Source organism: Rhineura floridana, chromosome 16 (genome assembly GCF_030035675.1).
Source record: "Rhineura floridana isolate rRhiFlo1 chromosome 16, rRhiFlo1.hap2, whole genome shotgun sequence".
NCBI classification, from domain to species: Eukaryota; Metazoa; Chordata; class Lepidosauria; order Squamata; family Rhineuridae; genus Rhineura; species Rhineura floridana.
In genome coordinates, this window is record NC_084495.1 from 34,704,337 (window position 1) to 34,817,023 (window position 112,687).

At 49.7% G+C, this 112,687-nt stretch overlaps 2 protein-coding genes across 5 annotated transcripts; both read right to left on the bottom strand.

Moving 5' to 3' along the window:
• Window positions 1–12,505: 12,505 nt before the first annotated feature.
• On the bottom strand, window positions 12,506–31,629 carry LOC133371257 (G-protein coupled receptor 143-like). 2 transcript variants are annotated; one of them, XM_061598471.1, is made up of 9 exons: window positions 31,142–31,627; window positions 30,171–30,244; window positions 29,605–29,699; window positions 29,014–29,106; window positions 26,397–26,518; window positions 21,321–21,429; window positions 18,864–18,984; window positions 17,348–17,588; window positions 12,506–12,662 (listed from the first exon to the last, which is right to left on the bottom strand). In XM_061598471.1, exons 1-9 carry the CDS (start codon window positions 31,425–31,427, stop codon window positions 12,526–12,528), a joined length of 1,278 nt encoding a protein of 425 aa, XP_061454455.1. In that variant the 5' UTR covers window positions 31,428–31,627; the 3' UTR covers window positions 12,506–12,525. The 2 variants fall into 2 exon arrangements, with proteins under 2 accessions (XP_061454455.1, XP_061454457.1); XM_061598473.1 differs by lacking the exons at window positions 17,348–17,588; window positions 18,864–18,984 and adding an exon at window positions 19,997–20,115 and having other exon boundaries at window positions 31,142–31,629.
• A 10,670-nt stretch (window positions 31,630–42,299) lies between these two features.
• Window positions 42,300–97,254, bottom strand: NLGN3 (neuroligin 3). Of its 3 annotated transcripts, XM_061598264.1 has the most exons (8): window positions 97,067–97,254; window positions 74,359–75,065; window positions 73,013–73,072; window positions 64,962–65,024; window positions 60,513–60,662; window positions 57,830–58,015; window positions 47,188–47,977; window positions 42,300–44,286 (listed from the first exon to the last, which is right to left on the bottom strand). In XM_061598264.1, exons 2-8 carry the CDS (start codon window positions 74,837–74,839, stop codon window positions 43,437–43,439), a joined length of 2,580 nt encoding a protein of 859 aa, XP_061454248.1. In that variant the 5' UTR covers window positions 74,840–75,065; window positions 97,067–97,254; the 3' UTR covers window positions 42,300–43,436. The 3 variants fall into 3 exon arrangements, with proteins under 3 accessions (XP_061454248.1, XP_061454249.1, XP_061454250.1); XM_061598265.1 differs by lacking the exon at window positions 73,013–73,072; XM_061598266.1 differs by lacking the exons at window positions 64,962–65,024; window positions 73,013–73,072.
• Window positions 97,255–112,687: the final 15,433 nt, after the last annotated feature.

Genomic DNA, 112,687 nt, shown 5'->3' on the forward strand with positions numbered 1-112,687 from the left:
TATACTAAGACATTTAGGACGACTGGAAGCTGCATTGGTCCATCTAGCTCAGTATCGTCTACACTGACTGGCAGCGGCTCTCCAGGTTTTCAGATAGGGGGCCTCCCCTGTCCTACCTGGAGATGCCGGGAGCTTCCGCAGGCAAAGCAGATGCTCTGCCACTGAGCTACACCCCGTAAAAGATCAACATCCAGTTGTACATTCATTTGTTTCCACATGCTCTGGTTAGACTAGACTACTGTAATGTGCTATACGTGGGGCTGCCTTTAAAGATGGTTTAGAAAATGTAGGTGCTATGATGCTTGTGGGGGAGCTACAAATCACACCCTTGAGGTACCGGCTGCTTTGGTTACCTATTTGTTTCAGGCCCAATGTAAAGAGCTGGTAATGGCCCTCTAAAGATCTAAATCAGGGATGGGGAACATCAGTGGCCCTCTAGAGCAGCCTTTCCCAACCAGTGTGCCTCCAGATGTTGTTGGACCACAATTCCCATCTTTCCTGACCATTGGCAATGCTGGCTGAGGCTGATGGGAGTTGTGGTCCAACAACATCTGGAGGCACACTGGTTGGGAAAGGCTGCTCTAGAGGTTCTTGGACTCCCTGCTCCCATCAGCCCCAGCCAGCATGCCCAATGGTCAAGGACAATGGGAGTCCCCGAATGGTTGGGAACCAGATTATTTGCTTGCACTCCTGTGAGCCTGCCTGGGCCTGGAAATCAGCTTCAGAGTCCCTCCCCGTGAGTCGGCTATGGAGATCTATCAGACTGACAAGCAGGAGAAGCAGGACCTTTTCGGTGGTGGCTCCAGGTGCAAGGAATTCCCATTCTAGCGAGATATGTACAGTCCCTACTCTACTAGCTTTTTTAAAAAAAGATTTCACAGTTGGTTTAATTACAAATTGCTTTTTTATAAGTAGCGCTCTGAGTTAACTGCTGCTGTTTTAATCTTTTATTAGAGTCTCAAAATTTTAGTTTTAGATTTTTTCTTTTTTAGGTATTATGATTTTGACATAAGCCACCTTGTAAGGGCTTTGTCCTGAAAAGCAGCCTATAAATTTTGGAAATGACATAATATATAAAACCCACTGCCCAGGAAAGCCATGTTTTTTTCTGCATCCTCCATGCATTATTCAAGTTAAGCAAAATGCATCTCTTTGCATGTTTTACATAATTTATTCCACTTCAGCTAGTCATGGGGAAGGGGGACAATGATGTACATCCAATAAGCAACATTCCCCCCCCCCAAAAAAAATGCTCAGCTCCCTTCTGGATCTGGAAATTTCATCACACAGCATCATTATCCATTTAAACTTTTCCTAACAACTGTAAGGGGCTAACGGCACAATTTCTATGCATGACTACTCAGAAGCAAGTCCCACAATTAATTCTGTGGGGTTCACTCCCATGTACAGGACTGCAGGCTAAGATGGCTTTAAGACAAGCAAAATCAGGGATGCTCAGCATGCAGGATTGTGAGCCAAAGTTCAAGGTTCTGCACTTGGCAGCCCTGCTGGATTAGGCCTAAGTTGAAAGCTCCAGGAAAAGCAGGTTGCGATCACACGTCTGGCATCTGCCTCCCAGCAACTTCTATTCAGAGAAAGACTACCTTTAAACATGCACATTCCATTTTAGCTGTCGTGGCCAGCAGCCATCGACAGACCTCTCTTCCTCAATGAGTCAGTCTCACTCCCTTTTAAAAGCGCTTTAATCTAGTGACCGTCATTACCGTATCTTATCGCAGGAAGTTCCATAATATGAACAATGCACTGTGTAAAGTGACACTGTTTTTGTTTGCCCTGATGCAACAGTGGGTGATACTGAGTTTCTGTATTGAGATATTTTTTCTCCCTTTCCATTTTCTCTACCCCATTCAGTGTTTTATAAACTTTTATCATGCCACCTCCCCTTAGCCAGCTTTTTCTTCTAAAATTAAAAAGGCCCTTGTAGGGCAGGCATGCCAACTCCTTTGTCATTTTGGTTGCCTCTTTCTGCACATTTTATAGCTGTACAACATCCTTCTTGAAATGAGTGGCCCACAGTTATTCCAAATGAAGCTGCACCCTAGATTTATATAAATATACTGGGAGTTTTCTTTTTAATCGTTTTCCTGATAATCCCCAACAGGAATTGGCCTTTTCCACTGCTACTGTGTGACGGCTACATTCAGACCTCACAATAAACCATGGTTTTATCATGACAGGAATGAGCCTAGCCTCTCCTCATGCTTTCATGCTCATCCCCTCTCCTCCCCTGCCATGGCCACCAGGTGGAAACATATGCTTCTAATTTCAATTAACCACAGTTTAGTATTACATCCAAACCCTTAAACTGTGGTTAATCTTTACTATGGTTTGTCAAAAAGCAGGCTTTGTAAACCATGGTTTGAATTTGGCTTGTTTCAAACAAACCATTGATAAGATTAACCACAGTTTGCCAGGTTTTAAGGACACACAAGCTGCAGTTAATAGAAAACAGAAGCAAAAGCTTCTGAATGTCTATTTGAGGCCACATTGTAAAAGGATGAGTGAGCATGCAAGGCTAGAGAGAGACTAGACTTGTTTGGACATTATGATAAGCCATGGTTTATTGTGACATTCAAACCCAGCCACGAAGTGGACATCTTTATTGAGTTCTCTACTACCGCTGCTAAATGTCTTTCCTGGTTAATCCCTACACCTTCTAACCCTACCAGAGTGTATGTGAAGTTGCAGCTTTCCCGCTCTACAGTCAAACACTTCTCATTTACATACATTTAACATAATTCTTTCTTTTGCCCATTCACCCAGTTGGGATCATTTTGGAACTCACTCTTCACAATCTGCTTTGGAGTTCACCATCCTAAATAATTTGGGATCATCCACCAGTTCGGTCACCTCACCCCTTAATTCAGAGACATTTACAACTAAAGGAAACATTGGAAGCTCGCTGCAACGAATTTGCGGAGCACTTCCAGGATAAGATTGCTTGCATCCGTCGGAACTTAGACTCTGATGTTATGACAGATGACTCCATTGAAGTGTCCAGAGCGCGGTCTTGTCCTTCATTGTTGGATGAGTTTCAGTTGGTGCAGCTCGAGGAAGTGGACAAAGTGCTTGGAATGGTGCGGGCGACCACGTCTGCCCTTGATCCTTGCCCATCTTGGCTGGTGAAGGCCAGCAGGGCTGTAACCACCGGCTGGGCCAAAGAGGTGATAAACGCCTCCTTGAGAGAGGGAGTAGTCCCTGGTAGTCTCAAGGAGGCAGTAGTGAGACCTCCTCTAAAGAAACCTTCTTTGGACCCAGATATTTTGAACAACTATAGACCGGTGGCGAATGTCCCTTTTTTGGGCAAGGTCCTGGAGCGGGTGGTCGCCGGCCAGCTCCAGGCGCTCTTGGATGAAACCGATTATCTGGATCCGTTTCAATCCGGTTTTAGGCCTGGTTTTGGCACTGAAACAGCCTTGGTCGCCCTGTATGATGACCTTTGTTGGGAGAGGGACAGGGGGAGTGTGACCCTGTTGATTCTCCTTGATCTCTCAGCGGCGTTTGATACCATTGACCATGGTATCCTTCTGGGGAGGCTCGCGGAGTTGGGAGTTGGGGGCACTGCTTGGCAATGGCTCTGCTCCTACTTAGCGGATCGTCGCCAGAAGGTAGTGCTTGGGGAACATTGCTCGACATCCTGGACTCTCCATTGTGGAGTCCCTCAGGGGTCGGTCTTGTCCCCCATGCTCTTTAACATCTACATGCAGCCTCTGGGTGCGGTCATCAGGAGTTTTGGAGTGCGTTGCCATCAGTACGCTGATGACACGCAACTCTACTTCTCCTTTTCACCTTCTTCAGGTGAGGCTGTTGATGTGCTGAACCGTTGCCTAACCACGATAATGGACTGGATGAGAGCTAATAAACTGAAACTTAATCCAGACAAGACTGAGACACTGTTGGTGAGCTCTTTACCTGCCCAGATGGTGGATGTTCATCCTGTTCTAGATGGGGTTACACTCCCCTTGAAGGAACAGGTTCGTAGCTTGGGGGTCCTTTTTGACCCTTCCTTGTCGCTTGAGGCTCAAGTGGCCTCGGTGGCACGGAATGCGTTTTACCATCTTCGCTTAGTAGCCCAACTACGCCCCTATCTGGACAGTGACGATCTCGCCTCAGTTGTTCACGCTCTGGTAACCTCTAGACTGGACTACTGTAATGCGCTCTACGTAGGGCTGCCCTTGAAGACCGTTCGGAAACTTCAGCTACTGCAAAATGCGGCAGCCAGGTTGTTAACGAGGACCCGCTGGTCTGCGCATATAACACCTGTCCTGGCCCGCCTGCACTGGCTGCCTATTTGTTTCCGAGCCAGATTCAAGGTGCTGGTTTTGACCTATAAAGCCTTACACGGTGTGGGACCACAATACCTTGTGGAACGCCTCTCCCGCTATGAACCTACCCGTTCACTTCGTTCAATATCCAAGGCCCTCCTCCGGGGACCAACTCATCAGGATGCCCGGAGGATTGTTATTAGATCTAGGGCCTTTTCTGTGGTGGCCCCCGAACTGTGGAACAGCCTACCTGTGGAGATACGCCTGGCGCCTTCAGTACTTTCTTTTAGGCGCCAGGTTAAGACCTGGCTATACTCCCAGGCATTTTAATGTTCAATGTGTTTCATTTAATTTTTTTTTCGTTTAACTTGTTGCTGATTTTATTGTAATTTTATTGTAATATTGTATTTTAATCTTGTTTTGTTCACCGCCCAGAGAGCTATTCGCTATGGGCGGTTTAAAAATGAAATAAATAAATAAATAAAATAGCAAAAAACCCAATACAGGTCTATGGGAAGGAAACCTCACTGCCTACTACCCTCCACTGCAGAGCCTGGGCCAGAAATGAGGGGGCCCTTGGGCATCAATACCCCCCCCATGCAGCCGATACAGGCTTAAATAGACCCAGCTGCCATGCCTCCAGTGTCATCACATCAACGTGCATACCTTCAAACACACTGACATAGCAATGCGGGAGGTGGGGCAGCTAGGCCTATTTAAGCCTGTGCAGTCTGCACCAGGGGGGTTGTCTGGGAGGGTGGAGCTCCGTGATCCAGGCTGGCATTGTGTCATGGGGGCTGATTTGCGGCCTGGGGTAAGGGGTTGATGTGCGCTGGAAATCACGGCCTGCAACATGATGCTGGTGCAGATTGTGGAGGAGCTCCACCCTCACAGGGGCCCATCTGAACCCAAGAGGGTCTTGGGCCCATGCCCTACCTGGCTGTCCACTGGTGCTGGGCCTGCTCTATTGTGAAGACTATTCCTGCTCACTGTTTCCTTACTTACCAATCCAGAAACGAACCGCTCCCTATCTTCTTATCCTGCGACTGCTAAGTTTACTTAGGCACCTTCGGCGAGGAACTGCGTCAACAGTTGGTTAACAGTCCAAGTATACAGTGTCCCCTGGATCCATGCTTGTCAATACTCACGGAGAACTCCAACAAGTTTGCAAGCCAGCATTTCCAATTACAGAAACCTCCATGCTCAATTCCTCAACACCAATTCCTTCTCAGCAAAGGAACACAGCAAGCTGCCTTATAGTAAGTCAAACCATTGGTCCACCTAGCTCAGTACTGTCTACGCTGAATGGCAGCGGCTCTCCAGCCCTACCTAGAGATGCCAAGGACCGAACCAGGGACCTTCCGCATGCAAAAGAGATGCTCCACCACCGAGATATGCTCTTCTGCATCAGAGGTGGCGAACGTCAGGCTCAAGCCGAATGCAGTCTCCCAGACCTCTCTGTTTGGCCATTAGGGCTCTCCCAGGCCACTCTCCTTACCACCACCTCTCTCCCATAGCTTTTGCCTGGCTGGAATGTGCCCTTGAACTGCGATAATTCCTCTTGCTTGCCTGCATGGAGAGGGGCTTTAGAAACATCTGCTCTTGTGTGGCTGAAATGCAGTCTACTAGATAAACTGTCTTTGCCAGCCTGGCACCCTCCAGTTATTTTGGACTGCAACTCAACTAACCAGAGTTCAGGATTATGTGCAAACCCTAAATTGTGGTTAATCTTAACGATGATTGGTCAAAGCAAGCAGGCTCTGTAAACCTTGGTTTGAACTTGGCTTGTTTCAAACAAACCATTGGTAAGATTAACTACCGGGTTTTGACAACAAAACAAGCTTTGGTTCATAGGACTGGCTGAAGCTGATGGGAGCTGTAGTCCAAACCATCCAGAGGGTTCCAGGTTGGCAACCCTGGTAGAAAAACTGAGAGTCACATCTGTTGCTCTACTCACTTTTGCCTCTGCCCCTGCCCACCACTGCCATGCAGCTGTCGGGAGGTTATCCATTACGAACGGCAGCCCTTGGGTGAGAACATTTCCTCCATCTCTTTCCTAAATGTTTAATAATTCTACCTTTCACATCACTTCCCACCAATTTACCCAGAACTGATTTAAAGCTACATGGTCTGCAATTTCCTGGATCCTGTTCTAAACAATATTTTCTTGGTTATGTTCCAATCTCATTATAAGGAGACAGATTTTAGTGACAAGCTGCATGCTTGTGTTACAAATCAACAATTTCACATTTGAGTTATTATAAAAACCTCTCAGGTTTATACTGTCTGACAAAGCGAGATGTTCATTTCTTAAGCTGTTCATTTCCTTTAGAAAAGGAGAAGGGAATCTTTGGCTCACAGGCCAAACGGGGCTTGCCATGCCTCCCCATTTTGCCCACATGGCCAGACATGATGTCAGGTGTGTGGGGGGATGAGGGCACGGCTTCAAAGGAATAACTGGGAACTTAAAGGGGGCTCCTGATTGTTCCTTTGCTAGTGCAAGGCATGCTCCCAACCACCCATCAGCTGATGGGTGGTAGGCACACGCACCTGGCTCCAGGAGGGAGAAGCAGTTTATATTCAATGGAAACCCCTTCCCCCCCCCGAAAACCGGTTTAAAAAGCAATGTGGAGCTGCTTGAACGTCCTTTTCCAAACCGCCCTATGCTGCTCTTTAAACCTCCGGTTTTCAGAGGTTTAAGAAACAGCCCTGACAATCGTGCTTCAAACCACAGCATCACCTGACGGCTTTAAGATGCCTTGCCCACCTGTCTAATTTGGCCTGCCAGAGTTGGGCAGATTGCGACTGTTCATTGGGGAAGGGTATCGCCAACATGTCACCCCGCTGCTGAAAGAATTGCACTGGCTGCCTATGACTTCGGACAGCAGAATGGTCTTTATAATATATGCTATTTATTCATATCTTGCACACTACAACTAATAAAAATGCACTGTAGGTGGCCTTAGCTATCATTGCAGAAACAGAAATATATATATATATATATCAGCATGCTGGATATCCATTTAACATCACAGTATAAGACTCTGAAGACAGATCTTAGTTAAAACAAGTTACAATAGTTGAAGGACTGAGTTAAACTCTAAATCATATCACAGAGCCAAAGTACAAGGGACATAGGAATACATGTCATGATAACACCACCCATCAGATATTATGGATGGAATAGATGATGGTTCTCCTGCTTTCTTCGACCCCCCACTCTAGCAGAGCTGAGAGGCCCTGAATGATATGAAACCTGGCTTTTTATACACCTTCTTGTCTAAGGGAAGGCATGTTCCCATGGTTTTATCTGCTTTTTGATACTTCCCATCAGGCTCTCATCAGATGCTCCAGATGAGTCTTCCTGTCTCAACTAGTCTGCTTAACCTCTCCAAATAAGAATCTCCTTACTTCATATTGACAGTTTACATGACACACTGGCTGTGTACCCAGACCTGTTATCTTGGACCGTACTCAATTTTATGGGAATATGTAATTCATTTCAGTACATTATATGCATATTTTAAGCCATTACCGGGGCTTTCCCATTACACAACCAATACAGCTTGGGACCAAGTTACCTGAAAGACCATCTTACCCCTTATATACCCAGTCAATCACTACGCTCTGCAGGTGAGGGTCTCCTGCATATGCACCTTATCAGGAGGTCTATTCCACACAACACAGGAAGCGGACCTTTAGTGCTGTGGCACCACCACTTTGGAATTCCCTCCCCTTAAACATTAGACAGGCACCCTCTCTGTTGTCTTCTTGGCGGCTACTGAAGGCCTTCCTCTTTCAACAAACCTTTTAAGCAGAGACCTTATCCCAGTCTGCATCTGTGTTGGAATTTGTGTTTTAAGATGTTTTGTTGTAATGTATTTTAAAGTCTGTTTTTATGGTGTTTTAGAGTTTTTTTAGTTCTTTTGTTTGCCACCCTGGGCTCCGACTGGGAGGAAGGGCAGGATATAAATCTAATAAAAAATAAATATGTTCTGAACCATCAGGCCGAAAAGATTCCCCACCCCTGCCCTAGAATGTTACATTTTGCCACCTCTATTCATTTTCTTTTTTTAAAAAAAAAATCATCCTGAAAAAAATGGTTCAGACACAGGTCTATGTCCAGGGCAGTGAAGAGGCTCAAATCCACGAATTCTCCCTTCCACTTCCACTATCACTTTATTCCAGGTCACCCCCTTTAGCAATCATTTCACACCTTTGTTGTCTCACCGTCTGGCTGGCTCTTTGGGTGGTTTCCTGCTTCCGGCTTTTTTTTTTTTAAAAAAGACGCTTTTATTGTTTGCTTTTTAAAATGTTTTTAACAATCTGCTCACCGTTTTTTCCTTCTCTTAACTTGCCTAATTATCAACTTGTTTTGACAAGATCTGTGTGGTTAGCTTTTCCAAAGAAAGCTTTTGTGCTTTTTATACGCTCGCGTGCCTTACTCATTAACCCTGTTTGCATCCTCTTGCACCTTTCCTGATTGAAGGCATCTATTCCATCTCAACCTTTATTTACAGTGGCTTTAAATAATTCCTAAGCTTCTGCAGCACAATGGCAGAACAAACACCTTCACTACCTTGTAGCCAATCTCCCCTTACTCCTCACAGTTGTAACTCAAACGGCACCTCCAGACAGCTTGTTTATTAGGAACACAGGAATCTGCCTTATGCTGAGTCAGACCATTCATCCATCTAGTTCAATATCGTCTACACTGACTGGCAGTGGCTATGGAGGATTTCAGGTGGGATTCTCTCCCAGTTCCACCTGGGGATGCTGCCAGGGATTGAACTTGGGTCCTTCTCAAGCCATGCACTGAGCTGAGCATTCATTCCAATTTGCCTGCACAAAGCTTATGTAGAGGTTAGAGCCATTTTTTTTTAATCTAGCACTGCTCTGATTTGTTTGCAGGGAGGTTATATGACAATGAGCATCCATCCTGATTTGCTTGTCCAGTGGTTAAGCGTCTGGTGTTGCGGGACCTTTGGCTCAGCAGGCACGGCCAAAAGCTGGGGATGATGGGAGCTGCAGTTCTGCTGCATCCAGAGGACCAAAGGTTCCCCATACCATGTCTTCCCTTTAATCATTATTTCATCCCACACATTTCAGTGCATTCCCCCATCACTCGCCTAACCACAGTCTTTCTTTTGCTTTTTTTTAAGTGGATTTGTTGTCCCAGAGCAACAGAGTGCTTTAATTGATTTTAATTGCCCAAACTTTAACTTCCAGCTTGAATCTCTCCTGTAAAATACTGTCTGGAGGTGACCTAAGGCAAGTGAAAGACCTTCTGCTTATGCTCAGAAGCTTTTAATCACTACTGTATATTTTCAGCTTTAACACACACACACACAATTTCCACGGCTCTGTCCAAAGTTAAAAACAGCTGTAACCCTAATAATCATGAAGAACCTAATGCTCTCTCTCTTCTGCTCTACCTTTAGAGAAAAAAATATTCTAAATGCTGAACCTCAGCAGATTAGCTTTCTAAGTGAGCAGCAGCCAGAAATAAAGTAAGATCAGCAAATAAGGATAATTTGTCTTCCTGCCCCTCAAAATAACCTCCCTAAAGCCGTGCCCACATTTTTTTAAAGGCTCATGACTTCAGGGAACTTTTGCCAAGCGTGTGGGTAGGGCAGTCTTACAGGACATGGCTCACCTGGAAGAGGTGTAAGCATTATTTTATTTATTTAACAAAATGCCACTTACTCAACAGAAAAACCTGTAAGCAGTTTACAAAAAGATATTAATTACAAAACAAGGAGCAGGCGCAATGGACTACAGCTCCTTTTGTTTTGAATCCTTTATTTGATTAGAAACTGCCCAAAGAGATGCTGTTGGGCCTTCACTGTATTATTACTGTTGTTGTTCTTATATATAATAATTTAAATCCCACTTTTCCTCCTAAAAGGAGCCCAGGGCAGCAAACAAGTGATAAAACAGTAAAACAACTTAAACACAAAAACAATTCCAGTACAGATGCAGACTGGGATAAAGGTCTCTACTTAAAAGGCTTGTTGAAAGAGGAGGAGTAAGAGTCTTAGATCTAAATAAGCAAGAGGCATTATCAGAGGTTCAAGGAAGCATTACAGCCAGGCAGAAACAATCATGGAGGGTCAGTGTTGTCTGCACTGACTGGCAGCAGCTCTCCAGGGTTAAAGATAGGGGCTTCTCCTAGCCATACCTGGAAACGCCAGGGATTGAATCTGGGACCTTCTGTATGCAGAGCAAGTGCTCTGAGCCACAGCCCTTCCCGTGATGAAAACGCAATCCAAGTGGGAAGGCTGAATGCTCCAGCTCCGAGTAGCTGGGTGAGGCCCCAGCATGATCCCTGTAAACCTGAAGGCAGGATTCTTCATCCCTGCCTTCCTTTCCTCTTGTGGCTTCGCAACAAAGGAGCTGCCTTGCCTGTGTATAAATTCCTCCCTTTGCATGATCTCTTTCCATCTAAAGCAGCGTCCGTAACCAGAGGCATTATTGCCACCTGCTGGTGAGCAGCACTGAAAGAGGGCGAAGCCTGCCTGGCAGGCACCAAAAGCAGTCCAAAGATCCTGCCCCTAGGCCAGGGGGTGGGCAAGCTCCAAGCTTGCACAATCTATTTTTGTTGTGGTTGACGAGAATCCCAAGATCCATCAACCCGAGCCAGGTGCAAAATAGTGTATGCCTGCCCAGCTGAGGCCCTAAGAATTAAAGCAGGGGTGAGCAACTGTTTTCAGCCCAAGGGCCGCATTCCCTTCTGAGCCACCTTCCGGGGGGGCCACACATGCCAGCGGTGGGTGGGACCAGAGGCAAAAGTAAGCGGAACAACAAATGCAAATGTTGCCTACGGACAGTAGTCAAGAGGCAGTGATGGCCACCGACCTGGACAGCTTTAACAAAGGATTAGACAGTCAAGGAGGATGAGGCTATCAACGGCTACTAGCCATGATGGATATGCTCTGCCTCCACTGGAAGAGACAGCATGCTTCAGAATGCCAGTTGCTGGAAACGACAGGAGGGGAGAGTGCTCTCGCGCTCAGGTCCCGTTTGTGGGCTTCCCATAGCGTGTATCTCGTTGGGCACTGTGCAAACAGGATGCTGGGCTAGATGGGCCACTGGCCTGATCACCAGGGCTCTTATGTTCTTTCCTTAGTCTAGTTTCTACACACACACGTACTCCTCTCTATCCTCCATCCAGACAACCAAGAGGCATTATCAGAGTTTGAGGGCACATTCCAGCAAGGCTAAATCATTTGGTGTGTGAAGCTGGGTCCGTGAGGAGTGTGGCCTGCAGGGAGGGGTGTGTGGCCTGGAAAGAGCTCCAAGGGCCAGACAGAGAGGCGTTGAGGGCCACATCTGGACCCTGGGCCTGAGGAATTAAAGGAACAGGGTGCCTCTCAGAGAGCACATGCTTCAAAACCAAGCTCCCACTGAAGTCATTTCCCACAAAAAATCACTCCTGGTTTCTCCCCAAACATATTTTTTAAGCAACTTAATTTCATGGTAGCGGGAAAGCTTTTTAATGGCCGCTACTTTCAGATAATGAGTCAGAAGCCCTTGTCAATCTGCTGCAGATCACCCAGATGTCTACCAGTAGTTTCCAGTCTATATTCTCTAGACCAGCTCCCCCCCTCCCCAACAACTCCCATCATCCCTCCAGATCATCAGCTGGGAGCTGGAGTCCAACATCACCTGGAGGGCCCCAGGATCCCAACCTGTATCCCAGGGTCCTTCAAACTTGGGTCCCCAGAAACTGATGGACTACCACTCCTATCCTCCCTGCCAGTTAACCATGCTATCTGGGGATGATGGGAGTTGTAGTCCAACAACATCTGGGGACCCCAGGTTGAAGAACAGTGCTCTGCCCTACACCTAGAACAAGTGTGGGGGACCTGTGGCCCTCCAGATGTTGCTGAACTACAACTCCCATCATCCCTGCCATTGGCTCTGCTTCCTGATGGGGGTTGCAGTTCAGCAACATCTAGAGGGCGACAGGCTCCCAACCTCTGCCCTATATCTAGAACCAGCCATTCCATTCTCCCACAGATACAATGCCATTCCTACCATTCCACTCACGTATTGATCTGTTAAAATGAAATTGCTGACAGGAGCAATTTCAAAGGCCCTTTCCCCCTCTTCTAAAACAAGATAGTTTCCCTATACTTAGGGTCCACAGGATGTTGGGCGGCAGCAGGCCCATTTACATTAGGCCAGCCCCATGGACAAAGACAGAGGCAGGAAGCTGGGGCGCAGCAGCCTTTATTTACCCCTTGCAGTTGCAGCTCAAAAGCCTTTCCTCCTCCCAAGAGGCTACAGCTGGGCTTGCATCTTCCTTCTGCAATTCCACATTCCGATGCCTGGGCTGGACTGAGCTGTTCTCAGCCACTGCACAGATGAAGTCTGTGGGAAGAGATGAGAGATTCAGGCAAGGCAGAGAAAATAAGAGTCCAGAGCAGCCGTCCCCAACCTGCTGCCCTCCAGATACTGTGAACTACGATTCTCATTGTCCCTAGCGGCTGGGGCTGATGGGAGTCATAGTCCAAACCATACAAAGCAGGGAGCAGAGAACATTTTTCAGCTTGAGGGCCACAGTCCCTGTAGGCAATCTTGTAAGGGCCGCATGACAGTATTAGGTGTGGCCAGAGGCAAAAAGTAGGCGGAGCAACAGTAGTGTCACTCTTAAGAACATAAGAACATAAGAAGAGCCTGCTGGATCAGGCCAGTGGCCCATCTAGTCCAGCATCCTGTTCTCACAGTGGCCAACCAGGTGCCTGGGGGAAGCCCGCAAGCAGGACCCGAGTGCAAGAACACTCTCCCCTCCTGAGGCTTCCGGCAACTGGTTTTCAGAAGCATGCTGCCTCTGACTAGGGTGGCACAGCACAGCCATCACGGCTAGTAGCCATTGATAGCCCTGTCCTCCATGAATTTGTCTAATCTTCTTTTAAAGCCATCCAAGCTGGTGGCCATTACTGTGTCTTGTGGGAGCAAATTCCATAGTTTAACTATGCGCTGAGTAAAGAAGTACTTCCTTTTGTCTGTCCTGAATCTTCCAACATTCAGCTTCTTTGAATGTCCACGAGTTCTAGTATTATGAGAGAGGGAGAAGAACTTTTCTGTATCCACTTTCTCAATGCCATGCATAATTTTATACACTTCTATCATGTCTCCTCTGACCCGCCTTTTCTCTAAACTAAAAGCCCCAAATGCTGCAACCTTTCCTCGTAAGGGAGTCGCTCCATCCCCTTGATCATTCTGGTTGCCCTCTTCTGAACCTTTTCCAACTCTATAATATCCTTTTTGAGATGAGGCGACCAGAACTGTACACAGTATTCCAAATGCGGCCACACCATAGATTTATACAACGGCATTATGATATCGGCTGTTTTATTTTCAATACCTTTCCTAATTATTGCTAGCATGGAATTTGCCTTTTTCACAGCTGCTGCACACTGGGTCGACATTTTCATCGTGCTGTCCACTACAACCCCGAGGTCTCTCTCCTGGTCAGTCACCGCCAGTTCAGACCCCATGAGCGTATATGTGAAATTCAGATTTTTTGCTCCAATATGCATAATTTTACACTTGTTTATATTGAATTGCATTTGCCATTTTTCCGCCCATTCACTCAGTTTGGAGAGGTCTTTTTGGAGCTCTTTGCAATCCCTTTTTGTTTTAACAACCCTGAACAATTTAGTGTCGTCAGCAAACTTGGCCACTTCACTGCTCACTCCTAATTCTAGGTCATTAATGAACAAGTTGAAAAGTACAGGTCCCAATACCGATCCTTGAGGGACTCCACTTTCTACAGCCATTGGGAGAACTGTCCGTTTATTCCTACTCTCTGCTTTCTGCTTCTCAACCAATTCCTTATCCACAAGAGGACCTCTCCTCTTATTCCATGACTGCTAAGCTTCCTCAGAAGTCTTTGGTGAGGTACCTTGTCAAACGCTTTTTGAAAGTCTAAGTACACTATGTCCACTGGATCACCTCGATCTATATGCTTGTTGACACTCTCAAAGAATTCTAATAGGTTACTGAGACAGGACTTTCCCTTGCAGAAGCCATGCTGGCTCTGCTTCAGCAAGGCTTGTTCTTCTATGTGCTTAGTTAATCTAGCTTTAATAATACTTTCTACCAGTTTGCCAGGGACAGAAGTTAAGCTAACTGGCCTGTAATTTCCAGGATCCCCTCTGGATCCCTTTTTGAATATTGGCGTTACATTTGCCACATTCCAGTCCTCAGGCATGGAGGAGGACCCGAGGGACAAGTTACATATTTTAGTTAGCAGATCAGCAATGTCACATCCGAGTTCTTTGAGAACACTCGGGTGGATGCCATCCGGGCCCGGTGATTTGTCAGTTTTTATATTGTCCACTAAGCCTAGAACTTCCTCTCTCGTTACCACTATTTGTCTCAGTTCCTCAGAATCCCTTCCTACAAATGTTAGTTCAGGTTCAAATAAATAAATAAATAAATAAATAAAAATAGTTTTAAATTACTGGACTAAATTGTCATTTGAGCATTCTTCTGGCTACCCTCCACTTCTATGGGAGGATCCCTTTTCTTCCCTATGGGCAAAAACGTTTACCACTCAACTCGCAAAGATTGGTTTTTCTTTGGAGTATCTATCATCTCAAGTTCCAGAGGCAGCCAAATATTCTATTCTGGCCCGGCTTAGAGATATAGATCTCCAACGCTCAATTACGGCAGCTACTTCAATATGCTCTCCTATCCACTTTGGTTTGACTTTTGAGCCGCTGATCCGTACTCCTTACTTGGATTTCCTTACTGTCCCTAAATACCGACTAGCCTTTACTAAGGCTAGATTTAATTGTTTGACTTCTGCACTATTAGAAGGGAGATTTCGGGGCCTATCGTATGAAAATAGACTGTGCCCCTGCAATGCACAAGCCATTGAAACCCTTTCTCATGTTCTTTTTGATTGCCCATTATACATTATTGAACGTCTTAAATACATAACTCCTATCACAAAAAAGTTTTCACATAAGCCGCTCAACGTTTTACTTCCTCATCTGTTGTCAGCTTCAAATAGAGATTTCACTTTATCTGTTGCCAAATTTATCTTTGCTGCCCAATCTATACGGGGGGAATTCTCTCCTCCCGACGGACCTGCTGCCTTTTTGTAATATCATATATTGTATTATAGTTCCACTAGGATAGTTATTGTATTATATTTGTATGTTTTGGGTCTATGACTGTAACAATAAAGATTGATTGATTGAAAGTTCAGGTTCAGGAATCTGCCCTATATCTTCATTTAGCTTCTCTGCAATCTCCTTATTCTTTAGTACACCTTTGACTCCCTTATCATCCAATCGCCTCCCTAGATGGTCTCCTGCTTTGAATGTATTTATAGAATTTTTTGTTGTTGGTTTTTATGTTCTTAGCAATGTGCTCCTCAAATTCTTTTTTAGCATCCCTTATTGTCTTCTTGCATTTATTTTGCCAGAGTTTGTGTTCCTTTTTATTTTCTTCATTCGGACAAGACTTCCATTTTCTGAAGGAAGACTTTTTGCCTCTAAGAGCTTCCTTGACTTTCCTTGTTAACCATGCTGGCATCTTCTTGGCCCTGGCGGTACCTTTTCTGATCTGCGGTATGCACTCCAGTTGAGCTTCTAATATAGTGTTTTTAAACAACTTCCAAGCATTTTCGAGTGATGTGACCCTCTGGACTTTGTTTTTCAGCTTTCTTTTTACCAATCCCCTCATTTTTGTGAAGTTTCCTCTTTTGAAGTCAAATGTGACCGTGTTGGATTTTCTTGGCAATTGGCCAGTTACATGTATGTTTAATTTAATAGCACTGTGGTCACTGCTCCCAATCGGTTCAACAACACTTACATCTCGCACCAGGTCCCGGTCCCCACTGAGGATTAAGTCCAGGGTTGCCGTCCCTCTGGTCGGTTCCATGACCAACTGGTCTAGGGAATAGTCATTTAGAATATCTAGAAACTTTGCTTCTTTGTCATGACTGGAACACATATGCGGCCAGTCTATGTCCGGGTAGTTGAAGTCACCCATTACTACCACATTTCCTAGTTTGGATGCTTCCTCAATTTCATATCTCATCTCAAGGTCTCCCTGAGCATTTTGATCAGGGGGACGATAGATCGTTCCCAGTATTAAGTCCCTCCTGGGGCATGGTATCACCACCCACAACGATTCTGTGGAGGAGTCCGCCTCTTTGGGGGTTTCGAGCTTGCTGGATTCAATGCCTTCTTTCACGTATAGAGCGACTCCGCCACCAATACGTCCTGCCCTGTCCTTCCGATATAGTTTATATCCAGGGATAACCGTATCCCACTGGTTTTCTCCATTCCACCAGGTCTCCGTTATGCTCACTATATCAATGCTCTCCTCTAAGACCAAGCACTCCAGTTCTCCCATCTTGGTTCGGAGGCTCCTAGCATTAGCGTACAGGCACTTGTAAGCAGTGTCTCTCTTCAAGTGTCTTTGGCACTTGTGGTTTGGCCTGTGGTAATTTTGCTCTTCTGAATTTATATCCTGTGCCCCTGCTCTCACAATGCCTACTTCTAGGCCTACCCCTTTTAAAATTTCATCATTTCTTTGGTTTTTATCCCAGGGGGGAGGTTTATTCCGAACCGGACCTTCTTCATCTCCTGTCGGGTTTCCTTTCTACCTTTCTACACTAGGCTACACACACTCCATGTCTGTCCATCCAGGGACACTATCCTGAATGCATTCCTCTTTACCTTGGCCTCAGATGCCCAAGATATGTCTAAGACCCACCTTACTCTCTTGATTGTAGTTTGTTTTAAACTGATTTCAATACTGAATTTTTAAACTGTTGTAACCTACTGCTTGAAAGAAACTAGTTCAATTTAAGGAAGTTCACTGAACTAGTTCAAAAAGTCTCTCAACCACACCTGAAAGTAGTTCCCATAATTGTCGAGTGAACTAAAGGTGAATCAAGTTCATTTTCGTGTAGAACTCTGAACAATTTCTAGTTCATCTTCATTTTCATTCTCTCCTGTTCCACCACCCAAAAGCAGGAGGGCCAGACTCTTAGCTTTCATTTTGATCACCCTTGAGCCTCGCCAACTCACCCACGGAAGTGCTGCTCTCCAAGGAAGCCAAGAAGCAGGACACCTCCAGCATACCAGGGCCCACCAGGAAGCCATCGGCAGGGTCAGGAGCAGCCTCTGGCAGTGGGTCCTGCTCTCTGGGGCTGTCCTCCAAGTTGTCAGTCAGGGCTCTCCAGGCAGCCCTCCCCGTGGTGCATGAGCTGCTTCTCCAGGCCGACAACGCCAGCATGAGCAGGAGCCCCGACAGAGGGTTCAGGATAGCCTGGGGACAGAAGACCAGGTGAGCAAGAGAGCATCACCATCAAGGGAAAAGGCAAGGATGCTCATGGCTCTCCCTCCCTCTCAGCCTCTTGTATGTGGCTTGCCTCACTTGCCCAAGTCGCCTATTTTTCTAAGTATCATGGATGACTCCTGTGCTCTCTATGCATGACTTGCAGCAGTCAGAATTAATCAGAAAAGGTGAGGGGACACTGGGTAGAGGTTACTGCCTCTGGACAGGGGAGCAGACCTAACCTTCTGTTGCCCACCCCAGCCACCCTCATGATTCTGTAATTTCTTTGGGGACAGGGGGTCATGAATAAGAGCGGTGCTTGGGGAGTCAGAACTGCCTCAGGAACGGAAGGAGCAACGTTCATTAGGCTATTGCAGAAACTGAGAAAAATGCACCTAGCAGGTAATTTTCCCTGCAGACCCAGATGTTGTTGCACCACAACTCAACCCCAGCCAGCATAGCTGTATGACGCTGCTGCGGGTGATGGGAGTTGTACTCGTAAACATCTGGAGGGCAGCAGGGTGTGTAAGGCTGGATAGGAAGGCAGTGGCAGCTGGTGGCTCCATGTCAGTGGGGCTATGGAATCCGCTCCGGGTTTTAGTCTAAACTTTCAAGGAGCGGTCCAAGGTTCAAAGCAAAACACCAGCCACCATGGTTGGAAGGTCTCTGAAGAGGCAGGTGCATGCGTGCGTGCGCCCACACAATGTTTTAGACTACAACTCCCATCAGCTCCAGCCAGGATTGCTCTGCTAGATTGGACTGATGCGAGTTGTACTCCAAAACACCTGGTGGTCATCAGGTTGGAGAAAGCTGGGCTGGAGGCTCTCTGAACTGGAGAGGTGTGTACGCACGAGTGCGATAGAAAGAGAGAGTTCACTTTTGAGAAGGAGCAGCCCTCAACCTCCAACCAGTATGTTGAACCCCAGCAGAGAACTTTTAGACCTGCGGGGACTGTTGTCCACATCAACCGTCCTTAAACTGGTACTCTCCAGATTTTGCTGGACTACAACTCCCATCATCCCACCCCATTGACTGTGCTGGGTGGGGCTGATTTGAGTCGGGCGCCCAAGCACATCGGGAGACCCTCAGAGACAGCATCACTTCCATGGTGGCGGCAGAAACTACCACAAACATCAGAGGCTGCCCAACGGCTTGCATGCAGCTCTGCGCAGAGGCACGTGTCTCTGGTTCTTCTTCTGCTGCTCTTTTAAGGAGACTTTCTTCACCCAGAGCCTTCCTCATACATGGGAGCAGCTTCCAACCCACCATGATGGTCCAACAAGAGAGAGATGCCACACACAGAAGGTGCCACGTCTCCGGACTCCACAAGGACTTCAGCTCCACCGCTACCACCAGCAGCAGCTCATTCAACACGTTTGCCGTCCAGCTGAAGGGAGACAAGGAGCAACAGCTTCACCCCCAGTTTGCCTCACAGGCCTGGAACCCTTTTGGCAACAACATCCTCTACCCAACCGCCCTGTTCTTATCAGATTAGACCAATTCAGGGAGGATGAAGCTATCAACGGCTCCTAGCCACAATGGCTATGTTCTGCCCTCGCTGCTGGAGGCAATATGCCTCTCAATACCAGCTGCTGTGAATCACAAATGAGGAGGGCCCTATTGCACTCAGGTCTTGCCTGTGGGCTTCTCACTAGCATCTGGTTGACCACTGTGAGAACAGAGTGCTGGACTAGACGTGCCTTTGGCCGGATCCAGCAGGCAGGCTCTTATGTTCAACAAGCATAGTTTCAACTAGCCACGCTGCACAGGCACAAGGTAACCAGCAGGGGGAGTGCCTCCTCCTCTTCCAGCACTTCTTCCCCCTTGTCAGCAATGTGTGGCAGGAACAGGGACTTTTTCCGGATCATTTTTTTTAGACACGAGCAAATACAAAGCATTTTTTCATCTTAAGCTACATTCTATTTCCATTCAGTATCTGGAGGGGAGTTGCCAGCCCTCACATAGTGGATTGGGAGAGGAGGCAGGCAATATTGCTCCAGGAGCAGCCTTCCCCATCCTGGCGCCCTCCACTGGGCTGTAGCTCAGCAGCAGAGCATCTGCTTTGCATGCAGGAGATCCCAGGTTTAATCCCCAATGGCATCTCCAGGTAGGGCTGGGAAAGTCTCCGTGTGTGAAATCCTGGAGAGCTGCTGCCAGTCAGTGTAACCAACACTGAGCAAGATGGACCAATAGTTTGACTTGAAGAAGGCAGCTGCCTATGTTTTTGTGACTAGATGTTTTGGATTGCGTCTATTCCCATCTTTCCAAAGACAACTTGATCGAGTAGGAATAGCCATTTCACTTCAAAGAAAGATCCGTCCTAATATTGCTTTGAGATTCTTTAAAAGGATCAGACAAACCCATGAGTCGTGCGGACCAATCGCTGTGGATCAGCTTACCAACTAAATGAAGCCTCCATGTCCAGAGGCAGTCTACCTCTGAGGAGGAGGAAAAACAATAAAGGATGACCATGAACTTCATGCTCTGCTTGCAAGCTTTTGAAGAGGCCTCTGGCTGGCTGCAGGAGGGAAGAGAATGCTGAACTACAATCACAGAGTTGGAAAGGGATCCTGCAGGCCATCTAGTCTAGCCCCTGCCCTGTGAAGGATCTGCAGAGCAGGATGCAGCAACAGTATCCCTTACAGATGGCCGTCCAACCTTTTATTAAGCTCGTTGCTTTTGGTTAGTTTAGAGGACTTTCAGCAGTGGCTGAGCATTCAAGCTGGGGAGCACAGACATGTGTGCATGCACTCACAGACACCACCACCCCGCATTAGTTTACAACATGGGTGAGGAACCTTCTTCAGCTCAAGGGCCGCATTCTCTTACAGTCAACTTTCGGGGGTTGCATGCCAACAGTGGGTGGGGCCAGAGATAAAAAGCCAACAGATGCGACTCCTACCTTTGGACAAAAGGCTATGTTCTAGCCATGCAAAATTCAGAGATATCTGCTCACACACATTCATCCACCACTTAGACCAGCCTTTCCCAACTAGTGGGCCACCAGATGTTGTTGGACCACAATTCCCATCTTTCCTGACCATTGGCAATGCTGGCTGAGGCTGATGGGAGTTGTGGTCCAACAACATCTGGTGGCCCACTAGTTGGGAAAGGCTGACTTAGACAAACAAGGGGCATTACGGAAGTTTGCAGGCACTTTCTAGCCAGCCAACAGCAAAACCAGCACCTGACACAGGTGAACAGCTTTGCAACACAGGAGAGGCAGACAAAAGCTGGCCTAACTCTGGGCTACAGTGGGGCCCTCAAACCAGCAATCTTGCACTTCCCTGGACATCCAAAAATCCTCCTTCCTGGTCTGCAGTGCGACTCGTTCCAGAGCTTGGAAAAGTTACTTTTTTGAACTACAACTCCCATCAGCCCCAGCGAGCGCAATGCTGGCTGGGGCTGATGAGAGTTGTAGTTCAAAAAAGTAACTTTTCCAAGCTCTGCGTTGCACCCATGCCTCAAGCTGGCCAACGTTGTTCTATCTGCGTTTTCTGTTTAAATGGAATTAGGCACATTGCTTGTACTTTGTGGGTAAAATCACATTCCCTGCTGCCTCGCAAAAATATCCGTTGAAGCCTGGGAGAAAGAGGTCCCCGCAACAGACGGGCTCCCAGTGGGTCGGGATCCCTTGTTGTAACTTCGTAGCTGCTGCATTTCAAAAGGCACTGCCTGCCACAGACAGCGAATTAGGGGAGTTAAGGGAGAAGACTGCTATACCAGGCAGCGAAGGCCGTCAGGATGCCAGTGAACCGCCTGCGGAGCTCCTCCTCTTGATGCCGCTCACTGGCTGTGTACACCCCCTTGCTCCTCCGCAGCAGAGCTGGCACTGCAGAGAAAAGTTTTCATCATGGCCAGTGTCCCTTTAGTGGCTCCATGACAGAGCATCTGTTTCCACGCAGAAGGTCCCAGGTATCTCCAGGTGAGGTTGGGAATGTCACCTGCCTCAAACCCTGGAAAGCTGCTGCCAATCAGTGCAGACAATACTGAACTAGAAGGACCAATGGTTTGACACAGAATAAGGCAGGTTCCTACATCTGCAGGTCATGCTTCCAACCCCTGTCCCGAAGATCACCACCATATCCCCAAATTCACACACCAGCCCCTCTTGGGATAGGGAGATGCCCCTGCAGTCCTGAGACACCAAACCGGCAGCAGCATTTGAGCTTTGCAAAAAGCCAGAATCCACTCTCCAAACGACTGCGCTCTCCCACCTGGTGACCAGATCCAAATCTCTTTTAACAGCAGCTAACTCAACCTCCCCACTCCCTCCCGACCAGGAGAGCCTGACCACTGTTGTCCACACACTGGTAACCTCCAGGCTGGATTACTGTAATGTGCTCTATGTGGGGCTGCCCTTGAGGTTGGTCTGGAAGCTGCAGCTGGTGCAAAATGTGGCGGAGAGACTGCTCACTGGGGCAGGGTATCGCCAACATGTCACCCCGCTGCTGAAAGAATTGCACTGGCTGTCCATTTGCTACCGGGCCAAGTTCAAGGTTCCAGTTCTGGTGTTCAAAGCCCTATACAGCTTGGGACCAGGATACCTGAAAGACCGTCTTACCCCTTATATACCCAGTCGATCACTATGCTCTGCAGGTGAGGGCCTCCTGCAGATACCATCTTATCAGGAGGTCTGTTCCGCACAACATAGGAAACAGACCTTTAGCGTGGTGGCACCGACCCTGTGGAATTCCCTCCCCTTACATATTAGGCAGGCACCATCTCTGTTATCTTTTCAGCACCTATTGAAGACTTTCCTCTTTCAACAAGCCTTTTAAGTTAAGACCCATCCCAGTCTGGGTTGGAATTGCTTTTAATGTTTTTTTAAAAACTTTTTTTTTCTAAATAATGTCTTTATTAGCCCTTTTTAAGGTGTTTTTAAAGCTTTTTTAAAGAATGTTTTTAAAGTTGTTTTGTTTTAATGTATTTTAAGGTCTGTTTTTATGATGTTTTAAAGTGTTTTTACTGCTTTTGTTTGCCGCCCTGGGCTCCTGCTGGGAGGAAGAGTGGGATATAAATTAAATAATAAATAAATAATAAATAATATCAAATGCACCAGCATGCCTCATATCATTATACCCTACAGCCCAAAAATGCAACCGGTCCTGTTTTACATACTTCTCCTCCCTTCTCAGCTTTCGACCAGAAACCAATTATGCAGGATCCTTGGGCACACATCTTATCGGAAACCAACAACAGCCAGAAGAAGATCATAAAGGATAACAACTGGAACTTAGTGTTGATCCGTAAGAAGTTGGCGCTTTGCAACTACCCCAAGCCAAGGGGTTTATTACCACAGAATGAGCGTAAATTGCATCTCTTAAAACTTCTGAAGGGGACACTCCCGGGTATGTTTACCCCTGATGATACAGAACTAGTAGAATACTTGTATTATACTGGGACTCACGCACACGCAATGATCACCTTTAGGGAGTGGAGCTTAGCCAAAGCTCTATATGAACGCAGAGAGGCTCTTAGCCCATGGGATATAAATAAAATAATAAATAAAATAAAATGCACCAGCATGCCTCATATCATGAAAGTCAAATACCCAAGATCTTGCCTATGCGTCCGAGGACCCCTCTCTCCATGAACCCAGCTGATCTTTACATGTCTGCTGGAAGAGCTTTGCTCACAGTTCCATCCATAAATAGGATTACTAAAAACATGGCAGGGAGTGCTTGCTGTGTGGAGTATTATTATGATTAACTGAATTTATGTCCCACCTTTTCTCCAAGAAGCTCAAGGTGGCTCTTCCACTCCTCATTTAAACTCTGTGAAGTAGGTTTAGCTGAGAGGCTGTAACCAGACCAAGGTCACCCAGTGAGTTTCATGGCTGAGTGGGGATTTGAACCCTCGTCTCCTAGGTCCTAATTCAACATTCTACCCACTACACCACACTATAGTGGTTATAGTGTCAGGGCAGAACTGTGGAGAACCGAGCTCAAATCTCCCCTCAGTCTCGAAGCTCAGAGGAACAGTCACTGGTCACATCCACACCATATATGTAAAGCGTATGACTTGATCTTCCCCTAAGGAATCCTGGGAACTGTAGTTTGTTAAGGGTGTTGGAAATTGTAGCTCTGTCAAGAGTTAACTACAGTACCCAAGACTCTTTGGGGGAAGCCAGACTGTTAAAGTGGTATAACCGGTTGTTTACCGGGCCCAATTCAAGGTGTTGGTTTTGACCTTTACAACCCTATACAGTTTTAGCCCAGTCTATCTGAAGGAGCGCCTCCAGCATCGTCAGGGATGCCGCTCAACAAGATCAGCCTCAGAAGACCTTCTCTCGATCCCACCGGTTAAAACAGCTAGACTGGTGAGGACTAGAGAGAGGGCTTTTTCAATAGTGGCCCCCACCCTGTGGAACTCTCTCCCAAATGATCTCCGCCATGCCCCTTCTATGATAAGCTTCCGCCGGGCCGTGAAGACCTGGCTCTTCAGGCAGGCTTTTGGGGTGGGTTAGGTTTCTTACTGTTATGGTTTTAAATTTTAATGTTTTAATGTATTGTTTTATCTTGTACGTCGCCCAGAGTGGCTGGACAACCAGCCAGATGGGCGACTAATAAATAAATTAAATAAATAAATAATAATAAATAACCTTGCTTTAAATATATGGCATGCATGGATGTGACCTCTCTCAGGAGGCCCTAACCATCTCCCAGGGCTGTTGCAAGCATGCCATGCAGGGAGGGACAGGGGACCTTGTGCACTGGCAAAATTTCCTTAGAAGAGGATTTAAATTTATTACATTTATTTTTTATTTGGCAGATGCCAAAAATATAAAAGGCATAAATAAAAATAGGTTTTGCGGTTTCCCTCTCATTGGTAAATACACCATTTTAAAGGAGCAAGTCCGGAACATGAGGCCCTCCAGATGCTGCTGCACTCCAACTTCCATCAGCCCCAGTCGGCATGACCAATGGTGAGGAATGATGGGAACTGTAGTCCAGCAATTCCTGGAGGCCACAGATTAGCCACCCCTCCCTTTGCCAGAGCCCAGGGATGCTTGCCAGCAAGAGTGCTGGACTGCAGGTAAGGCCCTATTATTAATTATTACATTTATTAGTTGCTTTGTTCCCAAGTGACAACTCAATGTGAGTTACATTAAAAACAAATATAAGATCAAGAATAAAACACATCCTAAAATACTTAAACTACATAAAAACAAAATCCACCTTCTCCCCACCTGATTAAAAACAAAGAGAAATTTAAACTCCAAAAAGCCCGGGTGAATAAAAATGTTATATAAAAATGCTATAATGAATAGAAATGCTTTCATCACAAATTCTAACTTCTTCTTTTTTTAAGTCTGGGGTATGGACAGGGGAGAGGAATGTTAATGGAGTCAGGAGGCCTGCATGAAAGTAGTCAACACTGCCTGCTTGCCCCTGGCTACACCTTTTTCTTTTGTTAGGGATATTGCTGGCTGATTGCTCTCAATTAACTGTGAAATGGCTGGATCACTCCTGAGGGTTCTGAAGGGGCCCACCCAGCCGAGGATTATGCAGTTTAAGTCTGTGCCTGTAGGAGGTTTCTTACAATCAAGTGGTATATCTATTTGAATTAATGAATGAATGAAATTGCAGTTTGAGTTAGTTCTGAGGCAGAGGGGGCTTAGCCGAGTCTTGAACCCTGTAAGCAAACGGCATCTGGAGGTGTGGGGGGAGAATCTGCAGAGCTGACATGGGAGAAGGTGACTTTGTTGGAGCATTAAGTGAATACCCCCACCTATGCTCGCTTTGTATATTTGTAAAATAAGTTCAGGAAGTGATTATGTTTAATGCTTCTTTTAAGTATTGTTGTGCATTTGTGTATTTGTATATGTTCAGTTTGGTCTATTACCGTAAATAAAAAAATCAATCAATCAATAAGTTCAGGAAGCAGAAAAATGGGTTAAGACTCCAGAGGGTCCCATCCTCTAAACCAAGGTGTGGACTGAACCCAGGGCTGGTGCCAGAAGGCAACCGGATTGAGCCCTGGCCAAGGGCCCTTGAAGGGCCCCTTCTTAGAGTGGCTGCGTAGCTCTCCCTTCTGCGATTCATGGCTGCGTCGGCTCCTGACCCTGCCGTGGAGCACAGAGAGGAAGCTCCCACACACCTCCCCTACTACCCCACAGGCCCACGACGCCCACCTGCATGCCCACCTACCTTTCCCTTGAAGTTAATGCTGGCTGCGCTGCGGGCATAAGCCTGCCATCAACTAAGGTGGCAGCTGAGGTTGGTTGATGGCAGGTATGCGCGCATGTAGCACACATGCGTGCCATCAACCAAGATGGCGGTGGAGGCATCAGCCCCTTACAGAAGCCTCGGCTGCCATCTTGGTTGATGTTATGCATGCACGCATAGCACGGGCAGCATTCACTTCAAGGAAAAGGTAGGTAGGGGGGCGTGTGTGTGGATGCCGGGGCAGGCTGGTGCCCAAGGGCCCTGCTATGCCTGGCGCCAGCCCTGACTAACCCCTGGAACTTCCACACTGCTTGAGAAACTGAGGCCCATGATACAATACTAGACGTCAGAGCAACCTTCCTCAACCTGGTGCCCTCTGATGGGAGTTGTCGCCCAATGCACCTGCAGGGCATCAGGTTGGGGGAAGACGGGATTAGAACGACTGTCACAAAATGTCTGCACTTTGCAGCTGGTCAAAGGGTTAGCAAGGAAGCTAACCACAGAGCCAACTCCTTTGGTAAGCGCAGATTGCTGACAAATTAAAAAGTTCAACTGCCACCTTTTAGGGGGACTAGCATCAGCACATGGGGGGACGGATGGTGCGTGATTGGGAGACGGTCTGGCTTACCTGCGTGGAGCGCCATGGAAAACAGCAGAGGGCTCCCCAGAAAGACCAACGTCAGGGGAACGTAGGTAGAAGCATAACGCACGACTTCCAGGACCTCAGCCAGCGCCTGGTGGGAGCCACAGCTGAGATAACGGGAACAGAATGGCTAATTAAAAACCAAACAACCCAATGCAATTTTCCTATTTGCTCAAGCATCTTGTGGTTATTACAACAGCGTTTTTTTTGGCCCGGCAAAGACTTGGATGGAACAGAGCAAGCCATCTGGGCTCCAGTGAGCAAGCCATTGCTCTCTCTCTCTCCAGAAGTTACAAAGATGCTTCCTATAAGCAGTCTGAGGCACAATGCAAGACACCGGCAATAGGGAAGAGGGAGATGTTCAGTTCAGTTCATATTTTAAACTCCTAGGTAAGCACACAGAGGGTCGTGGCCTAAGGCAGCAACATGCCTACTCAGAAACAAGTCCCACTGCCTTCATAGGGGCTTACTTCCAGGTAAGAGGCTATAATCCTAACCCCAGTCTCACTAGCACAGCATACAGGGATCAGGATAGTTCCTGCTTGTACCCACATGCCAATTTATTTTGAGCATGGGGAAAAGCACTCCTAGTGCATATTTATTTATTGACTGAAAGCCCACCTTTCAGCAGCATAGATACCAGGGCAAGAGTAAAACATAAAAAAATGAAACAACCGACAATTAAACAAGCTCACCAAAACAAATGTGAGGCAGTTAAAGACAAACACAGATATATTTCCATTTGGTGTAGTATAACAAAAGCAATAATAAATCTGTTAGTCGCTTGTTACACAGAGGTCTGCAAGCAACATAAACACAAACAGTAAAATATTCCCATCCAAGGCTGGGGGGGGGGAGGTGTATTTTTACATGGTGCTGAAAAGTTGTCAGCAAAGGTGCCAGGTGGGCCTCACTAGGGAGAGCTTTTGCCAGATGGGGAGGCACACAACCTTCTCCCTTGTCATCATATGAAATTATAACAATGTTGATGACCTGTTGTGCCTGCTAAGCAGAGGGCATTCCACAAGCAAGGGGCCACCACCAAGTAGGCTCTCTCTCAGCCACCACAGCTGAAGCTTCCACTAATGGTGGAATACAGAGAAGAGACCCTGCTGAATGTCTTAAGGCACAGGCAGGCTCTCTCTGTTGCTCCCAAATCTCAAAGCACTAGGACAATTGCAAGGGAATATCCAGCTCGTATTCCCATTTTTATCTTTTATGTTTAATAAAGACTATTCTCAAAACCTGTTCCTAGGTTGGACCCCTTCAGACTAAGGTAGTAGTAATCAAAGGCAGCGGCGTCACTAGCGGGAGTGTGGCGGGGTGCAGACCTCCGGCGCGCGCCCTCCCAGGTGCGTGGACATGGGTGGCTGGTCTTGCGCACTCACTCACACACTCACCACATGCTCCAGGCTGGCGGTGGGAGGCCTGTCCCGGCTTCACTGCCAGCAAGCGGGCGCCTGCTTTTGGTCTCACCCACCCACCGCCGAGGAGGAGTTGGCGCAGGGCAACGGCACGGGGCGGGGCGGCTCTGGGTGTCACCCTCCTCAGGGTGTCACCCGGGTGCGGTCCGCACCCTCCGCACCCCGGTAGTGATGCCCCTGATCAAAGGCCCAGCATACCTATCATCATCATCCCCGACCATAGACGAGTATTACGTCACAGAAAAGGCTAGGCTAAAACCCTGAACAGCTAACTTTCTACTTGGAGGGTCTGAAGCCCCTTAATGTAGTCACCTTGCTGAAGCAAAGCAGGTCTGGGTCTGGTCAGTGCCTTCGATAGGGGATTAATGTGAGAACTACCACCACCCCAGTACCTTATCTTGAGTTCTATAATGGAAGAAAGCTGAAATATAACTGTACCAAATAAAATGATCCAACCAGGTGAGCCCCTATCTGTACCGTGAAGTAGTAGGTCAACTGTGTTGGACCTTACAATTGGCAAGTGAGGCCCTGTTGGTGGTGCTGCCATTGGGGGCTGCCCGGCTGGTGCTGATCTAAGACAGGGCCTTTTTAGTGATGGTTCCCCATTTGCAGAATGCCCTCCCCAGTGAGCTGTGTCTGTCTCCCTCATTGCTGACTTTCGGGAGTAATTTAAATTAACATTCCTGTTTATCCAGGTATTCAATGGCTGAAAGATACTATTCCTAGCTGCTCTGAAATCACTGGCTGAGGGAATGTTTTAAACTTTTTTTTTAGAATGCTTTTACAATGAATTTTACTATTGATACGTCTGCCATCCTGGGTTCCTTCAGAGGTGGGATATAAATTGAATAACTAAAATAATAATAGCTGCACAGTCCAGAAATAATTTATCTCTTCATCTATTATTTGTGAAAACAGGGCTACACATATACACTTTCATCCATTGAGAGCATCAACCCAATTTCTTCTCAATTTAGTGTGCCTCTTTTTTTAAAAAAATTAATTGATTCAGTTCAGCCCCAGATTGAACAAGTTCCTTCTCCTTCTTTTCATATTGACTTTGCCAGTGCCTATCTTTATTCTCTGGTGAAATAATCATTCTCTGTTCACACACCTTACACCTTTTTGCTAACATCTGTTTGCTAAATTACAAGGAAAGGAGAAGAGAGAATACTTACTGTTCCTCTGCAGGATACATCAGCAGCAGAAGATCTGGAAGGCACTGACAGGCCGGCACACCCCAGCAGAGCAAGCAGTAGAGGGCTAAGGACCTGGATGAGGGACAACAGCATAAGGGGAGCCCTGCTGGATCAGACACAGAAGCAGTGATCTCTCCCAGCCTCCTGTCTTCAAAAGTGGTCAGCTGGGTGATTCAGGACGCTCACAAGCAAGACATGCAGCCTTCCCCAACCTGGTGCCCGCCAGTTATTTTGGATCACAACCCCCATCTGTGATGGGTCTCCTAACAACTTTCAGCATCCTTTACACACTGCAATTCCCAGAATTCTTTGTGGGAAGCCATGGATGTTTAAAGTGGTATCATTCTGCTTTAAATGTCTAGTGCAGATAGGGCCTTAAGTTATCAATTCCAGCAAAATGCCCATGCCTCTTAGCTTTGAAATCTCCCTCCCAGGGCACCATTTCCAGCCCACGAAGACTGCCTGCTACAGTATTCAGACCAGTCTCTAGGAATTTTGCATAGGGAGCAACACAAGCTGGGAAGACATGGAGGCTGAAAGGAGTCATGGCCACCCTCCCACGCCCTTTACCTGTGGTTGGCCGGGTTCCGTAACAGCAGGAAGGCCTCCAGAGAGTAGCAGAAGATGGCCCAGAAGTGGGAGATGAACCAGAACTGCACCCAGGCCTGCAAGGAACGAGGTCACTGAGAAACCATCCCTTCACTGAGAAACCATCCCTTCACTGCCACCATGACAGGCGCTTTTCATCTGCAACGCATGACTCCACAAGGAAAGTCACCAACGTTCCTATTTTAGGAGCTGGGAGGATACAGGCTGCGCAACCAGCAGCACAAGTGGAACGTGCCGTAGCTCAATGGGAGAGCATCTGCCTTGCATGTAGAAGGTCCCAGGTTCAATCCCTGGCATCTCCAGGTAGGGCTGGGAGAGACTCCTGCCTGAGACCCTGGAGTCACTGCCAGTCAATGTAGGCAATACAGAGCTAAAAAGACTGGAGTTGCTGCCAGTCAGTGTAGGTAATACTGAGCTAAAAAGACCAATGGCCTGACTCAGCATGTTCCTACGTCCAAGGAAAAAGGGAGACCACCCCACAGCCTGCCCCGCCTCTTCCTCTGAGTACCCCACTTTGTACCACATACCAGGATCACCACGCACAGCGGAGACGCCATCGTAAATGGAGCTGCCAGCCACAGTGCCGAACGGGCAAGGATTCCTGCACCAAAAAACCAGGAGGGCCATCAGAGCAAAGAAGACAGCCACCCCCATCACCCCGGCTCTCACCGCTTTTCACCAGCTGGTTAAAACTTTCTCGTTCCAGCAAGAACTTTGACTTGCTGGGCATGAGATTTTTTTAAAAAAATGTGGTTTAGAACGTTTTCATCCACAGAGCCTGTTCCTGTTTTATGCTTAAGGGTGTTTTTTTCTTTTTCTGGGACTGTTTTAATTGTTGTAATGGAATGACGCAAATGCACTGAAAAGGTGGAGGGAGTTTTTTCAAGTAACTAACTAAAAGAAAGCCCCCAGAGAGCATCTGCAGAAGGCGTTTCATTCTCAGGAATGCAAGAAGGTGCCTTATAGTGAGGCGGACCTTCGGCTCATCTAGTTCAGTACTGTTGACACTGACTGGCAGTAGCTCTCTGGGGTTTCAGGCAGGTGACATTCCCAGCTCTACCCAAACATACCAAGGACTGAACTTTGGACTTTCTGCAGGCAAAGCAGGTGGGCAAACACTGGGCCACAGTCCTCCACTGAGCATGCACAGAATTCCTTCTCCCCATCTAGCATTCAACTTCCAAGATGGAAAGTTAACCCCACACCTCCCCCAATAAAGAACAATTGGATTTGGAAAGGGGGGGAGTGGGTGGCTCTGGGCAGAGTGGGTAGCTCTTGGGTGGGGCACGGTTGCCATCTTCTTTTCCTGACAAGGCTCCTGTGTGTTTAACAGGTGCGAGATGGAGGTGTGAACCCTTTTCCATCCCAATACTATACGAGGGGAGAAGCGAGCGAAGGCTTCCCTTGTTGGATTTCTGCCGGTCGCCCAACCTCCCGCCCTAAAAGACAAGTCAAGTCGGCCTTCTGCAGGTGCTCAGAGACCTCCAGCTCTTCTCACCCGCCGTGCCCAGGCAGTTGCTGGCGATAGCCGCCGCCCAGAGAGACCCGGCAGTGGCTACGCGGCCGTGGGTAGGCCGGTAGGATGCGCTGCTGCTGTTGTTGCCGCGGCGGTGGAAGCGCCTGCAGAACGCCCTCAGAAGCGCCACCCCAAGCAAGCCCAGCGCAGCGCTGCCCAGGCCCAGCCCGTTCCAGACGCGCAGCTGGAAGTCGCGCAGCGCCAAAGGGTCCGCCCTGGCGGAAGAATTCAGCGCGCAGCAGAGGCGCTCAAGCCGCGGCGAGGCCATGGAGGGCGACCGAGGAGCCGCGAGCTCAGCCGGCACAGGCCTTATCCAAGCAGAGGAAATGCTGCTGTGGAAGCGCCTCGGGGCAGGGCTCCAGGTCTTGCGCCCCCAGAGGAGCAGGAGGGAATCGGAAGTCCCGCTCTAACCCGGTCGGGGGAGAAGAACAAGCTGCCCGCTACGGACAAACCCGCACGTCTGTGACTGCTGGATGTAGCCGCCTACCTCCGTACCGGAAGAGGTAAACAAGAGAAACTCTGAGAGTATACAGAATGCATAGCTCCGCGACTGGTATCTACGATTAGATAGCTCATGGCTAGGCTTCGAATGGGACCCTAAGCCGTCACATTTTTTTAACCAAAAAAAGAAATTAGTCACTGCTTAAATCGCTTTTAAAAAAAATAAGTGCAGGGGCTAAATCGTCCTGGAATCCACAGCCACTGGAAGGTTTGCCCTCTAATTTCCCGAGGGTGAAGGACCGTTGAGGCGACTCAATAATTAGAGGGCGGCACTCTTCACATGCTCAGACACCCTCATTTTAAATGGCTTCTTCTGATATTCCAGAACGGAGAGGTTCTGGGTGGGAAACCTGTTTGGGGGCAGAGCCTTGGCTACAAACGGGGGCAACAGTTCAGATGCGCCAGACAAGCGGTGATGGCGGGGGTCTTGATCGGGTTCAGTCTCGCCCCCCCAGCTCTGCTGGTTAATTAGAGTCGCCCTCTCTGTGCTGGGCTTAGCGTGCTCTCGGTGTAACCAATTACTGCTGGGATAATTAAATTTAATGCAGCAATTTGTTATCTAAATGTCTCTAATTGCATCTAAGTGGCACAGAAATGGGTTTCGGTGCAGCCGCTCCTCGGAAAACGGAGCTTGCAAACACTTTGCAGATCCATTGGTGGGTAGATATGAGAGCCGCCCCACCCCCACGCTCAATCTTCGGGGGGGCACCCGATTGGGAGGCTGGCCCACGCCTCTGGGGCCAGGAAAGGGCCCGGAGGAGGGCGAGGATTTATCCTGGCACCTGAAGGTGGCAGCCACTTAAGGGAGCGGCAGGCGCCCTTCAGCCTGATGAGGAGGACCGCGTTCCTTTGGGGGCAACCTTCCCCAGAGCGGTGGGCGGGGCCAGAGGCGAAAGTGGGCGGGGCAACGGACGTCACCTGCATGCACAGTGGCCTGCCTTCAAGTCGATCCTGACTTATGGCTACCCTACAAATAGGGTGTTCATGGTAAGCAGTATTCAGAGGGGGTTTCCCATTGCCTCCCTGAGGCTAGTCCTTGCCACAGCTGCACAAGCCAGCCCCTTCCTTGTGCGCAACTGCCAGCTGGGGGGCAACTGGGCCCCTTGGGACTATGCTGCTTGCCCACGGCTGCACAGGTGGCAGGGCATGTAACCCCTGAGCCACTCCCTGTGGGGGTGATCTTTAGCTGGCCCTTGATGCCCAGGAGACACGAGCGGCATTGGAGCTCACACACTCTGGACTCCCAGCCAGGCTCTCCTCCCCACTGTGCTATACCAGCTGTAGGCCTGGCTGCCCACCCGTTCACCCCCTCCTCCATCCAGGTAAGCAAGAGGTTGAAGGATGCATCCTAACCACGGAGGGGGCAAAGTAGGGCCAGTGACAAATGGCCTGGAGAGTCCTGAGGGCCAGATAGAGAAGTTTGGAGGGCCACAGTGGTGTGTGTGCACGCGCATCTTGAGATGGTTTTCCTTCACTAACTTAAAATGTGGCACGCCACTTCTCCTGTATTTCAGGACCCTCATGCTTGCTCTGCTGGGGGGGGAGTGGACGTTTGCCCCAGAGTCCTGCCCCCATGGCACCACAGTGCTGAATCTGAGCAGACAAGTCCATGTGGTGATAACCGTCATCGTATCCTGAAACAATTCATGTGGCCACTAACATGTTGCTGGTTTTGCCTTTTGTTTAAAAGGTGTGCTCCTAGATCTCACAGGTGTGGTAGGGAAACCTGCCTATCAGTGGCTGCTGGTGGCGCCATGTCAGCAGGGCAGTGGAATCCATTCTGGGTTTTAGTCTCCTTGAAAGCTTGGACTAAAACCCAGAGCGGATTCCACTGCCTTGCTGACATGGCGCCGTCACTGCTGCCGCGTGGGTAGTTTTGGCTGGATGCCGGTGGTTTGCAAGCTGTATTGGAGTCTGGGGGACCTGAGATTCCTCAACAAGAGGTCTTCCATTAGAACTCGATAATAATTGGCGAACAAGCTTCTCTGAAAGAGTGAACTGGCCCACCCACTCTAAATCATCCTTTCTCATGCGTAACTGTGGCTGGTGCTTCTTAGGAATCTTTAGTGGTATGCTTGGGATCCCCAAGGTAGAAATGCAGGGATCAATGCGCAAATGAGTTGACATGGAAAAGCTGCTGTTCGTTTATCATTATGAACTCAGTATTTTTCACATTCACTTTCTGCTTTGGATGCGGGTCTGTAGAAGGACTTTGTTATGGGGTCAGGGAGGAAGGGGGAACGGTGTTTACAACAGTTTAACCTGGGTTGATTTCTTCTTTTAGAACTGCTGCTCGTGTGATAAGCTGTGCCATGGGGAACGGGATGTGTACAAAAAAAACACATGCCATCACGTGTGAAGTAAGCACGTGTGTTTCCTTTTTTGCCCCATTGTCTTGTTTGCTCCACTGGAAAGCCAAGGGGATCATCTTTCTGGAACTCAGCAGATCTCCATCTTCTAAGCTACTCCTAACCGAAAGGGCTGCCGTCTGTGATGGGACACCTCCCCATTGCTGCCTAAATTGTCCTCCATCCTTCCCCTCCTCAATCACGACTCTCTGGCTGCACACACACCACATATTTAAAGCATGTTACTTTACCCCAAAGGATTCTGGGAACCATAGTTTGTTAAGGGTGCTGGGAACTGTAGCTCTGTGAGGGGTAAACTACAATTTCCCGGGAATCTTTGTGCTTTGGAAGAGGCTGTGTACACGCTCTACATACAGACCTCCGGCTGTCTTCTTGAGGCAATGGTGGACACAAGTTGGAATGTGCCACGTTGGGTCTTTGTTCAGCCAAGGGTGTCATGGATGTAAAGACAGTTTGATTAATGAAGCTAATTAGCCTGAGGTTGTTTGGGAGAGGGTGCATAAAGCACAGGCACAGGCAAGGCTGCCTTGGACAGAGCCAAATCGTTGGTCCCGCCAGATCAGCTTTGTCTCCCCTGACAGGCAGTGGCTCTCTAGGGTCTCAGGAAGAGATACAGAGCCCCCTTCCCCAGCACCCTCTATCTTTAACTGGGGAGACTTTGGATTGAAGCTGGGCTTCTCATAGGCATTGGCTGGCCACTGTCCAAAATGGAATGCAGGACTAGATAGGCCCTGAGTGGAGAACGTCCGGGTCACATGTCTATTTAGGCTCAGCACGGGTCCCAGTTTTCTCCAAACCACCCCACGTGCAGTGGTGGGATGGTGACCATTAGGACTGGTAGGGTGGAAGGCAGGGAGCCTAACAGTAGGTGGCGCCAGAGCCAACAACTGGCAGAGTCAACTCATTCTAGTTTTGTCCCCATCCTCCTCCCTGCTGAGTTCTTCACAGGCAACACTGAGTCTACACCGACAGTCAGTGCCACCCAGGGTGTAGTCATTCAGGGTCCCAGGGTTTTTTAGTCCCCTTTCTGTTTTGGGAGTAGGGTCCCAGAAGGGTCCCTATGTCTCCAGTGTCCTTTCCTGATGATTGAAGCCAATAAGAGTGAAAGGAGATGAGTCAGCCACTGAGAAGACTCTTCTCAGTAGCTAACACACTTCCCTTTCATGCTGATTGGATCCTAGGGGTGTCTGTTGTTGTGGGAGAAGGCATTAACAAGGATCACATTCTCAACTCAGCAGCAAAGAAAAAGGGGGGATGTGTGGTTTTGTTCCAGCCCAAAGCCAAGAGTAGTAGGGCAGATGGATGGAAAGAATGAATGTGTGTGAGGTGGTACTTCAGCTTTTAATGATGTTCTATATTTGTCGTGCATGATAAGGTGAAATGCAAATGAATATGCCTAAGAGTGTTTGTGTGTGTATGGTTGAGTCAACACCTTGGGTTAGGATCAGGAATTTCTATGCTTAAGGTTCCTCCTAAAACCTATAAGCTCTGCCAAAATGCATTTACTCGAAGTCTTAGCATGACAACCAAAAAGGAAAACTCAGCAAAGGAAGTTCCTTACTTTACAGCATCTTAGTACTTTTGCCCGCACATACCTCTCCCGCTGTGGTAAATGCAGGCCACGCTGTGCGCACATGCCTGTCATCAACCAAGATGGCGGCAGGGGCATCAGCTCTTTACAGAAGTCTCGGCCACCATCTTGGTTGATGGCAGGCATGCATGCAGTGCAGCCAGCATTCACCCCAATGGGAGAAGTAGGTGGGGCATGCAGGCGAGCATTGTGGGCCTGCACGGTTGTAGGAGTGTGTGCCTGGGAGCTCCCTCTTTGTGATCTGCGGCAGGGTCATGAGCTGATCCTGCCCCAGATCGCACAACAGGAGTGCTACCCACCCCAAGGAGGGGCCCTTTAGGGGCCCTTGGCCAGGGCCCGACCTGGCTGCCCTCTGGCACCAGCCCTGGCTGTATATATGCCATGTTGGATAGAAAGGTTCATCTATTGAATTTCTACTGGATCCTACCATAGCTAGGAAAGTCACAGTTGTCATGATGGGGGGGGGGGAAGTGGTGAAATACAATAGTGTCTGTGTGAAAACAGAGCTGTCAGCAACCCCAGTTGGGCTCAAGAACATTAACTCCATCCTAGACAAAACTCTGTAGTAACAAGCTGACACTGAAAGTGGTATTCCATGCTCTGTAGGAGAAGCAGCAGCACATTCATTCATGAGCGTCTTTGAGAGCAAGGTGACCCTGGGATTCTGCAGGAGGGAGTCGGTGCGGGGAGGTCTCATATAGACAGAGAAGACAGCTTGGAGGAATCTGCAGGATGGAAACACCTGTGCCCCTAACACCTGTGCCAGGCCCTTGCTCTGTGCACTCATTAATGGAATATAATAAGCATTTCAGGATCTTAGTCGTGAATGCAGATTAAAATTCTCACTCTGCTCATGAACACTCCTTTAAGAGGTAGGGAGGGGGTAGGAAATTAATATTCTTGCTGCTCTTTAATAACCATCTTGACTGTGAGGCAGTTAAAAGATTGTTAAGGGCAACTGATCTGGGATTAAGTGATCTTGCATATGCATGCTGACACATACCCGGGGTGGTAGGCTCTCCCTATCCCTGCAGTATGGAGAAAGAGTGAGTGGCACACCGTCAGAAGGTTGGCTGAACCAGTAGCTTCTGAGCATCACAGTTGCTATGGCAACTGAATCAGAAATAGACTGTCAATCTCCATCCAAGTTTGCCTTAGGGCTGGTGTACCGTATTATCCACACGGAAGGCGGCTGCTCTTCACACCCAGCTGAGAAATCTAGCCACCCACAGCGGGCCACTGTTGTGAGGGGAGTTGTTTGACACAAGTGGCAGATGCTCCCGGAAATGTCTGACTGCTGGCATGGAAATTCTCCACTGCGTTAGGGTAGCCTCCAAGTGGCAAAAAGAAGGCCCCATGTAGATAATATCCAGGCAGGTGCATAGGCTACCTCTGAGCATTAAAAAGAGTAGCATCTCCAAATAGGGCACCAGTAGGGCCCCTTAGCCCCAGAGAAAACCAAAAGGGTGTCTGATGGGAAAAAAGAGAGTTGTAGGACAGGCTTTGAAGGCAGCCATGGAAGAACATCAGAAGAAGCCTGTTAGCACATACCCATCGAGCCAGAAGCTGAGCATTTTATTTATATTTTTACATTTTTGAAAATCTCACTTTTCTTCCATCATGGCACCCAAGGCTGTGTACCAGTCGAGGCTGGTGGCTCCGATGTCAGTGGGGCAATGAATCTGCTCTGTGTTTTAGTCGGAACTTTCAAGAAACTGTCCAAGGTGCTCAAGCCTCCATTGCAGTGTACATGTGGTTCCAAGATGAATCACCCATCCATACACTGTCAAGACCCAGACTTCAGGACAAAAGGTGCCTTTGGATCTAGCAGAACCACAAAGATTTCTGAAGGACCTTTGCACATTTATACTTGACAAAATATCTGCCTTACACATTCTTCTTTTGCGAAGAGAGTGAAGAATATAGGAAGCAGACTTATGAATGCAGATGCAGCATGTGGGCCCATCTAGCTCAGTATTATCCACACCCAGGTGTGGGGAATGTTTTTCAGCTGGAGGGCTGCATTCCTTTCTGGGTAACCTTGCATGGGCCATAGGGCAGGGGTGGGCATGGCCAGAGACAAAAGTGGGCGGAGCAATGGCGATAAGTTTTACCTTTGTACAATAGGCTTAATTTCTGCACGCAGCCACACCCCTCTCTGTCCTCCATCTAGGCAAGCAAGAGGTATTACCAGAGTTCAAGAACTTATCCCAGCCAGGCAAAAGCACTCTGGGGCAGTGGGGAAGCAGGACCCATGAGGGTTGTGACTTGGGGAGACAGCCTTTCCCAACCAGTGTGCCTCCAGATGTTGTTGGACCACAACTTCCATCAGCCTCAGCCAGCATTGCCAATGGTCAGAAAAGATGGGAATTGTGGTCCAACAACATCTGGAGGCGCACTGGTTGGGAAAGGCTGTGGGGAGAGTTCTGAGGGCCTGATATTTGGCCCCCAGGCCTGTGGTTACACAGACAGTTGCTGACTCTCGGGTTTCAGACAGGGAGACTTTCCCAGCCCTACTTGGAGATGCCATTGGGGACTGAACCGGGGAAGTTTTGCACTCAAGGCAGATGCTCTCCCACTGAGTTGCAGCCCTTCCCCAGTAGGGCCAGTAGTCAAAATCTTCTCCATAGCTGCCATCCCCATGGAAGGATATTGGGAAATGGAAGGATTTTTATTTCTTTGTAATGCTTATAAGCCGCCTTTCAAGATCATATAGCCTTTCCAAGGCAGCTTACATAAAATAAATGCCGCTTCAAAATATACTTTCCTCATCATTGGCCACACAAATCCTTCTTTTAGAAAAAAAGGAAAAAAGATGCACACTCCCGCCATCCTCAAACCTCTAGAGAGCTCTGCAAGTGTTGTGTAAAAAAAAAAAAAAAAAATCTAGCATCGCTATTTATCAGAATTTGTTCATATTAAGAAAGCTGTTCAGCACATTTCCAGACCAGGAAACTGGGCTATTTTCATGGCTGCCAGATGGGTGAAACCTGGAGGGGCTTGTTTAGTTATTATTAGGTACAAATTCGGTGCACACCAGGGACTGGAGCGCCTTGTGAGACACCTCTCAAAAGAGTACAGATAGAAGATACGAAATATCAAAGGGGGGGGATCTCACTATTGCTCAGACCCCCACCCTGCCAATGAGATGAAGCCACTTCTCAGGGCAGGTGGGCTGGCATAGGGGGGCATCCAAAAGGGCGAGCCTGGCTGAGTGCCGGAGCATCTGTTTTGCATGCAGGAGGTGCCCAGTTCACTCTCCACGTGGGGCGGGGGATGACTCCCCTGCCTGAAACCCTGGAGAGCCGTTGCCCGGCAGTGCAATGATACACAGCTAGATGGACCCCGTGGTCTGACTCGGTATAAGGCTGTGTCCTGCATTCCTACAGGCTTGTTAGAGGATTTTCACAGATGTTGCTTTCAATCTTGGCCTCGATATTGGTTTGGAGAGGCACAGTTTGACTGTGAGCTCCTTGGATGGAGCGTCAGGACCTTCCTGGAATTAGGTGAGCAGAGGAGGGAGCGAAGCTTGGACCCTTCAGGTGCTGCTGCTGGTCCTTAGTTGCTGCCTCCCAGCAGAGCTCTTCTTTGTGAGAGCATGTGCCCCACCGCTCCTCTGCTGAGGCCACTGCCTGGTGGCTGTGCTGAGAGTGTCGTCGGCAATAAGTGTCTGGGCACGACCGCAAGGGCACTTGCCCTTCCTGAGCATGCTCTCTTGTTTTGCTGGGGAAGAGAAGGAGGTTACTCTGGATAGGGCTTTCTCCGATCCTGTTCAGTCCGTTGCTTCAGCTTGGTACATTGCAGCTTCCCACGTGAGGAAGGGCTGTCGCTCAGAGCATCTGCAGAAGGCTGGGGGTCAATCCCCACTGGCATCTCCAGAGAGGGTTGGGAGAGACCCCTGCCTGAGCCTCTAGAGAGCCGCTCACCGCCAGCATAGACAGGACTGAGCCAGATGGGCTGACGGTCTGGCTCTGAATAAGGCGTCTTCTTTGGTTCCTTGCGTTGGACGTGTGGCAACTCCTAGCTGGTTCTCTTTGCACACCTAAGGAGAGACAGAGAGTCCTCCAACCCGCTCAGCTGCCTAACCTGTGTTCCTCCGTCTGTCTTCCTGACCAAGCGACACTCAGCTAAACTCTGCTCATTTTACCAACACCTTGGATGGAGTGGGAAAGGGGACAGGGCCTTCTTTTGGCCCCGCAAGGAGCCCTTGCAGTAGTGGGCGGGTTGGAGACCCGAAGGCCTGCCCTGCCCCAAAGCAGTCTGCCTCCAATCCTTCTGCAACCCAGGCCCCTTGTTTTTCAGAAGCGGGGGGCTGCTTCCTCCCCGCTTTGGGTATCCCCTCCCCAATGCATATGTGCAAGCTTCGATCAACACATGCCCAGAGTATGCACCCAGCCCATCTCCTTGCTCCCCCACCCCACTACCACCACCACCCACAGTGGACCGTGTGCTTGCTGGGAGAGGACTCAGCCCTCAATTCCTGGTACCATGGAAACGCCATTAAAAATTGCATTAAAAAGAAATAAAACCAGGAGCTCTATGGCTGGGCACAAAAGGAGATCAGGGGGAGAGAATCTGCATGCGTGCGTGCGCGCACTGAGACTAGGTAGCCCCCTTCACTCACATTGATGCAAGAGCAGAGGGAGAAAGGGAGGTGGCACGGCTCTCTGTTTCCACCAGCCCAACCCAATTCACACGCCTGATCCAGATACATGCAGAATCAACACATTTCCTCTCGGGGCTTTTTCTTTTCATAGTGTTGATGAAACTGGTCCCCCTCCTGCAACAAGAAGGCAAGGAGAGGCCATAGTGGACCTGGTTTGTTTAATAGACAGGGGCTCTGTGCCTTTAATATCTGTGTGGTAGGCAGAAACTCAGCAGGTGAAGCTTCACCCCAGCATGCAAAAATGCTTATTTTTTTGCTTTTTTTTTCAGGACAGAGGGAGAGATAAAGTGGGCTGCTTTTGATTGAATTCTCTCTGACATAAAAGGGTATTGGGTCAGGGCCTTGAAAACAGCAAGGTCTCCCACCCCAGTACCTCTCACATCCCAACCGTGGCACGCAGGTGCTTCTAGGCACGCAGCTGCCTCTGGCCATTGTGCTGGGTGTGGGGGAAATGATGGGGTGGTTGCTAAGTAACTACAGGAGGCAACGTGTGCCACAATCCCTGCATTTTAGGCAGAAAACGAGGGCCCTTTCTGTTTCAGGCCTGCTTTGCCACCCTCTTGTGGGCCAGTTGTGGTTCTCTTCCTCATCAAAAGCATCTCCTCACCAACAATCCTGGCTTTAGAGCAAAGGGAAGGGAAGGGCCGCCATAGCTCAGTAGCAGAGCACCTGCTTTGCCTGCAGAAGGCGCCAGGTGCGACCCCCGATTGCATCTCCAGGTAGGGCTGCCTTTAACCTTGGAGAGCTGCTGCCAGTCTGGGTGGGCCGTACTGAGGTGGATGGGCCAATGGTCTGATTTGGTACCGGTGTTCCCACTCAGTAAAAATGGCCGTTTGCGTTGCCACCTCATTCTGTGACTGCCACTGATGGGGCTGGAGCTGAGAAGCCACTAGGGTCCCTGGGCTTGAGAAGACATCCTGGAGGGCAGGTGCTGTTCTCTGGGCCTCAGGTAGGCTCTGCTGCACCTCTCCCCACTTATTATGTGGAGGGGAGGCTGGGGAGTCACAGTCCTTCCCCCCCCACACACATATACATACACACACGAACATTGTCTACCCGCTTCCCACCCTCCATGTCCCAAGAAGCAGACAGAACAGCCAACAGCTAAAAAATACCCCTTCCATTTTATTTGGATTTCTGCTCCTCCGCTCAGGTGATTGACAGGGCCGCTTAAATACATTCTCAGCCAGAGCCGCTCATCTTTGCTCCCCACACCCTGCTGGCTGGGAAACGGGGGGCTGCGCAGGGCCAGGGAGGACAGGTCTGCAGCCTTCCAAAGCTGACACTGACGCTTGGCTTGCAGCTTCAGGGAGAGGGGGCAAGCAAGCCCTCTCGTGCATACGTGGCCACCTCGCTTAGGACCTCTTCTCTTCCCCCTGCCCCCCCCGGTGCTTCCGTTCCTGTTTCCCCAGCCTTGCTGTGTTCTCCCATTTGCCAGCTGACCCTCCTGTGGGGCTCCCTGCCTTCCCCTTAGTCTTGCACAGCCACCCTGCAAGGCGGACTCGACTCCTGACCCATGCAGGGCTATGCCCTCCCCACCACAAGACCCTGTTTCCTGAACCCCTCTCCCCACCCCACCCCTGAAAACCACCCCAATGTAACGACCAAGCCTAATCCACCATCCTCGGGCCATCTACAACTCAAGCGCCTCGGTCAACCAGCGGCTGTCTCCGTAGCTCTGCCAAGAGAGCAATCCCTCCAGCGCAGCACTCTGCACCTTCTCCCCCCCCCCAGCACCTGGATTTTGCAGCTGGCTCAGCTAGCTAAATTGTGCATGAATGGATCATCCCACCACTTCTCTCAGTCAGCACCTTGCATTTACACTGTGCTACCCACCACCACCCACCCACCACCCACCCAGTGTGTCCTCCCTCTGGCCAGCCTGCCTTTAGCCCCCTCCCTGCCCAGACGCACCACAGATACCTCTGCCTGGCCTGGCCCAAGGAGCAGCAGCAGCACGCCAAGGGCGTTGGGAATGGCCAAGGTAGGCTTCTGGCTGGCCTGAAGCAGGGAAGGAGGGCTGTGGGGCTGGGAAGGGACAGACTGGCCTGAGCTCCAAAAGGGTTTAACCTCCAGGAGATTTGGCACAGTGGCTGGGGAGGGGAGGGGGGCAGGCTGGCCACTGAGCAGTGGGCGGCAGTAGCAAGGGGGCGAGAAGGAAGGAGCCAGGCCGCCCCTCGGGTATCTCCAGATCACAGATTGGTTGGTTGACACGTCCAGATTATGAGTGGCAGAGGAAGGGCGTATCAAAAATACAAAAAGGTCTCGTGGCCTGCTCTGCCCCGAGTGAAGTCTGCTGGTTTCTCAGTTTGGCACCGGTCGATGCTGGAGGAGCCCGCGGCGGTGCTGATGGGATGTGTGTGTGTGTCTGTGGTGTGTGTGTCTAACTGGCTTTTTTTTTTTTTATCAAGAACACTTAAGTTTAAAACCTTTACAAAGGACAAAACACGGCGTCTTCCATTAGTGTTTTAAAGAACTAAAAGATCTGCTTAAAAAACGTCTTTTGGAAAGAAACGGACAGACAGGAAAAGTTTTCTCTGCAAGATGAAGAAGAGTGTGTGGGGAGTCACCCAGACAGCATCTATTGGGCCCAGCAACAAGTCCAGGCTATATCCAGGACTCGGCACCGGCGCTTTGGGTGCCCAGTACCAGACCACCCATGTCGGGTGCCTCCTGGGGCACGGTAGTGCCAGTAATCCCAAGCCACTGCCTCAGCGTGGCAACTCAGCCCACCAGAGCTGCTTCTGCATGGCACTGATTGGTAAATCTCTAGCAGTAATGAGGGAGTGGCAGGCAAACTCCGTTCCAAAGGTGCCAGTTAGGCCCCCCCCCCAAGAATGGTCACATGGCTCCGGGCCGCTTCCAACAGGCCCAGAGGACATCTGCTCTCCTCCTGGGCAGTGTCTGGCTGGACTCAGAAGCAGAGAGTGGGATGGCTCTTGGAGAGAGCACAGTTTTGGCTTCCTCGGCCGGGCTACGCTCCACTTAGCCAAGACAGCCCCTGCTGGGCCTCTAGGAGAGTCAAAGCACTTGATACAAATGAAATCCCCAAAGAGCGAGTCAAGGGGAAGCTCGCCATGTCTGACCCCGCAGCGCCAGGTCCGGTGAGGGTGGAGTGGCATGTGCGCGGGAGTGCGGGCGCTTGGGCAGCTATACCCGGGTTGTGGAGTGTGAGTGCGGGAGCCCAGTACTGCTGAAGCTGGCAGCAAAGGTGTTGTAAGGATGCAAGGTCTGTAGTCCCACCAGGGAGTTGGGGATCATGGTGATGGTGTTGGGCGTCATGAGTGGGATGTCGTCCGGTGAGCGGCGCAGGGTGAGCGTGTAATCGGGCAAGGCGGTGAGGCGGAGGGCCTCGTGGGGCTGCACCGCCTCACAGTCGCTGTGGTGGGTCTGGTTGGCTTGCAGCGAGGGCATCTCCTCCTCCGGAGCGTGCCCAATGTCATTGGCGGCAGTGGCACGCTGGGGGCTGGGTTGGCGGTGCGTGTCCTGACGGCGCTTGTCCTTGCGGTAATAGAGGGCGGCGAAGGCCAACACGTTGAGGAAGAGCAGTGAGGCGCCCACGGCGATGGTGACGCTCAGCTCGGTGGAGTAATCCCGGGGGTTCTCAACCAGCAATGTGCCTGCCCCGTCCTGCTCTGGGTTCCACTTTTCCTGAGAGCCCTCGCTGGTGTAGGCAGTGGAGATGGCTGGCCGCTTGGTGCTCCAGGCCTTGCCGTTGGGCCGACGAGTGATGTGCGAGTTCTGGGTGGTGTCAGGGGGTGGCACCTTGGTGGTGGTGGAGGTATAATGGAACATGTCGTGCAGGTTGTACAGGTGCGGGACCAGGTGCTTCCAAAAGGCAACCTTGGTGGCACGGTAGTGGTCACGCACCCGTGGCTTGAGGCCGATGTGCAAGTAGAGCTGGTCGCGGGGGTTGTACTTGGACCAGGCTACCTCTTCGAAGCGGTTGGCCTTGGTGTGGATGAATTTGGTGTCCTGGGGCACTGGCTTGTTGGGGTCCCTGAAAGAGAGAGTGAAAGAGAGCATGAAGTCAGCAACAGGTTACATAAGAAGAGCCCAGCTACTGGATCAGGCCAGTGGCCTATCAAGTCCAGCATCCTGTGGCCATCCAGATGCCCCAGTGGGACGCCCACAAGCAGGCCCTGAGTGCAACAGCAGCACTCTCTCCTCCTGCAGTTTCCAGCAACTGGTATTCAGAAGCATACTGCCTCCAACCACATACTACAACTGGTGCTCAGAGAACATGGCTCTTGAGGGAGAACAAAGCTGGGATGAGAGTTACCCGATCTCAGAACCCTCCAAAACATACGTGCTCATCTTGTGTCTATCCAAGGTAGCTGAGGCCACAACAGATATGAATATGGCTAATTCAAATGAATTAGGCCCTAGAAAACTGGCTCTTTAATCTGAATTCAGTCTCGTGCATGGATGAGGAAACCTTTTCAGCCTGAGGGCCACGTTCCCATCTGGGCAATCTTCTGAGGGCCGCATGCCAGTGCTGGGCAGGGCCAGAGGCAGAAGTGGGTAGAGCAATGAATGTAAATTTTACATTTGTACGGTAGGCTAGTTCCTACACACATAGCCCCATCTATCTTCCATCCAGGCTAGCAAGATAATCAGCACAATCAGGGTTCAAGGACACATCCTATTCAGGTAAAAACACTTGGGGTGCAAAGCCAGTGAGGCCTGCGGCCTGCAGAGAGTTCTGAGAGCCAGATAGAAAGGTCTGGAGGGCCACATTGCACCCCTGGGGCTGTGGTTCTTTACCCTGATCTAGCAGATGGATACAAGGCTTTTCATGAGAAGCCGCCTTTTGACGAACCAGATCATTGATCCTTCTGGTTCAGCATTGTCCACTCTGATTGGCATTGGCTCTCCAGGGTTTCAGGCGGACAGACGTTTTGCCCAGCCCTTCGACCCAAGACCCTTACAACTGAAGAGGCCGGGGACTGAACTTGGGACCCCCTTGCACTAGGCGGCAGTAAGACCACTCCTGAAAAAACCTTCTTTGGACGAGGAAAATTTCAGCAGCTACAGACCAGTAGCAAATGTTCCATTCCTGGGCAAGATCTTGGAACGTGTGGTTGCTGTCCAGCTCCAGGCGCTATTGGATGAAACTGATTATCTAGATCCGTTTCAATCGGGGTTTCGGCCCGGTTTCGGCACTGAGACAGCCTTGGTCGCCCTGTATGATGACCTATGTCGGGAGAGGGACGGAGGGAGTATAACTCTGTTGATCCTCCTTGATCTCTCGGCGGCTTTTGATACCATCGACCATGGTATCCTTCTGGGGAGGCTTGCGGAGCTGGGAGTTGGGGGTACTGTTTGGCAGTGGTTCCGCTCCTACTTAGCGGGTCGTCTCCAGAGGGTTGTGCTTGGGGAACATTGCTTGACACTGTGGGCTCTGTAATGTGGAGTCCTGCAGGGGTCGGTTCTGTCTCCCATGCTTTTCAACATCTATATGAAGCCGTTGAGTGCGGTCATCAGGAGCTATGGAGTGCGTTGCCACCAGTACACTGATGATACGCAGCTCTATTTCTCCTTTTCATCCTCTTCAGGTGAGGCTGTCAATGTGCTGAACCGTTGCCTGGCTGCGATAATGGACTGGATGAGAGCTAACAAACTGAAGCTCAATCCAGACAAGACTGAGATGCTGCTGGTGAACGGCTTCCCTGATCGGATGGTGGATATACACCCTGTCCTGGATGGGGTTACACTCCCCCTAAAGGACCGGGTTCGTAGTCTGGGAGTCTTTTTAGATCCTTCCCTGTCACTTGAGGCCCAAGTGGCATCGGTGGCACGGAATGCTTTCTACCAGCTTCGGCTGGTGGCCCAGCTACGTCCCTATCTGAGCAGGGAGGACCTAACACCAGTCGTACATGCTCTGGTAACCTCACGACTGGATTACTGCAATGCGCTCTACGTAGGGCTGCCTTTGAAGACAGTTCGGAAGCTACAGCTTGTCCAAAATGCGGCGGCCAGATTAATAACGGGGACCAGGCGGTCGGAACACATAACACCTGTTCTGGCTCGCTTGCACTGGCTGCCAATATGCTTCCGGGCTAGATTCAAAGTGTTGGTTCTAACCTATAAAGCCCTATATGGCGCGGGACCACAATACTTGTTGGAACGCCTCTCCCGATATGAACCTGCCCGTACACTATGCTCTACATAGAAGGCCCTCCTCCGAGTTCCATCTCATAGGGATGCTCGGAGGGTGGTGACAAGATCTAGGGCCTTCTCAGTGGTGGCCCCCGAATTGTGGAACAGTCTCCCCGAAGAGGTGCGTATGGCGCCGACATTGTTGTCCTTTCGGCGCCAGGTTAAGACCTTTCTCTTTGCTATGGCATTTTAATATGTAACTTGTTTTAGTTTTAAATTTTGTTGTAATTGTTTCTGATTTCTTGTTTTTACATACGTTTATGCTGTATTTTATTATGAGATTTTTAGATGTTTTTGTATTTTTATATTTTGTTGTACACCGCCCAGAGAGCTAATGCTAGTCGGGCGGTATAAAAATCTAATAAATAAATAAATAAATAAAAATAATAAAGCTTGTGCTGTCCTGTTGACCTATGACCTCCATCTCAATCTTCAGCACAATCACTGAAAGCAATCACATCAGATTTTGCATGGAAGGCGGCATGGCAGGAGGAGTTCACAGCTTGCATTCAACGCAGCCGTTTGTTGCATCCAACCCTGCAACTATGTTATTCCTGTCCCCTCCACCTTTTTGCTTGGGGTCTGGCTAGCCGAGGCGGCTGGGAGATTTATTTATTTATTTATTTATTTAATTACGCTTTTAAACCGCCCTATAGCAACGAGCTCTCAGGGCAGTGTACAGATATCAGCATTCCCAGTCATATAGGCCCTGCGAAAGCACCCCAGGAAGGAAACCTACCCAGTCTTGGCAAAGTTCGTCCAGTAGGTCATGACCACGGCACTCAGCATGATGTCATTCTTGGAGAAGTTGCAGGGAAAGAGGTCGGTGGGCCCAATCATGGGGATCCCAAAGACATAAGGCACCTCGTCCCCATGGGCGGCATCAGACCAGGGTGGCTTCATGAGGCTCTGGCAGTGGTGGTAGAAGGCGTAGAAGTAAGTGGGAGAGCCATAGCGAGCGTGAAGGTCAGCGGTCACCACCGATGGCTCCACCCACTGGTGGTCAGTGAAGAGTGCCACCAGCGTCTTGCGGCGCGTTTCCGGATTGTCCCGGTCAGCCCAGTCTGTGTACATGAACTTGATGGTCTCGCGCAGCGTGTCTTTGCCTTCAGGGTAGCCATACAGGTTGTCCACAAAATTGGAAACGGAGTAATCGAAATCACTGCCTGAGACGCCATCCTCTGGGTCCACGACGCCCTCCACAAACTTGAGGCCTTCGCCTTGGTTGACGCCCAGCATGATGTCATAGTTGAGAAATTCGCCCTGCTCCATCAGAATCTCGGGGTCATCAGGGATGACGTCTCCGTCAATGACGGGCCCAAAGGCCACATGGTAACGCGCCGGCTGGATGTCCTGCTCCACCAGTTCCTTGGCGCTCTTTTGCCGCAGGCAATCCACCATGTCTACCGTGTCCAGCACGTTACAGCCCACTTTGTCGGCCAGCAAGCTGGTGTACTTCACCGGCTGGTAGTTGACAGCCCAGCTGGACAGCGCAGAGCCGCTCTGAATGATGGCTCTCTGGAAAAGACCTGGAGGTGAAAAATAAACAGCAGAAATGAACACCCGGCTTAGCCTGACATGCTCTCTGGCCTGGGCCAAGGAAGCCCTTAAGATGCAACCCTCATCTTCTTACCCACAGCATGGGAGCCATCAGCCTCTGCAAGAAGCTAGTCCTGAAGAGGCACGACAGCGATGCCGCCTACAGACCTTTACCTATCCCAGACAATTCCTAGGAAACCCGAGAAGCCAGAAGGCACTCACAAGGTTCTCTTCTCCTCCAGTTAACTTGCCAGGACAAAAGGAGGGTCGCGTGAAGGAGGAGACTGTCCCTATGAACAGAACCAGCCCAGTTTCTTCATTGATCCCAGGCTGGCTGCAGAACATTCTGGCCAGCAGCCGCCAGGATGCTCAGGCAAGGCCCAGTCTGGCTCCCTCCAGTCTGCCTGCCACAGTGAGTGATGGGGGGGCTGTTGGCACTGGCCTCGCTCCTGTGCTCTGCCCCAGCCCTACATGCAGGGCTTCCAGAGAGAGAGAGAGGCAGGCTGGAAGCTTGGGGGTGAAAGCCCACGCCACTTAACCCTCCAAATTCCACCAAGAGCAGCCCTCACTTCCTGCCCAGCTGGCCCCCACTCTGTGCCAATGCGTTGGGGGTTTGGAGAGGGACAGATTCCTCAGTGGCACAAAGAGGCCTTTTTGCTGGAGGGAACACAAGTGGCAGGGAGGGGGGTGGATGCACAGCCTAGGAAGCAGGCCCACAAAGGCCCTGGGGCTGGCAAAGGAATGCTGGGCTGGGCGCCAAAGCCCTTTCCATGCCGCTTGTCCTTGGAATACAAAAAGGCCCCAGGAAACGCAGCCTCCGCAGCTGAGGCAGGAGGAAGGGGCCAGAGGGCAGCATTGCCTCTGTGGCAGAAGTGCCCTGCGCTTGGCCTGGGCCCCTTGAAAGAGCGATCCCACGCAGGGGATCAAGGCCAGGCTTACTCTCTCTAGAGGGTAAAGGGAGAAGCACCCTCGCTCCAGACCTGGGGGCGGGGATATGTATCTATTTATAATTCTGTGCTCTCGCTCTCTCTTTGTGCAACCCCCCCCTCAACCAGCTGCGCACCTCATTGGCATTAATTGCCTCTCGCCTACATTTCTCTCGGCATTTAAACAACTGTTGTGAGCGAGCTGTGCCGCGATGCTTACGCCAAACTCTTCCAAGGACATCCACCGAGTCACTGAGAAGAGGAGGTCTCAAATTAGCCAATTTGAGCGCAGTTGTACATGCCTGGAAGTTGTGGTGTGGGGGCGGCTAAAGAGGCTGAGCTGTGAACTGGGAAATTCTCTGGTTCGAATCTTCGCCTCAGCCTTAAGAACATAAGAAGAGCCTGGCTGCTGGATCAGGCCAGTGGCCCATCTAGTCCAGAATTTCACATGGCCAAGAGGATGCCTATGGGAAGCCCGCAAGCAGGAGACGAGTGCAAAAAAGCTCTCCCCGCCTGCGGTTCCCAGAAATCTCAGAAAGCATTTGGAATGCACATATTCAGAAGCGTACTGCCTCTGACAGTGAAGGTGAAACATAGCCAACAAGGCTAGTAGCCATGGAAGGCCTTATCCTGCATGAGTTTGTCTAATTCTCTTTAAAGCCATCCAAGTTGGTGGCCGTCACTACATCTTGGGCAAGCAAATTCTATAGTCTAAAAGTGTGTGCTGTACGAGGGAGTCCTTTTCTTTTATGCAAGCCTCTCTCTTTCTCTCTCGGTCTCACCCCCACCCCATGCGATACAGTGATAATAATGCTGATCTACCTTACAGAATTGTTGTGAGGTCTGCTGAGATAGTGCATGTGAAACATGATATAAAGAACACTTGGGAAGCACTCTATAAACCCTTAATATTGTGGCCTGCTCAACCTCCAAACTGCTTTGCTCATTTGAGCTGTCCACACAGAACTGACCTCTGCTCCTCTTCTGGATTGTGACCTACTCTAGATGTCAGGCTCAGCATTACTTATCCCACTGCCTGCCCCTCTGTCACCCACTTTGCCCCTACAGCTAACCCTGCAAAGACTTTAGCCCCAGGTGCCTGCAGGAAGCCACAAGGACCTCTTTGGAGCACCACAGCTGGGTTGGTGGGCATCCAAATCTAGTCTGCTGTGGCTGGGAAGCAGCATGGGACGGATTCCTCCCATGGCCTCCACCCATGGAAGGTTTCAAAAGAACAGGCCCTTTGGTCTATCCCTTTTGCAGGTCAAATGGGCACAATCATAGCTACTGTTTGAGGTTTGTTTTAAAAAGCAGCATTAGGCCTTGGGAAGTCCATTAACTGTGGAAGGAAACATGCACCCCCTCCTTTGTTTACCTATTTCTAAGGGCAACCTAGATGTCATTTGGGGGAACAGTCACATTGTGGCAAATTCAGAAGTGGAGGGTCCCTTCATGATAGTCACAGCCATACCCCCTCTCATCCTTTGTTGTTATTATTTATTTTTGCTGCCGTGTTGAGAGTGAGATCCTTGCTAACACCGTCTCCCACAACAACAGATGTCCTTATGAGCCAATAAGAATGAAAGGGGAGAATGTTAGCTACTGAAAAGAGTCTTTTCTGTGGCTGACTCACCTCCTTTCACTCTGATTGCCTCCATTCAGCAGGAAGGACAAGGAAGCATGTTAGAAGACTCTTCTCAGTGGCCATCACACTTTCATGCTTATTGGCTCGTAGGATGCTGGAGACATAAGGACCCTGCTGGAACTTTGCTCCCCAAAAAGTAAAGGGTCTAAGATTCTCTGAGACCCCGGATGACTACAACCCTGGTGGAGACCCTTTGGCCCTCCAGATGTTGCTGAACTACAACTACAAGGGTGGGATACAAATCAAATAATAAATAAATAATACAACTCCCACCAGCCCCAGCAAGCATAGCCAATAATGGCCAGGGATGATGGGAGTTGTAGTCTAGCAACATCTGGAAAGCCAAAGATTCCCCGCTCCTGTATCTGATCTAGGACCAGATCTCCCAAGGTCTTTCTTTTTTTGTATGGTGTGGGGGAAATTGGGAGATGCAGCCCTGGGGGAGGGTTTTTTTGTTTTTTAAAAAAACTTTCCCCACACGCCACACCAATTTAAATCTCCTGTCTTCCTCCTATCCAGCTGCTATTAGGGGAAAATACATACAATATGGATATCTGTCTTCTCCCCCCTCGCCCCAGAGAAAACAGCACTGGGGGGGGTTAAATCAGGCCTGTAGCATGGGGAGGGGGAGCTAACCCCATACCCCAGTGCTCTAACCCTAGTCAACATCTTTGGCTATCTTATCTCACACGCACACACACAGACCCTAGCTATATATATTTGTGTATGTATCTCTTCTTAACCAAAGGTAAAGTGACTGGCAGATCTGCTCGCCTCATTGTCTGGTTTTGGCCCTCTGGCACGACACACATCCCCCTTTCTCGGTGCTCCCAACCAAGACTGTTTCGTTCACTGTGACTCATCCCGGGCCTTTGCCTTTGCTGGATTCGGTCCTGACAGCTTTGTGCTTTCCTTGCCTGCCTCTCCTTAAGTGACACGTACGGCCTCCCCATTTCCTGTAAGTTTTGCCATTTAAATTTCCAGGCTGTTAAAAAATCTCCTTGTGCAATCACATTGATCCGCTGGGGATCGTTCCAGATTGTCCTTTGCATCAGAATGGCACGCGGGTGTGCCTCCAATATTGTCCTTTTGAAAAGCTGCCAGCCGCCCACCACCTCCTCCCCGCATCCTCTCCATCCTCCTCGCTTCTCTGTCCCCAGGACCCGATTCATCATTGAGTGTGTTGAAGCCTAACTCTACTGAGCTCAGTATCCTTTGCTTGCCAAGTAACACCAGCTCCACCGTCACAGAAAAATACAAAACAACGTGGTTTTTTTTTTAAAAAAAACAACAGAAGTGCAAAATGTAGCTGCTCACATTTTACCCTCTCCTGCACGCATTCATTGGGTGGGATTGGAGTGAGATTTCTGCCACTTGCTTTCTGCCACTGGTTTGTAATTCTGACTTTCAGGCTGGGAAGGAGGCATTGGCAGCCCACTAACAGGAGAGGCATCCATAGCCTGCAAACAAGTAGCCACTGACACTGAGCTCCTAAAGGCAGGAAATCTGTGGCCCTCCACATGTTCCTGAACTACAACTCCCATTGGCCTTTCCTGCCCGGTTGGGCCACTCTGGCTGGGGCTGATGGGAGTTGGAGTCCTATGACATCTGGTGGGCTGCAAGGGCCCACTCCAGCCCTAGACACACACTGGCAGTTCCTGTGTCATGAAAAAAGAAAAATCTCTTTGCCACTTGGTCAGATGATCCAGCATAACCATGCTACCTCAGGGCAGAGCTGTGCTCACCCTACAGTAGTTCAGCTGCCTGGGGAACGCTCCCTGTATTAAGGATGAGGAACCTCAGGCCCGAGGACAAGCATGGTCCTCCAGACCTCTCTGTCTGGCCTTCACGACTCTCCCCCTTTCCAGCCACACCTGCCTTGCACTTTCCTCGAGGGTTTTTGCATGGCTGGAGAGTGTCCTTGAATGGTGACTGTGCCACTTGCTTGTGTGGATGGAGGGCAGAGAGGGAAGTGTGAGGGTGTGCAGAACCTCGCCTGCTATACAAAGGTAAAATTCACATCTGCTGCTCTGCCCACTTTTACCTCTGGCTCTGCTCACCATTGACATGTGCCCCCCCCCACCGGAAAGCTGCTCAGAAGGAAATGTGGGCCTGAAGTTGAAAAAGGTTCCCCACTCCCCATATCGTCCCTACCAAGCGGCACGGAAGGAAGACCTTTAACACACAACACGTGTGCTAAAACAGCCCCTTGTGTCCACCCATTGTGAGCTCACAACGAAACTGTATGCCGTCGTTTTAGCTTTTGACGCCCTTCTTTGACTATTCTCTCGTGTGGTTGCGTTCGGTTCCAATGGCCACAGGGACGTCCTTTGCCTTTCTAGTGCAACAGATAACAGGGGGCTGCTTTCAATGAAGCAATACCCCCAAATGAAACTCTGTCTTATGTTTATGCAGTGGTAGGGAAAAGCATCCCCGCTCTGCACGTCTCCCCTCCCTGCCCCCTGCAGAGGGGTGTGGCTTCCCACCACTGCCACCACCCCATGCCATGTAGCAGATTCTCAGCTAGCTCCTTCCTGCCTGGGCTTGTCCTCCTCCCGCTGGCTGGCTCAGAGAAGCCAGTTTACTTCTTCAGTCCCCAGGGCTGCTGCATGGCTTTGGAGTAATGTATATTCGTCATTTGCTAGCAGCGAGCTTCTCAAAGGCCGCACCACAGCGGTGAGAGAAGCGGCAGAAACCCTCCCTGTGTGTTTGCTAGTTTACAAGCCTCTGTGAACAGCGAAGAGGCTCCACCAGAGATGTGCAAGAGCCGATCTGGACATTCTCTGAGATCCACACCATAGATTGAAAGTACATCCAATGCACATTTAAAGCACACGACATCCCCAAAGAACCATGGGGACTATAGTTTGTTAAGGGTGCTGGGAATTTGTAGCTCTGTGACGGGAAGACCACTGTTCCCAGAATTCTTTGAGGGAAGTCATGTGCTTTAAATCTGCATAGGATGTGCTTTGAATGCATGGTGTGGATCTGAGGCAGAAGCAAGGAAGACCAGTCCAAAGAAGGACATGCCATCAGCTCCTGACAGAACCATCGACAGACCAGAGAGAAGTTGGAGCAGGCCCTCCTCAGTGTTCCCTGGGGTTGTTTAAGAAAGGCCTGTGTGCCCTGAGGACATCCACACCATACATTTAAAGCACATTTAATGCACATGGTTTCCCCCCGAGAATCCAAGGAATCGTAGTTTGTTATGGATGCTGAGAACTGTAGCTCAGAAGAGATCTAGGATACTTGGGGGTGTGGGAAGCCATGTGCTTTAAATGTGCTTTGAAATGTATAGTATGGATGTGACTGAGAGGGAGGCCAAGGCCAGGAACCCTGTGCCATCAGCTCTTGAAGAGATCATCAGGATTTGCAGGGGGGAACACGTATCGCTCTCTACATATTATACCAGTTAAGAACATAAGAAGAGACCTGCTGGATCAGACCAATGGCCCATCTAGTGCAGCATCCTATTCTCACAGTGGCCAACCAGTTGCACATGGGAAACCCACAAGCAGGACCTGAGTGCAAGAGCACTCTCACCCACTCACCCCCTGTGGGTTCCAGCAACTGGTATTCGGAAGCAGAGGCAAAACGTAGCCATTCTGCTAGCCTTTTCTTCCATGAATTTGTCTAATCCTCTTTTAAATCCATCCAAGTTGGTGGCCATCACAGTATCCTGTGGAAGGAAATTCCACAGTTTAACTACGCGCTGCATGAAGAAGTACTTTCTTTTTTCTGTCCTTAATCTTCCAACATTCAGCTTCATTGGATGTTCACAGGCTCTAGCGTTATGAGAGAGGGAGAAAAACTTTTCAGTGTTCACTTTCTCCATAATTTTATATACTATCATGTTATCTCTTACTTGCCTTTTCTCCAAACTAAAAAGCCCCAAATGTTGCAGCCTTTCCTCATAGGAGAGTTGCATTTATTTGTTTCTGTATTTTAACACTGGAAACCACTTTGGGAGACAGGCGGTATATAAATGTGAAAGAAAAATAAATAAATCAAGGGTTGCTCTAGGTCTCCATTCTGCAGGCAGGAATTGAACTGGAGTTCACTGCATTAGAGCAACAGAGAGAGATAAAAAACACAACATCCCGGATGGGTTTAGCACATGCAACATTTGAGCAAAAGGCTCCCAGCGTTTTTCAGCACGTGCGTACACACATACACCCTTCCCTGCAATTAGCAGCATCCTAGACGACCCTTGATTACTATAAACCATCTGCCCTTGCCACATTCTCCTCTCGCTACTTCAGTTTCCATTTATGTATTCCACTAACAGACACATAACACCTCTGAAGATCCATGCAAAGAAAGACACGCTCTTGAGTAAAGAATCTTGAATCCTTCTCCTTTGACTCCTATTCACATACCTGCTGTTAAAACTATAAAAATAAGGATGTATAAAACGGCCTTGTATCAAGGCTACCCACAAACCCACCATGGCCTATCCAGCTCAGTCCTTCCAACCCTAACAACAGTTCTCCAAGGTCTCAGGCAAAGGTGTTTCTTAGCCGCATTGGCCAAGAATTTTTTTTACTGGGACAGGCTGAATCCAGGACCTTAGGCACGTAAAGCATATGCTCTCCCACCAAGCTATGAGCCTTGCCCATAACGCAGAATCTTCCATAGCGTATACTTTACCCCAGAGCTTGGAAAAGTTACTTTTTTGATCCACAACTCCCATCAGCCCAATCCAGTGGCCACGCTGGCTGGGACTGATGGGAGTTGTAGTTCAAAAAAGTAACTTTTCCAAGCTCTGCTTTACACACAGAAATGACTAACATCCTCCATCCTACTCTATATCTTTTTGACAGCAATCAGTTGGGAGGTTTTTGTTGTTTTTTTAAAAGAAAAGTGGACGACAGCACAAGGCAATAAAGGTACAATCCATCCCACACATGCTTACAGGGACTCAAGTGCACAGTCCTTGCCCCCACTAGCTGCACCCCACATGACCACCAGCAGCCCTGGAAATCCAAACCCCTTTGGCAGCATCTTCTATTCTGTATTGCAGCTGGACCCCCAGCCCCAAACGTTTGTCAATGGAACGACGAAATTAACTAGATCAGAGCACAAGCAGCTTCTGGTTTAATTAATTGCAACTCTAAGAGAAACTATAAAAATGCTCTTAAATGGTGAGGCAAAATGCTAAGAAGGAAAGCAGCCTGGCACTACTTTCTTCCATCCGTTAAAACAGATTATACAAGCACTTGTACGGCAAACTGGGTAAAAGCCCAGCCTTTACTATGTGGAATTTCAGAAAAATAAACCGGCACCCTTCCTAGGAAATAGTTTCCAAATTGAGCAAAGCATTGAAGTAGGTACTGTGTCACCCATCATCAGTGATGTCACACTGTTCACACTCAACAGTGGTGCCAACAGTGCCATCAAGTGCCTCTGATGTTCTTGATGGCCCAGCCTTGAATCAACTCTGCCACTTTGTGTAGCCAGCCTACTAGCCTCATTCTGCCCAGCTGTAAGGTATTCTCCCTCCAGCCCACCAGCCAGGATTTAGAGTAAGGCAGAGAGCGCAGCCTTTGGCCTAATTAAAACACTTTAGTGCAACATTAGTCAGCCCTACAGATTTTGTAAAAAAATTAATTAATTAAGCAGGTATCTCGCTCACAGCCTCCTTAGTTATGGATGGCAAGCGTCCAGCCCTGTTTTACAAGGTCACTTGGAATGGATGGATGGACCTTCCTGGTTCACAGCAGACACTGAGCAGAAGCCTCTCACAACAGGCCTGCCCTGGAGCTGTTCTTCTTAGGCTTGAAAAATGCCTCGACAGCATTTTAACCCCTATAGGCCTTGGCTATTTCATGGGCTATCAAGCTGTTACCCATCACTGCAGCTGGCTCCCCCAGTAGGCCCATTTTGCAGCCGTAGTTTTTTTTTTTTTAACATGGATTCTCTGTGGCTCGGAGGTTTCATTTGCTTCCTTCAAGGTATGCTTGATGTAAATCTAGTCCAGTCCAGGTCCTCAGACCATCTTCAGCTCACCCCCCTTTTTTGTTACACATACAGCTTCCCACACTCCCTTGGCCCAAACCATTCCTGGATCACCCCAGCAAGAACTCTCTGTGTGTGCATGAGTAAATATAGATATGTGTGTGTGGCATGAGAGCAAGCGAGCAGGACAGAGTGAGAGAGCAAGTGCAGAATACAACACAGATGCCAAACACAGCAACCTGAAAATTATCCTAATTGCAGAGGTGCAATCTTTTCCACGAGAAATTCCAAATGTAGAATGTTAACCCTCATCGCAAACCATCCCAAACAGGAGGCTTTTAATTTTTAAATATAAATTAAACGCATGCACACACAGAAAGAGCTGGCCATGGATTTGCACTGTTATACCTATGCAACCTTTCGGTTAGATTGCTTGTTAATTTCATTTGCTAGTTTCTTGTAAAGCAAAAGATAAGCCCAGACACTTCCTGATCCCACAACCAAGCTGCTTCACAATGTGTTGCTATTTCCCTTCCACCCACTCATCCACTTTCCTGAATGTACTTTGCATTTTACTTAGAACTTCAAAATCCACCAATTGGAGCCAGGTACAAAAGGTATGTGCTTAGGTTTATTTAGAGTACCAAAACCAGAGCTTGGAAAAGTTGCTTTTTTTAAACTACAACTCCCATCAGCCCCAGCCAGCATGGCCACTGGATTGGGGTGATGGGAGTTGTAGTTCAAAAAAGTAACTTTTCCAAGCTCTGACCAAAACTGAGCAAAGGTCACAGTCCTTCCACGCAAACATCTATTCCTGGTTACCCCAAGCTCTCTTCAACAGCTTAATTTGGGGTGGAGTAATTTTGTTGCTCCTATTGTTAAAAGAATTGGGAGTCTGAAATCCTTGCAAAACTATTGCGCATCACCCAAAGATCTACCAATTGATCCTGATCTGCCTTCTGTCCACTCCTACTTTCTGTCTTTGCAATCAGTTAGATGGTGTGAACGCAATGGCATACATTCATTCAGCAATAGGTAAATTAGCTAAAACACACACACACCTTGAAACCTGCCATTCCCAGGGGAGGAAATGCATTAATGGGAGGTACTCAAAGGTAAGGAGGCGAGAAAAGCCAGATTCCCCATTTGTTCACACAGACTGGCTATCACATCATTATGGGTAAAGAGGCACAGAAGTCCAGTAATTTCAGGGCAGAGATGGGGCAAGGGTCAAACCTCTTCCAGACCCTTCTCTGCCCATTTCAGTTCCAGACAGGACCCTAGCAGCCGGGTTGATGATGTTGATCTCTTACCCTCGGAGTGGTGCGACAGTGTAAGCAGGCTGACACAGGAGGCGCCGATGCCTGAACCGAAGACAGTGATGCGTAAGGGGTCGCCGCCAAAGAAGGCAATGTTTTCGCTGATCCAACGCAGTGCCTGGATCTGGTCCAGAAGCCCATAGTTGCCCTTGGCAGCCTGGTCCCCGGTGCTCAGGAACCCTGTGGGCAAGCAGAGAATAGTCAAGTGGGCACCGCTGTCTCGAAGATGACTCAGACCTGTCCTCATCCCTCACAACACACTACAAAGGTCAAAGACCACCATGATGGGCCCAGTTTCTCAACCGCAACTTTCAGGAAGATGACACTTCCCTCCATCCCCACTCAAGATTATGGAGATTCCCCAAGGGGGAATTTTCCATACACAGAGGGTCAAACTGAGATCACATCTACACTATGCATTTAAAACACATTTGTACCACTTTAAGAGTCATGGCTTCCCGTAAAGAATTCTAGGAGTTGTAATTTACTACTCACAGAGCTACAATTCCCAGCACTCTTAACAAACTACAGTTCCTAAGATGCTTTGGGGAAAGCCATGTGCTTTAAATGTATGGTATAATTCACTCTGCGTGTGGCTGTGACCCTTTCAATATGGGCCTTTCAAAGGGTTTGCCCTGAGAACAAATTGCTATCTTTTGAACAATGCAGTGATTTGTGCTTGTGTGTGTATAGATGAAGATTGATTGATTGATTGATTACATTTATATACCTCCTTTCCTCCAAGGAGCTCAAAGTGGTGTACATAGTTCTCCCCTCTCCGTTTTATCTCACAACAGCCTTGTGAAGTAGGTTAGGCTGAGAGACAATGACTGGCCCAGGGTCACCCCAGTGAACTTCATGGCTGAATAGGGATTTGAACCCTGGTCTCCTAGGTCATGTTTTTAAAGATGTTTTGTTTCCATATATTTTAAAGTCTGTTTTTAAGATCATTTTAGAGTGCTTTTAGTGTTTTGTTTGCCGTCCTGGACTCTGGGGGGGAAGGACAGGATATAAATTATTATTATACACCATATATAGTTAAAGAATCCTGGGAACCGTAGTTTGTTAAGAGTGCTCAGCATTGTGGCTTTGTGAGGGGCAAACTACAGTTCCCAGGATTCTATGGGGGAAGCCACACACTTTAAATGCATGGTATGGCCATGATCAGAGCTCCAGGGCTCATGCTTTAAATGCATGTTGTAGATGTGACCAGAGCTCCAGGACACAATGGGTGAAGCTTCCTCCAGGAAAAAGGAACCCCCCCCCCAGAACGCAAAAGGCCCAGCCTGCAGACTTGCTCTGATCCAGAAAAGGACTGTCAGTCCATTTCCAGTGGTGGCTTGGCTGCACCCCAGCAGGGGACATGGAATACTCCCTTTGGTGCAGCTCATTTGCAATGCTTGCCAGGCCAGCGCAGGAGGTGGGTAAACACATTTCTTCAATATTTAACCACAGATCAATATTTGCTCACCGCTATGCCAGGATGTGTAAATGAGACCAAATTCCCAAGCAAGGGATCTAAAGCCCTTCTGCTTGGCCAGCCACAGCCTCTGGCTTCGAGAGAGGAAATGGGTCTGGGCTGGAGACAAGGTGCTGGTGGACGAGCAGGACGGAGGGAAGGCTCTGGTGGGGAAATGCTCCCGTGGCAAACAAACACTGGTCAAAAACACCTGTGCGCCATGCTGGGTGTGGGGAGGTGGCGTTCTCAAAATGCCCTTGTGCATAAGTGTGGGGGGGGGAGAAGGAGAGAGACTCTCAGCATCGGGTAGTGTCTATGCCTCTCTCAAACATATGAAATAAAACCTGATTAGTGTGTGAGTCAGTGTGAAGCATAGCATTTTGGAGGAGGGGGGTACCTGGAGAGAGGAAGCAAGGTTGGAGAGTCTTGCTCATATCTGCGGCCTCATTCTATGCACAGCAGAGCAGACCCACCCCGCTCAGTCTCCACATTTTAGCAAATTTTGCCCCAAATGTGGAAAGTAAGTCACGGGGACATGACAGAGACCGGTGAGGGCAAGCTCTTGAATGACTGCCATTGGGACGGTCCAGGCACACATCAATGGGGCTCCTACAGTGTCAAGAGAAGCCCTACAAAGAAGTCAGCATGTTTGGTCCCGCAGGAAGGGAGGGCCGCTCAGAGTCTGGGATCATAGGAAGCGGTCTTACACGAGTCAGACCACTGGTCCACCTTGCTTGATATCGTCTGCACCAGCCTTTCCCAACCTTTGGGTCCCCAGATGTTGCTGGACTACAACTCCCATCAGCCCCAGCCAGCATAGCCAATAGTCAGGAATTATGGGAACTGTAGTCCACAACATCTGGGGACCCAAAGGTTGGGAAAGCACTGACAGGCAGTGGCTGTCCAAGGTTTCAGGCAGGGGATTTGTCCCAGCCCTACCTGGAGATGGCGAGGATTGAACCAGGAACCTTTTATTATTATTATTATTACTACTACTACTATTATTATTACTATTATTATTATTTATACACCACCTTTCAGCCAAAGACCCTCAAGGCAGCTTACAAAAAACACAAATATAAAAATACAATATAAAATATGCTCTGCCACTGAGCTACTACGGCCCTTCCCATTCTGCTCTTGAAGATGTTCACACACCCCCTGCCCCCCCCCCCACAGTGCCACCACCACCACCAGGCAGGCCCATCGTCTCCATACCCAGCACTCCCACACGGTAGTTGAGGGTGATGACAATGACGTTGCCGTAGCTGGCCAACACGCTCCCGTCAATCATGTTGCCTGTCCCTTCCATGTACGACCCGCCATGGATGTACACCATCACCGGTTTGGCCCCACTGTCTCGGATGTCTGCAAGGGGGAGAAGCTAGAGACAGGAGTCCAACAGAGCCACCACCACCTGCTTGGGCCAATGAGGGGCGGTTCCTGGTACAAGGCTGTGGGGAAAGAGACCTGGCCAGTTCCCTGCCCCATCCACTGGTCCCCACTCACAGAGGCCTCAGACTGGCCCTCAGCCCCAGGGACTCTACCAGCCTTTGGGGTGGGGGGAAGGGGAAGATGGCAAGCACAGCAAGGCAGCCAGCGTGAGACAACCCTGAGGAGCCTGGCGGTGGCCACAGTTCAGTCAAGTCACAAAGCGCTGCGCTTCCAAGGCCAGAGTTGGGCTGGAATAGAGCCCAAGGCAGTTGGCGCAGGATCAGCAGCCCACCTCGGGAAGAAGCCGCCTTTGCAGTTGGTGCTACCCTTGGGAGAGGTGTGAAGAGGCCAGAAGAAGAGGCGAGCAAACCTCAAATGTTGTACCACCCACCCTTGGAGTTTGCACAGTCTTGAGATGCCGGTGCTGGACAGGAGGCACAGGGGTCCAGGAATGGGTGGGGGGTGGGGAGCCTGCCTTTTTCCAGGTTCAGTGTGAAGAGAGTGCCCTGACACCGATGACACACACATCAGAAAGGTCTCAGGACTGAAGGGAGAGGGCAGAAAGACAACCCTGCCTCTTTCTGTCTGCCAGGGAACCAACTCCTGTGCCCAGACACCTGCCAGAAAGGGTTAGCACCAGCCACGTACATTTCATCATGCTCAGCCTCCATTTCTCCCTCTCTCTCTCTCTCTCTGGGGGTTGCTCTTTGAAGGCAATGCACCCATCAAGGACAGCCTGAACTGGGAAGAGGCTTGGGAATGCCTCCCCCAAAAGAGCAGCCCCACGCCTGCCCATCCATCCTGCTCTCACAGCCCCCGCCGCGCCCACCGCAGCAGCTGTGCCTGACCCAGCTGCATTGAGCTGAATCCTCAACTGCCAAGGTGACCCTGGGCCACCCTCCCCACCTCCAATTCACACAGCAAAGCAGGTTCAGAGCAAAATGCTCACTGAGCAGGGCACCCCAGGGATGAACTGATGAACAAACGGGGCAGACTTTTAAAAAAAAATCTGTTGGAAGGTGGTGCAATGGCAGTCTGCATCTGGACTGAAGAAAGCGCTGTTCTCAAGTAACCTCCCATCCTCCCCCACTGCAAAAAAGAGAGAGCTCAGTCATACCCAGATATTTATTGCTGACGCTCTCAGCACAGCCACCAGGCAGTGGCCTCAGCAGAGGAGCAGTGGGCTGCGCATTCTCTCACAAAGAAGAGCTCTGCTGGGAGGTGGCAACTAAGGACCAGCAGCAGCACCTGAAGGGTCCAAGCTTCGCTCCCTCCTCTGCTCACCTAATTCCAGGAAGGACCTGACGCTCCGTCCAAGGAGCTCACAGTCACATCATGCCTCTAAAAACCAATATCGAGGCCGAGATTGAGAGCAACATCTGTGAAAATCCTCTAACAAGCCTGTAGGAACGCAGGACATAGCTGTATACCAAGCCAGGCCATTGGGTCCACATAGCTAAGTATTCTCTGCATTGACGGGTGGTGCCTCTCCAGGGTTTCAGACCAAAGTCTTTCCCAGCCATTCTTGGAGATGCAGGGAACTGAACCTGGGACCTTCTGCATGCAGAACAAATGGTCTAGCACTGAACAATGGACCATCAGCTGTAACTCACAAACTCACCAGACGGAACATCTCTTGCCTAGTCTGAGTTCCAAATGCAGTCTAAGTTATGGAGCCCACCACCATGCCTCCAGGTGCAGCTAAAGTTTCACCACAGCACGGGAGTCCTCCAGTGCAGAAGAGAGGGAAGCGGAAGCAAGAAGGGTGCTCGTTGCTGGACATGGCTCGCCCAGCCCAGCCCTTGCTTTCTGCACAAGCTCCCCACCACCCTAGATGAGCTATACAGTTGATGGGTTGTTGCTCCATGGGATTGGTGAAACCACTTATTGTGGTGGAAGTCACCATGGCTGCTCCTTTGGAATTTTGAAGGACAGAGAGCCTGGTGCTGAGATTGTATTGCGATGCTCTCAAATGGGACACTTAAGTGCTAAACTCTTGTGTGTATTGCAGGGAGGGGTTAGGCAGGAAGATTGCTGGACACCATTTGACTTTTCGCTTCAGGTGCAAAGGTTACAAACAGGTGGCATGAAGTACATCTTCCTGCGAACTTGGAATTGCGACCCCCTGCTGGAAAAAAAGGTGAGGATGGCCATCAGCTTCCACCATGGACACAGCTGGGTGGAGGTGGAGACTATCAGCCTCGGGTGAAGCCCCAGGTCCTCAGCAGCAGTGGGTGTGGTCTCGATCTCAAGGCCCACTCATCCGCTCGCCTCCAGTGCTTCATGGCTACACCTCCCTAACTTCCCACAGTGGAGAATGCTGCTCATGCTTGCCTTCCCTTTTCTGCCTGGATACTGGGTCTCTCGGGACACAGGCATTGTCCTGAGGTGGCCTTGCAGCCTCCAGCTGATGCCTCAGTGCCCTGATGGGAGGGTGGGAAACAGCTGGGAAGCTGCCCCCTGGGAGGAAACGGCCTCATGGCTCCCCAAAGCACTGTGAACCCAGCTGGAGAAAAACCCAGGAGAGGTGTCTGGAAAGCAGTTGAGCTTCTCTTGAGATTTTCAGTGTATGCCGGCAGTTAGTTCACCCAAAGAGTGAGCTAATACAACAGGGTTTATGACGTATTCCCAATGCGGTAGCTGCTTTGTAAAACGTGGCACAGACAAGCTTATTGCTGGATTATGATCCGGAAGGAGGGACGAGTTGCCATGTGCTCTGGATAGCCAACGTAAGAAGTAAGCCTAGGGTAGTCAACGTGGTGCCTTCCAGATGTTGTAAAGTACCATCAGCCCCTGCCAGCATAGCCAGTGCTCCAGGATGATGGGAGTTGTAGTCCCTCACATCTGGAGGGCACCACATTGGCTACCTCTGGAGCAAGCCATTGTCTCCCAGGCTGGCAACCATTTTGCAATTATTGCACAGCATCCACAGGAATGATGTGTGGTGACTGCCTCTGTAACCAGTTGTTGTATATTTGGCTGTCATTAGGTAACTGCACATAAGTGTGAACTGTTTCACGAGTGAATCTGTCAAAGCCCAATTGCAGTGCACAACTTGCAGTTCAGGAGCAGCTCCGGGGTGGGGTAGGGGTGCAGATTCTAGTTTCTCCATCACCCACTACATGCTCCTGCCCTAAGACTTGGCCCAGCCTACCACAGCCATGGCCAAAGGGCAGCTTCGTCCTCCACATTTGGGGTTGAGGTAGGGCATTCCAGTTGCACCCCCACCACCCATGACTTTGCCTGGACCTTGGACACATTAAGATATCCACCACCGTTCCATTTCCTGCGGACACAGCATCTCCTGGCCATTCTCTACTGCCCTGTTGGCAAAGGAAAACCTGCTTCCTTGGGATACCAGCCTTACTGCAAAAAAGAGCAGTTGCCTCTCGGCAATGCTTTGCAACATCCGGTGCCCTTTTACTTGTGTGGGCAAACAGCCCCATCTGACCAACTCCGAAGAGGCTTGCCCTGTGCACTTTGTGGCCGAGGGGCTCAATCTTGACCCCTCCCCCTGGTGAAGTTGTCTGGGGGAAAGACAGGGCAGGCACAGCTGAGTGGAGCACCACTGTTCCTCCCCAGGGCGCCGGGGGGGGGGTGTTGTTGGCCTTGCCCCTGAGGGACAACCCTGGTCAAGAGAGAGACAGACAGAGAGAGAGTGCATGAGCAGTGAGATACACGTTTGCTGGCAGCAGGGGGCCAAGGGTTGTTCAGGCTTGGGCCTCCTCAAGCCAGCAGGTACCCAATCTTTGGCAGCTCGGACCTGCTGTGTGTGGGGCAGGGAAGGTGAGTTTTGGAGAACAGGAAATCCAAAGGGGACTCCTCTTTGTGCAACCAGCAGATCTCCACCGGCTGGCAGGGAAAGCTCATCCTAGCTCGCCATGTCACCCACGTCGTAGAGTGAGACAACATGGGGACAGGGGCAGCGCGCAGGCTCCTGTAGGCAACCACACCCCCACAGCCGTGTGCCCCCTTCCCTCTCCCTTCTCTGCAATGCCCGCTGCCTCCCCCAGCCCCCGGAAGAGAAGGCCGAGGCTCACGGAGCATCACCACCCTCCCCTTCCCATGCAGCCGCTCAGCACAAGGAGACAGAAAGACACAAAAAACAGCTGGGACTCCTGGGATGGCAGCGAATGAGGAGCGCGCATGAGAGAGAGCGAGAGCGAGAGCAAGAGCAAGAGCGGGAGGGAGCAGGTTCATGCAGCCACAGGCACCTGGCGCGCACACAAATACCTTCGTCTTCATCCCCGTCATTATCCGCTAAGTCCTCGCCCTGTTTCTTAGCGCTGGAGCCGCCTGAGGGAGACCAAACACGGAGGAGACAGAACAAAAACAAGAAAAGAAAAGGGGGGGAGAGAAAAGAAAAACAAAAGAAAAACAGGAATAAAAAGAGAAAAAAAGAAACAAAAAGAGAATTCAAAAATAGCATGATTGCAGAGAAGGTGGGTACGTTACCTGGGCAGCGCACGGGCTCCACACTAAAGCATCTGTCTGCCCCCCACTCTCTGACCTCCACAAGCAGCACTGGGGTGGGGTGGGGTGGGGTGGCTCTCTGTAGCAGCTTCCCTTCCCCATTCCTGGGAGGGTCAAGAGGCTACTCAGAGGAAAGGACAAGCAGGGAATCCTCTTCTGGGGTGCCCACCTGCCTCTCCTCTTCGTTCAGGTACGGAAGTCAGGCCTGAGGGGGAAGAGTGGGCTTGACTGAACCCAGAGGGACCCTCCACACTGGAACGTCAGGCCCGCCTCCCACCTGTTCCCCCTCCTTTTCCTATGTGTGTAAATTCCAGGACTACGTTTCCGGAGGTACCGATTCCCTTGGGAAAGCTAACAACCCTCAAGAGAATGGGGGCTTTGAGGGGTTGGGAGAGAGAATGGGTGCAGCTGCCTTTGCTTGGAGAAGCAGCGCACTGTGGGGATCTGTGGGAGGCAACGCATGCTGCCTTGTGATCAGGCTCAGGAGCCACTGCTTGCTTGCTTGCATGCAGGAACCATTGAACAGAAACATCCTCACCTGCCCACCCCCTGCCACCATGTTTTTTTGGGATTCCAATGTGTGTGTGTGTGGGAGGGCAGTTTGGGGGGGGGATTGGTGTGAGCATGCTCACATGCATGTAGCAGCGACTGGTGGGGCAGCAGGCGATCCTAGCAAGGGACAGAGACCAGCGCCCAGTCCCTTCGAGGGATAAGGGCCTCTCTGGCCATCTCATCTGGCCACAACCCAGCAGCGCACTGTTAGCAGTGGGAGCAAGCAGCTCCTTTAGACAGCCAAACAGTAGATTCACCAAACCAAACACCATCTACTCAGACTGGAAGCAGCTCTTTGGGGTCTCAGGCAGGGAGGGGCCTTTTCCATCCTCAGGGATCCTTTCGACTGGAGATGTGCCTGGGATTGAATCTCTGACTTTCTGCATGCAACGCATGTACACAGCCTTTACCACTAGGGAAACCATTTAACTTTCCATCCCTTTGGGGGGCCGAGGGGGGGGGGAAGAGGGAAGGAAGGCAGGCAGATTACTTCTTTAGGAGAACTGCAAAAAGGGGGCTCAGCAAGTCACTTCTCCGCCTGGCAGATTATGGGATGGCTCCTAGCAAGCTTTCATGGCTCCAAGAACGCCTTTTATTCATGAATGCCTAAGCATTCTTCATGCGCTCCAGAAAGCAGAAACGAACCATTTGCAGAATCAAAATGTACATTCTAATCAGAGTAGCTCTTTCAGTCATTCAAAAAATAAAAAAATCCAGAGGTGGGAAATTTCAATTTTTTTTCTGGGTCCCTCATGAGTGCAGGAAGGCCACCTTGCACAGACCATCCTTCCAATTTCCCTTCTGTGAGGCTAACTTGAGATTCCAAATGCAGACAAGCTAAGGGCTCTTGGCCTTGCAGGCCCATTTGCTGGCATGGTTGTCAGGAGACAGCTGGGAACAGAGACTTGGCTGTGTTCATCTTAAAAGTTATTGCTCACTGGGAAACAGGCAAGCCAAAGGATACACAGACAAGAGCAGTTTCATGGAGGGGCTGCAAGCGAGTCAGGCCAGCAAGTTTTTGCCCGGAAGAACTAGGTTACCAGTTCAGCTTGCAGGATTCATTATCCCCCCCCTGCAAAAAAACTTGTAGGCTTAAGAACCTGCTGGAGTAGACCACCCCTCCAGGGTAGAGGCAGAGCATGCCATCATGGCTAGTAGCCATTGAGAATCTTATCCTCCATGAATTTTGCTAATCCTCTTCTAAAGCCATCCAAGTTGGTGGCCATCATCACTGTCTCCTGTGGGAGCGAATCCCATAATTTCGCTCGGCACTGTGTGAAGAAGTCCTTTCGTTTGTCCTGAATCCTTCAACATTCAGCTTCACTGGATGACCAGGAATTCTACTGTTAAAAGAGACTGGCTTAACCACTCGCACAAGAGCACAGGCCAGCATCCCCACCACCACCTCAAGCAGCTCTTCACACTAAGGATGGATGAATCTGTCACTTTCCATTTCTTGCGTTTCCAATCCAAGTTCAGTTCACCACATTTTCACATCAATTTGTAGTGGAGGTTTTTTTGGTCAAAATGGCCTCGCAAAAATGTGTCGGCATTTTAGTGCAAATTTCTCCTAACGTAGACATTTTTGCAAGCAATTTTATCCAAATACAATTTTTTTTGGTACGTTATTTATGCAAACTTTCCCCTAATCTATGCCTTCCTATGCACCTTTTTGGGTTGGAGAACTGCAATGCGAAATTTGGAGAAGAGCAAACTTTGAAGAATGACTGTTTCGGTTCGCATCCTTTGCAGGAAGTGTGAATGACGTACATTTGCTTTGCAATGCAACCCGAATTGAATTTATTCCTCCCACATCCCTAGTCCACACGGATGTCATTGTCTCTAGTCAGAGGAGGTCACGTGTGTCCTGGTATTGCAGCAAAACCATTATGATTTTTCAGGCTGAAAACAAATCAGGGCCAAGAATGGGGTTATGGTTACAACAGCGGCCCTGGCCAGCTGCAGCACAAATGGACTGCCGATGCCCTCCCCAAAGCCATTGGCAACCAGCGATGCATGCACCCCCATGCAAGGGAACCCACGCAGGAAAGTGCGAGACAGGAGGTAAGAAAGAGCCCACAATGCCAGAGGGCAGGAGATCGGCTGGGGGCAGAACAAAGCCTCGCCTGCACTGAACAAAGCTCTCCTGTCTCCAGCCGTGACTCTCTCTGATTCCAGGCCTGCACTGTCGCCATGGAAACCAAGGGAGAAAGAGCCAGCATTTCCCATCAAGAAGCATCAGAGTCCCTCCCGCCTTCCGCTCGCTCACTCCTATAGGGCCCTCCATCCTGCCATGGGTGGGCACATCTCCCCGTTCTCTAACTCCCTCTGCAAATGGTGGTATTTCAGAGCCAGCAAAATCCATGGGAGGCAGCAGTGCCCTGTTTTCATCACCGCCCCCCTCCTCCCATCTCCACTTGTCCGCCCACAGTCTGGTGCATGGGAACCCCAACAGGCCAAGAAAATGCAGCACATCGTCCCCAAGACCTACTGCTAGGAGCAGAAACACCTCTGTCCCACAGGGCCAGCCAGAGATGAGGGAAGGAGGGCTCGGGAGAGACAGCTGCTTGCATCCGGCAGAGGAGACGGGCATGTGGGACTAAAAATGGAAATGGACCGCCTTCAAGTCGAACCCGACTTACGGCGACCCAATGGATGAGGTTTTCATGGTAAGCGGTATTCAGAGGGGTTTTACCATTGCCTTCCTCTGAGGCTGAGAGGCAGTGACTAGCCCAAGGTCACCCAGTGAGCTTCATGGCTGTGTGGGGATTCAAACCCTGGTCTCCCAGGTCGTAGTCCAACACTCTAATCACTACACCACACTAGCTCTCGTGGGACTAAAGAAGAGTAGATTAAAATTGGTGGCCTCAGCCAGAGCTTCTCATTATATCTTCAGCCACAAAAGGGGCCCAGAGGAACGGCACTTTTATTTGTCAATGCAGTGAGAGTTGTAAAGCACATGCCAGCCCCCCTGCTGTGCTTCGACCCATGTCTCAAGAATGGTTCATTACCCTGAATTGCCTTCGTACCAAGGTGTGTGTGTGTGTTATGGAGGGTGCATGCCCTCCCACATATTTGCCCATCCAGTCCTCAAAATGGGCAGAAAGAAATGGTACCACGTCAGAGCCCCTGGCACCTCACTAACTTCATGGGCTGAGGGAGAAACCAGGCGTATGGATTCCAACCGTTAAAACATGCACAGTCCCTCCAATTGATACCAGAATCAGAATTGTCTGAACGCAAGTGCACAGGCTGTTACTGCTTCAAACGACTGCCCTGATTCCTCTGCCTGTGAGTGGTGCTCATTGGTGGGGACCTGAACCACCACGCAGAAGCAAAAATAAAGCAGGTCTTAGAAACGGCACAAAATGGGTGTGCCAGGCATGCAGCTGGCACTGGAATAATTTCCTTTCAGTTTGTAGACTGATATGCAAGACTTGTATGTCTCTTAAGTAATTTAGAAAAAAATATTATGATTCTTGCAGAGTAGCTGGGATGTTAGGACAAACAGCAAGGGATGCACACAACCTGCCTTAGCCAATATCTCCTGGTTAGAAGGCTTGCTCTAGGAGCAGTGGTGGGCAACCTGTGGGCCTCCAGTTATTGGACTGCAACTCTCATCATCATCCTTAGCCAATGGCCATGATGGCAGAGGCTGAGGGAAGCGAGAGCCCAGCAACATCAGGAGGACCACATATTTGCATGTATGTACAGAGAGCTTCTGAGCAAATTAAGATAGAGAGTGACTAGGGTCTCAGCAGCACTGGACTTTGCAGCCACCCAGTAAACAAAGTTTTAAAAAGCGGGGGAGGGAACAGGATATCTGGGGCCCAGCACAAAAAGCTCACACACTTCCCAACATCACCATGTGCTTAACCAAAGTGCAGAAATTCAGGCGCTTCGCCAAAACAGAACAGTATACAACCGCGTTTGAAGAAAATCCCTTGATTAAAAAGCCAGGGTGTGCACACACCATACCAATGGCAGCTGGTGGCTCCGTGTCAGTGGGGCAGTGGAATCTGCCTCGGGTTTTACTCCAAACTTTCAAGGAGCTGTCTAGAAAGTTCAGACTAAAACCCAGAGTGGATTCCAAAGCCCCACTGACATGGAACCACCAGCTGCTACTGCACCATACATTTAAAGCGCATGACTTCGCCCAAAGAATCCTGAGAACTATAGTTTATTAAGGGTGCTGGGAATTTTACCTCTCTGAGGGGTAAACTACAGTTCCCAAGATTCTTTGGAGAAACCATGTGCTTTAAATGCATGATAAGATTATGCACCCCCAGCAAGGGAGGACAAAACCAGAAGACGACAGAAATGTGGGATCTTGTCTTAAGGAGCAGCAGGTGCAAGGCATGTGGGAAGGGGAGAGGCTCTAACACTCTCCCTGCACTGCAGTCCTGATAAAAAACACCCCTCCCCCGAGCTGCCATTAGCACCAGGTCAGGTTAAAAGGCCACATTACTCCTTTGAGGCAGAGAATGCTAAGATCCCGAGCCAAGAGATATGGCCAGTTTGACAATGTCATTTTCTAACACTAACTAACTTCCAAGCCAAGTTTCATCCCTTCCACCACCACCAAATCCTCCCATGTAATTCTATTTCAGTATTAGTCAACCATGGACAAGCTAAAATTTCTGCAGGTGAGCAATCCCTCTCTTTGTCTCATTGCTCTGCTCACATAACTAGAACAATAAACTGCACCAGCCAGTCTTTGAGCAGATACAGGAACTTTGCCTGCCGCAGTTCTCCGACCCAGCTTGAGACAGAGGGCACATCTGCACAAGGGCACCCAGGGCACTCCCTTGTTATACATGGGGGACTGTGCCAAAGGGGTGGCATACCTTTCTTCAAAGTAGCCTCAGCATCCCCCTAGCAGTGCCTCCATTTCCCCAGGTGCAGATGACATGGGAGGCCAGCAGAGGTATGGCAAGGCCCATCTGATATGAATCCCCTTGGAGAAATAAACAGAATAGGGCCACTGTCTTATAGACCCAAGGATCCAAAAGGGGACGGGCTGTATTATGCTGCAAAGTTTGTTTTGTAAACTTCCAAATTCAAACATTGGCTCCCTGGTCCCTCCTCTGTCTCCTCCTTCAAATCCCACCTTCAGACCGACTTTTTCCTGGGAAGTCTTTGGCACAATCTCCTTGCCCCTATCCCTGCCTAAGCACATCCACACTGTACATTTAAAGCACTCTTACACCTTTTTAACAGCCACGGCTTCCACAAAGCATCCTGGGGGCTGCGGTTTGTGAAGGATGCCGGGAATTGTAGCTCTGTGTGCCGGGTGGGAGGGGGTCCCTTAACAAACTACAGTTCCCAGGATTCTTTCGGGGGAAGCTTTGATAATTAAAGTGTTTTAAATGTGCGGTGTGGATGTGAGTCTGTTATAATGTTATGTTTATCCTCACCATCACTTTAATCCCCTCCTCTTCCTGTGTTGTTCCCTCTTTGCTGAATGTTAGATCACAACCTTCTTGGGGAAGAGACCTATCCTGCGTAAGGCAAGTTCATTGTGCTATACACAAGAACCAAATGCACAGACATGCAGTTTAGGCACTTTGACAACTTAACTCTGCCCCACAGCGACCTTCAAAGGGGTGCCCCCCTCGCTTTAGGACTCTCGTTGAGGAGCCAACGACATCTGTGAGGGACTTCATCAGCTGTGGGGTCTTCCACGTTATTGCCCCAAGGCTTGGGTTGAGGAGTAACGGAAATATATCCTGACGATATTTTTACCCAAGCATTATCCATCTGGAAGCTGACACCCCATGGGTAAAACAGAGCCAACCACTCAAGGAAAGAAACAGTGTGTGCAGGCCGTTCCGGAGCTTTGTGGATGGATCTACGCTGATTTGGCAGGTGGTTGGAGGACCAGAGATCACTGAGGGCGAGTGCACTGGGAGCCTCTCCAAGGTGGTGCTGAAGCCCCCCTCCTCTCCTTCCCCGTTTCTGCACACCTAGTGCCAAAAACAGGCAGGGCCGGGCCAAGCAACTTCAAGAGGAGGGTAAAAGCTCTGGAGTGGCCCCCTGGAGAGAGAGACAGCTGATGCTTGCCCCTTGAGGAGCAGTCCTGGCACCTAGAAAGATGCTACCTCAACAGCCGGGGGCAGGCAGCAGCTGGCACAGCCAAGCAGAGACCCCAAAGAGGACTCGGGGAGACAGGACAGCGGACGTTTGCCTTGTGAAGAGGCATCACTCACCACGGCTTGGGGCGGGACACACACAGCCGTAGCCATGGACATCGACTGGACATCAGGAAAGACTTCCTAACTGTTAGAGCCATACGACAATGGAACCAATGACCTAGAGAGGTGGTGGGCTCTTCGACACTGGAGGCATTCAAGAGGCAGCTGGACAGCCATCTGTTGGGAATGCTTTGACTTGGATTCCTGCCTTGAGCAGGGGGTTGGACTTGATGGCCTTATAGGCCCCTTCCAACTCTACTATTCTATGGTTCTATGTATCCCATGGCGGAAAGGAGGGACGATAAAGAAGAAAGGAATACCTGCCTTCCCAAGTGAGGGGCATTGAGGAAAGGGTGCGTGTGAAAGGGCGGAAAGGCAGGGATGGGGGTACGGGCCAGTGTGCTGGCGTGTTGGGGCATGGGGGGGATGAGGATGGCAGCTCTACAGAGAATGCAAGACCAGGGCAGAGATGGCACAAGGCGGTTCCCATGGCAACCAAAGCCAGCCACGTCCCAGCAGCACACCCCACATACAAAGCTTGGGGCCGGAGGGAAGGAGTGGAGAAATGCCAGGGACAGCCCCATTTTCTTTGACTCCCTTTCAACACACACACACACACACACCAGTTGCCACTACACTGTCGTCGTCCCCCCCCGCTCGGTGCAAGGTCCCCGGCCTGCTGCTGGAGAAAAAAAGGGATTTGGTGAAGACGGATGGAGCTGGGCATTTCACGCAAAACCAGAGGTTCGAAGGCGAGGCTCTGCCGGCGCGGAGGGCATAGGAAACCCCCGACGACAAGCACCAGCCACTAGGGAGGCCAAACCTGACCAGAGTGAGGAACCTCCCCGCCGGGACACCAAAGCGAGCCAGAGGAGAGAGTGGGGTGTCCACCCCAAAGAGAGGATGGCCAGACAGACCCGGTGTGAGGCTGAGGAGGGGGGGACGCTGCTGTGGCGTGGGGCAGGGCAGGCGCCCCCCCTCGCTCGGTCGCTCGGTCGCTCCCTCTCGCTTGCCTCTCTCTGCGCCCCTCTTGCCAGGCCGCCCCCCTCTCGACTCGCTACCTACCTCCTTTCCTACATATTTTCTTGTTGGGTTTTCGGGCGCATTCCTTGGAAATCCGTTTTACTGTAAAATGAATAAAAGACTACAAAATAACAGGAGGCTCCAGTGGATGGGCGAGGGCATGCAATCCAGCCTCTTTTTTCCTTCCCACACCAGCCCCACCCGCACACCCTACACCCCCCCCAACAACACCCCAGCACCCTTCCCCCGCCCTTGGGACTGACTGCAGGAGGAAGGAAAGGGGGAAAGGGGATGGGGGGGAAGTGCTGCTGCTCTGGGAGGAAAACTCTGGAGGCAAGAAAAAGTCAGCTGGGGGGCAGTAGGGAGGGGAGGCACGCTAGGCAGGAAGCTGCCACCTCACCCCGGGGTGGGGGGTGGGGAAGGGGTCACCAGCTCTCCCCAGTGCTGCTCTGTACAGGTAAGAGGCTTCCTCCATCTCCGGGTGGGCTCCCCTTGTGGTGAGGCTGGGGGAAAAGGAGGGGCTGTTCTAGGCTCTGCTACTTACGGTTGGAAGAAGGGGAACTCTCTGGATAGGAAGGGTTAAAAGAAAAGGGTGCCCAGCCTCACCACAAAGGGCCGGGCCCCCTCGTGCTCTAGCACAGGTGAGGGAAAGGCCATGACTCAGACACCCCAGTTCCCCCCCCCCATGCACAACCCTTGTCACTAACCAGGCACCAGAGGGAGAGTGGGTAGCCCTGCAACTCAGCCCGGGTTTTTCAGGGAGTTTCAGAAGCAATGCTGTCCCAGCAAGAGAGAGAGAGAGAGAGAGAGAGCATATTCCTCCCACCCAGTCCCTGTCTCCCCTTCCCCATAACTAGCACATGAAACCTCAGAGAGTGGGGTGGGAAGGAAGAGAGAGAGAGAGAGGGAGGGAGAAGGCTGTGGGAAGGACAACCCCAAACCAAACTCAAGGCCAAACCTGGCCGAAGCTGGATGCCCCGGAACCAGCCACTCGCCGTGGAGATCTGTGGTCAGCCAGAGAGTTTCCTCTTGGTTTTTTTTTTGTCACAACACAAGAGAGGAGGCCATGATGAGGATGAGGATGCCATGACGGGAGAGGGGCATGATGGGCAGAGGAGGCAGCGCACATGGGAGACGGAGAGAGAAAGAGGGAGAGGGAGAGAGCATGTGGAAGAGAGAGAGAGAGAAGAAATGCAGACTGGCAGCCAGGAGGAGAGCACACGGCAAGCAGCGTGGCCAGAGAAGCATCTCCACAGACAGACATGCGTTGGATGGCGGGGCGGTGGGAGGAGGGGAGCAACGCTGGCATGCTGCAACCGCATGAGGCCAACAACAGAGGAACAGAGAGCCACGGTCTCCTGCCGGCGGCCACCCGGCTGGGGACTCACCATCCTCAGTGGGGATGTAGATGTTGAGGTACAGGCAGTCCTCGTTTGGATCCTGGATGTAGGTGGCCACGATGTCCAGGTTGGATGTGAACCAGATGGGCAGCATGATCTCGGGCACGGCCGTGTGGATGTTCTGCGGGCACACCGGGGAGAAGTGGGTGGCGTTCCGGATCCCCGACCAGGAGGGAGGCGGCTCAGGGGGCATGAACCGCTTCTCCCCGATGGGAGGAGCCGCATAGGGTACCCCCAGGTACTGGTCCACGGGACCCAGGATCTCACTGGGCAGGGGCATGCGCACCCCCCGGAGCTTCCCATAGTGTGTGTTGACTGTGGGAGAGTACACCTGGCTCTCCATCTGCACCACGGCCGAGGCAAAGCTGAGGATCCACAGCGCTAGGCGGGCTTCCCAGCCGGCAGCCACCTCGGTCACTTGCAGAAGAGGCGAAAGGAGCAATGGGCATCGGGGGAGTGGCCGCCACATGGTCTGGGGAGGGCAGTGCCGGAGCCAGGCCTCAAGCAGATTCCTGGGGCTCACAGAACCCCCATGGTGGAGAGGGAAGGTCTTTTGAACAGGGAATCTGGCAGGCAGGCGGGCGGGCGGGCAGCGCAGGTCAAGTGGTGAGCGGCAGGTTCCTCTTTAGAGCCCTCTGGCTGCCCACGACCTCTCGCTCTTAGCAGGCCCTGCGGCTCTTCCAAAGCTGACGGTGCTGTGAGGAAGGGAAAGAGAACAGAGAGGGGGTTAACAGGGCACGGGCTTTTCTGGGGCAATCTCAGCCCCACCAGCCGGATGAGACCTGCATGGCAAAAGAAGACTGAAGTCCCACGAAGGGTGTGCCCCCAGGACCTGAAGAGGCAGGCAGGGTGTAGAGGCCAAGAGGACTCGTTCCATATCAGGACCTCCCACTTCAGAGACAGCAGATGCCCCTGGATACCAGAGGGCAATGGTGGGAACAGCCTGTCACTTTGGTGCTTTGCTTATGGCCGCCTTGGAGGCATCTGATTAGCTTATGATTAACTTAGGCCCAGGGTACCTTGAAGACCGCCTTGCCCTCTATATCCCGAGTCGGCCACTGAGATCATCTGGGGGAGCACTATTACTGGTTCCCCCATAAAAAAAGCACGGCTTGTGTCAACAAGAAGTCATGCCTCCAATGTTGTGGGCCCAGCTCTGCGGATTTCCTTCCCATTAGAGGTCAGACGGGCACCGTCCCTGCTGAGGTTTAGGTGCTGGGTTAAAACAGTTTTTATTTGGGGAGGCCTTCACATCATGAATGCTTCTCGCTGTTTTAAAAGTTTGTGTTTTTGTTTAAATGTTTTTGAGATTTTAAATTTCTGAGGTTTTAAATTCTTAGAAGGCTTCATTTACATTTTAAATTTTGTATATTTTACATTTTTAACACTGTAAGCCACTTTGGAGACTTAGATGGTGAAAAGCGGGATATAAATTTAAAACAAAAAATTGTGGGAGGGATGCTGGACTAGATGGACCTCCAGACTAGTGGGGGATTCTTTGTTTTGTTCCTGGTGGGTGTATTCTGCAACCTGCCATTAACACAATAATAGTGTATTAGTGGTGGATTTATGCTGGACCATCCACACATCATTCCACTTTAATAGTTACAATGCTTCACTGGTGCTATTGCATTATTGCTGCCTGGAGGGGCACTACACAGCAACAAAAGCAGTACAACACCCCCCTTCCCCAACATTTGTGGTATAAAAAGGGTTTCAGCAGGAAGTTCCAGGATGTGGAAACGAAGCAGTATCTCCTCCCCAAAACATTTGCAAGTGCAAATAGTATTGAAAGCAGGGTTGCACAGAACTGCCCCAGTATCACCATGACCACAAATCATCATGAAAGCACAATAGAAAGGATGTCTGGAGGGCCGCTTATAAAATGGGTTGCTCTACCATTCATTCACCCGGAGGATTTGCCCTCCCATGTCTCCATCAACTCCTTGCTGTAATGGACCTTCAGTCGGCCATCAACATGGCCTTGCCAAGAACAATGATTATTTTTGCACATCACCCCAATCTCCGAGCAGTGTGAGACTTCCAGGGGTCCCTGCGCTTACCCAGAGTTTGCTTTCCTTGGAAAGAAGGTCAGCGGAGACTGTTGTGTCTTTATGAGATATGGTTTATTTACACATACGTACAACCTGAGCTCAAGATGGAGGGGTTCTCAGCAATAACAGTCCATCAGATCTTGCTCCCCAAAGCCCATAGCTTTGTGAGTACAGAAACAAAGGACAGGCCTCTCTGTGTCTTTCCAGCTTCACTCCCAAGAGAAGACCAAAAGATACAAGCCTCTCCATGGCTCCTGGATGGGGGAGGGGGGAGGGCCTCTCTCCTGAAAAGAGTTCCAATAGCAACAGGATCTCTCTTGGCCACATTCCTTTGGATATGCAGATTGACCACTCAAAAAGCCATTAACACAGACTCAGCTAAACTATTAGATTAACAAAGGAAACTAGTCTAATCAGTGGAGTGGGTTTCTTCCACTTCCAGATTCAAAGTTGCAGGCTTGAAGAGGACCCATAGAAATCATCCATCTCAACCCTCAATCCCATAACATTATTTATAGCTCCCATCCGTTACCTGCCAATTAGCTACTGGTATACAAAGCCCTATAACAACTTGGGACTAGGATACCTAAAAGATAGTCTCACCTCTTATATACCCAAACAGGCACTGCACTTTGCGGAAGATGGCCTCCTGCAGATACGGTCCTATCCGAAGTTCTGGTCTGCACAATGTCAGAACTGGGCCTTTAGTGTGGTGGCACCTACTCTTTGGAACTCCCTCTTGTTACACAGCAGCCAAGTGCCATCTCTATAGTTTTTTTGGTGCCTGTTGAAGACCTTCCTTTTCCAACAAAACTTTTAAGAGGAGATTTTTATCCCAATCTGCATCGGTATCAGACTTGGGATTGGTTCTATGTTTGTTTTTTGTTGCTATTGTTTTTATTGATACTTTTATCATTTCTTTATTGTTGATATCTTTGAGATAAATGAAATTTTTAAAAAGCAACAATCGTTTATGGAATCCAGCTCAGGTGGAGAGCAACCTTTCAGAGCTTAAATACACATACGCACGCACACCCTGTCTGTCCCCAAAAGTGGGATCACCCAGCTACCTCTGCCTACCAAGTGGAAAGGATTGACCACAGGGCTCAGATGTCTTATTCCCTGCACCACTGGGGGCAGCTCTTAAGCAGAGGTGTAGACCACATCCACACTCATACATTTAATGCACATTTAAAGCACACTGCTTCCCCCAAAGACTCATGGGAGCTGCAGTTTGTTAAGGGTGATGGGAATTGTAGCTCTGTGAGGAGTAAACTACAGTTCCCATGATTCTCTGGGGGAAGTCACATGTTTTAAATGTATATTAAATGTGCTTCAAAAGTATCATGTAGATGGGATTAGGCTGGTGGTCAGGCAGCATGATCCCTGCAATGGCCAGAGACCATAATACAGCTTTGTCAGGCTAGCCAGACCAGGTGCCTTGAGGAGCCAGCTGAGAACTGGCTAGCCCTATATATCTGTTGCTTCAGGCTCGGTTCTTTCATTTGAGCAACCTGGCTGAGAGAAAAGGTGCTCCTCCAGACCATAACCTTTCTGCACCAGAACCTGACCCCCAATCTCCTTTAAACCATGCCATCTGGCTCTGTGTCTGGAAGCACTCTTTACTGCAGATGTATCTGCTCAAGTGTAGGGGAGGGTGGTGCACAGAGAAAGAGAGAGAGAGACCAAGCACAGGGCGGTGGTGGTGGCTACCTCTTGCCTGCCTGCTAGTGTGTACGGAAAGGAGAACTGTGCTCAAAGCTTTAGATTTCTAGAGCAAGATTCTACATGATAAAAGAAAAAAGGCAAACCAGGCATCCCTGGATGCATTTTGGAAGAAGCCTTCAAGTGGTCTGCATACAAGGCCTCCCTGACCTGGTTGTTTAATTTCAGATATGTGTATTGTTAGTTTTGAATAGAAAATTTGCTGAAATATGTTGAACTGCTTTTTGTGTGTGTGGTGTAGGAACTTATCCCTATTCTTTCTATGTTATTCGGATTCCTACCTCTGGCACCAAAGTTTGTGTTACAGAAGTCATGGCCAGGAATGCATGTACTTCGTTAGCTGAGGTATGACTTTATAAGTTTGTGTAGTGTGGATGGGGTCTATGATTCAGCATCAGAGACAGCGGTTTGTAGCTATGCTTGGGGGGCATCTGGCTTGCAACAGAATGCTTTGCTTCAAGACAGTGGAGCTACGCTTCTGCAGTTTATAGTAGCAGTTTTCTGCTTGGATGGAGATCTATCCAAGCAGAGAAATCTTGAAGGACTACAGTAAATCAGAAACCTAGATCAAATCCCAATTTTGGAGAGGGGTTAAAAAAGAAAAAGAAACCCACTAATATAGATAGTTCCATGAGATACAGAGCTGGCTAGCAGAAGAGTCTGCTTTGAATAAAAAAGGTAGGCTTAGCTTATAGATCAAGCTCAGTGTACGCTTCAGCTTTTTAAGTTACAAAGATTGCATTTTTAGGTGAAAAGGGGCATCATTTAAGCTAAGGAGTTAAAGGTACAGTGACAAAGCATCAAGGTAACAAGCAGTCAAGCAAGTGAACATGTTCAGAAGGTGAGGAGGCATGGGGCAGGATACTCTGCCCCTCGCCTTAATGACCTGACAAATCCAAAGCTCCCAGGTATATCAACCCAATAAACAACAAAAACACATATGCAGGTAAGAAGCCAACAGGGGTATGGGACTATATTGCTCAGAATGTCACAGGAACTACGATTTGCCTGCTGGACATAAGCTGTGGGTGTGTACTCAGTAGAATGAGCTCCTGGCCCTCAGGGGATGAGTTTATTCCTTTGAGGTCAAGGTGGCTGACCTGGAGAAGCTGATAGTGGAAGACAGGTTCTTTTCTTGTGAACCTTGCTTTGTTTTAACTATTGGCTGGTGTTCACAAGAACCCAGCACCCTTCCTTAACCATGGTTTGTTTGGCTACAACAAAGGCGTAAGGCAAAAGCAGCTGGAAAACAAACAACTTTGGAGACACAAGCCATGGCTTGTTTGATCATCTTTCAGTCAACTCATGGTTGCTTCAACAGACCATGGCTTCATATTGTGTGCAAACCAGGCCAGTGCTTGATATTTTACCAGAGGTTCTATTGTTTTAATTTATTTTATTTTATTTAAAAATATTTATAGACCATCATTACAATCAGAATTCTCTGTGGCTTGCACATAAATGAAAATACAACAGTATTTAGTATTATTACTAAGATAAGATATGACTCAAAACTTCCAATTTAACCATAACATTAATACAACCAGGCATAACAAGTACATACCTAGCCCAGAAATAAAAGACAGTTTTAGCAAATCCATCCATTAAAAGGAGCACAATAATGAAATGGCAATATTACTCATCAGTAAACCCACTGAGAAGCGGAGGGTTTTCAAGATGCTTCTGAAAAGCTGAAATGTGGCAACTTTAGTTGAAAGCAAGTTCGAGTTGTGGGGTCAAGTTTTCCCCCATTTGTCTGTGTACAACACTTTGTGAGGGATTGGCCCTGAAAAGCAACAAATAATTAACTGAAATAAATAATTACCCAGTGGCAAGAGAAATGTACTCTGCATATGCTTAGATGCCCTTAGCATAACTTCATAAGTTCCAGGGCTAAGTCCTGCTAGCTAAGTTTCTGCCCCCATCTAAAGTTCCACACTCGGCAGAGTTAGCAATTGCGGCCCACATGTGGTTCACACCAACAAGACAGAATCTATGAGGACTCAAAAGAAAGCACCGAAGGCAGGATGGCTCTTGCTGAAGAGAGCAACAAAGCTGCTGGCCTGAGCCCACACAAAAGGCAATCCTGGTGGGGTCTTACATTTCCTGTATCTTGCCTGCAAATTTTGCACACAGAAGGAATCTTGCTTGCCTGCCGCTCTGATCAATATTTTCCTGGATCATTTTTACAGAACACACAGCTTTAATTTTCTACTGGGCTAACACAATTTAAACGCTTGACTGGCTGCACTCAGGTGTCTAAAGGCACAATTAGCAGCTTCACTCCCCTTTGGAACCAGCCCAACAGACCTTATCTCAGTTCCCCCCTCACTGGTTGCAGGAAGATTTTGGCCGGCATCCTCAGCTGGTCAAAACATTAGTTTCATACATTATGTTCTTCCTCCCCCTGTTTTAGATAATAGCTTTTCCATGCAAGGACTTTTAAAGATCCCTGAATCTGGCAGAGTAAGATGTGTTATTGTGAGACTTGGCACTTTACAGAGATATCAATCAGGACATGCAAAGTAGATAAAGTTATACACTTTTTAAACCAGACCAATGCATGGGCTGGAGCAGGCAAGCATTCAAGTCTTGCAGAATTCTTCATCAGACAGTGGCTTGCCGGTCTGGAGATCGGTAATCACAACAGTGAATCCTGATTCTTGGCTTCTTTCGTTTGGAAGTACTTTTCAAAGCAGTCCTTTAAAAAAATAAAGTTCATAATGCCCTGTTTTCTGATTATGGTAGGTATTTTTGTTAAGGTTTTATCTAATTTTTAATCTTCTGTTGGTATTTTATAGATGAGGGAAGCGATTTTAAAAGCTCTTAAAAATGAACACTAGCCTACCTTGCAGTATTGTTGCAAGGCTTGCCAAGATAACAATGTATATGGCGTACTTGGGGAAAGCACCATAAAAATATGAGTACTGATGATGCAGATGATGACTGAACATAGGAAATTGCCTTATACTGAGTCAGGCCATTGGTCCATCTGCCTCTATACTGTCAGCACTGATTGTCAGCAGCTCTCCAGGATTCCAGACTGGCTACATTTCTAGCCCTACTTGGGAGATGCCGGGGACTGACCCTGAGACCTGCTGCAGGTGCTATACCACTGAGCGACAGCCCTTCCCCTCTAGGCCCAGCCATAAGCCCTTGTCATCTGCCAGCCATACACTTCCTCCTGCAGGGAGCACTTGCCCCTGTGACCAGCACATCACCCTTCTTGATGCCAAAGAAGCAGTGGAACCAGGTCAGTGTGACATCGATGAGGACAGTGATGCCAGGTGTCATAAGAGGAAGTACACACATGCACACGCACACGCCCCTTGGCAGCTCTGGGGATAAAGGAGAGGGGTGATCACTGGACTAGAAGGGTGTGGGCTGGCGCAGGTGGGAGTTTGGAGGGGTTGGGCAGGGAGATGCCAGCTAGACTGCTGGGCTGCTCAGACTGGCAGTGTCACCACTCCCACTGCACCCCCGCGCTGCCTGCAGTCACTCGGCAGCATCTCAGCCTTACATAATTCGCAGCAGGACAGGCATCCCCTCTCCGCAAGCAAGAGCTGCCTTCTGCAAAGATGCAGCCAAAGGGAATCCCATCTGTCATTCTCCACAAACTAAGTGCAGGTTGAGCTTCCATGTTAGGGAAGGCAAGCAGAGAAGTAGGAACGTCAGAGGACTCCGAAGAAAACAGAAACAGACAATTGCCAATGTTCGCTGATTTGTCCAATGTCCGGAACAGAAATCAATCCACTGAATACCAATCCATATTTGCTGTTATTGATTTCAGTCCACAAATGTAGGTAATTGAGTGGTTCCTTCCCCCTCATTTAAATTGCATGTCGTTTGCATTTAAATGAATGGCCTTTGCACGAAAATGAGTGGTGTGGAAATAATTACATCATTCACTATGTTAAATGTGTAAGTTGTGTAAATAATTGTGTAAATTACGTTAAACAGCAGATAGCAAGATGAATAATGATGTATTCCGTGGAAACTGGACTGCAGCAGAATGGAAACAGCACTGATTGTGATACAGACAGATCAGAACGGAAATCTCCGGCTTCGTACATCCCTACAGGGAACTTCCATGGGGAAGCCAACTATCCACACAGCTGGTGGGGCAGGGAGCTGGCCAGGTGGAAAAAGTCAAGCCACACCTGCTGACATTCCCTCTTCCACACAATTATTCAAGAGGCAGAAGCCCTGTCCCCTTTCACCTAGCCACCCTAAGTGGCGGGGGGAGGGACCATGGGGAACCAAGCCACACAGGGCTTCCCCGTCACTGCCAATATCATAATGCCATGATACAAGTCTGTGGTGTGGCTGCACTTGGAATACCATGTACAGTTCTGGTTGCCTCACCTCAAAAAGGATATTGTCAATTTGGAAAAGGTTCAGAAAAGGGCAACCAAAATGATCAAGGGGATGGAGCAAAAATGAGGAAAAGTTACAGCATTTGGGGCTTTTTAGTTTAGAGAAAAAGGAGAGTAAGGGGAGACCTGATGGAAGTGCATGAAGTTATGCACGGTGTGGAGAAAGTGGATGGAAAAGTTTTTATTCATAATACTAGAACTTATTTATTTTATTTAAATATTAGATTTATATCCCGCCCTTTCTCCCAGTAGGAGCTCAACGCAGCAAAAAAAGCACTAAAAACACTTTAATACATCATAAAAACAGACTTTAAAATATATTAAAATAAAACATCTTTAAAAACATTTTTAAAACCATACCAACATCTATTTTTTTTAAAAAAAGAAGGTTTAAAAACATATTACAAAGCAATTCCAATGGACACGGACAAGGTGTCTACTTAAAAGACTTGTTGAAAGAGGAAGGTCTTCAGCAGGCGCCAAAAGGATAACAGAGATGGCCCCTGTCTAATATTTAAGGGGAGGGGATTCCAAAGGATAGGTGCCACTACAATAAAGGTCCGCTTCCTATATTGTGCGGAACAGACCTCCTGATAAGATGGTGTCTGCGGGAGGCCCTCACCTGCAGAGCGCAGTGATCAACTGGGTATATAAGGGATAAGATGGTATTTCAGGTATCTTGGTCCCAAGCTGTAAAGGGCTTTGTATACCAAAACTAGAACCTCAAACTTAGTCCGGTAGCTAATAGATAGCCAATGCAATTATTTCAGCAGCAGGGTGACATGTTGGCCATACCTTGCCCCAATGAGCAGTCTCGCTGTCACATTTTGCACCAGCTGCAGCTTCTGGACCAACCTCAAGGGTAGCCCCACATAGAGCAGATTACAGGAATCCAGCTTGGAGGTAACAAGTGCATGGAAAACAGTGGTCAGGCTATCCCGGTCCAGAAAACTAGGAACTTGGTCTCTAATTTAATGAAGCTGAATGTTGAAGGGTTCAAGAGGGACAAAAGAAAGAGTTTCTTCATAGTTAAACTATGGAATTTGCTTGCACACGAGGTCATGATGGCCACCCATTTGGATAGCTTCAAATGAGGACTAGAGAAATTCATGAAGGATAAGGCTAGCAATAACTACTAGCCATGATGGCTGTTCCTCTTCCATGGTTGAAGGCAGTATACCTCAATGCCAGCTGCTGGGAATCACAAGTGGTGAGAGTGCTGTTGCGCTCAGGTCCTGCTTACAGCCTTCCCATAAGCATCTTGTTGGCCACTGTGAGAACAGGACGCTGGGCTGGGCTGGGCTAGATGGACCTTTGGCCTGATCTAGAAGGCTCTTCTTATGAGGGCTCTGAGACACAGGAGGATGGGAGACATTCATTCCCTTGAACCAGCTACAATTTCTAGCGTGGTTTAACAGTCAATCCCTCTTCCCAGAAAACTCTGAGAATTGTAGCTCTGTGAAGGGAACAGGAGTCTCCTAACAACTCTCAGCACCCTTCACAAACTACACTTTGCAGGATTCTTTAGGGAAAGCCATGACTGTTTAAAGTGGAATATTACTGGTTTAAATGTATGGTGCAGTTGAGCCTCAGTTTCAACTGTATGTGATGTGTGTGGCCGGAAATCAGGACCGGCCGTGGCATCGAACATGCACTTATGGCAAAAAAAACCCAAACAACCCCAAACCACACAGCCTTCTGGGAACAATTAATTAATTGAAGGTTGGTAATACTGCCCTGTGCCAACCAAGGCCCCTGTTTACAATCCAGAGTCAGACACTTTGATCTTCAATGGTTACCCTTAGAAGATAAAAATCTGACATTGTTCCAGAGTGATTTGGCCACATTTCGTACTTATTTTACAGGTTTATATCCTGCTCTTTTTTGGGGGGGGGGGAATCGCATAGGAACATGGAAAACTGCCTTATCCCCAGTGAGACCCTTGGTCCATCTAGCTCAGTGTTGTGTACACTGACTGGCAGCGGCTCTCCAGCATTTCAGGCAAGGAGTCGCCCTACCTAGAGATCCCAAGGATTGAACCTGGGACTTTTTGCAAGGTGAGTTACAGTCTTGCAACAAGGCAGCTGACAAAATATCTAAAAATAACCACTACAACAAAAAACCCAGCCAGCGCACACATGGAAAATCATAAATGGCTTTTCTGACTAAAATTGCAAAACCTCCCATGTGCTGTTATGAAGTGGTGAGGCCGCCCACCCATAAGAGAGGCCGATCCTTCTTTCGTTTCGTTCCATGAAGAGCAGCTAGAGATTCCTTTTGCCAAAAAAGCAGCCGGATAAGATGACAGGAAGACTCTGCCCCTCCCCACACACCAAATGTCAGCAGCCTCTCTGGCACCCTCAGTTCTGATGCCAGGTTTGGTTATTTACACTCGGCTTAGCCAATCCAGAGGCTTCTTACTGACTGCCTATCAAAGAGGCCAACATTGGGATCCCCTTCTCCGCTAAATGTAAATGACCTGCCTTCAAGTCGATTCCGACTTATGGTGACCTCCTCTGGGCCTGAAATAATCCCGAGTCCCTGCAGCCCCGGATCACTTACCAAGCTAAGCCCCGGCCTTCATCCCCGCTTCTAGGGCTGCACCCACTGATGGATTAAAAAAAAAGAAACACAATCTCATCTTGGCTCCAGCAAAATGGCATCCCTCTGCTTTCCCGCAGCTCTCTGTAGCAGGATGGCAGAGAATCCTGCCCTTGTCTCCAGGCTTTGGCACCGGCACATATTCAGCAGCTGCTCCTGGGCCACAGTGCCAGGCCCTGCCAGGAAGAAGCCGGGCTAGGCAGCAGCTACCCTCTCTCATTTAGCTTGGGCAGCCAGCATCCTGAGCGGCCAGGAAATTGAGTTCATCAGAAATCATGCTATGTGCCCCACGCTGGGGCAGTCACTGGGTGAACTACCAGCATGATTTTGAAAAAAAACAACCATACAAACTCGTTAAAAAGAGATATCAAAATCGAAACAGTTAAATCAGTATATAAAACACCGATTTCCACCACAGGAGGAGGGAGGGGGAATGGAACATAAGAGCAACCCACAGTAACACTAACAACGTTTTTCTCTTTTTTTTCAGATAGAGGAGAGAGGGTTTTTTTTACCCACAAAAAATGTGATTCATTTGCAGTCTGAAGTGTTCATAGTCCATTCTACTGGATGTGTAGAGCTCTCTCTCTCCCTCGTTCTCTTTCATACACACAGGACTTCAGGTGCAAGGCAGGAAACGCTTATATGACTTTCAAGAACTGGGTGCTCTTGGTGGGGCAAGAGGGCACTCTGTTGTTCCAAATTCAAAACCCCTGGCTATCTATCTAAAATCTATCTGAGAATGCTCATGCAATGCAAAAGTTCTTCTCTGGACATAAAGAGGCAGCAGGGAGTTTAAAAATATGCTGTACCACCTGGAACTCCCTACTTTTCAAATGGAGAAGTCAGTGTCCAGTCCTCAAGATCTGCAGAGGAAGGAGGGGCAGTGTTTTTTTCAAAGCTCCCCATCCCAAGGCAGGACTCTGAATACCTCCCCTATTAGGCAACAAGTACCTATTAGGCACCAGTGGAAAGCAGGCACAAGCAAGGAGCATATAAAGCAAGATGGCTGCAGATTATTCAAATGAGTGCGCCAAGGCACATCCCGCCAGGAAACTCAGGATTGCTAGCCAAGCTGGCTGGATGCCTTCCCTAAGTATGGTGATTGCTGGCCCTCTGCTAGGACTACAACTCCCATGTCCCATCATCCCTGACCATTGGCCATGCTGGCTGGGGCTGATGGGAGTTGGAGCCCAACAACATCTGGAGGCAGTGGCACCTGGTGGCTCTACCTGCTCCAGGTTTTAGCCCAAACTTTTAAGGAGCTGTCCAGGGTGCTCCTTAAAATGTTGGGCTAAAACCCGAAGCGGGTTCCACTCCCCCACTGAGAGTTGCCACTGCCCTGAGGGCCACAGCTGTTCCCCAGCCCTACGCTTAACTTTTGGGGTGATCATACAAAATCTTTTTACAAGAAGGGCATCTCCCTGTCCCTGGAATAAACCTTCAGTGTAAGCCAAAAGCCATCTTAGCAAGCCAAACCATAAGGAAGTTTTCTTAGGGAACCTTTGTCCATCACTCAACATCTGAGGACATGATTTGCACTGGATCTCCTCCAAGGTGCAACAAAATCCACCCTGTATCCATTCCAGGATGGGGGACGACGACAAGTGAACAGGGCATGCATCATTGCTGAAGCTGTCTTGGGAAGCCATTGTCCCCAGTTCAAGAAAAACACACACCACTATACCTTACACACTTCTACATAATTAGAAATCAGCACCCACAGGCTCAGGCCTCCCTCTCACAAGCAGTCTGCACCGCATCCGACCCACAGGATGGAATGCTCTTCCTTGCAGAAAATGCACACACAGGAAAACAAAATGTCAGGGAGAAAGGGCCCAAGCATAGCTTTCTCCGTGATGTACCAATTCTCTTATCTGCAAGAGGTCTTCTTTTTAAAGGAACACATTCAAATAACGGTGTGAGTCCCCGCTTCCAGTCTGAAATGGCATAGCCCAGAAGCACATTGACCAAGCTTGTATCGCAAGCTTCAGAACAGCTGTAAGAAAGTTGACCGCCTTCCCTCGCACAACAGTGGACAGGTGGGTAGCTGTCCCTTCAGCACCACCCTGTCCTATCTGGGCTGAAAATAAGAGCGAGCGGGGGGGGGGGGGGAAGCAGAGAGTAGAATGAGAGGGATATTCTCAGTCACACTGTTCAGCCCCTGGCCATTGCTTTAGTACTTTAGGATACTTTGCAATGCAAATGGAACAAGGTGAGAAGAAGCGCCATAACTCAGTGGGAGAGCATCTGCTGTGCATGTGGAAAGCCCCAAAGGGGAAGAGGTTAGGCAGGCAGGCAAGGAAGAAAGCCAGGTCACCAGGTAGGACTGGGAAAGACTCTGGTCTGAAACCCCGAAGAGCCGCTGCCGGTCAGTGTACACAGTACTGAGGTAGATGGACCAATGATTCGACTCTGTAAAATGCAGCTTCCTATGTCAAAGGCATTTGTCTAGGGGAAGGGCCGCAGTTCAGTGACAGAGCATCTGCTTTGCATGCAGATGGTCCCGGGTGCAATCCCTGGCATCTCCAGGTAGGGCTGGGGAAAGACTCCTGTCTGAAACCCCGGTGAGAAGCTGCCGGTCAGTGTAGGCATCACTGAGCTAGATGGACCAATGGGTCCAATTCAGTATCAGCCAGCTTCCTTTGTCTCTGCAGTGATCCCCAAAGATCTCACCAACAGAACAAGACAAACAAACCTGCAAGCGATTAGGAGACAATAAGAACAGTCCTTTTCAGGCCGTGGCACGCAGAAGATCTAACCGGCACCTCCAACTTCTAAACATCATGCAACCAGGGTGGCAAGAACTTCATCCTCACAGTCAACCACACTTAGTCACTGCAGCCATCGCAGGAGGAGGAGCTGGCGATCCGCGGTCTCAGCAGAACCCTCGTGGTGCAAAGAGGCACAGGGTGGTCTTGACAATCTCAGGGGAAGGAAGGACCCACAGTGGCAGCAAGCCTGCCCCACCCCTGGGAGGTTCCTGCAGTAGCCGCTGTTCCAGCATGACGTAAGGCTCCCTGGGGGATGGCTGGCCAGCAGGCAAGCCAGCAGCATTTTGCATGCAGCTGGCAACCCACTCAGACTCCATGGACAAGCCACGAGGAAAGAGGCCCATTCCTCACCACCTACAGGTTGCCCACAAATTCAGTTTCACTCCTGTGTGCCCTTGAACAGAGCCCAGGTGGGCGGGAGGAGGGGGTGGGGCTGAACTGGGCCTTCTCAAGGAGTGCCAATCGGCTTCCTTCTGGCTGGAGGCCTGGCCCCCTTGCCACCTGCTTGTCTTCCCCTTGATACACTGGGGCTCAGGGCCGCAAGCAGGCCTTGGCCTCTGCTGACCTGCTACTGGGGAGAGAACTGGTTCATTTTCGGAAAGGGCCACAGCTCAGTGGCAGAGTGTCTGCTTCGCTTGCAGAAAGCTCACTCCCTGACGTCTCCAGTACTGTGCCTGGAACCCTGGAAAGCTGCTGGCAGTCATTGCTCAGGCAAAAACAAGACAGATGGATCACAGGTAGGACAGTATAAGACAGCCTCTCCACATCCTAGCTTTGCTGACTGCGTCTTTGCCTTTTCAGCTACGTTAGCATTCACCTCCAGCAGTCCAGGGCTAAAGGACTGCGTCCTCATTGCCTCTCTCCTGCTCCTGAAGGCCCACATGTTTCCTCCCGGCCCCTCCTAGGGTAAGAACTATTCCCAGGGCATCTTTTGCCTCGCTGCAGACCTCCTCATGCCTTACAGCGAGGGTGGGGAGCCCCAGGCCTCTCCATCTGGTCCTCGGGATTGTCCCCAGTCCACACCCTCACTGGCCCTGCTTTGCACTGCTGTTTTTGCCTGGCTGGAATATGCGCTTGTCCTCTGATAATGCTTCTTGCTTTGTCTGGATGGAGGATAGAGAGACGTGGGTGAGGGTGTGTAGAAATTAGACAACTGTGAAAGGGAAATGGACTGCCATCAAGTCAATCCTGACTTTTGGCGACCCTATGAATAGGGTTTTCATGGTAATCAGTATTCAGAGGGGGTTTCCCATTGCCTCCCTCTGAGGCTAGTCCTTCCCAGCTGGCTAGGGCCTGCTCAGCTTGCCACAGCTGCACAAGCCAGCCCCTTCCTTGTGCGCAACTGCCAGCTGGGGGGCAACTGGGCTCCTTGGGACTATGCAGCTTGCCCACGGCTGAACAGGTGTCAGGGCATGTAACCCCTGAGCCACTCCCTATGGGAGTGATCTTTAGCTGGCCCTTGACACCCAGGAGACACGAGCAGGGATTTGAACTCACAGACTCTGGACTCCCAGCCAGGCTCTCCTCCCCACTGTGCTATACCAGCTGTTATTATGTGCCTTCAAGTCGATTATGACTTATGGTGACTCTATGAATCAGCGACCTCCAAGAGCATCTGTCATGAACCACCCTGTTCAGACCTTGTAAGTTCAGATCTTGTAAGTAATACCAGCTGTACAAAGGTAAAATTCACATTCCTTGCTTGGTCCACTTTTGCCTCTGGCTCCAACCACCACTGGCACGTGGCCCCCGAAGGGACTGCGGCCCTTTGGCTGAAAGGTTTTCAACATCCCTGAGGCAGGGAAATAGGGGTGGGGAGAGAAAGAGGCTGGGCATGGCAGGCAAGGAGAGGTACAGTGATTGCAGGAAAGCCAGGCCTCCAGTGGGGATTGCAGTGGCAGTAAAAGAGCTGGAGCTCAGTGGCAGAACGTGGTCCCAGGATCAACCCCCGCCATCTCCAGGAAGGGCTGGTACAGACACAGCCTGAAACCCTGGAGAGCTGCTGCCAGTCAGTGCAGGCAATATTGAACTAGATGGACCAATGATCTCACTCGGTATAAGGCAGCTGAAGGCAGCAGAGGTTTTCTGCATGCAGTTTGAGGCAAAAAATGCCTTATACTAAGTCCACATCACATTTCAATGGGAGGCGGTTCACACATTCATCTCAGGCCCATTGAGTGAAGAACGGAGAAGTTGTCTGGAGCAGTCTTCAGCCATCAGCCAAGTGATAAGGATCAGCTTAGCACCCCAACATGCAGACAGGACTCAAGTTTCTGTTGATATGTCAGACAAAATAGGGCATCGGGCAAAGGATCTGTATTCCTGGGGAAACCCAGCTTAAATCTGAACACACATACCCAAACCAACAAACATGTTTTTGGCTTTATGTTTGGAAAGCTGCAGGTAACATCTGCCCAGTGGTGAGAGTTCCCTGGTGACTTCCGTTCCTCACTAGCCTCTCTCCTCCAGCCTCTGGCACAATTCTTGGCCATTAAATCTCCACTCCTGCTAGGCTCAAATCTTGATCTCAGAGTCAAGCATAAGGGAGAGGCGAGTTTATGTACCACGCATGAGTTCACGGATTAGTTTGCAAGTATTTCTTTTTAAAGACCACCAAGCAAACCATCTTCATGCAGAACAGAAGCAGGTAACTGAGAGCACCAAACTCTCTTTCCATCTCTCCCCAGGAAAAGGCCAGCCCACCTGTGGTTGTCATCAGGCAGAGAGGCTGGTTTAGACAGCACCAAGCATATGCTGCACTTCAATCACATTTTCTGCATGCTGAAAGCACTTCACAAGCATTGCGCTCAGCAATATCTCCAGCAACCATGTAGGGTAGGCAAGTAGCATTGTCCTAGCACTGAGGGTGGGAGGGCTGAGCTCTAGAGGAGGGTGCCCTGCCCAGGACCACCTTGGTCAGCCTTCTTGCAACCTGGTGCCCTCCAGATGTTTTGGACTACATGGTTAGGACTGATGGGAGTTGTAGTCCAAAACACACCTGGAGGGCACCAGGGTTGGGAAAGAGCTAACCTTGGGGATTTCTGGCTAAAGTGAGATTTGAACCGGGAATTTGTCAGCTCATTCGTACACCTGCAAAATGTGGTGCTTGAGTTTTGCTTGTTTTCCTCTCCTCTCCCCGTCTTTTTTCCTTTTGTACCATGTCTTTTTATAAGAATATAAGCCTGACAGCAGGGGCTATGTTATTTTATTGATTTGTAAGCCACACTCTGGGAGTTTTTCCAGCTGAATGCCATGCATGAATGGACAAATGCTCTCAGCCATTGCATCACATTAATTCTCCAGTGGTGGCTGTTACCCTGGACTGGGTTGATCACATGCACATGAACTATGTAATTTGAACACATGAGAGAAACCACCGGTCAACCTAGCTTACTATTGACCACTCTGGCTGGCAGCAACCCACAAGGCCTCAGGCAAAGAAAAGACATTTCTACCCCAGCTTCCTGGGATCCTTTAACTGGAGATGCTGAAGACTGGACCCAAGATCTTTGGCATGCAAAGTATGTGCTCTGCCAGTGAACGATGGCCCCTTCCTGATCCCCACACCTTTACTTTCAGCCACATTGCCACAAACCCATTTGGAGCTTTTGCAGTGGCACACAGCCAGCTCTACATGTGGCAACAGTCACTACAAGGTGTAGTTTAAAGCGCCCTCCACATCACCACCCGGCCCTCGATCCTCTGAGACAGGGAGATAAGATAAGCTCTTGAGCTGAAGGCTGTTCAGACACACAGGGCAGGGCCTTGAACATCAGCCAGGATCAGCCCATGTATGACAGGGAAGCTTTAGCCTCTGCAGAGTTAGCCTGTGAGAAGGATGTAGCTTAGCGGGAAAACATTTGCTTTGCATGGAAAAGGTCCCAGTTCAACCCCTGGCAGCATCTCCATGTAGGGCTGGGAATGTCCCCTGCTTGAAGCCCTGGAGAGCCGCTGCCAGTCAGTGCAGCCAGCACTGAGCTTGACTAAGTCTGACTCCCTATAAGGCAGATCTCTATGCAGGGGGCTGCTTGCTCATCCAACTAGAGCAGGCTGGTTCAAAGGTGCATCAATAGCACATGGTACATTCCATCCCTCCTGGACTGGACCACTTCAGACTGCAGATTCCAAAACACGTGTTGTGATAGTTTAGTTGGCCTAATAAAAGGTATTGCCCTTAAATGAATTTTGGGATTTTTCTTATGAGCCAATGTGGCTACCTTATTAAGCCCAAGGAAGAGTTCTGGAGAACTCAAAAGCCTATGCACTATTTTGCGACATTGCGGTTGGCCTAAGTAAGGTTGTGCCCTAACAGCGAGAAGGGCCAGAGAATACACTTTTGATCAGCAAAAGGCAGGCTACACACAACTTCTCCTGCTGCTGCCCCTCAAACGTGCCATCTGGCTCCCATCCACACACGCTTCTTGGCCCCCACACGCTCCTTTCCCCACTGCCCTGCTACCGTTCCAAGGCCACCACCGCATTTGGAAGGAGAAATTTCACACACCACTGAGACACACTCCGCAGGAGTTGTGTGGGCCATCACTTGCTCTGGCCAACAGAGAACAACATCAGGCATGGAGTATGGCCCTCCAGGCCTCTCTGTCTGGCCCCCAGAACTCTTGCCAGGCCCTGATTTGTAACCCTGAGTATTTTTGCTGGCTGTAACGTGGCCTTGAATCTTTCTTTCTTGCCTGGATGGAGGATGGCTAGGTAGGTGTGAGTGTGTGTAGAAACCAGCCTGCTGTGCAAAGGTAACATTTGCATGCATTGCCCTGCCTGCTTTTGCCTCTGGCCCCGCCCACCACTGGCATATGGCCCCCAGAAGGTTGCCTAGAAGGGAATGTGGCCCTTGGGCTGAAAAAGATTCCACACCCCTGATGTAGAGGCGGCGGCTAGGCAGGCTGGCTGGACATTATCCCCTGACCACCTATGAACATGTGAAACCTGAGTCAGACCACAGGCCCACCCAGCCTAATAATGTCTCCTCTGGCAGGCAGCAGCTCTCCAGGCTCTCAGGCAGAGAGGGGTCTTTGCCAGCCCTGCTTCCTGGCCCTTTTAGCTAGAGACACTGGGAGATGGACCGAGGACCTTGCACATGCAAACTCTGTGCTTTCCCAGTGAGCTGTGAAAGTTGCCTCTGGGCTAATGGCACCAGACCCCAAAGGACTTCTGAGGCACCAGCATGGTGTAGTGGTTTAGGACTCTGGACTAACCAGAGTTACAATCAAATCTCCAGATCAGATGCAAAGCTCACTGGGTGACCTTGGGTTTCTGTTAGCCTGGTCCACCTCGTAGGGCTGTTGTGAAGGAAACAAAGTTGGAGGGAGGGAACTGCGTAATTTGCCTTGACCCGTTTAAAGAATAAGCATGCAATAAATAACAGCAGTCTGGGACCGCAAGACTCTCCTCCTGTGGCAAATGGAGGCAGGGCCTCCCAAAACGACAACTGGCAAGGGACGGCGAGCAGGGTCCCTATGTCTCCAGCATCCTATAAACCAATCAGCATGAAAAGAGAGTGTGTTAGTCACTGAGAAGAGTCTTCTAACATGCTTCCTTGTCCTTTCCTGTTGATTGGAGCTGATCAGAGTGAAAGGAGGTGAGTCAGCCACTGAGAAGACCTTTTCAGCGGCTAACACTCCCCCCTTTCATGCTGATTGGCTCCTAGAGATGGCTGTTGTTGTGGGAGAAGGCATTAGCAAGGATCTCATTCTCAACCCAGGAGCAAAAAAAGTGTGTGTGTGTGGCCACAACTATCATGAAGGGACCCTGCACTTCTGATTTTGCCACTGCACTACTGCTGGGCATGTCCTGGACAGCAGCTGCCAGTCGTGTGGACAACACTGAGCTAGATGGACCATTTGCAAGCTTGTCCCCAGAGCATGGCTTGAGTTCAAGCAGGCCTCTGACCCGAAGCTAATGCTGTTTTGGCAGGGCCTGACCACAGAGCACTGGAGTGGCCGTCACTGGAAATTCCAGAGAATAAGTCTTCTCTGTCTCTGCCTTCACAGTCTCTGAGCCAACTACTAAAAGCCTGGGTCTTCCTGCACCGGTCAGATGCCTTCTGGCCTTCGCTGCAGCCACTCTGCCAGTCTGGGCTGCTTGCCTCCATGGAAAAATCCTTATACAAAAATGCTTATTGTAAGCCCGCTCAAGGGCACTGCCTCCCTGCCTTGAATTCCATCCAGTTATCGGCAGAACCTTTGGGTTTCTGAGCAATTGCAGCAGTGGCCCAGCGCAGGGTGCACATAAGGACAACAGGGTCCCCTTCATTCATACAAATGAATTAAGTTGTCAGTGCCCATTAAATTGTACAGAGCTGCGAATATCTTTAAAGAAGGTCACTCAGTTCCTCCTCCTCCTCCCCTCCCAGACCCTGCTATCCTGAGGGTCAAGAGTGGAGATTGCAGCCCCTTCCTTTTACTCCATCAGTGGCACTAAGCAAGGAAAAGGGAATTTGTTTAGAACAAGCAAGGGAAAGAAATTGCCAGTGGAGGACAATTTTCACATGCACAAGAATATAAGAGAACATCAGGCCAAAAGGGGCCCATCCACTCCAGCATCCTGTTCTCACAGTGGCCAGCCAGAGGCCCTGATGGGAAGCCTGCAAACTTATGGGAGCACACACGCACACCTCACACACCCAAAATCCTGGCAGAGAGGCAAATAGCCAAATAGCTTGAGCTAGCCTTCATTCCTCCGCGATCCATGCACACCTCAGAGAATCACAGAGAGAGAGAGAGACATGGCTCCACTTCACCCTGCCAGAAGGGCCAGCGGTTAGACTTACAGAAGCCTCCGCTTCCAAACAGCCTCCTTTCTAGGTCATCCTTGCTTCCAAAGAGTCTTAACGCAGGCCTCTGTCCAAGCAGAAGAAGCCCTTTCCTGACAAACACATGGAGAGTCAAATCAAAGTTACTAGTCCCTCGGGAGGGAAGAGACACCGGCCTCATTGCACAGCATTGTACAGCATGCTGCAGGGCATCTGACACGCATGAAGCAAGGAAAGCTGCTGTGCTACTGCCCTAGCTAGTCATTCTGGCCTTCCTTTGGTTTCCATCCACTCCCTTCTGCGATGGGCCAGCCTCCAGATCTCCAGTGCCAATGCCCAATGCCTGGAACAGCCAGTGGGGTGGGGCTGGAGCTGCAGAGCAACCTGTGGGGACCAGGTGGGACATTGCAATCAGGACCACCTACAACAGCTTTCCCCAACCTGGAGCCCTCCAAGGGTTTTGGACTACGACAGGTGTGGGGAACCTTTGGCCTTCTCAATGTTGCTGAAGTGAAACTCTCGTCAGGCCTAGCAAGCATGGCCTCAGCCACCAGGGAGGGCAGGAGCTATAAGTTCAGCAACATCTGGAGGGCCAACAGGGCCTGGAGGTCACAGGAGGGCACCAGGTTGGGAAAGGCTGAACCATAAAATTAGCCCCACCAGGCTGGGCAGCAAAGGGAAAAATGACCCTGCTGTTGTCTTCCGTCCATGGGCAGCTCCATGTCAGTGATGCAGTGGAATCCACTCTGGGTTTTAGTCTAAACTTTCAAGGAGGAGCGCCTTGGACAGCTCCCTGAAAGTTCCAACTAAAACCCGGAACAGATCCCATTTCCCTGCTGACATGGAGTCACTAGGTGTCACTGCTTCCATCCCTTCTCTACCAGCTTGTGAGGTACGTCCAGGAACCTACTGCTGTAGGCTTCCCTGTTGGTGCTTCTTCTGCCCTCTCTCTTCCTCACTCACCAGGGCCACCGTGAAATGAGGGGCTGTTTGCCGGCTCACAGGCAACTAGAGACGTCGCCTGGAGGTGTCAACACATGCACAGAAAGAGACAGCTCTGCAGACACAGCCAAACAGCTTCGCAAAGCAGCACCTGCCCTCCCCAACGCACATTCAGAAGGATCTGGGCACAACAGAAAAGTACTCTTTGTGCATGCTCAGGTGCACCCAGCTCCCTAGCCAGCCGGCCCACAGATACACCTCTGCCACAGCAGGAGACGCTTCAGCATGCCAAAAGGAGTGCCTGGCCCGACCGTGGCCTTGGTATCAAAGCACAGTTAAATGGCCACACTCCTGCACCCCCCCTTTGGCTTCACCAACCCTACCCCGTGGGGGGGGGGACCACTTCCCAGCTTTCAGAGGCCGCTTCAGCCAACAGAGAACCTGGCTTGGGGCAACGTGGAAGGAGAGAAGGCTCCCACAGGCCACCAGTCCTGGGGAGGGCCCAGCCAGCCTACCCAGAGGCCCAAGTCTTTCCCCCACCCCCAGCCAACTTGCCAGGGGGCCCTTCCCACCCGTGGATGGTGCTGGGTTAGCGGCACCTCACTCAGCCCAAACTTGGGACCCGTGCAGGGCCGGAAAGCAACAGGCCTGGCCCGCAGCAAGGGAGCAGCGGCCGCAGCAGCACCAGGGGAGGCGATGCCCGCTGTCGGGGCTCACCAAGGAGAAGGAGGGAGGGCGCGCGACGGGGGCGCGCAGGGGAGGCTGTAGGCCCCGTGGGCAGTCCCTCCCGCCCCAGTTCTGGGAGGGGACCACTCCACGCGCCCAAGCCCCCACACCACGCCCCGCACCTACCCACCCATCCAAGCCCCCTCCTCATCTACGGAGGAAAGGATGCGATTGAGGCACCAGCGCCCGGGCGCGCGCCCCGAGGCAGACAGACCCACAACCAGCGTCGGTTATAGAATTGGGGGGGGCGGGATGGAGAGGCGTGCGCGTGCTTGGATGGATGGATGAACGGATGGGCAGTCCGGAGGGGGGAGGCGGCTGCTGTCCGGGAAAGCCCCCTCCCTCTCAGCCCCCCTTATTCCTTTTTTTAAAAAAATGGGGGGACTCCTCTCCATGCCATCCCCTCCTCCGCACCGTCTCCATGGCAACACCACAGAGATCGGCCACAGAAGCAGCAGCAGCAAAAGCCACCCCCCCTCCGCGCGCGCGCTTCTCCTCCGTCGCCCCCGCATTTGCTCCCATCCTCCACCCAGACCGACGGACATCGCCCCTGGGAGGGGCACGCGAAGGCTGGGGGCTGATGCCGTCGGCGGGAGGGAGGGGGGCTGAGGAGGGGCATTCCCACTGCCTGCAACCCGACGGGGCGAGGGGGAGTCTTCGGTCCGCCGGTCCGGCCGTGCCACGCGCCCTTCTTCCGTCGGTCGTGCCCCCCGCGCTCCTCCAACTCACCCGTCGACGCGCTCCGCCTGCTGCTCCTGCTGCTGCGCTGGACCCGGAGGCGGCGGCGGCCCCGCGACAGCCATGCCGGGCTAGTCCAGTCCGACCCGTGGCCAACGCGGCGGGGGGGGGAAGGCTGGGAGGAATCCTGCAACAGCCACCGTCCGCACCGCCGAAATCCCCGCCCCGCGCGCGCCGCGCTCCCGTCCCTTCCTCCCGGGCCGGCCTCCTCGTCGCCTGCTTCTCCTCGGCTCGGCTCCTCTCGCCTGGCCGGCCCCGAGAGCGCGCCCGGTCGGTGCGTGCGTGCACGGCTGAGGGGGAGGAGGGGCTGCTGGGCCGGTAACCCCTTCGGCGCCGCCCAAGAGGGTAGGGAGACCCCCCCTCTCCAAGAAAAGGGGGCCCCTCTTTCTGCATCTCACTTTTTTGACAGGGGGGTGGCCTTGCAGAGGGGGAGCGTAGGAGGAGGGTGGGCTCGGCATCTCCCTGGTCTCCCTCGAGATACCCCCAGAGCGACCTTTTGCCTCAACACCCCCTTCCCTCGGGTTACTTTCGCAGCTCACCTCCGGCGCCGACCCTGGCAGAGGAACCTAGACGACGGGGCAGAAACGCCATCTCACCACCACCGCTACCACGTTGTTCTCCCGGCGACAGGCTGCGCCTCTGACTCCCAGCCTCATTCCCCACCGTCCCGCCCCGGAGTTGCCATGGGCTCGCATTGCTTGTGGGATTCAAACTGGCAGGGGGGGGTAGCAGGTCAAGCCAGCTCTCGCTAAGGGGCCTCTGAGGCTGTGTCCCCTTCTCCCCAAGGCCCTCACGCCTTGGAAGGTCAGGAGAGGAGAGGGCTCCACCTTTGACTCTGCGCCATCCCCATCACCCAGAAGAGGAGCAAACGCAGGCACTGTATGTCCCCTTGTCAACAGCACACACACATGCAAGAAACAGGAGGAGTGTGGCAGAGCATCTGCCTTGCCCGCAGAAGATCCCAGGTTCAATCCCCAGTGGCATCTCCGGGTAGGGCTGGGAGAGACCGTCTGCCTGAAATCCTGGAGAGCAGCTGCCAGTCAGTGCTGGCAATACTGAGCTCGATGGACCAATGGTCTGACTCAGTCTAAGGCCTCTTCCTCCGTACTCTGAGAAGCTATAGGTTGTGGAGATGTTCAGACGGGGCAGGCTTGGGGAACTCTGGCCATCCATCAACCCCAGCAAGCATGGCCAATGGCCAGAGATGATGTTCAGCAACATCTGGAGGGCCAAACGTTCCCCACACCTGAAACAGGGCAACCTGTCTCCAGAGTCGAACTGGAGAGTCTGCTATTTGGGGAACGGTTGTAGCCTAGTGGTAGACAGTGGTGGCTGGTGGCTCCGTGCCAGCAGTGCAGTGGAATCCGCTCTGGGTTTTAGTCTGAACTTTCAAGGAGCTGTCCAAGGTGAAGCACAGGTGACGCGCTGGCCACTGGAGGTGGTAGAATCCCTGCTCTGCATACAGAGGTCCCAGGTTCAATCCCTGACATCTCCAGGTAGGACTGGGAGAGACCCCTCTGTGGGGCCAGTATGGAGTTAGATGGCCTTATGAGAGACTCCGAGAGCAACTTTCAAATCCCATGCATCTTGAAGTGCCACAAGCGCGTGGATGTGCCAGGCACTCAGCAAATGTGGCGCTTGCCCCAGTATCTAAGAGGTGACTGCTCACTGCCTCGCACCTTGCTTGATGCAGATGTGTCATTCCACAGACAAGCATGGCCCTAGGAGGGACAGCCAGAGAGCTGCCAGTGCAGTCCCCACAACATCTGCCACCAGAGGCGGTCGCTTCACTTTGCTTAATGGTAGGACCGGCCCAGGTCCTGGATAGGTAGGCAGGCACTGGTGAGCCACTGCAGGAACGTGGTGTGGCATGCAGCTTTCTCCAAGGGAGACCTACCCCAGTTCAGCCCTGCACAAGTCCTGCCCTTTAGCTGGCCACTTTAAACGTAGTTGTGGCTGTTCCAGAAAGTTTGCAAGACTCCACAGCCCCTTGGCACCTGGTAGATGCTTGCTGGAGTCTCTATCTTCTTGGGATGTGCTGAGAACTGGGATGCCATAAGGGTCAAAGTTGGAGCCTCTCTTATTACTATTGGGAAGTGGGTTAATGTAGTATTGTCGCCCTCTGGTGTCTGGCACAGGGATGGTGGATTGGTGGTGACCCATCTCTCCTTTTGCCCTTGAGTTAGGTCCCAATCTCTTGTAACTGGCTTGAGCCCAAGATGGGGATCTATCCACTTGTAACAGAGGGAGGGCCTACTACCTAGTTTGCTTTGCCTGCTCCAGAGAGCGAGTGACATTAACCCCAGCCGGGCTCAGCTGAAAGACAGGAAGAGCAAACGGTGCTTTGCCATTTTTCATGAGCAGTAATGTTTGTAGTTTAATGCCCACAGGCCCCTCCAGGCTGATGTTTTTTCACAGGTATATTCTGCAACATAATAGTGCATTAGGGTTGGGTTTATATTGAACCATCTGCGCAACCATTTGCTTTATTTGTTCTGTGATGCTTCCCCGGTCTGTTATTGCTGTCTGGAAAGACACTTTTGCGCTATACCTCAACAGAAGTGGGTTAAAAAAAATAAACCAGAACATTTGTGGTATACAGGATTTCAGGATTAAAGGATTTCAGCAGGAAATTATGGGACATGCACTGATAAGAAATGAAGAAGTATGTCTGCCCCCAAACTTTTTGCTGCGTTGGTATATTTATTTGTTAATAATTTGTATTAAGTATGAGTTTATTTGTATGATGGCTCTGTTGTGTACTTTTTATAACACTTCTTGTGTTCTTTTTTTCTTGTACACTGCTTAAAGATATTTTTATATATTAAGTGGTATAGAAATAGTCTAAATAAATAAATAAACTTTTGCGGGCACAAACAATGTTGAAAGCAGGACTGATAACAATATGGTACCCTCCTTGTTAATGATTGGGTCCAGTTCCACTTTAAAGTGTCAAGAACATTCAGAAGGCCAGCAGAGGCTTAGACTAGAGGGATGTTCAAACGCAAGATGAGTCCTCCTGGTTCAACCCAAAGGCCCTTCTGGTCCAGCATGCAGTTTTCCACAGTGGCCAACTAGATGCCTCTGGGAACCCCCAAAAGGAGGATATGAGTGAAACAGTCTTCTCTTGATGTTGTTCCCCAGCAACTGGTTGTCAGTTGTATGCTGCCTCTGATCCTGGTTGTACTATACAACCATCATGACTAGTAATCATTGAGAGCCTTATCTTCCACCACGAATTTGTCTAATCCCCTTTCAAAGCCATTGGCTATCAGTGCATCTGTTGGTAACAAGCAGGGTACCCCGGGCCCTGTGCTCTTCAACATTTTTATTAATGACTTGAATGAGGAGGTACAAGGAATGCTTATCAAATTCACAGATGTTTCAAAATTGGGAGATAGCTAATACCTTGGAAGACAGAAACAAAATTCAAAGGGATCTTGACAGGCTGGAGCATTGGGCTGAAAATGAATCAAACAGAATGACATTTAACAGGGTTAAATGCAACGTTCTACACCTAGGAAAAAGAAACCAAATGCATAGTTGTAAAATGGGGAATACTTTGCTCAGCAATACTACATGCGAGAAGGATCTTTGGACTGTTGTTGATCACAAGCTGAATATGAGCGAACAGTGCAATGTGGCTGCAAAAAAGGCAAATGCTATTTTAGGCTGCATTAACAAAAGTATAGTTTCCAAATTGTACTAGTTTCCCTCTGTTCAGCACTGGTTAGGTCTCCTCTTGAGTACTGCATCCAGTTCTGGACACTGCACTTTAAGAAGGATGCAGACAAACTGGAACAGGTTCAGAGGAGGGCAAGAAGGATGATCAGGGGGCTGGAAACAAAGCCCTATGAGGAGCGACTGAAAGAAGTGGGGATGTTTAGCCTTGAGAAGAGAAGACTGAGGGAGGATATGATAGCACTCTTCAAGTACTTGAAATGTTGTCACACAGAGGAGGGCCAGGCTCTTCATCCCACGGATGAAGGACACGGGATGATGGGTTCAAGTTATAGGAAGCCAGATTTTGGCTTAACATCAGGAAAAACTTCCTAACCATTAGAGCAGTACACAATGGAACCAATGACCTAGAGAGGTGATGGGCTCTCCAACACTGGAGGCATTCAAGAGGCAGCTGGACAGCCACCTATAGGTTTAAGTTGGATCCATGCATTGAGCAGGGGGTTGGACTTGATGGCCTTATAGGACCCTTCCAACTCTACTGTTCTGTGTTTTTTGCAGTGGATTCTATAGTTTAACTCTGTGCTGTTGAACCATTGGTGCTAAAACCCCTAACAATGCAATCCTAACCATTGCCACTGCCAGAAGACCTCTTTGCTGAGCATTCATCCTGATATGTCTGCACAAAGTTTGCTGGATGATTAGACCGCAGCAGCCATTTATTTATTTAGTATTCATTTTTATTTATTTGTGGTCAGGTTAGGTGATGTTGTGTCAAGGAGGTATTATCCCACACTTTCCAGTGCATTGAATTCAATGGGGTTTACCCACAGGTAAATGGGATTAAGATTGCAGCCTAAACTGGGGAGGACAATGTTAGAGAATCTACAAAACATCCCTCCTGTTGGGGGAAAAAAGCCTGAGAATGTGTTTGATAAGCCTAGTGGGATAGGAAGTGGGAGAGGAACTGTACTGACCTTGCTTTTGCCACAGCAGTCTGGAGTGATCCAAAGTGTGGTACTTTGGCAGTGTTGTAGTAGCAAATTCAGAAGTGCAAGGTCCCTTCATGTTAGTCACAGCCACGCCTCCCCCCTTTTTTTGCTGCGGGGTTGAGAATAAGATCCTTGTTAATGCCTTCTCCCACAACAACAGACATCCTTAGGAGCCAACAAGCATTAAAGAGGAGAGTGTTTGCTACTGAGAAGAGTCTTCTCGGTAGCTTGTAGGATGCTGGGGACATAGTGATCCTGCTGGGACCCTGTCCCCCCAGAAATAAGGGTTCTAAGATCCTGGACGACTACACCCCTGTATGCTAGGGGTGGGAGCAATCAGACTGCTACTACACGAGTGCTGAGGCTGTGCCATCTTCCTCCTGAGATTGAGTTGCCTTTTCCCCAAGGCTCCTGTTACCAAGTTCCCCAAGTCAAAGGAGCAAACAGATTCCTCCCCCTGAAAAAAAAAGTGTTGAAAAAGTCAATTTAAGCATAGTATCACAGATCCTATCTAGAGATAAACTCAGGAAGGGAGACTCCACAGAGCACCTATTTTCTGTTAACAGCCAATTAACCTTCCTTTGTCCATTTTCTGCTATGTGAATAGAGTTTATTTGGATTTTCCATGAAACTAAGCCTGCACGGCCCTCAGATGAAGCATGCTGGTTTCTGCCAGTGGTTGCATGAGAAGCAATTGATCCTTTAGCACAAAGTGTATTCTGTCGTTGACCTGATTGGCCTTCCTAGGCCACAAATGACACTGCTCAAGTGCCATCTAGGTCATCCAAAGGAAGAAAAGAAAAAAACCCATCGAGCAGATCTGTTCTTGCCCTCCCTCAATCTTACCTTAGCTGTCAAAAGGGAAAGGAAGAATCTATGGTACAAACAAAGTTGTCTTTAAGACGCACACAAGGGAGGGTAGCAAAAATAAGCTGTCAGCGAGTATGCAGCTCCACGGGACAGCTTCACTCCTGCAGGAGTGGCACCTTCTTGTTCCAAGACCCCAGCTTGACAGCTTTCACAGTGAGTAGTTGCATAACACAATGGTGAGTTCAAGACAGTTGTGCAAAGCCAGCCCTCTAGTGCCAGGGCCAGTATCCCTCTTAGCACCAGTTGCTGGGAATTGCAAATGGGGTGAGTGCTGTTGTGCTCACATCCTGCTTTGGGGCTTTCCACTAGGGCAGGCGTGGGAAACCTGTGGCCCTCCAGATGTTGCTGACCTATGACTCCCATCAGCCCCAGCCAGCATGGACAATGACCGGCGATTATGGGAGTTGTAGTTCAGCAACATCTGGAGGGCCAAAGGTTCTCCATACCTGCCCTGCGGCATTTGGCTGGCCACGGTGAGAAGAGGATGCCAGATTCGGTGGGCCTTTGGTCTGACCTAGCAGGGCTTCGCTGATGTTCTAATGGAACCTTTGGAAGCCATGGCTGCCCAGCCAGCCAGGGAGCAACGAAAGGCCTTGTCCATCCCCACAGGGACCTGAATGTGTAGTTAGAGAAGAAAACACACACGCACACATGCAAGGGATGTGTAGCATAGGCATAGAACTGCTGGGTATTATTGAGGCAATGCAACTACGGCTTTGGGTCAGCCTGTCTCTTCCAAACTGAATCCTGAATGGGAAGCAAGTACCCTTTTGAGGACTGATACCTATTATCAGGGATCAACAGTGTTACAAATTCTGCACTTGATGCTCATATGAATCTCTCTCTCTCTTTCACATGCTTGCATGCATATGCCTACACACACACACACACACACACACACACAAATAGCCAAGGCCAGAGCACCTCTTAGAGGTTGTTATATCATAAGAGATACAGCAGGCTCACAGGATGATGTGCTTTAAGGATGCATTAGCAGATGGATTGTACTTAAGGTACAGGAGGCAGTAAACGATTCACTCAACTCAGCACTGTCAAGAGGTCTTTTGAGATACAGCATGAATGCATTTCAGGAGAGATACTGACAAACTGGAATGGGCAGGTGGGCGAAAGGAAAGGATAAAGGAAGGGTAAGAAAGAAACCAGTCATATTTAGCTTAGCTCAGGGTTGTTGTTGGACTACAACTCCCAACAGCCCCTGCCAGCATGGCCATTGGTCAGGGATTATGGAAGCTGTAGGCCAGCACCTTCACTTATAATTTTCATGTGTTTCTTGTAGACATTTTATGTAGATAGGCCTATGCAACTGTTTAAATCAGGGTTTCCCAAACTGTGGTCCGCGGACCACTAGTTTGCAAGCTTCATACTGGTGGCCTGTGGTGTGTCTGTGGATTTGTGGTTGAAGACAGGAGATGGCACATCCATTGCATAAAATATTCATATTGATTTTCTATCCTTTTTTATTGCTATTATTGCTTATTTGAATTTTGTTGTATTACAGTCTGAATTCTATGGAAATGAAAGATGCAATAAAATCCAATTGAAACTCATGCAGAATCTAGCACAGCACATTCCCATTGCTATAACAGCAACAGTGACAAGTGGTGCCTAAGACCATCAGCAGTTTTCAAGTGGACCACCAACAGGGGAGGGTTTGGGAATCACAACTTTTAATGTTTTGATCAGCCAGTAATTGTGATGCTTTTAAAACCGTTTTGATGGTGTTTCACATTTATTTTACACATTGTTCTACACTGCCATGTTATATTGTATGGTGGCATAGAAACACTCTTATGAATAAATAACTAAATCTGTAGGGCCACAATTTTGCTGTCCCTATCTTAGACGAATGGAAGCCTGGCACACAGAGGGGGCATGGAAACCGCGACGACTAAGAAGAAACACAGTGCCCATGCATCCATGGTCACAAGCGCATATCAACCCAAACTGGGGGAAACTTGGCTGAATGTAGGGGGAATTCCTCTTACAGCAAGGAACACCTTTTATGGCTGTGCCTTTGGAAGCAGCAGATTTCCCACCTGTGCGGGGTGCTGTCCAAGGTGCTGACACATTCCTCTCTCTTCAAGGAACATGGGAAACTGCCTTTTAGTAAGTCAGACTGTTGTTCCCTCTAGCTCAGGATTGTCTGCACTGACCAGAGTGCAGCTCTCCAGAGTTTCAAACAAGGAATCTTTCCTAGTCCTACCTGGAGATGCCAGTGGGACTGAACGTAGGGTCTTCTGCATGCAAAGTAGATGCTTGCCACTGAGGTCCAGCCCTTCCCCACTGAGCTCTGGCCTTTTCTCATTTGCTCAGGGTGTTCCTCCTCCTCCTCCTCCTCCTTACAGGGCCAGAGAGAGGGTAGGAAACTGGCTACGCTCATACTAGGAATTAAATTCCATTGACATCAAAGGGATCTACGTTCAAGTAAATTTCTTTCTACCTCCCTCCCCTTTTTTTTTATTATCGGGGTGTTACGCCTGGCCCTTATTATTCGAGGAAAGTGCCATGGAGATGTTCTTCTGGGTAAATTTAGCTCCTGTTAATTGCTCTTTCCATACTTGGCTGCTCCCAGAAGTGGGTGCTTCAGTTTCATCTGACTGATGCTGTGTTGGCTACGTTCTCTTCCTCCTTTCAACCCCAAATGAGGCTCAGATTTCTCCTCCCAGCACTGCACCATTCCAACCACAAGGTATGCTCCTTCGAATAAATGCCAGACTGAACTGAGTGGTTAGGTAGTGTGTTTGCTTTCTTTGTTATAGGGCTTCTTTATTTAGATAATGGACTGGAATCCTGCAGTGTACACCAAGCAGACAAGGTTACTGGGCCAGCTCCAGTCAGAGGCAGGAAAGAAACCTGCATACTTCACAGCCACTCAAAAGCAACACCAACCAGAGCAAAGAATAAAATAAAAAAGAGCCCTGCCGGATCAGCCAAAGGCCCATTGAGTCCAGCATCCTGTCCTCACAGTGGCTAAACAGATGCCTCAGGAAAGCCCACCAGTGGGACCTGAGAGCAACAGAGCTCTCCTCACTTGTGATTTCCAGCAACTGGCATTCAGAAGCATACTGTGTCTGACACTGGAAGTAGAACATAGCCATCATGGCTGGTAGCCATTGATAGCACTCTCCTCTATGAATCTGTCTAATCTGCTTTTAAATCCATCCAAGCAGGTGGCCATCACTGCCTCTTCTGGGAGTGACTTCCACAGCTGAACTATGTGCTGTACGAAGAATCCTTTCTTTTGTCTGTCTTGAATCTCCAACATTCAGCTTTTTTGGATGACCTCATTGGGTTCCCCTATTATGAGTGGGAGGAAAACCCCTCTCTGTCCACTTGTCCCACACCAGGCACAATCTTATACACCTCTGTCACATCTCCAGATGGAGGTGGAACAGACAGAACTGGATGAATTTTCACATTTATCACATATCACATGTATGATGAAAAAGAAAACACCTACAGTGTGTGTGGCTTAAAAGTTTGCCAGATGTTTACAAGGAACAGGGTCCATATGATAAAAGGTATTGCCTTTACTTCTTCTGTACTTCTCAAAGGTGAACTATTTTTTAAATTGTGTGGGGTTTTTTGTTCTTTGGCAAAAGAAGAATCCATGGAGTTCAAAGAGAACAGGTAAGTACCAGATCTGCAAAGAAGCATCACATCTCATTCCATGCCTCTCTTCAGTTTGAGGTCTTAGAGCATCTGGGCCAAGATGATGGTGTAGTGGTTAAAGTGTGGGACTAGGACCTGGGAGACCAAATCCCCGCTCAGGTATGAAGCTCAATGAGTGACCTTGGCTCTGTCGGTGCTTCTCAACCTAGCCTGCTTCACAGGGTTGTTGTGAGGATAAAACAGAATGGAAAGAACCATGTATGAGACATTGGGCCCCTTGGAGCAAAAGCTAGATATAAGTGCAATAATAAATAAATATGCAATTTGGAATAATAAATACAAAATAGATTTAAAAAATCAATACAATAATATTTACTACACTTCTGTCCCACCTTTCCTCCAAGGATCTCAAGGCATTGTATGTGGTTCTTCCCTCAATCCCCGTTTTACCCTCCTAATAACCCTGTGAGGTAGGTTAGGCTGAGAGATAGTGACTAACCCAAGGTCACTCAGTGAGCTTCCTGGCTGAGGGTGGATTTGAACCCAGGTCTTAAGTGTTAACTGAAGGGGGAAATCATCTGAAAACAGCACAAAATATCCACCCCCTTCAGGATGAATGCTAGCAGCCATCAAAAGCCAGACCATCAGTGCTGTCCAAATGCCCAGGAGAATAAAAATGTCTTGGTCTGGCACTGGAAAGGTTACACAGTGAGTGCCAGGTGACATTCCTTGGGGAGGGCATTCCATAATTGGGGGGGCTACCACAGAAAAGGCCCCTTCTCTCTTTGCCACCCTCTGAACATCTGTCAGAGGGAGAATGGCCTGAGGTGTTGATATTAGAATCCAGGTGGGTTAATATGGAGAAAGGCATTAGTGTTCCGAGCTGTGCAAGGCTTTATAGATCATAAGCAGCACTTTGAACTGGGCTCAGAAACAAACCGATAGCCAGTGCAGATGGGCCAGAACTGGAGTTAAATATTTAGACTGGTGAGTGCCATCCAAGTTCTGGCCACAACATTCTGCACTAGCTGCAGTTTCAAAACCATCTTCAGAGACAGCCCAACGTATAACACATTGCAGTAATCTAACACAGAGGTTATCTGGGCAATAGACTACCTAGTGCATGTTTAAAGTTCTGAAAAGCTCACTCCAGACAAAATCCACTAGTCATTTCCATTGGCAACATCTCAGCAGTGTGGCAGTGCTGAAAAAATGCACCAACGTGGACAACTCTTTCCTCATGGCAGAAATCCACATGTCAAAGAAACACAATAAAACCTCATAACATACAATAAAAAAGTTAAATGCAAATATAGCGAAATGCAACATCAACGTTCAACCAAACTATAAAAATGCCTGCTAAAATAAACACACATTTACAATGTTTGCTAAAAATCAGGAAGCTAGTGGCTGCTTCCTTTGGCAGAGAGTTCCAGAGGCCACCATTAGTCATTATCCTGGCAGATCCAAAGCATCAGGTGGGTGCAGTGGTGAGCAGAAGAGCCATAGCTCAATGGCAGAGCATCTGCTTTGCAGGCAGAAGGTCCTACGTTCAATTCCCGGCATCACCAGGTAGAGACTCGTCTGAAAGTCTGGAGAGTTACTGCCAGTCAGTGTTGACGATATTGAGCTAGATGGACCAATGGTCTGATTCATATAAGGTAGCTCCCTAAGGAAACACAAACGATGTGAGCATGGAGGGCATCCCTTTAGCCCATGGGTGATGCCCTCCAGATGTTTTGAATTACAACTCCCATCATCCTTGACCACTGACCATACTTGCTTTGGCTGATGGGAGATGTGGTCCATAGCATCTGCAGGGCACCATGTTTGGCTACTCCTGCTTTAGCTTGAAGGGTGCAGGCATTAACACTGCCCTTCAAACATGACTTCTATCTTTCTCCATCTGCTGCGCAATTTTTGTGTGCGTTGTCTTAATTCTGCTTAAATGCTGGTTTAGCTATCATGCTTGTAATATGTTCTGCACTCCTCCAAGCAGCAAGAAATTTCCGAGGAAGTGCACTGCCCAGGTTTGATTTATTTTGACCAAGCAACAACTGGAATTGGTTATCTAGGAGTAATTGTAATATTTCCTTTATTAGTAAACGTACAAGCTGAGCATCGGTGGAGGTTATCAGCAGGCAGTCCTACAAGTCAGCAGGTCTGGTATTCCACATCAGATCCCCAAAGAAAGATTCTCTCTCCCCTCCCAGGTCCAGGATATTTTGCTGCCTGAATTGTCAGATTGTCACCGCCCACCCCAATGTGACAGAAGCTGTCACATCCACAACATACATTTGAAGCACATGGGTTCCCCCAGAGAATCCTGGGAAGGTGATTGGTGCCCGGGACTGGTGGGGCAGAAGTCAGGGAGCCCAACAGTAGGTGGCGCCAGAGCCAATGAGGCAGAGCTGACTAATTCTGGTTTTGTCCCCATCCTCTTCCCTGCTGAGTTCTAGGAGGGCAACACTGAGATTAAGGAGCAGGAAGAAGAAGTGCCACCCCCTAGACTGGTAGTAAGTAAGGAGGTAGGCAGTTCCAGGCAGTAGATTGACAGGTGAGGGTTGGCTGAGGGCAGACTGAGCTTGGTGGGGCAGTGCCCTGATTGCCCTAATGGACCAGCCTCCATTGCTGGGAACTATAGTTCGTTAAGGATGGTGGGAATTGTAGCTCTGGGAAGGATAAACTACAGCTTCAATGATTCTTTGGAGGAAGCCATGTGCACTAAATGTGCTTTAAATGCATGGTGTTCATGTACAGTAACTTCACTGGCTGGGCAGCTGAATCTCACTTCGGCGCTAGCAATGGGAAGTTATTTATTTAGAGAGCTATTGCTAGTCGGGCGGTATATAAATTTAATAAATAATAATAATAATAATAATAATAATAATTTATTTATATCCCGCCCTTCCTCCCAGCAGGAGACCAGGAAAATGTCCTCCAGTACACCTGAAGGTAGTATACACATGTAGGATGCGCATGACAGGCCTGTGGCACAGTTGGGTTGTTTCCAGCCAACCTGTTTGTTGAGGGTTCGACTTGATTTCTTTGCACAATTTTTTTTGGGGGGAGAGGCTAGGCGATGTCAGTTGTTTATTGAGCATTCATTCAGATTTGTTTGCAGGGGGAGTTAGACGATGTGGCATCAAGCAATTGCTATCTCACACTTCCGACTGCATTTTCCCGGTCACTTTCCTTATTGGAAAAAGTCCAATTTTGTGGAGGAGCAGGTTTGTTGTGCAAGGGAGCACAAGACCAGCTGTAAGTGTGCAACCTGAATCAGCACAATTTGATTGAATTCCGCCCCAAAATAGTGACCAAACTGTCACTAAATGCCTTTAGTGATGATCTCCATCAGAAGGGAATGTCTGGCAGTGGTGGTGGTGCGGCTGCCCTATAGCATTAGCTGCCAAAAGCAATTGCTTCACTCTGCCTAACAGCGGGGCCGGCCCAGCCCATCTCCCAAAGTACCATCAGCTAAATCACTTTTTCCTCTCTACCTGGGTCTGTTTCAAAAAACAAACTGCTGTTTCTGCAAACACAAACCTACCCCCTCCCCTTTGACAGATAGATGTCCCTGTACGTGTGATCTTCCCCAAGAGCTGATGACTCTCCCTTTCAAGGCACTCAAGAGACACCTCCAGGTTTCCCGTTCACACAGTTTAAACTGAGAAGCAGCCTGGATAGCCCCTTCCACTTCAGCCTTCCCACACACCTGGGGCTGGGCACGGGAGTAATGCAAGCTTAGCCGTGCCTTACCTGAATGCCACTGCCATGCCCTGAAGCCTCTGTCTGTGTCCCTGGGGGAGGCACTGGTAATGGCCTTTTGACCTGCCCTGTGGGAGGATCTGGAGTGGCAGTGAAGAGGTAGCTGCGCTCTGTTCCACATTCATGTGGGATCACACTCCAGCCGGAGCCCCAAGAGGCTGCCCTTGCTGGAGCAATTCATGATGATTAGTGGCTGCTATTTGAAGGGATAATTGTTACATAATTATTCCATGTGCTCAAAACACGGCTGCACATCTCTGGTCCCCAGGTCTTCCCTGGGTTCTGTGTGTGTGTGTGTGTGTGTGTGTGAGAGAGAGAGAGAGAGAGAGAGAGAGAGAGAGATCTGCAAGCACAAGAGACAGCACAAGGGCAAGAGGAGCATTCTGTTGGCAGCACAGTTGGTGAGGTTAGGGACAGGCTGTAGCTCAGTGGTAGAGCATCTGTTTTGCATGCAAAAGGTCCCAGTTTCTATCCCCAGCATCTCCAGGTAGGGCTCAGAATGTCCACTGTCCAAAAATCTGGAGAGCTGCTGTCAATCAGTGTTGACAACACTGAGCTGGATTGACTATATACAGGTAGGGCTGTGGATGTTCCCTGTCTGAATCCCTGGGAGCTGCTACCAGTCAGTGTAGACAATGCTGTTGTTGTTATCTTTATATCCCACCTTTCCTCCAAAGAGCTCAAGGGGCGTACATGGTTCTCCTTCCTCTCCATTTTATCCGCATAACAATCCTGTGAGGTAGTCTAGATGGAGAGAGTCTAACTGGCTCAAGGTCACCAAGCAAGCCTCATGGCTGAGTGTGGATTTGAACCCTGGTCTCCCAGATCCTAGTCCAGCACTAACCAGTACACCACAATGTCTGTCAGATGGATTAGATGGACTGTTGGTCTAAGGTAGTTTCCTGTAGGGGTCCTTAAGTCAGGGTGGCTGCTGCTGCTGCTCCTTCTGGGCTCAGTGAGGTCCACACATGCTGGAAAGCTGAGCATGACCGTTAAGAATCCCTTTGCAAATGGCATTCACACATGCGCACACAAACAGGACACACCGGATAAACCACTACTCACCAAAAGGAGATTAGTGAAGCTGCAGAGCCAACCTCATATACTGCAGACTCTGAAGTTCTCCAGAATCCCACAACTGAGCCACCAGATCAGGAGTGGGAAGCCTGTGGCCCTCCAGATGTTGTTGGACTCTGGTGCCCAGCAGCCCAGCGTGGCCAAGGATCAGGGACAGTGGGAGTTATAGGCCAGCAATATCTAACTCATGTCCCATGCAAAACTGGACTTTTTTCTACCAGAAAAATGCACTAGAAAGTATAGGATAACATTTGCTTACTGCAACACTGTAGAACGTTCCTGCAAACAAATCAGAATGAACACTCAATAAATAGCTGATGGCGTCTAACCTCCCTGCAAACTTTGTGGAAACGTATCAGGATAATGCTCAATAAAAGTGACAATTTGTTGTTGTTGTTGTATACTTAGTATACTCCCGGGCTGGAGCTTGGCATGGACGGTTGTGGAAGCAAAGACTGACATTCGGGTGTGGCTAACCTTGAGCCCAGCTCATGTGAATGTCCCTTGCTATCCCAGTCTGAATGCACACCCTTGAGTGTGCCACCTTGCCCCCAGATCCTGCCTTTCCTCGATGCTGTTGGCCCTTTTGTGACACACCTGCCACATCATTCTGCAGATACCATCTTCTCCGGAGGTAGAACTGGGCCTTTAGGCTGGTGCCACTTACTCTTTGGCATCCCCTCCTACTAGACAGGTGCTTTCCCTGTTGTCTTTTCAGCACCTGCTGAAGACCTTCTTCCAACAAGCTTTTTAAGCAGAGATTTTTCCTACTCTGCATCTGTACTGGAAATGTTTTTAGGTGTTTTGTGTCATCGCTTTATGTGTTTGCTGCTCTGGGCTCCTTGGGTAGAAAGGACAGGATAGGATATAAATTTAAACAGCAACACGATAAACTGGGCTCTAGGCATCCCAGATCATCCACACTGTGAACCAATGAAAACAAACAAAAAGAAAATAATGCATGCTGGAGACAATAACACATCTGAAGCAAATTTAAGGCTTCAGGGGTGCAGGGGGCTGATCTATCCCCAAGAAGGCTCTGGTGGAAGGGGCTGGAGCGGTGGTGGAGCCCAGCAGAGGTGGTTGCTCCTAGACCTGGAAGCTGATTAAACAGGACAAGTTGGGATGCGTGCAGGAAGCAAAGCTGCCTAAAGCTGTCCCCATTCATTAGCAGAGGAGTCTGTCTCTATCAGCTCCAATCAGGTTTGTGGGCCCAGCCAAATCACATGCCGTTCAGAGAATGGCTCTGCAACAAAAGCTGCAGCACATTTGGGGCTTGTGGGGGGACAGCGTTGCAAGTAAGAGATATAAACGCTTTAAATCAGGTATGGGGAACCTTTGGCCCTCCAGATGTTGCCGAACTACAACCCCCATCAGCCCCAAGCAAGCATGGCCAGGCGTGATGGGAGGTGTAGTTTAGCAACATCTGGAGGGCGAAGGGTTCTTAACACCTGCTTTATTTAAATGAAATTATGACACTTGCTACCCACCTCCAACCATCTCAAAAGGAATGGAGAAAAGTTTTGTTTGTTCATTAGCTGTCTGCCCTTTGCAGCAAGAAAAGCTAAATTCTTGAACCTGTGTTAAATTA

What these genes read in the sequence shown, in the direction of transcription:
- NLGN3 (XM_061598264.1), bottom strand. Translation starts at nt 74,839, where the DNA reads ATGTGGCGGCCACTCCCCCGATGCCCATTGCTCCTTTCGCCTCTTCTG. An exon ending in CTACATCCCCACTGAGGATG is followed by an intron (nt 73,073 to 74,358) that starts GTGAGTCCCCAG and finishes TTCATTTTACAG; the next exon opens with TAAAACGGATTTCCAAGGAA. An exon ending in ACGAACTTTGCCAAGACTGG is followed by an intron (nt 44,287 to 47,187) that starts GTAGGTTTCCTT and finishes TCTCTCTTTCAG; the next exon opens with GGACCCCAACAAGCCAGTGC.
- LOC133371257 (XM_061598471.1), bottom strand. Translation starts at nt 31,427, where the DNA reads ATGGCCTCGCCGCGGCTTGAGCGCCTCTGCTGCGCGCTGAATTCTTCC. An exon ending in CGGAACCCGGCCAACCACAG is followed by an intron (nt 29,107 to 29,604) that starts GTAAAGGGCGTG and finishes TCCCTCATCCAG; the next exon opens with GTCCTTAGCCCTCTACTGCT. An exon ending in TCTCTTGTTGGACCATCATG is followed by an intron (nt 17,589 to 18,863) that starts GTGGGTTGGAAG and finishes TTCTGTCCCCAG; the next exon opens with GCTATCCTGAACCCTCTGTC.